General features: G+C 46.6%; 5 protein-coding genes across 12 annotated transcripts in view; 4 read left to right on the top strand and 1 right to left on the bottom strand.

Annotated features, from left to right (window-relative positions):
• LOC139375924 (calcium/calmodulin-dependent protein kinase type 1D-like) overlaps positions 1–821 on the top strand; it is a 62465-nt gene extending 61644 nt beyond the window's left edge. The window contains exon 11 of the mRNA XM_071117893.1: positions 1–821. This exon is cut by the window's left edge and continues 1313 nt beyond it. The gene's annotated coding sequence lies outside the window, so the exon portion shown is untranslated.
• A 17352-nt stretch (positions 822–18173) lies between these two features.
• LOC139375882 (cyclin-dependent kinase 17-like) lies at positions 18174–95491 on the top strand. 6 transcript variants are annotated; one of them, XM_071117831.1, is made up of 16 exons: positions 18174–18602; positions 46735–46889; positions 49225–49389; positions 52289–52422; positions 80227–80352; positions 81033–81089; positions 81973–82182; positions 86222–86284; positions 87807–87930; positions 88195–88315; positions 89601–89698; positions 89884–89989; positions 91136–91178; positions 91722–91812; positions 93799–93876; positions 94362–95491. In XM_071117831.1, exons 2-16 carry the CDS (start codon positions 46757–46759, stop codon positions 94397–94399), a joined length of 1587 nt encoding a protein of 528 aa, XP_070973932.1. In that variant the 5' UTR covers positions 18174–18602; positions 46735–46756; the 3' UTR covers positions 94400–95491. The 6 variants fall into 6 exon arrangements, with proteins under 6 accessions (XP_070973932.1, XP_070973957.1, XP_070973963.1 ...); XM_071117856.1 differs by having other exon boundaries at positions 46735–46883; positions 49219–49389; XM_071117862.1 differs by having other exon boundaries at positions 46735–46883.
• Positions 95492–99713: 4222 nt separating this feature from the next.
• On the bottom strand, positions 99714–114580 carry LOC139375852 (ETS domain-containing protein Elk-3-like). 3 transcript variants are annotated; one of them, XM_071117789.1, is made up of 5 exons: positions 114354–114580; positions 107092–107300; positions 105499–106386; positions 102356–102478; positions 99714–100386 (listed from the first exon to the last, which is right to left on the bottom strand). In XM_071117789.1, the coding sequence occupies exons 2-5, from the start codon at positions 107296–107298 to the stop codon at positions 100294–100296; spliced, it is 1311 nt and encodes a 436-aa protein (XP_070973890.1). In that variant the 5' UTR covers positions 107299–107300; positions 114354–114580; the 3' UTR covers positions 99714–100293. The 3 variants fall into 3 exon arrangements, with proteins under 3 accessions (XP_070973890.1, XP_070973880.1, XP_070973900.1); XM_071117779.1 differs by lacking the exon at positions 114354–114580 and having other exon boundaries at positions 99728–100386; positions 107092–107319; XM_071117799.1 differs by lacking the exons at positions 107092–107300; positions 114354–114580 and adding an exon at positions 106947–106996 and having other exon boundaries at positions 99728–100386.
• Positions 109358–112761, top strand: LOC139378515 (streptococcal hemagglutinin-like). The gene is made up of 2 exons (XM_071120753.1): positions 109358–111263; positions 112433–112761. The coding sequence occupies exons 1-2, from the start codon at positions 109358–109360 to the stop codon at positions 112759–112761; spliced, it is 2235 nt and encodes a 744-aa protein (XP_070976854.1).
• Positions 114581–117887: 3307 nt separating the features above from the next.
• Positions 117888–144179, top strand: part of LOC139375866 (histidine ammonia-lyase) — a 28400-nt gene continuing 2108 nt past the window's right edge. The window contains exons 1-17 of the mRNA XM_071117810.1: positions 117888–118191; positions 118399–118459; positions 118764–118791; positions 118882–118956; positions 119395–119467; positions 119942–120008; positions 120100–120137; positions 120385–120510; positions 126703–126842; positions 127135–127182; positions 127546–127693; positions 129889–129984; positions 130139–130197; positions 130305–130385; positions 130504–130569; positions 133458–133623; positions 141209–141343. Of these exons, the coding sequence (XP_070973911.1) occupies positions 117945–118191; positions 118399–118459; positions 118764–118791; positions 118882–118956; positions 119395–119467; positions 119942–120008; positions 120100–120137; positions 120385–120510; positions 126703–126842; positions 127135–127182; positions 127546–127693; positions 129889–129984; positions 130139–130197; positions 130305–130385; positions 130504–130569; positions 133458–133623; positions 141209–141343 (1654 nt within the window). The 5' untranslated portion in view covers positions 117888–117944. The remainder of the gene's footprint in view (positions 118192–118398; positions 118460–118763; positions 118792–118881; positions 118957–119394; positions 119468–119941; positions 120009–120099; positions 120138–120384; positions 120511–126702; positions 126843–127134; positions 127183–127545; positions 127694–129888; positions 129985–130138; positions 130198–130304; positions 130386–130503; positions 130570–133457; positions 133624–141208; positions 141344–144179) is intronic.

Genomic DNA, 144179 nt, shown 5'->3' on the forward strand with positions numbered 1-144179 from the left:
ATCATATTTCTAATTGTTTTAAAAGCTTGAATGTTTCTCTGCAGTTGTTGTTACGGTTGAGTACTTCACTGTTTCATTGTTACCAACTGTAGGAAAGAGCTGTTGTATATTTGCTTTGCGTTTTCTGGATATAGAATGTCAGTGGAAAAAATATCTATCTGCAGAGTCATACACCCACACACATCTGTGAATGAAGTGCTTTAGTAGTGTGAGATGATGAAATCCGTTTTGATATTACTGTAGTGACGGTTCTCATTTGATTGTACACTTTTCCTACTGGAAAGGTATGTAATTGTCTTATATTTAATGACATTTGTAAGAACAGCACGTGTGTCACTAGACTTTTATGTTGAAATATATAAATGGAAACAGATGTTATGTTAATAAGATAAAGGTGTAGTTGTTGCTTGGTGGTTTAGTATTGTATTTTTAACGGATCGATTGCGATGTAACCGTGAAGCCATGCTTAGCATCAGGATGCAACGTAGGAACACAACGTTGTGACCAGTTCTCAGGGAAATTCTTTGAGGAACGTTTGAGGACATGAAACCCCAGTTATGTTGATGATGATGATGAAGAGGATACATGTATTGACTAAAACACACGTTGCATATTATTACGTGCCCTCAGGACAGTTGGGCCCATAATTCATAGCCTCGTGAGGGCAGTTTGATATATCCCATAGTTGGGGGTTTGTTTTAGATTTGTATAATACAAGGCTAAGAATGAAAGAAGGCATATAACTATAACCACTGTACTGTAGTTTTATTTAAACACTGAAAATGACAAACTACGAAATAAAGATTGAAGTAATTTGATAATCATTGTTCCGTTGCAGAAAGTCTGTAGCATGTAGTGTACTTTAGTTAGCTGTTCTCCCCCTCCACAGGCGTTGGCTGTTCCCAGAACTGTGGTGCTGTTCTCTTCTCTCTCTCTGTCTCTCTGTCTCTCTCAATTCAATTCAATTCAATTCAAGGGCTTTATTGGCATGGGAAACATGTGTTAACATTGCCAAAGCAAGTGAGGTAGATAATATATAAAGTGAATATATAAAGTGAAACAAACAATAAAAATTAACAGTAAACATTACACATACAGAAGTTTCAAAACAATAAAGACATTACAAATGTCATATTATATATATATACAGTGTTTTAACAATGTTCAAATGGTAAAGGACACAAGATAAAATAAATAAGCATAAATATGGGTTGTATTTACAATGGTGTGTGTTCTTCACTGGTTGCCCTTTTCTCGTGGCAACAGGTCACAAATCTTGCTGCTGTGATGGTACACTGTGGAATTTCACCCAGTAGATATGGGAGTTTTTCAAAATTGGATTTGTTTTCGAATTCTTTGTGGATCTGTGTAATCTGAGGGAAATATGTCTCTCTAATATGGTCATACATTGGGCAGGAGGTTAGGAAGTGCAGCTCTCTCTCTCTCTCTCTCTGTCTCTCTCTGTCTCTCTCTCTCTTTCTGTCTCTCTCTCTCTATCTCCCTCTGTCTCTCTCCCTCTCTCTCTCTCTGTCTCTCTCTGTCTCCCTCTGTCTCTCCCTCTCTCTTTCTGTCTCTCTCTCTCTCTCTCTCTCTCTTTCTGTCTCTCTCTCTCTCTCTCTGTCTCCCTCTCTCCCTCTCTCTTTCTCTCTGTCTCTCTCTGTCTCTCTCTCTCTCTCTTCTCGCTTTGCTACTCTCTCCCAAAGTTGATGGTTTTAAGTTTTCACACAACAGGGAGAAGGAGAATATGTTGTGCGAACGTTTTAACTGTCACTAAAGAACACATGAGTATAGATATGTATGTTCGTAAGAAAGTAGGTCCTCTCCTTCCTGTGTAAATATAAATCTCATGAACCAGATTTGCTTGGAAAGGAATGTTTATGATTGATTTTCTACGTTGTTTGTTTACTTATTTGGATCTCCATTAGCTTTTGCAGAAGCAGCAGCTACTCATCCTGGGGGTTCACACAAAGTACATGACTAGTAACAAAATACTGATACACTGACAGACAAGGACAGACACACACACATTATAAAAACAATGATATACAAACAATACAACAACAGAAATGATGTGTGTTAGTGTGTCTGCGTGTGTTTGTGTCCCCTCACAGTCACCACCGTTCCATGAGATGTTGGTTTTGGACTTGTTAACTGTGAAGAGACCCCTGGTGGTATCTCTTGTGTGGTATGTATGGGTGTCTGAGCTGAATGGTACTATATTATTTTATGAGAACTAGAAGAGAAGCAGTTCATCTCTTGTCAACCCTCAACCAGGAAAGACTGGCCTGCATGTTGTTGATGTTAGTTCTCTGGGTGTGCATTTAAGGGCAAGGCGTGCTGCTCTGTTTTGAGCCAACTGCAGCTTTGCTAGGTCTTTCTTTTAGCTTCACTTGACCGTATTACCGGACAGTAATCAACATGGGACAAGACAAGAGTACAGTCGATTACTGTGTAAAGAAAATGCACATCTTTGATGCACAAAATGAACATGTTTTTAAAACAGCCATACTCCTCCCCATCTTCACATCAACTTTGTCAGTATGAATTGACCATGAAAATGGACCATCCAATGTTACAACTAGGGGTTCATCTTCCTCAACTGGCTCAATGGTCACACCATTATGATACTGACTGGAACTCATATTAATATTAACTCATAATAATATCATATTATTATTATATATCATATTATTATATATGATATCATTATTATATACTGTATATTATATATCATATATAATATCATATCATATTATTATATACTGTATATGTTTATATATCATATTATATGTCATATTATTATATACTGTATTTATATAGCAGGACCATGCCCCAGGACTACCTGACATGATGACTCCTTGCTGTCCCCAGTCCACCTGACTGTGCTGCTGCTCCAGTTTCAACTGTTCTGCCTTATTATTATTCAACCATGCTGGTCATTTATGAACATTTGAACATCTTGGCCATGTTCTGTTATAATCTCCACCCGGCACAGCCAGAAGAGGACTGGCCACCCCACATAGCCTGGTTCCTCTCTAGGTTTCTTCCTAGGTTTTGGCCTTTCTAGGGAGTTTTTCCTAGCCACCGTGCTTCTACACCTGCATTGCTTGCTGTTTGGGGTTTTAGGCTGGGTTTCTGTACAGCAATTTGAGATATCAGCTGATGTACGAAATAAATTTGATTTGATTTGATATATATCATATACTATGTTTTTCTATATCATTATTATATATCATATATATTATATATATATATATATATATATATATATATTATATTATTATATATTATCAAATTATATATTATATTATTATATATCATATTATATACATCATATTATTTTATATCATATTATATACTGTATATTATTATATATCATATTATATACATCATATTATTATATACGATATATATCATATATATATATCATTATATATCATTATATATCATATATATCATATCATTATATATCATATATGTCATATTATATACTGTATATTTATTTATACTGTATATTATATTTATTTGCCACATGCGTCGAATACAACAAGTGTAGACTTTACCGTGAAATGCTTACTTACAAGCCCTTAACCAACAGTGCAATTCAAGAAAAATAAAATATTTACCAAGTAGGCCAAAATTAATAATACAAAGTAACACAATAAGAATAACAATAACGAGGCTCTATACAGGGGGCACTGGTACGCAGGGGTACAGGCTAGTTGAGGTAATCTGTACATGTAGGTGGGGGCGAAGTGACTATGCATAGGTCACAAACAAACAGCGAGTAGCAGCAGTGTACTTGCAAAAGGGGGGGGGGGGGGGTTCAATGTAAATTGTCCGGGGGCGATTTTTATGAATTGTTCAGCAGTCTAGGGGGGAGGGAAACGAGACACGGAACACATCTCATGCAAATCATAACAGTGAAAAGGAACAGTGAGAACTAATAACAACAGACAACCTAAATCTACCGTCAAACACTGGGGTTTCTTGTCAAAACAGAACGGTGAATATCAAAACAAAACCCTAAGCTAGTCTAGCCTGCTTCATGAACAGCTAGCTAACTAACCAATAAAATGCAGTGGGTGGTCCGCCCAGTTCTAACTAGGGTACTTAGACAAAGTTTTCCTACGGGTAATGTAGGCCCAAGGGCGACTTGGCTAGGTATCCCTTTTTCACACCAACAAACAAATAGTCATACACCATAACAATACATACCCACATAATAACGGACAAATGTGACATGTAGGCGCAAAAACAAAAGAGAGATAGCTCCAGAGACAACTGATTGGGTTTCTTTTAACCCAAGGGAAAAGGGATGTGATTGGGTAAGGGAAAAGGAGCAGGCGTGTCTTCAGATTGGCTACTGATTGGTGACTGATGACTGCCACCTGTGACTCGGGCAGAAAGAGAGAAAACAAATACACACAGGATACCTGTATCCTGTATATTATTATATATCACATTATTATTCTGTTTCTCATGGTATCCTTTCTTATTCTATTCTGCCTCCAGCACCTGCCTCTGTTCATCTATAAGAGAGGATACAAAGAAAAAGGAAGAAGATGAAATTGTCTCACTTGCGGTCAAACTGCACCAACAACATTAGGGATTTGTATTTATTAAGGATCCCCATTAGTAACAGGGGTAGATGCTGTTGAGGAGCCTTTTGGTCCTAGACTTGGCGCTCCTGTACCGCTTGCCGTGCGGTAGCAGAGAAAACAGTTTGTAACTTGGGTGACTGGAGTCTCTGACAATTTTCTGGGCTTTCCTATGACACTGGCTATTATGTAGGTCCTGGATGGCAGGAAGCTTGGCCCCAGTGATTTACTGGGCTGCTCATACTACCCTCTGTATCGCCTTACGGTCAGATGTCGAGCAGCTGCCATACCAGGCAGTGATGCAACTGGTCAGGATGCTCTCGATGGTTCAGCTGTAAAACCTTTTGAGTGGGTCTAGGGTGTCCGGGAGGATGCTGTTGATGTGAGCCATGACCAGCCTTTCAAAGCACTTCATGGCTACCGACGTGAGTGCCACGGGGCGGTAATCATTTAGGCAGGTTACCTTTGTTCCTTGGGAACAGGGACTATGGTGGTCTGCTTGAAACATGTAGGTATTACAGACTCAGGGACAGGTTGAAAATGTCAGTGAAGACACTTGATAGTTGGTCCGCTCATGCTCTGAGTACACGTCCAGGTAATCCGTCTGGCCCAGTGGCTTTGTGAATGTTGACCTGTTTAAAGGTTTTGTTCACTTTGGCTACCGAGAGCGTTATCACACAGTCATCCAGAACAGCCTGTGCTCTCGTGCATGCTTCAGTGTTGCTTGCCTCGAAGCGAGAATAATAAGGCATTTAGCTCATCTGGTGGGCTCGCGTCACTGGGCAGCTGGCGTCTGGGTTTCCCTTTGTAGTCCGTAATAGTTTTCACGCCCTGCCACATTCAACGAGCGTCAGATTCAATATTAATCCTGTATTGATGCTTTGCTTGTTTTTTATTTCATCTGAGGGCATAGCGGGATTTCTTATAAGCGTCCGGATTAGTCTCCCACTCCTTGAAAGCGGCAGTCTTAGCCTTTAGCTCGATGCGGATGTTTCCTGTAATCCATGGCTTCTGGTTGGGGTATGTACAGTGAGGGAAAAAGTTTTTGATCCCCTGCTGATTTTGTATGTTTGCCCACTGACAAAGAAATTATCAGTCTATAATTTCAATGGTAGGTGTATTTGAACAGTGAGAGACAGAATAACAACAACAAAAATACAGAAAAACGCATGTCAAAAATGTTATAAATTGATTTGCATTTTAATGAGGGAAATAAGTATTTGACCCCTCTGCAAAACATGACTTAGTACTTGGTGGCAAATCCCTTGTTGGCAATCACAGAGGTCAGATGTTTCTTGTAGTTGGCCACCAGGTTTGCACACATCTCAGGAGGGATTTTTTCCCACTCCTCTTTGCAGATCTTCTCTATTCGAGGCTGACGTTTGGCAACTCGAACCTTCAACTCCCTCCACAGATTTTCTATGGGAATAAGGTCTGGAGACTGGCTAGGCCACTCCAGGACCTTAATGTGCTTCTTTTTGAGCCACTCCTTTGTTGCCTTGGCCGTGTGTTTTGGGTCATTGTCATGCTGGAATACCCATCCACGACCCATTTTCAATGCCCTGGCTGATAGGAGGTTCTCATCCAAGATTTGACGGTACATGGCCCCGTCCATCGTCCCTTTGATGCGGTGGAATTGTCCTGCCCCCTTAGCAGAAAAACACCCCCAAAGCATAATGTTTCCACCTCCATGTTTGAGGGTGGGGATGGTGTTCTTGGGGTCATAGGCAGCATTCCTCCTCCTCCAAACAAGGCGAGTTGAGTTGATGCCAAAGAGCTCCATTTTGGTGTCATCTGACCACAACACTTTCACCCAGTTGTCCTCTGAATCATTCAGATGTTCATTGGCAAACTTCAGATGGGCCTGTATATGTGCTTTCTTGAGCAGGGGGACCTTGCGGGCGCTGCAGGATTTCAGTCCTTCACAGCGTAGTGTGTTACCAATTGTTTTCTTGGTGACTATGGTCCCAGCTGCCTTGAGATCATTGATAAGATCCTCCCGTGTAGTTCTGGGCTGATTCCTCACCGTTGTCATGATTATTGCAACTCCACGAGGTGAGATCTTGCATGGCGCCCCAGGCCGAGGGAGATTGACAGTTCTTTTCTCACTAAGCAGCTTGGCGATGGTCTTGTAGCCCATTCCAGCCTTGTGTAGGTCTACAAACTTGTCCCTGACATCCTTGGAGAGCTCTTTGGTCTTGGCCATGGTGGAGTTTGGAATCTGATTGATTGATTGCTTCTGTGGACAGGTGTCTTTTATACAGGTAACAAACTGAGATTAGGAGCACTCCCTTTAAGAGTGTGCTTGAGAGGGGGTCAAATACTTATTTCCCTCATTAAAATGCAAATAAATGTATAACATTTTTGACATGCGTTTTCTGGATTTTCTTTTGTTGTTATTCTGTCTCTCACTGAATGCAGGATATTAAAGTAATGACCCTGTGTGACTAAAATTGAAAAGATGACAGCTAACAACATCAATAAATGGTTATGTCGATCATCAGGATAGGGCACTGTATGCATGTAACATCTTTTCACAGGGAGAGGATAATGTGACACACAGACGAAGACATTCCTCTGTTTGTTTGCTCGTTTTTCTTCTCACCGCAGGAGACCTGAGTGGAATTCTCCTTAATCCCATTTGACCCCGTGTAAAGTAATTATATTTATATGCTTGACACACCCACTTCCGTCTGGCATAACCTTAACACCTACAACCCCAAAGTCAAACAGGTTCATCCATTTGAATTCAGGTGAAAGCCACATTGATGTTGATTCTCTACTGTCCAGAGGCTTAAACCCTACCTGCAACAGAGCCCAACCTCACTGTTGCCACTGGCCATTCAGAAACACACACACACACAATTTTCTCCGTGTCTCATATGACTTACAGTGAAACTGTGGTTTAGTAGTGTCAACATGTGGCTGCCAAAGTGGCTTTAAAAAAAGTAAACATCAATTTTTCTCTCTCTGTCCATCCATTTTCTCTCTGACACCCTCCCTCCACTGTATCTGAGTGTTGGCACATTCCACACTCACCTCCTAACCGCTCTCTCTCTCTCTCTCTCTCTCTCTCCATATCTAGCCTGAATACTCACACTCCATCTCACTCTCCCTTTCTCTATTTCTCTCTTTTCAAAATTGTTCTTCTCTATTTCTCGCTAACACCTCAATTTACATGTACTGTATCTGCGGTTTCGCGTAACTCACTTCCCAAGTCATTACATTTCTCTAGCTAAACTCTCACTTGGCTGTCGACTGAGTAGTTAAATAGAACAATCAAAAATCTCACTTATGGGAATTTTCACAAGGTCTCCACTTGTGTCCTGAATACATAACACGTGTATTTTACACAGAAGTGAAACACAAGTGGAGAGAAAAAACTTCAGAGTTTTAGCTTACTGAGTAGGGCTATGAGGAACAAAAGGGTTAGGGTTAGGCTCCATGCTACCCTGTGATTCCTGCAACAGCCTCTATGCTACCCTGTGATTCCTGCAACAGCCTCTATGCTCTCCTGTTGTTCCTGCAACAGCCTCCAATAGGCTACTGTAAGTGGAACGCTGTTCAGCCGGTGTGAGGTGGTCTGGCCGTCTAGAACCCCTAAGGCTTCCTGCAAGTTGCCAGAAGGTCCTTCCCAGAGTCAAAACAGTATGCTCCGTCCAGCCATAACAGTATCCAGTCTGTATTCACTCAATGTCATAACATTACCTATTTAGCTGAATCATTACAAATATAGGTACAACACTGGGATGTTAGCCAGAGCAGCAATATAAACTCTGGCACGGTGCAATAGTACCTCTGCATTGCATTCAGCTGACTTTAAAAACATTGATCTACTCTTGTGGACAAAACCACCAATTTACACATCTACCAGCAAGCCCATTTATAAACACATGCATTGATTCATCTAGGCATTACCACAGACCCACATCACACCATCCCGGTTCACCACAGACCATCTGTCAACTCCAACCACAAAAACACACGAGCAACACAAGATCTTAAAAGAGATTAAAACAAACACCGTCGATCTCGTCCTGAGACTTTGTAGCTTTTCTGCTGGGGCGTCTGAAGACGTTTGCAGAGTCGACTTCTGGCAAGAAGAGCCTCCTGAGAAGAGAAGACCTGAGCAGAGAAGATTACTTTAAGTTGTGTTGAGGTGGTGTACTACAGAAGGCTGTGAGTTGTGTTGAGGTGGTGTACTACAGAAGGCTGTGAGTTGTGTTGAGGTGGTGTACTACAGAAGGCTGTGAGTTGTGTTGAGGTGGTGTACTACAGAAGGCTGTGAGTTGTGTTGAGGTGGTGTACTACAGAAGGCTGTGAGTTGTGTTGAGGTGGTGTACTACAGAAGGCTGTAAGTTGTGTTGAGGTGGCGTACTACAGAAGGCTGTGAGTTATGTTGAGGTGGTGTACTACAGAAGGCTGTAAGTTGTGTTGAGGTGGTGTACTACAGAAGGCTGTGAGTTGTGTTGAGGGGGTGTACTACAGAAGGCTGTGAGTTGTGTTGAGGTGGTGTACTACAGAAGGCTGTAAGTTGTGTTGAGGTGGTGTACTACAGAAGGCTGTGAGTTGTGTTGAGGTGGTGTACTACAGAAGGCTGTGAGTTGTGTTGAGGTGGTGTACTACAGAAGGCTGTGAGTTGTGTTGAGGGGGTGTACTACAGAAGGCTGTGAGTTGTGTTGAGGTGGTGTACTACAGAAGGCTGTGAGTTGTGTTGAGGTGGTGTACTACAGAAGGCTGTAAGTTGTGTTGAGGTGGTGTACTACAGAAGGCTGTGAGTTGTGTTGAGGTGGTGTACTACAGAAGGCTGTGAGTTGTGTTGAGGTGGTGTACTACAGAAGGCTGTGAGTTGTGTTGAGGTGGTGTACTACAGAAGGCTGTGAGTTGTGTTGAGGTGGTGTACTACAGAAGGCTGTGAGTTGTGTTGAGGTGGTGTACTACAGAAGGCTGTAAGTTGTGTTGAGGTGGTGTACTACAGAAGGCTGTGAGTTGTGTTGAGGGGGTGTACTACAGAAGGCTGTGAGTTGTGTTGAGGTGGTGTACTACAGAAGGCTGTGAGTTGTGTTGAGGTGGTGTACTACAGAAGGCTGTGAGTTGTGTTGAGGTGGTGTACTACAGAAGGCTGTGAGTTGTGTTGAGGTGGTGTACTACAGAAGGCTGTGAGTTGTGTTGAGGTGGTGTACTACAGAAGGCTGTGAGTTGTGTTGAGGTGGTGTACTACAGAAGGCTGTGAGTTTGTGTTGAGGGGGTGTACTACAGAAGGCTGTGAGTTGTGTTGAGGGGGTGTACTACAGAAGGCTGTGAGTTGTGTTGAGGTGGTGTACTACAGAAGGCTGTGAGTTGTGTTGAGGTGGTGTACTACAGAAGGCTGTGAGTTGTGTTGAGGTGGTGTACTACAGAAGGCTGTGAGTTGTGTTGAGGTGGTGTACTACAGAAGGCTGTGAGTTGTGTTGAGGTGGTGTACTACAGAAGGCTGTGAGTTGTGTTGAGGTGGTGTACTACAGAAGGCTGTGAGTTGTGTTGAGGTGGTGTACTACAGAAGGCTGTAAGTTGTGTTGAGGTGGTGTACTACAGAAGGCTGTGAGTTGTGTTGAGGTGGTGTACTACAGAAGGCTGTAAGTTGTGTTGAGGTGGTGTACTACAGAAGGCTGTGAGTTGTGTTGAGGTGGTGTACTACAGAAGGCTGTGAGTTGTGTTGAGGTGGTGTACTACAGAAGGCTGTGAGTTGTGTTGAGGTAATGTACTACAGAAGGCTGTGAGTTGTGTTGAGGTGGTGTACTACAGAAGGCTGTGAGTTGTGTTGAGGGGGTGTACTACAGAAGGCTGTGAGTTGTGTTGAGGTGGTGTACTACAGAAGGCTGTGAGTTGTGTTGAGGTGGTGTACTACAGAAGGCTGTGAGTTGTGTTGAGGTGGTGTACTACAGAAGGCTGTGAGTTGTGTTGAGGTGGTGTACTACAGAAGGCTGTGAGTTGTGTTGAGGTGGTGTACTACAGAAGGCTGTGAGTTGTGTTGAGGTGGTGTACTACAGAAGGCTGTGAGTTGTGTTGAGGTGGTGTACTACAGAAGGCTGTGAGTTGTGTTGAGGTGGTGTACTACAGAAGGCTGTGAGTTGTGTTGAGGGGGTGTACTACAGAAGGCTGTAAGTTGTGTTGAGGTGGTGTACTACAGAAGGCTGTGAGTTTGGTCGGGGACTCGGGATAAGACAGAGGACAACATTTCCATTCTGTTGCAATCGCATGAGAGGAGGAAATATATGATATATTGTAGCTAGCACAAGATGAAGAGTTCAGTAAGGTCTGGAGAGGTGAGTGAGAGAGAGGGAAGAGGAGGAGAGAGCAAAAGAGTGAGAGAGGGGGGGGCAGAGAGAGGGAAGAGGAGGAGAGAGAGAGAGGGAGAGCAGAGAGAGGGAAGAGGAGGAGAGAGCAAAAGAGTGAGAGAGAGAGAGAGAGAGGGGGGCAGAGAGAGGGAAGAGGAGGAGAGAGCGAAAGAGTGAGAGAGAGAAGGGGGGCAGAGAGAGGGAAGAGGATGAGAGACATTTCCTCAGTGAAAGCAATGTACTGAGCAAATGTCAAATTGGCTTTTTACCAAATTATTGTACGACAGACCGCATATTAACCCTGCACACCCTAATTGACAAACAAACAAACCAAAACAAAGGCAAAGTCTTCTCATGCTTTGTTGATTTAAAAAAATACTTAGACTCAATTTGGCATGAGGATTTGCTATACAAATTGATGGAAAGTGGTGTTGGGGGAACACGATATTATAAAATCCATGTACACAAACAAGTATGTGGTTAATATTGAAAAAACCACACGTTTCTTTCCACAGGGCCGTGGGGTGAGACAGGGATGCAGCTTAAGCCCCACCTTCTTCAACATATATATCAACAAATTAGTGAGGGCACTAGAACAGCCGGCAGCACCCAGCCCCAACTTACTAGAATCTGAGGTCTAATGTCTACTGTTTGCCGATGATCTGGTGCTTCTGTCACCAACCAAGGAGGGCCTACAGCAGCACCTAGATATTCTGCACAGATTCTGCCAGACCTGGGCCCTGACAGTAAATCTCAGTAAGACCAAAATAATGGTGTTCCAAAAAAGGTCCAGTCGCCAGGACCCGAAATACAAATTCCATCTAGCCCTAGAGCACACAAAAAATATACCTACCTTTGCCTAAACATCAGCGCCACAGGTAACTTCCACAAAGCTGGGAACGATCTGAGAGACAAGGCAAGACGGTCCTTCTATGCCATCAAAAGGAACATAAAATTCGACATACCAATTAGGATCTGGCTAAAAATACTTGAATCAGTTATAGAACCCATTGCCCTTTATGGTTGTGAGGTCTGGGGTCCACTCACCAACCAAGAATTCACAAAATGGGACAAACACCAAATTGAGACTCTGCATGCAGAATCCTGCAAAAATATCCTCCGTGTACAACGTAGAACACCAAATAATGCATGCAGAGCAGAATTAGGCCGATACACGCTAATGATCAAAATCTAGTAAAGAGACGTTCAATTCTACAACCACCTAAAAGGAAGCAATTCCCAAATCTTCCATAACAAAGCCATCACCTACAGAGAGATGAACCTGGAGAAGAGTCCCCTAAGCAAGCTGGTCCTGGGGCTCTGTTCACAAACACAAACAGAGCCCCAGGACAGCAACACAATTAGACCCAACCAAATAATGAGAAAACAAAAAGATAATTACTTGACACATTGGAAAGAATTCACAAAAAAACAGAGCAAACTAGAATGCTGATTGGCCCTAAACAGAGAGTACACAGTGGCAGAATACCTGACCACTGTGACTGACTAAAACTTGAGGAAAGTTTTGACTATGTACCGACTCAGTGAGCATAGCCTTGCTATTGAGAAAGGCCGCCGTAGGCAGACCTAGCTCTCAAGAGAAGACAGGCTATGTGCACGCTGCCCACAAAAGGAGGTGGAAACTGAGCAGCACTTCCTAACCTCCTGCCAAATGTATGACCATAGTAGCGGCACATATTTCCCTCAAATTACACAGACCCACAAAGAATTAGAAAACAAACCCAATTTTGATGAACTCACATACAGTGTGGCATAAAAGTATTTAGTCAGCCACCAATTGTGCAAGTTCTCCCACTTAAAAAGATGAGAGAGGCCTGTAATTTTCATCATAGGTACACTTCAACTATGACAGACAAAATTAGGGAAAAATTCCAGAAAATCACATTGTAGGATTTTTTAATGAATTTATTTGCAAATTATGGTGGAAAATAAGTATTTGGTCAATAACAAAAGTTTATCTCAATACTTTGTTATATACCCTTTGTTGGCAATGATAGAGGTCAAACGTTTTCTGTAAGTCTTCACAAGGTTTTCACACACTGTTGCTGGTATTTTGGCCCATTCCTCCATGCAGATCTCCTCTAGAGCGGTGATGTTTTGGGGCTGTTGCTGGGCAACACGGACTTTCAACTCCCTCCAAAGATTTTCTATGGGGTTGAGATCTGGAGACTGGCTAGGCCACTCCAGGACCTTGAAATGCTTCTTACGAAGCCACTTCTTCGTTGCCCGGGCGGTGTGTTTGGGATTATTGTCATGCTGAAAGACCCAGACACATTTCATCTTCAATGCCCTTGCTGATGGAAGGAGGTTTTCACTCAAAATCTCACGATACATGGCTCCATTCATTCTGTCCTTTACACGGATCAGTCGTCCTGGTCCCTTTGCAGAAAAACAGCCCCAAAGCATGATGTTTCCACCCCCATGATTCACAGTAGGTATGGTGTTCTTTGGATGCAACTCAGCATTCTTTGTCCTCCAAACACGACGAGTTGAGTTTTTACCAAAAAAGTTATATTTTCGTTTCACCTGACCATATGACATTCTCCCAATCTTGCTCTGGATCATCCAAATGCTCTCTAGCAAACTTCAGACGGGCCTGGACGTGTACTGGCTTAAGCAGGGGGACACGTCTGGCACTGCAGGATTTGAGTCCCTGGCGGCGTAGTGTGTTACTGATGGTAGGCTTTGTTACTTTGGTTCCAGCTCTCTGCAGGTCATTCACTAGGTCCCCCCGTGTGGTTCTGGAATTTTTGCTCACCGTTCTTGTGATCATTTTGACCCCACGGAGTGAGATCTTGCGTGGAGCCCCAGATCAAGGGAGATTATCAGTGGTCTTGTATGTCTTCCATTTCCTAATAATTGCTCCCACAGTTGATTTCTTCAAACCAAACTGCTTACCTATTGCAGATTCAGTCTTCCCAGCCTGGTGCAGGTCTACAATTTTGTTTCTGGTGTCATTTGACAGCTCTTTGGTCTTGGCCATAGTGGAGTTTAGAGTGTGACTGTTTGAGGTTGTGGACAGGTGTCTTTTATACTAATAACAAGTTCAGACAGGTGCCATTAATACAGGTAACGAGTGGAGGACAGAGGAGCCTCTTAAAGAAGAAGTTACAGGTCTGTGAGAGCCAGAAATCTTGCTTGTTTGTAGGTGACCAAATACTTATTTTCCACCATAATTTGCAAATAAATTCATTAAAAATCCTACAATGTGATTTTCTGGATTTTCTTTTCTCATTTTGTCTGTCATAGTAGAAGTGTGCCTATGATGAAAATTACAGGCCTCATATTTTTAAGTGGGAGAACTTGCACAATTGGTGGCTGACTAAATACTTTTTTGCCCCACTGTATCTGCTGGGTGAAATACCACAGTGTGCCATCACAGCAGCAAGATTTGGGACCTGTTGCCACAAGAAAAGGGCAACCAGTGAAGAACAAACACCATTGTAAATACAACCCATATTTATGTTTATTTATTTTCCCTTTTTGTACTTCAACCATTTGCACATCGTTACAACGCTGTATATATACATAATATGACATTGTCTTTATTATTTTGGTGTGTAATGTTTACTGTAATTGTTTTATTGTTCATTTCACTTTTGTATATTATCTACTTCACTTGCTTTGGCAATGTAAACATATGCCATATGCCATGCCAATAAATTCCCTTGAATTGAATTGAGAGAGGGGGGGGGGCAAAGAGAGAGAAGAGGAGGAAAGAGAGGGAGAGCTAGAGAGAGAGAGAGAGAGAGGGGCAGAGAGAGAGAGAGAGAGAGAGGGGGGGGGGGCAGAGAGAGAGAGAGAGAGAGATTAGCTGGAATTTTGTAGGCTTTGACCATTGGTCAGCCGAGTCCATTAGTGAGGATTTGAGAAACGTCTTTGTGGAAACCATAGAAACAGTGCAGCAAAAACGACAACAACGTTTCACTCTTACACACATAAGCCACACGATTTCAGTTTAAACAGTTTGATCTGAGAACTCTAAAAAAAAGTATGTACCTACCTAGTATTTACATAGCAGCATCATAGCAATAAGGTTATAAAATAGTAATAAACTAAGCAGATGACACCTGGACTGACACCATTTTTTAAAATTTTACCAGGTAAATTGACCGAGAACACATTCTCATTTACAGCAACGACCTGGGGAATAGTTACAGGGGAGAGGAATGAGCCAATTGTAAACTGGGGATTATTAGGTGACCGTGATGGTTTGAGGGCCAGATTGGGAATTTAGCCAAGACACCCGGGGTTAACACCCCTACTCTTACGATAAGTGCCATGGGATCTTTAATGACCTCAGAGAGTCAGGACACCCGTTTAACATCCCATCCGAAAGACTGCACCCTACACAGGGCAGTGTCCTGGGGCATTGGGATATTTTTTTAGACCAGAGAAAATAGTGCCTCCTACTGGCCCTCCAACACCACTTCCAGCAGCATCTGGTCTCCCATCCAGGGACTGACCAGGACCAACCCTGCTTAGCTTCAGAAGCAAGCCAGCAGTGGTATGCAGAGTGGTATGCTGCTATGGTAATGTTCAGATTTGACCTCTCATTCTCTTGTAGGACAGGCTTGTGAGCACGAGGAGATTTGGGCATTTACAAGAGGAGGGAAGGACTCTTGACAGATGCTCAATGTAATTATTTATCTTCACACAATGCCGATAACATCTTAGCGGTAGAGCTGTATGTCTTTGACAAATGTGTTAATTTTTGTCATCATAACTGCCATGTGTGGAGACTTGTCGCTGGACACAGAACTTCAGTTCCAAGATTCAGCTGTACACCAGAGAGTTACCGACATGTATATATGACATCTGTATGTTTAATGTTTACACATATCTGACATGGAAGCAATGGTTGACTTGCAACTACTACAACACTGTCTGCAAGTTCAATTCCTGGAAAGCAATGACAAAACTGATTTTGAGAGCACAGACTTGCCTGTGTTGCCTCCCGCAAATCTCTCAGTCCAGACAGAACCGAACACACACACACACACACACACACACACACACACACACACACACACACACACACACACACACACACACACACACACATACAAACACACACACCACCAGATGGAACTGAGCTGGGCCCCTTCAACAAGGCTGCCCTCTCTGCTCGGTAGAAACTCTGACAGGAAAGTATGTAGGCTTCTGTTTGCTGAGTATTTCCCCACCTGAATAGCTGGCCCCCGACCCAGAACGGACTGAATGTGGACATTGTCAAGAGAGAGAAGTAGACTAGGCTATCCAGGGTGGAGGTACTGGACGGATTGTTGATCAGGCGGCCAAAGTAGGTTGGAGGAAGGATTGTGTGTGTGTGTGTGTGTGTGTGTGTGTGTGTGTGTGTGTGTGTGTGTGTGTGCGTGCGTGCCTGTGGGTGTGGGTGTGTCTCCTGTGGTGAGAATGAACAGCAGCATAGTGGTGAGGAGATTCATACTTACATCAACATGGAACATTAAAAACAACCCTCTCCATCTCACACACAGATGGACTGCTATTTTCATGCAACATCAGTGTTATTTTGATCAAGGAAAGGCCCAATAGTGTGATTATATTTTTTTCAAAAAAGCAACCAATAGATATTGTCCCGTATAAATAAATATTGTCTCAAGAAATTCCTAAAATATATGTTTGCAGAGTACATTCCAAATTCATTGTTCAATAGAGAGGAAAAATCTTCTGTAAAAAAAAAACCCAGTGGGGATTATATGACACAGATTCATACAGTATCTAAATTTGATTTCAATGGGGTCCATATGGAACCAACCTACACCAGAGGCCACTGTGGGGCGACATTACACTGGCTGTCCTGCAGTGTTGTGTGCGAGACCACCTAAAGCGAGACCGATTCAGGACCAAGATCGGTGCTAATCGAGTCAATCAAGTCAAGATCAAGACCAAAAGGGGGGGGGGGGGGGGGGGGGGGGGGGGTGAGACCGAGTCAAGACAGAGACCAGAAAAATGCAAGTCCAATTCAAGACCATGATTGTAATTATGTCAAATCGCCAACCTTAATAACAGTTAAAAATGTCCAGTATTTTGGGTTCATATTTCAGAATTTTTTTACAATTCTTTAAACGTTCAGATTGGTGAAGAAATGCATGCTGAGGGAAAATAGAGAGCCATTCTAAAAATAACTAGTAAGAGCAACTTTCAAACAATATCCACCACTGTTCCCTACCAGCGACTTCAAATAAAATCTAATCACATTTTATTGGTCACATACACATATTTATCAGATGTTATTTCTGGTGTAGCGAAATGCTTGTGTTCCTAGCTCCAACAGTAGAGTAATAACCAAAAATAGACAACAGTACACACGTATCTAACAAGTAAAATAATGGAATCAAGAAATATAGAAATATTAGGACGAGCAATGTCGGAGTCTGGAGTTTCATAGTTTTGATGTCTTCACTATAATTCTACAACGTAGAAAATAGTACAACTAAAGAAAAACCCTTGGATGAGTAAGTGTGTCCTGACTTTGATTGGTACTGTATATATATATATATATATATATATATATATATATATATATATATATTCCGCCCAGGGTCGTTACACTATATATATAAATATGTGATGGGATGTATAGACAATATGCATATGGTAATGGTTTGAATAAGCAGTATATCAGAAGAATATTATATGTACAGGAATAGTTCAATAGGACAGGCCTTGACAAGAATACAGTATATACATATGAAATGGGTAAAACAGATTTAAAGACATTCTGATGAGCGCAACAAAGTTTGAGGATATTTTATCAATGAAAGTAGAAATCAGCAATCTTACCAGTAAATTAGCAAGCCCAGGTTTCAATAGGCGATAAGAAATGAATGTGTCATGAAAGAAGCGTGGATATTTGACCTGGCAAAGCGGTTTTATGCGCTGACTGAATGGGAGCTGATAATCAGGCTGAGTTTTTTTTTTAATGAGCTGGTCTCGGAAATAAATTACAAGTCCTCACTTTCCAAGATCGAGTCAATATCGAGTAAAAATGTATCCGACACCAAGACAATACACTCAATGGGGTCTCAAGACCGGACAGTACAACACTGCTGTCCTGTCCGGTGTGTATGTAGCCGGTAGCGATCACAGCGAACCGTGGCGCTATTTCACCTAGTGACCGTGGTCTGAAAATGTTTTTTTGATGACACTGCGGTGGTAGTAGTCAGTAAGCAGCAGTAATGCTGTGTTCAACTACTTGTGGGAACTTGGAAACTCGGAAATGTCCGACTTGCTAACTGGTTATAGTTATACACGTGCCGTGTTGAACGACTCATCAAGTCGGACATTTCTTAGGTCATAGTTCCGACTAGCATTTTAACGCGGCCTAAGTAGGCAGGCACCCCTCACGAGCGATCTATTGTGATCATCGGTTCGCACAGCTGGTCTGTTCTCCTACCGAAAAGGGAACGGAACACTCGCTACGGCTTCTTTTCCACCAGGTTCTAACTTCGAATCCTCAATAGTCATGCTGGAAGCGACACCTTCGCAGATTTAGGCGACATTATCGGAGATAATAAACTAGCACACGCAGACAACAAAGTATTCCTCTTTTTACGGCGTGTGGAAAGACTGCATCCGGACTGAAAAGAAACTCCGGGGACGGGGGGGACATTGGTCGGAACAACGCACATTGTTTCTGGTGAGCGCGATAGTTACATTTTCTTATGGGTCCTTTGCAATATTGCAACAAATGTTAGCCTACTGTACAAGTGGCTTGGTGATAACGGCTTGAGGTGGCTACATTCATACAACAACAACGACAAGACACATTCTACCCTGCATTGTCACAAAATGGGGTAGCAATGTTTTCTTCACTGCTGTGTGTTTGTCAATGCCTTTCAGTTTGTTATTGTGGGGGACAGGCTGTTTTCTATTGGAGTTATCCCAGGCTTTGGGATGTAAACTGGATACCCTCTCCACTGAGAATGATTACACGTTTAAAAGGCACGCGGCTACTATCATGTTTTATGTGGGATAGATAAGTGTGCACTATTTGTTGCTGAATTCGCAGAAATATGTTCTTGTTTGATGAGGAAAGGTACAATTATTTCCCAAAACGGGGTTTAAGAGGAACCAAAATAAAATATTAATTTGAAACATATTTGGCAAAAAAAACACACTATCCCTGCTAGTTTAGAATGTAGGCTTATGTGGGCGTGTATTGGGTAAATCAATTTAAATTCAAACACTTTTTTGACAGCATCCCTTTTGATATAAACAACATTCCATACGTTTGCCCATGGAAGAAGTGGTCAGAAAGTTACATTTTTGGACCTTATAAGCTTACAAACGATTTGATCTATTTGAATATTTATTGAAAATGTAAAAGAAAAAAATGTTTTGGGTAATTTCTAAACAATGTCAAATATTTTTTTTTTAAATGCGTAAGCCACTTTTTTCTCATATTATTATAACAATTCATTTAATTTGTAAAGCGCTTCTCACACCCAAGCCTCCCCCCCCGCCCCCCTCAAAAAACCCGATCCAAAACACACAACATAGACCACTAACAAAGCTACATAATGGTGTCGTCAGATCCGAGGGACAAGAGAACAGAATTAGCAGAGGTCCTTGAAAGCTTTTCTTAAGCTGTACCTTAAAGGAGGACAGAGACTCTGCATTATATTGTTGCTTACACCCTATTTCACATCATCTGAGGTTTTTGTGTTGTGCCTGTCATCGGTTGAGACACAACATGCTCTTGAATACAGGATGGCTTGTCATTTCAGTCATAGAAATATAATTAATAGAATGGACCTATCCCTTCAGACCGCTGCAATTTAGCTGGTACACCTTTTTAAATTGAATTGAAATGTTAACTTGTAATTACTACCATAAACATGATCGCTGGTCCACCCACTGTTGAATGCCAACTTAAATGGTCACGTCTATTCTATTATCTATATTTCCATGATTACAATAGGTTTCCTAAGGATGATTGACAGTATCATTTAAAAACAACAGATATTCCCATTCAAGTCAATATTCTCTGAAGTGTGGACCTCCAACCATCTTTATACCATTTGAATGTTGACATTAATATTTGATTACCATTTTATTCAATAGCATGCTGTCTCAACCGAGGGCAGCACAACACAAACCGTAGACGATGTCAAATAGGATCTAAGCTACAACTTCTGTAAATATATTTTTAAAAATCAGAGTTTACATGTTTTTAGATAATTGGCGTTAAATGCCAATTTTTTTTTATCATTTTTTAAAATCTTAAACCCTGTTTGATATAATTTTAAAACGTTTACAATCTAAACCATTTGTCTTTTCCAGTGTTGAAGATGTGCAGGGCTCTACACAGTGCGACCATTTTACTCTCATACGTGCATAAATAGTTTTATGTGCGACCTGGAATTTAAATTTAGGACCCACCAGTACGTACACCCAGAAAAATGAAGGATTCTAGCTTCAATACCTCAAATATTTTTCATTTGTGCGCCTACATTTTTCAACTTAAGCACACCTGTGCTCCTTGTAAAAAAACATTTTTTTTTTACGTTTCAGTGTGAAGCTATGGCATGGATGTCTTATGGTATAGTGGGGTATGCAAAAATGGGGCAATTTTGAGCACCTGTAATCTCTTGAATGTGTTGGCGTTCAGGTCCAAGAAGTCACTTTCTGAGCACTTCTACAATGGGCTTTATGTGTTTCATGTGGACCTCTAGGAAGAGGCGCTGCTGCATGTGCAGTAGTTAATGGGGATCCTAATAATCTAAACCTGTTTGTTTTCCAAAAATATTTCTAGAACAAAATCATTTTTGAATGAAATCCTTTTAAAATTAAATCCTTAGTGTATATATGCCAATCCTCTCCCAAAAGGCTTTAGTCTACTTTTATGTAAAAAAACTACATTCTGTACATTATATTTAACTCAATTAATAGAGAATGGATTGCATCAACATCCCAGAGAAATATTAGTGATTATCTACACTTTTTTTGTTTGAATTTGTGTCGTGTGGAGATCAAATGTTATTTGTCACATGCGCCAAATACAACGGGTGTAGACCTTACAGTGAAATGCTTACTTACAAGCCCTTAACCAACAACGCAGTTCTAGAAATAGAATGAAACTTTATTTAGTAAATATTTTCTTAAAAAATCTAATCAAAGTAACACAATACATTTACATAACAATAACGATGCATACAGGGGGTACTGAGTCAATGTGTGGGGGTACAGGTTAGTCGAGGTAATTTGTAAAGTGACTATGCATAGATAATAGACAGCGAGTTGCAGCAGCATAAAAACAAGGGGGGGGGGGGGGGGGTCAATGTAAATTGTCTGGGTGGCCATTTGATTAATTGTTCAGCAGTCTTATGGCTTGGGGGTAGAAGCTGTTAAGGAGCCTTTTGGTCTGAGACTTGGCGCTTCGGTATAGCAGAGAGAACAGTCTGACTTGGCTGACTGGAGTCTTTGACAATTTTCTGGGCCTAATATATAGGTCCTGGGTGACAGGAGGCTTGGCCCCAGTGATGTATTAAGCCATACGCACTACCCTCTGTAGTGCTGTACCGTCGGATGCCGAGCAGTTGCCATACCAGGCGGTGATGCACCTCGATGGTACAGCTGTAGAACTTTTTGAGGATCTGGTGACCCATGCTAAATCTTTTCAGTCTCCTGGGGAAGAGAAGGTGGTGTTGTGCCCTCTTCACAACTTTCTTGGTGTGTTTGGATATGAAGGCGGGGACAATACTAAACTCAGCAAAAAAAGAAATGTCTCTTTTTCAGGAACCTGTCTTTAAAAGATAATCTGTAAAAATCCAAATAACTTCACAGATCATCATTGTAAAGGGTTTAAACACTGTTTCCCATGCTTGTTCAATGAACTATAAACAATTAATGAACATGCACCTGTGGAACGGTCGTTAAGACACTAACAGCTTACAGACGGTAGGCAATTAAGGTCACAATTATGAAAACTTAAGACACTAAAGAGGCCTTTCTACAGACTCTGAAATACACCAAAAGAAAGATGCCCAGGGTCCCTGCTCATCTGCGTTAATATGCCTTAGCCATGCTGCAAGGAGGCATGAGGACTGCAGATGTGACCAGGGCAATATATTGAAATGTCCGTACTGTGAGACGCCTAAGACAGCGCTACAGGGAGACAGGATGGACAGCTGATCATTTTCGCAGTGGCAGACCACGTGTAACACCTGTACAGGATCAGTACATCCGAACATCACAGGTACAGGAAGGCAACAACAACTGCCCGAGTTACACCAGGAACGCACAATCCCTCCATCAGTGCTCGGACTGTCCGCAATAGGCTGAGAGAGGCTGGACTGAGGGCTTGTAGGCCTGTTGTAAGGCAGGTCCTCACCAGACATCACCGGCAACAATGTTGCCTATGGGCACAAACCCACCAACGCTGGACCAGACAGGACTGGAAAAAAAGTGCTCTTCACTGACGAGTCATGATTTTGTCTCACCAGGGGTGATGGTCGGATTCGCGTTTATCTTCGGAGGAATGAGCGTTACACCGAGGCCTGTACTCTGGAGCAGGATCGATTTGGAGGTTGGAGGGTCCGTCGTGGTCTGGGGTGGTGTGTCACGGCATCATCGGACTGAGCTTGTTGTCATTGCAGGCAATCTCAATGCTGTGCGTTACTGGGAAGACATCCTCCTCCCTCATGTGGTACCCTTCCTGCAGGCTCATCCTGACATGACCCTCCAGCTTGTCAATGCCACCAACCATACTGCTCGTTCTCTGTGTGATTTCCTGCAAGACAGGAATGTCAGTGTTCTGCCATGGCCAGCGACGAGCCCGGATCTCAATCCCATTGAGCACGTCTGGGACCTGTTGAATCGGAGGGTGAGGGCTTGAGCCATTCCCCCCCAGAAATATCCGGGAACTTGCAGGTGCCTTGGTGGAAGAGTGGCGTAACATCTCACAGCAAGAACTGGCAAATCTGGTGCAGTCCATGAGGAGGAGATGTACTGCTGTACTTAATGCAGCTGGTGGCCACATCAGATACTGACTGTTACTTTTGATGTTGACCCCCACCCCTTTGTTCAGGGACACATTATTCAATTTCTGTTAGTCACATATCTGTGGAACTTATTCAGTTTGTCTCAGTTGTTGTTGAATCTTATGTTCATACAAATATTTACAAATGTTAAGTTTGCTGAAGATAAACGCAGTGAGAGGACATTTCTTTTTTTTTGCTGAGTTGAGTACACTATTTTTCCAAGGCAAAAATTAAAATGCGAAGCAGACCAAACTCTTTGGTCCTCTAAAAATCTGTAGTATGTAAAATATTGTTTGTTTATAGCTTGGAAAATAAATCAATGTGACTCTGGATGACAACATAATGATGTTAGTTGCCAACATTACGGCAGTTTTCCGAAATAAGTTAAATCTGCTTTGTTTTGTTTCCTTGTCACAGTACAGGTATCGTCCCGGCCCTACTAGATACATGGTGATACATTAGTTGGCATGATGGAGCCTTGCTGCTTGGCAGACAGAACCCTGTAGAGTAGCTTTACAGTACAGACTACAGGAGGGTGTTTCTCTGGGTTCACTTCAAGGATGACTCAAGTGGTAGTCAGTCATTTTCATGGTATTCCTTTCGTGTGTGTGGGAGGATGTCCTGAAGGAAGACGTCATTGTTCTGAATGTGATCTCACTCAGCCTGAGGGACCGTGTACACACACACTATAGAATACACTTCCTTTGTAAAGCTAGTGCTTTAGGCCAGAACTCCCCTGTGTATCTAGCCTGGAGCTGGCTGTTATAGTGTATTGATTACCGGTATTGTAAAGTTGGAATAACCAGTGTGTGTATATATTGTTACTCCTATGTTGGAGTCAGGACCATTTCAAAGAATTGGAAAGTAATTTGACCCAAGCTCTGGTGGAAAGTATGTCAGCCTGAGTTCATGTGTAGACCTGGTTGTGGGACTGCTATTTTTTGTCTTTAGAAATGTTATTTATTTTACCTTTATTTAACTAGGCAAGTCAGTTAAGAACAAATTCTTATTTTCAATGACAGCCTAGGAACAGTGGGTTAACAGCCTGTTCAGGGACAGATTTTGTACCTTGTCAGCTCGGGGATTTGAACTTGCAACCTTTCAGTTACTAGTCCAATGCACTAGGCTACGCTGCTGCCCTGAAATGTCAAGCTGTTGTGCCTAAAGGCCTGCTTCCTGGCCGAAGCGGTTTGGAAGAGTTTGTTCATCTGACAACATTTTGTGACGTTTTTGTTTGTTCTGGACTTTGGTGAGGGTTTTTTTCCGGCTGTTTGGGCGTTTTCTGAAGGCAAGCCACAGTTCGGAGTGGTCTAAAGTCTATGCCCCTCCATCGGTGATTGGTCAACACTAGGGATTCTTTGTTGTCATTCATTGAGAGATGACTCATTTTCATGCAAATTCTTTCATTGACAAATACAGCATGGAACATCTTAGTTAGATGTAAAATTGCGCGACTAAGATTTCCTCTGCAAACATGTCAAATTAATGACAGATTTCTTGAGTTACAGTGCCTTGCGAAAGTATTCGGCCCCCTTGAACTTTGCAACCTTTTGCCACATTTCAGGCTTCAAACATAAAGATATAAAACTGATTTTTTTTGTGAAGAATCAACAACAAGTGGGACACAATCATGAAGTGGAACGACATTTATTGGATATTTCAAACTTTTTTAACAAATCAAAAACTGAAAAATTGGGCGTGCAAAATTATTCAGCCCCCTTAAGTTAATACTTTGTAGCGCCACCTTTTGCTGTGATTACAGCTGTAAGTCGCTTGGGGTATGTCTCTATCAGTTTTACACATCGAGAGACTGACATTTTTTCCCATTCCTCCTTGCAAAACAGCTCGAGCTCAGTGAGGTTGGATGGAGAGCATTTGTGAACAGCAGTTTTCAGTTCTTTCCACAGATTCTCGATTGGATTCAGGTCTGGACTTTGACTTGGCCATTCTAACACCTGGACATGTTTATTTTTGAACCATTCCATTGTAGATTTAGCTTTATGTGTTGGATCATTGTCTTGTTGGAAGACAAATCTCCGTCCCAGTCTCAGGTCTTTTGCAGACTCCATCAGGTTTTCTTCCAGAATGGTCCTGTATTTGGCTCCATCCATCTTCCCATCAATTTTAACCATCTTCCCTGTCCCTGCTGAAGAAAAGCAGGCCCAAACCATGATGCTGCCACCACCATGTTTGACAGTGGGGATGGTGTGTTCAGCTGTGTTGCTTTTACGCCAAACATAACGTTTTGCATTGTTGCCAAAAAGTTCAATTTTGGTTTCATCTGACCAGAGCACCTTCTTCCACATGTTTGGTGTGTCTCCCAGGTGGCTTGTGGCAAACTTTAAACAACACTTTTTATGGATATCTTTAAGAAATGGCTTTCTTCTTGCCACTCTTCCATAAAGGCCAGATTTGTGCAATATACGACTGATTGTTGTCCTATGGACAGAGTCTCCCACCTCAGCTGTAGATCTCTGCAGTTCATCCAGAGTGATCATGGGCCTCTTGGCTGCATCTCTTATCAGTCTTTTCCTTGTATGAGCTGAAAGTTTAGAGGGACGGCCAGGTCTTGGTAGATTTGCAGTGGTCTGATACTCCTTCCATTTCAATATTATCGCTTGCACAGTGCTCCTTGGGATGTTTAAAGCTTGGGAAATCTTTTTGTATCCAGATCCAGCTTTAAACTTCTTCACAACAGTATCTCGGACCTGCCTGGTGTGTTCCTTGTTCTTCATGATGCTCTCTGCGCTTTTAACGGACCTCTGAGACTATCACAGTGCAGGTGCATTTATACGGAGACTTGATTACACACAGGTGGATTGTATTTATCATCATTAGTCATTTAGGTCAACATTGGAGCATTCAGAGATCCTCACTGAACTTCTGGAGAGAGTTTGCTGCACTGAAAGTAAAGGGGCTGAATAATTTTGCACGCCCAATTTTTTCAGTTTTTGATTTGTTAAAAAAGTTTGAAATATCCAATAAATGTCGTTCCACTTCATGATTGTGTCCCACTTGTTGTTGATTCTTCACAAAAAAATACAGTTTTATATCTTTGTTTGATGCCTGAAATGTGGCAAAAGGTCTCAAAGTTCAAGGGGGCGGAATACTTTTGCAAGGCACTGTATCTGAGATTAATTCAGACTATTTTGAGTTAGCCAGTATTTACTACGGCGTCTCAAAATGGACAAACAGTACTATAACAGATTGAACAATGAGACAGATATTTCACGGGATGTTTAAATGTGAAGTACCTGCTTGGCGTTTCCACTCACTACCAAATATGGTAGTGAGAGGAAGCCCACTGGCGGGCAGTGGGAGAAGATGGAACGAGATGGATTGAGCACATTTTCTCATCAATGAAACATTTGATCGCAATACAGTTTTCTGTTCCCAGAACTAGAATGAACAGGTTTGTATGATGATGCTAGAATGTGCCAATAGGATCTCTCTCGCTCATGCTTGGCTCTGCCTCCCTCCTTGCTTGTTCTGCTTTTTAAAAAGTTTTTCATGCGAATGTCTTTTGAAGGGATTATGCGAGCACATTCGTTCACAGCGTTCGGCTAGCAGCGTTCGGCTAGCAGCGTTCGGCTAGCAGCGTTCGGCTAGCAGCGTTCGGCTAAGTGCCAGCCAAACTGAACCGTGCTGACACCTTAAAGAACCCGGTTCTACAGCTGCATAATTGACAGCGCCATCACCGCCTGGTATGGCAACTGCCCCGCCCTCAACCGAAAGGCCCTACAGACGTTGGTGCGGAAGGCCCAATACATCACTGGGGGCCAGCTCCCTGCCCTCCAGGACATCTACACCAGGAGATGTCTGAGGAAGGCCCGAAAGATCCAGTCACCTGAGCCACAGACTTAACTCTATTACCATCTGGCAAGCGGTACCAGAGTATCAGGTCTCGCACCAACAGGCTCCAAGACAGCCTTTACCACCAGGCCATCAGACTGCTGAAAAGCTAAACCTAGCTGTCTCCCTGAACAGTCCTGCACCTTAGTGACTATATGCACTGACTACTTACTCTCACTCACTCACTCACTCACTCACTCACTCACTCACTCACTCACTTACACAATGGAATTGACCCCAGCTGCTGTTCTAATATATACTATTGATTCCACTACCCACTTTATATTTGTAAATACAGTCCATTGCTACTATGCATAGCTGAAAATCTGTCCACGATCATTTAGCCCACGTTGTTAATCATTTTTGTATGGAGGTCAATGAGTGTTGAGTTTGGTCAACAAAATATGTAATTGCTAATTTGGTACGTGAGGCTTATTTGATAGAATAAAAGTATTTTTTTTATTGAACCTTTTATTTAACTAGTCAAGTCAGTTAAGAATAAATTCTTATTTACAATGATGGCCAAGGAACAGTGGGTTAACTGCCTTGTTCAGATCTTTACCTTGTCAGCTCGGGGATTCAATCTAGCAACCTTTTGGTTACTGGCCCAACGCTCTAACCACTAAGCTACCTACTGCCCCAGTAATGGTTAGGTTGCTACGAATGCACTGATATAAGTGGATGCGAGTGGCATTTCGGGCAACTTTGGGGGGGAAAAAGACAATCTGAGTTGTGCCTGGTGTCATAGAGATAGATGACTCATCATGGATATAACCCATTTTAGCATGGAGTTTGCCATTGATGGCTCCACCATTTTAAAGTAGTCAACTGGGTAGGGATTCCTATGAGTTGGGAGAAATCAGCCAATGAAGAAGAAAATTGACTACATTAAAATGGAGATAGCTTTGATGCTATCACAGAGGCTATAATGGCACAGATACAACGATGAGTCGCTCTCTCTCATTGGCTAGAATGGTCCCACCTGATCTTGGTTCCCCCTGCATGCCTTCATCTTTAAGGACATGTATTTCCATTGTTAGAGCAGTCACATGTCTATCTTGTCACCATAGACAATCTTTGGTAAAGCGGTGGTTGGAAAATGTGTAATTTGTCTTTGATACTCTGATTGGTTAGAGATGATCCTATCGCTGATGACTTTTGTACAACACCTCTCGTGCCCCTCATCACCACAAACGACTTCACTGATGGCAGTCTCAGACTAAAGTATGCGGTGAACAACAGAGTAACAAAGAATTTAGTGTGAGTCGTCATGCTATGCCAAAACTCCATCCCACACAAAACAGGCTGAAATTTCAGCTGTCTTTTTAAACAGCTCTTACACTGAAAGGGTATTTATCATAATTTTCACAATTTTAGAGTATTATTTCAATCTCAGTGTGGAACTATTTCTATAAAACACAGGAAAATCACATTTGTTACTGCACTGGGCCTTTTTAAGCAGCCAGACCAATGACAGCTAGCTGAAGGTTAGTGTCGCCTCTCACTAGTCCCCAACAGAGCAGCTGCCATGACACGCTCGCGCGCACACGGAATCCACACCACACACTCCCCATTCCTGTAACTCCGGTCTATAAATAACCATTCATACCAAGTCTTCCTCTATCTCTGCTGTATTAACATAATAGAACTCTGCCACCCAGGCTCCCAAAGCAGCCCCTCCTGAAATGCAGTTGCCGTAGACAACAAATCTTAGTGAGCAAATTTAGCTCCCTGGCCTGTCACCCAACTCTCTCACTTTGCAGTCAGCCTGAAAAACAGACGCGCCCGCATCGCCATGCACCTCCCAAATGTGGTAACAATGTGTAGGGCTCTGTATAGCTCCGCATTGACATGATTGGTTGACGGTAGGTGGGGGCGGGACATCCTGTATCAACACAAACTCACTTCCTTGACAACAGCTCTGCGCTGAGGCCGTGTCACCGAAAATGCTGCACGGTCAATGCAGACATCAGATTGACCATACACAAAGCACTTCTCTCCTCAAAATGCACGCTCTCCTGCCAGTTTGTGCACTTATATTGTTTTAATCACTTCATTGTGTGAATTATTTGATTGTTAGTGTATGTCAATTCCCCATTGCATATATCACCCGAGTACATTTAATGTCATGCTCTGATCCAGAGGAAATGTCATAAAATAGGCCTACTTCTTATTGGTGCTTGACTTGGACTGAAATAGGTTCCAGTACTCATTTTGGGTGCTGGTCCTGTTTATATTTAGGTGCAGGAGCTCCACAATACTTTTGAGCTTAATATTCTATAAGAGGAAAAGAAACTCGAGCAGTAGAACATTTGTGGCAGCAGGTAGCCTAGTGGTTAGAATGTTGGGCCAGTTACCGAAAGGTTCAAAGATTGAATCCCTGAGCTGACAAGGTTGACTAAAAAATATGTCGTTCTGCCCCTGAAAAAGGCAGTTAACCCATGGCTCCCTAGTAGGCCATCATTGAAAATACAAATTTGTTCTTAACTCTTGATACTAGCCATCCCGGATCCGGGATCGTGAATACAGCCTCAAGCTCATTACCATAACGCAACGTTAACTATTCATGAAAATCGCAAATGAAATGAAATAAATATGCTAGCTCTCAAGCTTAGCCTTTTGTTAACAACACTGTCATCTCAGATTTTCAAAATATGCTTTTCAACCATAGCAAAACAAGCATTTGTGTAACAGTATTGATAGCTAGCGTAGCATTTAGCAGGCAACATTTTCACAAAAACAAGAAAAGCATTCAAATAAAATAATCTACCTTTGAAGAACTTCGGATGTTTTCAATGAGGAGACTCTCAGTTAGATAGCAAATGTTCAGTTTTTCCAAAAATATTCTTTGTGTAGGAGAAATCGCTCCGTTTTGTTCAAAACCGAGAAAAAAAACAACAACAAATTCAGTCATCAAAACGCCAAACTTTTTTCCAAATTAACTCCATAATATCGACTGAAACATGGCAAACGTTTAGAATCAATCCTCAAGGTGTTTTTCACATATCTCTTCGATGATATATCGTTCGTGGAAGTCTGCTTTCTCCTCTGAATCCCATGGAAGAATGCTTGCAGCTGAAGATTACGCACCAATTTCGACAAAGGACACCGGGCGGACACCTGGTAAATGTAGTCTCTTATGGCCAATCTTCCAATGATATGCCTACAAATACGTCACAATGCTGCAGACACCTTAGGGAAACGGCAGAAAGTGTAGGCTCGTTCCTGGCGCATTCACAGCCATATAAGGAGACAATGGAAAACAGCGCCTCAAAAATTTTGCTCACTTCCTGTTTGAAGTTTCATCTTGGTTTCGCCTGTAGCATCAGTTCTGGGGCACTCACAGACAATATCTTTGCAGATTTGGAAACGTCAGAGTGTTTTCTTTCCAAAGCTGTCAATTATATGCATAGTCGAGCATCTTTTCGTGACAAAATATTGCGCTTAAAACGGGCACGTTTTTTTTTATCCAATAATGAAATAGCGCCCCCATAGTTTCAAGAGGTTAACTGACTTGCCTAGTTTCAAGAGGTTAACTGACTTGCCTATTATTTAAAAAAAATATATATTTTAAGTTCCTTGCAGACAGGCCATGTGTAGCCAGGATATTTTCTAACTGCAGGCTGCAATGTTTGTTATTTGTTGGCTTTATTTAGGCTATTTTTACATATTTACATACATACACATGAGAAAGGTTGCAGACTCCTCGTGTAGCCTATTGCCTGGCAACTTGAGGGTAATAGCAGGAGCGTAGTTGGCATACGCTTGATTCTTATTTCATCAAACCGTAAGTTTGAAAAATCAGACGAGCTCAATGCATATAGTTGATTGTATTAAAACACACAGGGTGTATCGGTCTATACAGTGGGGCAAAAAAGTATTTAGTCAGCCACCAATTGTGCAAGTTCTCCCACTTAAAAATATGAGGCCTGTAATTTTCATCATAGGTACACTTCAACTATGACAGACAAAATGATAAAAACATTGTAGGATTTTTAATGAATTTATTTGCAAATTATGGTGGAAAATAAGTATTTGGTCACCTACAAACAAGCAAGATTTCTGGCTCTTACAGACCTGTAACTTCTTCTTTAAGAGGCTCCTCTGTCCTCCACTCGTTACCTGTATTAATGGCACCTGTTTGAACTTATTATCAGTATAAAAGAAACCTGTCCACAACCTCAAACAGTCACTCTCCAAACTCCACTATGGCCAAGACCAAAGAGCTGACAAAATTGTAGAACTGCACCAGGCTGGGAAGACTGAATCTGCAATAGGTAAGCAGCTTGGTTTGAAGAAATCAACTGTGGGAGCAATTATTAGGAAATGGAAGACATACAAGACCACTGATAATCTCCCTTGATCTGGGGCTCCACGCAAGATCTCACCCCGTGGGGTCAAAATGATCACAAGAACGGTGAGCAAAAATCCCAGAACCACACGGGGGGACCTAGTGAATGACCTGCAGAGAGCTGGAACCAAAGTGACAAAGCCTACCATCAGTAACACACTACGCCGCCAGGGACTCAAATCCTGCAGTGCCAGACGTGTCCCCCTGTTTAAGCCAGTACATGTCCAGGCCGGTCTGGAGTTTGCTAGAGAGCATTTAGATGATCCAGAAGAAGATTGGGAGAATGTCAGATGAAACGAAAATATAACTTTTTTGGTAAAAACTCAACTCGTCGCGTTTGGAGGACAAAGAATGCTGAGTTGCATCCAAAGAACACCATACCTACTGTGAAGCATGGGCGTGGAAACATCATGCTTTGGGGCTGTTTTTCTGCAAAGGGACCAGGACGACTGATCCGTGTAAAGGAAAGAATGAATGGACATGTATCGTGAGATTTTGAGTGAAAACCTCCTTCCATCAGCAAGGGCATTGAAGATGAAATGTGGCTGGGTCTTTCAGCATGACAATGATCCCAAACACACCACCCGGGCAACGAAGAAGTGGCTTCGTAAGAAGCATTTCAAGGTCCTGGCGTGGCCTAGCCAGTCTCCAGATCTCAACCCCATAGAAAATCTTTGGAGGGAGTTGAAAGTCCGTGTTGCCCAGCAACAGCCCCAAAACATCACTGCTCTAGAGGAGATCTGCATGGAGGAATGGGCCAAAATACCAGCAACAGTGTGTGAAAACCTTGTGAAGACTTACAGAAAACGTTTGACCTCTGGCATTGCCAACATAGGGTATATAACAAAGTATTGAGAAACTTTTGTTATTGACCAAATACTTATTTTCCACCAAAATTTGCAAATAAATTCATAAAAAATCCTACAATGTGTTTTTCTGGATTTTTTTTCTCCTTTTGTCTGTCATAGTTGAAGTGTACCTATGATGAAAATTACAGGCCTCGTCTTTTTAAGTGGGAGAACTTGCACAATTGGTGGCTGACTAAATACTTTTTTGCCCCAGTGTATATGGAAAAATACACTTAAAAAATATATATATTCTATTGTTCGAAAGAGCAGGCGACTTTCGGTCAACCAATGTTTTTTTTGTTGTTGTCGTGGATAGCCTCACAGTACAGACATCTTTACTCCAGCAGGAGAAGGCTGGGTCTGGGGTAAGAACAGCCTCTCTAAAGCTATTAGCGTATATCCCAAATGGCACTTTGTTCCCTATTCAGTGCACTACTTTTGACCAGGACATCTAAAGTTGCTTCCTATTCCCTACGTAGTTGGAATAGGGTGTCATTTGTGAGTCAGCCCTAAAGGCCTAAAGAGAACAATGTCTGTGTTTTGAGCCTCTGATATTCTGGCTCCCACCTGCCCTTACTGTCGATAAGGAAGCTCACACACCTCTGTGTGTGTGACTGACGGCTGTGAAATACTATGTGGCAGACAGGCCGAAGCTGTTATGTGGACGAGAGGGGGAGAGAAAGGCTGATAATTGGTGTCCTCTGTGATGATAATGTTGTTGCCTTTTATGTCTCGTGTGTGTGTGTGTGTGTGTGTGTGTGTGAGAGAGTTGCTGGCTGTTGTGCTTTGTGACTCTCCACAAGGCCAGGGTCTTTGATGAAACCACTCCTGTGTGATTATCTCATTATGAACAAAGCGAAGGCCAGATTACCAAATAGATTTCTCTGGTTATGTCTTAAATAGCACCCTGTTCCCTACTTAGGGCACTACTTTAGACCAGAGCCCTGTGGGATGTAGGCTCTATCTCTATCTATCTCTAGCTTAATCTCCATTATGAACAAAGGAACACGGATGTTGCCTCCTGCTCTCCTTTCTGTTTATATGTTGAGCTGGTACACAGCTGGCTGGTAAACAGACAGATAGCATCAGTCCTAGGATTCAGCTGTGTATTTAAGCAATAAGACACAAAGGGTGTGGCCAAATCAAATTATATTGGTCACATGCACATATTTAGCAGATGGTATTGGTCACATGCACATATTTAGCAGATGGTATTGGTCACATGCACATATTTAGCAGATGTTATTGCGGGTGTAGTGAAATGCTTGTGTTCCTAGCTCCAACAGTGCAGTAATATCTAATAATACACAAGAATACACACATCTAAAAGTAAAATTATGGAATTTAGAAATATTAGGATGAGGAATGTCGGAGTCGTGTGTGTGTGTGCACTGCTGAGGAGTATTTCTGTCTGCAATAAAGCCCTATTGTGTGTGTGTGTGTGTGTGTGTGTGTGTGTGGGGGGGGGGGTGTTATGGTATGGGCAGGCATAAGCTACGGACAACAAACACAATTGCATTTTATCGACGGAAATTTGAATGCAGAGATATTGTGATGAGATCCTGAGGCCCATTGTTGTGCCATTCATCCATCACCTCATGCTTCAGCATGATAATGAACAGCCCCATGTTGCAAGGATCTGTAGACAATTCCTGGAAGCTGAAAATGTCCCAGTTCTTCATGGCCTGCATACTCACCAGACATGTCACCCATTAAGCATGTTTGGGGTGCTCTGGGATCGACGTGTACGACAGCATGTTCCAGGTCCCGCCAATATCCAGCAACTTCCCACAGCCATTGAAGAGGAGCGAGACAACATTCCACAGGCCACAATTATCAAGCCTGTTCAACTCTATGCAAAGGAGAGATGTGTTGTGCTGCATGAGGCAAATGGTGGTCACACCAGATACTGACTGGTTCTCTGATCTACGCTCCTGCCTTTGTTCTGCATCTGTGACCAACGGCTGCAAATCTGTATTCCCAGTCATGTGAAATCCATCGATTTTAGAGCCTAATGAATTTATTTCAATTGACTGATTTCCTTTATATGAACTGTAACTCAGTAAAAGCTTTAGAAATGGTTTCACGTTGCATTGTCAATATATTGTTCAATGTAGATCTAAACATTGGGTTAGTGGGAAGGGAAGGAGTGAATTGGAAGCAGTTGAGAGACAGGTGGTTTATCTAGAAGTTTGTCTGGAGTTGAACAACACCCTGTTCTGCTACAGTGTAAAAATACAGAATGAACGTCAAGGGACACGACTATCTCTGTAAATGGTACTTGATCTTTCTCTTTCCCATGCTCTCGTCTGTCAAGTCCCTGCCCCCTAGTCTCTTCTTCTGCCTCCTCCCCACCACCCCTCTCTAGCTCTGTCGTCCCCGCCACTCCTCTCTAGCTCTGTCGTCCCCACCACTACTCTCTAGCTCTGTCGTCCCCACCACTCCTCTCTAGCTCTGTCGTCCCCCCACTCCTCTCTAGCTCTGTCGTCCCCCCACTCCTCTCTAGCTCTGTCGTCCCCGCCACTCTTCCTAGCTCTGTCGTCCCCGCCACTCCTCTCTAGCTCTGTCGCCCCCTCCACTCCTCTCTAGCTCTGTCGTCCCCGCCACTCCTCTCTAGCTCTGTCGTCCCCGCCACTCCTCTCTAGCTCGGTCGTCCCCGCCACTCCTCTCTAGCTCTGTCGTCCCCGCCACTCCTCTCTAGCTCTGTCGTCCCCGCCACTCCTCTCTAGCTCGGTCGTCGTCGTCACCTGTGTCAGAGGGTCTGAGTGGCGCTGGCACCAGAGTGTTGATGTGTTGGCAGAAAGGTGATGACAGTAGTCACCTTTGACAGACTGTGTGTGTATGTGGACTAATGATAACAGGGTCCTGGTCGGTCCTCAGAGAAAATAAGACTCAAAGTTGATTAACGCCGCTGCTATAGCAACGACCGCTCTGAGTGACAGCTAGTGTTAAATGCCTGTCTTGCCACAGACTGAGCTCTCTCTCTCGCTCTGTCCCCCACCCGCTGTCTCTCTCCCACTCTGTCCCCCACCCGCTCTGTCCCCCACCCGCTGTCTCTCTCTCTCTCGCTCTGTCCCCCACCCGCTCTGTCCCCCACCCGCTCTCTCTCTCTCTCTCTCTCTCTCTCTCTCTCTCTCTCTCTCTCGCTCTCGCTCTCGCTCTGTCTCCCACCCTCTCTCTCTCTGTGTCTCCCACCCGCTCTCTCTCTCGCTCTGTCCCCCACCCGCTCTGTCCCCCACCCGCTCTGTCCCCCACCCGCTCTCTCTCTCTCGGTCTCCCACCCGCTCTGTTCCCCACCCGCTCTGTCCCCCACCCGCTCTCTCTCTCGCTCTGTCCCCCACCCACTCTCTCTCTCTCTCTCTCTCTCTCTCTCTCTCGCTCTGTCTCCCACCCTCTCTCTCTCTGTGTCTCCCACCCGCTCTCTCTCTCGCTCTGTCCCCCACCCGCTCTCTCTCTCTCGGTCTCCCACCCGCTCTGTCCCCCACCCGCTCTCTCTCGCTCTGTCCCCCACCCGCTCTCTCTCTCTCTCGCTCTGTCTCCCACCCTCTCTCTCTCTGTGTCTCCCACCCGCTCTCTCTCTCGCTCTGTCCCCCACCCGCTCTCTCCCACCCTCTCTCTCTCTGTGTCTCCCACCCTCTCTCTCTCTCTGTGTCTCCCACCCGCTCTCTCTCTCGCTCTGTCCCCCACCCGCTCTGTCCCCCACCCGCTATCTCTCTCTCGGTCTCCCACCCGCTCTGTCCCCCACCCACTCACTCTCTCTCTCTCGCTCTGTCTCTCTCGCTCTGTCCCCCACCCGCTCTCTCTCTCTCTCTCTCTCTCTCGCTCTGTCTCCCACCCTCTCTCTCTCTGTGTCTCCCACCCGCTCTCTCTCTCGCTCTGTCCCCCACCCGCTCTCTCTCTCTCCCTCTCTCTCTCTCTCTGTGTCTCCCACCCTCTCTCTCTCTGTGTCTCCCACCCGCTCTCTCTCTCGCTCTGTCCCCCACCCGCTCTGTCCCCCACCCGCTCACTCTCTCTCTCTCTCGCTCTCTCTCTCGCTCTGTCCCCCACCCGCTCTCTCTCTCTCTCTCTCTCTCTCTCTCTCTCTCTCTCTCTCGCTCTGTCTCCCACCCTCTCTCTCTCTCTGTGTCTCCCACCCGCTCTCTCTCTCGCTCTGTCCCCCACCCGCTCACTCTCTCTCTCTCGCTCTGTCTCTCTCGCTCTGTCCCCCACCCGCTCTCTCTCTCTCTCTCTCTCTCTCTCTCTGTGTCTCTCTCTCTCTCTCTCTCTGTGTCTCCCACCCTCTCTCTCTCTGTGTCTCCCACCCGCTCTCTCTCTCGCTCTGTCCCCCACCCGCTCTGTCCCCCACCCGCTCTCTCTCTCTCGGTCTCCCACCCGCTCTGTTCCCCACCCGCTCTGTCCCCCACCCGCTCTCGCTCTCTCTCGCTCTGTCCACCACCCGCTCTCTCGCTCTGTCCCCCACCCGCTCTCTCTCTCTCGGTCTCCCACCCGCTCTGTTCCCCACCCGCTCTGTCCCCCACCCGCTCTCTCTCTCTCTCTCTCTCGCTCTGTCCCCCACCCGCTCTCTCGCTCTGTCCCCCACCCTCTCTCTCGCTCTGTCCCCCACCCGTTCTGTGCCCCCACCTGCGCTCTCTCTCTCTCTCTCTCCCGCTCTGTCCCCACCCGCTCTCTCTCTCCCTCTCTCTCGCTCTGTCCCCCACCCGTTCTGTGCCCTCACCCGCTCTCTCTCTCGCTCTGTCCCCCACCCGCTCTCTCTCGCTCTGTCCCCCACCCGTTCTGTGCCCCCACCCGCTTTCTCTCTCTCGCTCTGTCCCCCACCCGCTTTCTCTCTCTCGCTCTGTCCCCCACCCGTTCTGTCCCCCACCCGCTCTCTCTCTCGCTCTGTCCCCCACCCGCTCTCTCGCTCTGTCCCCCACCAAGACCTCAGAAATAAACTGTAGACCTCCAAGTTTGGTTCATCCTTGGGAGCAATTTCCAAACACCTGAAGGTACCACTTTCATCTGTACAAACAACAGTACCCAAGTATAAACACCATGGGACTACGCAGCCGTCATACCGCTCAGGAAGGAGACGCGTTCTGTCTCCTAGAGATGACCGTGATTTGGTGTGAAAAGTGCCTATCAATCCCAGAACAACAGCAAAGGACCTTGTGAAGATGCTGGAGAAAACAGGTACAAAAGTATCTATATCCACAGTAAAACGAGTCCTATATCGACATAACCTGAAAGGCCGCTCAGCAAGGAAGAATCCACTGCTCCAAAACCACCATAAAAAAGCCAGACTACGGTTTGCAACTGCACATGGGGACAAAGATTGTACTTTTTGGAGAAATGTCCTCTGGTCTGATGAAACAAAAATGGAACTGTTTGGCCATAATGACCATCATTATGTTTGGAGGAAAAGGGGGAGGCTTTCAAGCCGAAGAACACCATCCCATCCATGAAGCACGGGGGTGGCAGCATCATGTTGTGGAGGTGCTTTGCTGCAGGAGGGACTGGTGCACTTCACAAAATAGATGGCTTCATGAGGAAGAACAATTTATGTGGATATATTGAAACAACATCTCAAGACATCAGTCAGGAAGTTAAAGCTTGGTCGCAAAGGAGTCTTCCAAGTGGACAAGGATCCCAAGAATACTTACAAAGCTGTGGCAAAATGGCTTAAGGACAACAAAGTCAAGGTATTGGAGTGGCCATCACAAAGCCCTGACCTCAATCCCATAGACAATTTTTGGGCAGAACTGAAAAATCGTGTGCGAGCAAGGAGGCCTACAAACCTGACTCAGTTACACCAGCTCTGTCAGGAGGAATGGGCCAAAATTCACCAAACTTATTGTGGGATGCTTGTGGAAGGCTACCTGAAACATTTGACCCAAGTTAAACAATTTAAAGGCAATACCCTCAATTAGCATTTGGTAGCATGTAAACTTCTGACCCACTGGGAATGTGATAAAAGAAATAAAAGCTGAAATAAACCATTCTCTCTACTAGTATTCTGATATTTCACATTCTTAAAATAATGTGGTGATCCTAACTGATCTAAGAGAGGGATTTTTTACTCGGATTAAATGTCAGGAATTGTGAAAAACTGAGTTTAAATGTATTTGACTAAGGTGTATGTAAACTTCCAACTACAAATGTTTGTGTGTGTGTGTGTGTGTGTGTGTGTGTGTGTGTGTTTGTGTGCGTGTGTACATCACACACACACACCAGACTAAAACTTTTGCACAGTACTATATATATATATATATATATATGGGGCCATACCATCACTTCCAGGACTACTTGTTCTTCTTTACGTTGAAGATTGTTCTTGCACAGGATATGTGTGTGTGTGTGTATATATATACCTTTATATATACAAAGAAACGCCCTCTCACTGTCAACTGTGTTTATTTTCAGCAAACTTAACATGTGTAAATATTTGTATGAACATAACAAGATTCAACAACTGAGCCATAAACTGAACAAGTTCCACAGACATGTGACTAACAGAAATGGAATAATGTGTCCCTGAACAAAGGGCGGTCAAAATCAAGGTAACAGTCAGTATCTGGTGTTGTGTGCTGCATTAAGTGCTGCAGTGCATCTCCTCCTCATGGACTGCACCAGATTTGCCAGTTCATGCTGTGAGATGTTACCCCACTCTTCCACCATGGCACATGCAAGTTCCCGGACATTTCTGGGGGGAATTGGCCTTAGCCCTCACCCTCCAATCCAACAGGTCCCAGACGTGCTCAATGGGATTGAGATCCGGGCTCTTCGCTGGCCATGGCAGAACACGGACATTCCTGTCACGCACGGAACGAGCAGTATGGCTGGTGGCATTGTCATGCTGGAGGGTCATGTCAGGATGAGTCTGCAGGAAGGGTACCACTTTTTTATTTTGTATTTGTTTTCTATTTCACCTTTATTTAACCAGGTAGGCTAGTTGAGAACACCTTTATTTAACCAGGTAGGCCAGTTGAGAACACCTTTATTTAACCAGGTAGGCCAGTTGAGAACACCTTTATTTAACCAGGTAGGCTGGTTGAGAACACCTTTATTTAACCAGGTAGGCTGGTTGAGAACACCTTTATTTAACCAGGTAGGCCAGTTGAGAACACCTTTATTTAACCAGGTAGGCTAGTTGAGAACACCTTTATTTAACCAGGTAGGCCGGTTGAGAACACCTTTATTTAACCAGGTAGGCTGGTTGAGAACACCTTTATTTAACCAGGTAGGCCAGTTGAGAACACCTTTATTTAACCAGGTAGGCTGGTTGAGAACACCTTTATTTAACCAGGTAGGCTAGTTGAGAACACCTTTATTTAACCAGGTAGGCTAGTTGAGAACACCTTTATTTAACCAGGTAGGCTAGTTGAGAACACCTTTATTTAACCAGTTAGGCTAGTTGAGAACACCTTTATTTAACCAGGTAGGCCAGTTGAGAACACCTTTATTTAACCAGGTAGGCTAGTTGAGAACACCTTTATTTAACCAGGTAGGCCAGTTGAGAACACCTTTATTTAACCAGGTAGGCTAGTTGAGAACACCTTTATTTAACCAGGTAGGCCAGTTGAGAACACCTTTATTTAACCAGGTAGGCTAGTAGAGAACACCTTTATTTAACCAGGTAGGCCAGTTGAGAACACCTTTATTTAACCAGGTAGGCTAGTTGAGAACACCTTTATTTAACCAGGTAGGCCAGTTGAGAACACCTTTATTTAACCAGGTAGGCTAGTAGAGAACACCTTTATTTAACCAGGTAGGCCAGTTGAGAACACCTTTATTTAACCAGGTAGGCCAGTTGAGAACACCTTTATTTAACCAGGTAGGCCAGTTGAGAACACCTTTATTTAACCAGGTAGGCTAGTTGAGAACAAGTTCTCATTTACAACTGAGACCTGGCCAAGATAATAAGTACATACAAACAGTGGGGAGAACAAGTATTTGATGCACTGACGATTTTGCAGGTTTTCCTACTTACAAAGCATGTAGAGGTAGAATTGTGGAGAGGTTGGAGTCTGTTTGATTGAGTGTGTGGGCAGGTGTCTTTTATACAGGTAACGAGTTCAAACAGTTGCATTTAATACATGTAATGAGTGGAGAACAGGAGGGCTTCTTAAAGAAAACCTAACAGGTCTGTGAGAGCTGGAATTCTTACTGGTTGGTAGGTGATCAAAATGCAAATTAATTACTTAAAAATTATACAATGTGATTTTCTGGATTTTTGTTTTAGATTCCGTCTCTCACAGTTGAAGTGTAACTATGATAAAAATTAGACCTCTACATGCTTTGTAAGTAGGAAAACCTGCAAAATCGGCAGTGTATCAAATACTTGTTCTCCCCACTGTATGTATGTATGTAAAGTATGTATGTATGTATGTATGTATGTAAAGTATGTATGTATGTATGTATGTGTGTGTGTGTGTGTGTATGTGTGCAAAACAATTAGGCAGGTGTGAGCAAATGCTTTAAAATAAGAATGCTTTCAGAAATAGACATGTTAATATTTTATATTTATCAATTAACAAAATGCAAAGTGAGTGAACACAAGAAAAATCTACATCAAATCAATATTTGGTGTGACTACCCTTTTGCTTCAAACAGCATCAATTCTTCTAGGAACTCAGCAGGTAGGTTGGCCCAGACATCTAGGAGAACTAACCACATTTATTCCGTGGATTTAGGCAGCCTCTGGTGCTTCTCTTCTCTTCATGTAATCCCAGACAGACTCGATGATGTTGAGATCAGGGCTCTGTGGGGGCCTGTACACTGAAGATAGTTCTTAATGACGTTCGCTGTATGTTTGGGGTCGTTGTCATGCAGCAAAATAAATTTGGGGCCAATCAGATGCCTCCCTGATGGTATTGCATGATGGATAAGTATCTGCCTGTACTTCTCAGCATTGAGGAGACCATTCATTCCGACCAAATCCCCAATTCCATTTGCAGCAATGCAGCCCCAAACTTGCAAGGAACCTCCACCATGCTTCACTGTTGCCTGCAGTCACTCATTTGTGTACTGTTCTCCAGCCTTTCGGTGAACAAATTGCCTTCTGCTACAGCCAAATATTTCAAATTGGAGCACCTGCTGCCATTTTTATGCACCCCATTTCCTGTGTTTTCGTGCACTTGGTCTTGTTTTCATGTCGGAGGTATGGCTTTTTGGCTGCAAGTCTTCCATGATGAAGGCCACTTCTGACCAAACTTCTCTGGACAGTAGATGACTGTTTTCTGACAATTCTGAGCTGATGTCACTGCTGGACATCTTCCGATTGCGAAAGGAAGAAAGCATGATGTCTTTCATCTGCTGCAGTTAGTTTCCTTGGCCGACCACTGCGTCTACGGTCCTCAACGTTGACGGTTTCTTTGTGCTTCTTCAAAAGATCTTGGACATCTGGAAACCCCTGTCTGCCTTGACATGTCTGCCTGGGAGAGACCTTGTTGGTGCAGTATAACTACATTGTGTCTGCCTGGGAGAGACCTTGTTGATGTAGAATAACTACCTGTGTCTTGTTGCTGTGCTCAGTCTTGCCACAGTTCGGCCACCAGCCGGGTTGATGCATGCTGACTCCTTTTATTGAGCAGCTTCTCCTCAGCCTACTTCTACTTTCTCCTCACAACCTCCCTCTCTCTCCTCACATCCCCTCTCTCTCCTCACATCCCCTCTCTCACCTCACATCCCCTCTCTCTCCTCCCCCTTCCCCTTGTCTTTTCCCTACCCCCTCCAATCCTCACTGTTCTCCATGCCAGGCAAACTGATGTGGAAAATACAATTTTGCATATAGCTGCTGGAAAGCTGAGTTTGTCCATGTAGGGAAATCATGGTTAGCCGTGGTGTAATGCGTGTGTACTGTAGGGTGTTTGATGAAAGAAGACAGAACAGAATATCATTTTAGTCTCCTGCTGGGGGCTTTGCATTTTGACATGGGGGGGGGGGGGGGGGGGAAGAGAGCAGGGATACACTGGGATCACATCCAGCGCTCCGGGGCTTCAGACTAGACCACAAGCCAAGCTACAGGAACAAGGACCGGATGGGTCAGACACTGCCGTCAATAACTCCAGTCAAATGCATTCATCCATTTTTACTTCGTGGAACACAGTGTGCACTGAGGCTGCTCTGGAGCCCCCGTGACGAGAAGGCTGCGCTGGAGCCCCCGCGGCGAGAAGGCTGCGCTGGAGCCCCCGCGGCGAGAAGGCTGCGCTGGAGCCCCCGCGACGAGAAGGCTGAGCTGGAGCCCCCGCGACGAGAAGGCTGAGCTGGAGCCCCCGCGGCGAGAAGGCTGAGCTGGAGCCCCCGCGGCGAGAAGGCTGAGCTGGAGCCTCCGCGGCGAGAAGGCTGAGCTGGAGCACCCGTGACGAGAAGGGCTGCTCTGGAGCCCCCGTGACGAGAAGGCTGAGCTGGAGCCCCCGTGACGAGAAGGCTGAGCTGGAGCCCCCGCGGCGAGAAGGCTGAGCTGGAGCCCCTGCGGAGAGAAGGCTGAGCTGGAGCCCCCGCGGCGAGAAGGCTGAGCTGGAGCCCCCGCGGAGAGAAGGCTGCGCTGGAGCCCCCGCGGAGAGGAAGTAGACCTCTATGAGCTATGCCTTTGGCAGTGACAACTCCTGAGTCCACATACACACCATCTGTCCCTCACACTGAATGGGGATGGAATGCAACGTGAAGGGGCTGTAGCCCCACACTAGTCCTGTTCTCCCCTTTTTCTCAGAAATCCCCTGCTTTACCATCTGCTAGCAGTTCATGGACTCAAATGGCACACTATCCCCTACATCGTGCTGCACACCTTTTAGGGAATGTGGTACCATTTGGGATGCAGACCATGACTTTCATCCATCTCTCCCAATACAAAATGTTTTTCCAGTGTGGGAAATTAATTGGCCTATTTTAATAACGTCTAAATTCTGTATATCCCCACCCCCCCTGACTGTTGATAGGTTGTTTCTGGTTCCCTCCAGTCAGTTCATATTAGTTTCCATCCCCTGAATCTCTCCCGATACGTCATGTTTGCTACTTTTCTCAATGTAATTACCTCTACTGTTCTGTGACTCAAATCGAAATGATGTGTGTAAGTGTTTTTAATGGTTTGGTTCTTCTTCTTCACATTAGACTCATTCCGTCCCATAGCGACATGAATCATTATCTCTCCCGATACGTCATGTTTTTCCAGTGTTGGAAATGAATTAGGGTCTATTACTAACTCTACCTTAAGCCTGTTTCCTTTTAGTGTTGATGGGTTTTTGTGTTCGCTCCAGTCAGTAGCTATAAATCAATGCAAAGTCTACATTTCACAGCAGATGTGGGATTACTTGGATATTTAGCTTGAGGATCTTGAGGTGTGTTTGATGCTTGTGTTCTTTCTCATGAACCCATTTTTACTATAGATGTGGTATTGGTGTATATTGCTTGAGGTGTGTTTGATGCTTGTGTTCCTTGTGAACTCTTTGAAAGCAGTGTTGATTTATTAGGGAAGTTCCCAGAACATGTTGCGTCTTGCTGAGGCTGGGCGATATGGCCTAACTTATGGGTGATTCATGATATACAGTACCAGTCAAATGTTTGGACACACCTACTCATTCAAGGGTTTTTCTTTATTTGTTCTATGTTCTACATTGTAGAGAAATAGTGAAGACATCAAAACTTATGAAATAACACATATGGAATCATGTAGTAACCAACAAAGTGTTCAACAAATCAAAATATATTTGAGATTCTTCAAAGTAGCCAGCCTTTGCCTTGACAGCTTTGCACTCTTGGTATTCTCTCAACCAGCTTCATGAGTCACCTGGAATGCATTTCAATTAACAGGTGTGCCTTGTTAACCTGTAGTGACGCCCAGCCCGTGAACAGGACCGTTGTCATCATCTGACACTAATTAGCATAACGCAACGGACATAAATCTTCCTAGAAAATATTCCTATTCATGAAAATCACAAGTGAAATATATTGGAACACAGCTTAGCCTTTTGTTAATCACCTTGTCATCTCAGATTTTCAAAATATGCTTTACAGCCAATGCTAGACAAGCATTTGTGTAAGTTTATCATAGCCTAGCATAGCATTATGCCTTGGTAGCAGCAGGCAAACTTGTCACGGAAATCAGAAAAGCAATCAAATTAAATAGTTTAACCTTGATGAACTTCGGATGTTTTCACTCACAAGACTCCCAGGTAGACAGCCAAAGTTCATTTTTTCCCAAAATATTATTTTTGTAGGCGAAATAGCTCCGTTTGTTCTTCACGTTTGGCTAAGAAATCGCCCGTATTTCACCACAACGCCGAAAAATATTCCAAATTAGCTCCATAATATCGACAGAAACATGGCAAACGTTGTTTAGAATCCATCCTCAAGGTGTTTTTCTAATATCTATTCGATAATATATCAGTCGGGACAATTCGTTTTTCACTCTGACCGATTGGAGTAATGGCTACCTCTGTATTTTACGCGAGAATCTCTCTCGGAGCCACCATGTGACCACTTACGCAATGTGGCTGCCTACGGCTATTCTTCAACAGAAATGCGTAAAACTACGTCACAATGCTGTAGACACCTTGGGGAATGCGTAGAAAGCGTAAGCTCGTTGATGGTACATTCACAGCTGAATAGGGACTCATTGGAACGCAGCGCTTTCAAAACCTGGGGCACTTCCGGATTGGATTTTTCTCAGGCTTTCGCCTGCAACATCAGTTCTGTTATACTCACAGACAATATCTTCACAGTTTTGGAAACGTTAGTGTTTTCTATCCAAAGCTGTCAATTATATGCATATTCTAGCATCTTTTCCTGACAAAATATCCCGTTTTAAAACGGGAACGTTTTCTTTTCCAAAAATGAAAATACTGCCCCCTAACACCAAGAGGTTTTAAGTTAATTTGCGGAATTTATTTCCTTAATGTGTTTGAGCCAATTAGATGTGTTGTGACAAGGTAGGGGTGGTATACAGAAGATAGCCCTATTTGGTAAAATAGTCCATATTATGGCAAGAACAGCTCAAATAAGAAAAGAGAAATGACAGTCCATTACTTTAAGACATGAAGGTCAGTCAATACTGAAAATGTCAAGAACTTTGAAAGTTTCTTCAATTGCAGTTGCAAAAACCATCAAGCGCTCTCATGAGGACCGCCACAGGAAAGCAAGACCCAGAGTTACCTCTGCTGCAGAGGCTGTTCATCAACCATTAGACCCAGCCTTCCACAACCATAAGACCCACTAATTATTTTATCAAAATAGTTGAACCTGCTTTTTTTTGTGCAGTAATCACTGATCTGGCTTTCAAGTCTATGAACATACCTTTTTTTGTTTCAAATGTAACTAGAACCATGCAAAATGCACATTCACTAATAATGATCACTTCTTGTTGAAAAGTAACACAGGTCTCATCAACAATCTCTCAAGCCCATGTGGTAATGATTAGCCTACTGGTTAGACCTTACTGACTCTCCCCTCCTCTCCCCAGACCTTTCTGACTCTCCCCTCCTCTCCCCAGATCTTACTGACTCTCCCCAGATCTTACTGACTCTCCCCAGATCTTACTGACTCTCCCCAGATCTTACTGACTCTCCCCAGATCTTACTGACTCTCCCCAGATCTTACTGACTCTCCCCAGATCTTACTGACTCTCCCCAGATCTTACTGACTCTCCCCAGACCTTACTGACTCTCCCCAGACCTTACTGACTCTCCCCAGACCTTACTGACTCTCCCCTCCTCTCCCCAGACCATACTGACTCTCCCCTCCTCTCCCCAGACCTTACTGACTGTCCCCTCCTCTCCCCAGACCTTACTGACTGTCCCCTCCCCTTTCCCCTCCCCAGACCTTACTGACTGTCCCCTCCTCTCCCCAGACCTCACTGACTCTCCCCTCATCTCCCCAGATCTTACTGACTCTCCCCAGACCTTACTGACTCTCCCCAGACCATACTGACTCTCCCCTCCTCTCCCCAGACCTTACTGACTGTCCCCTCCTCTCCCCAGACCTCACTGACTCTCCCCTCCTCTCCCCAGACCTTACTGACTCTCCCCAGACCTTACTGACTGTCCCCTCCTCTCTCCTCTCCCCAGACCTTACTGACTGTCCCCTCCTCTCTCCTCTCCCCAGACCTTACTGACTGCCCCCTCCTCTCTCCTCTCCCCAGACCTTACTGACTGTCCCCTCCTCTTTCCCCTCCCCAGACCTTACTGACTGTCCCCTCCTCTCCTCTCCCCAGACCTTACTGACTGTCCCCTCCTCTCCCCAGACCTTACTGACTGTCCCCTCCTCTCCTCTCCCCAGAACTTACTGACTGTCCTCTCCTCTCCCCAGACCTTACTGACTGTCCCCTCCTCTCCTCTCCCCAGACCTTACTGACTGTCCCCTCCTCTCCTCTCCCCAGACCTTACTGACTGTCCCCTCCTCTCCTCTCCCCAGACCTTACTGACTGTCCCCTCTCTCCTCTCCCCAGACCTTACTGACTGTCCCCTCCTCTCCTCTCCCCAGACCTTACTGACTGTCCTCTCCTCTCCCCAGACCTTACTGACTGTCCCCTCCTCTCCTCTCCCCAGAACTTACTGACTGTCCCCTCCTCTCCCCAGAACTTACTGACTGTCCCCTCCTCTCCCCAGACCTTACTGACTGTCCCCTCCTCTCCTCTCCCCAGAACTTACTAACTGTCCCCTCCTCTCCTCTCCCCAGAACTTACTGACTGTCCCCTCCTCTCCCCAGACCTTACTGACTGTCCCCTCCTCTCCCCAGACCTTACTGACTGTCCCCTTCTCTCCCCAGACCTCCTCTGCCAGAGAGCACCATGGAGAAGATGAAGCGGTTTAGGAGGAGGCTGTCCCAGACTCTGAGAGGGAGTCAGACCATCGATGAGTCTCTGTCTGAACTGGCTGAACAGAAGACTATAGAGGAGAACGGCATCAAGGACAGCGGTGAGGGTGCGTGTGTGTGTGGGGGGGGGCACGGGGGTGTGTGTGGGGGGGGGCATGGGGGTGTGTGTGGGGGGGGCACGGGGGTTGGTGTGTGTGGGGGGGCACGGGGGTTGGTGTGTGTGGGGGGGGCACGGGGGTGGGTGTGTGTGGGGGGGGGACACGGGTGTGTGTGTGTGGGGGGGGCACGGGTGTGTGTGTGTGGGGGGGGCACGGGGGTGTGTGTGGGGGGGCTGTATGTAGCCTGCGAGGCATAAAAACAAAGATAATTAAACAGCTATGTCACACTATCTCTCAGCTGGTATTAAGCCTTCCAGGGATAGTCTGGTGTTGTCGTTGGCTGCCGTGGCGTTGCTATGGTGCTGGCTTGTCAGGGTCTCGAACGTTCTACAGTTTCCATGACATTGCCACAGTGACTTAGAGGACTCTGAAAGCAGCTGTTCATCTTGAAACACATTTCTCTCCTCGTTCTGTCTCTCTCTCTCTCTGTCTTTCATCACCAGGCTTTATCAGTGTTTTTCCCAGCTCCCCTCCTCTCTTTTCTTCAACAGCTATTCTCTCCTTTTAACCAGCTCCCCTCTCCTTCCCTCTCCTTCCCTCTCCTTCCCTCTCCTTCCCTCTCCTTCCCTCTCCTTCCCTCTCCTTCCCTCTCTTCTTCTCTCCTTTTAACCTTCCCTCTCCTTCCCTCTCTTCTCTCCTTTTAACCAGCTCGCCTCTCCTTCCCTCTCTTCTTCTCTCCTTTTAACCAGCTCCCCTCTCCTTCCCTCTCTTCTTCTCTCCTTTTAACCAGCTCCCCCCTCCTTCCCTCTCTTCTTCTCTCCTTTTAACCTCCTTCCCTCTCCTTCCCTCTCTTCTTCTCTCCTTTTAACCTCCTTCCCTCTCCTTCCCTCTCTTCTTCTCTCCTTTTAACCTCCTTCCCTCTCCTTCCCTCTCTTCTTCTCTCCTTTTAACCTCCTTCCCTCTCCTTCCCTCTCCTTCTCTCCTTTTAACCTCCTTCCCTCTCCTTCCCTCTCTTCTTCTCTCCTTTTAACCTCCTTCCCTCTCCTTCCCTCTCTTCTTCTCTCCTTTTAACCTCCTTCCCTCTCCTTCCCTCTCTTCTTCTCTCCTTTTAACCTCCTTCTCTCTTCTTCTCTCCTTTTAACCAGCTCCCCTCTCCTTCCCTCTCTTCTCTCCTTTTAACCAGCTCCCCTCTCCTTCCCTCTCTTCTTCTCTCCTTTTAACCAGCTCCCCTCTCCTTCCCTCTCTTATTCTCTCATTTTAACCAGCTCCCCTCTCCTTCCCTCTTTTCTTCTCTCCTTTTAACCAGCTCCCCTCTCCTTCCCTCTCTTCTTCTCTGTAGGTATTCTGGGCGGTAGGTAGCCTAGTGTTTAGAGCATTGGTCTAGTAACTGAAAGGTTGCTAGATTGAATCCCCGAGCTGACAAGATAAAAATCTGTCGTTTTGCCCCTGAACAAGGCAGTTAACCCACTGTTCCCCAGTAGGCCGTAATTGAAAATAAGAATTTGTTCTTAACTGACTTGCCTAGTTAAATAAAAGGTAACATTTTAAAAAATCACTCGATCAGCTCATCCATGTTTTTTTAATCGCTTTTAAACTCCAAATCTGCCCTGACTGTTCCCTGCTCCTGAATAGGGACAGATTAGGTGTGTGTGTGTGTGTGTGTGGTGTGATATTAAAGGTGTGTGTGTGTGTAGGAGGAGGATTTACGTGTGTGTTCTTCTGCAGAGGGGATTGTGTTGCGGCAGACTGCTGTGTGTTTGCCAGTATAAATCCAGGAGACAGAATGGTCAGATGAATAGAGATGGTGTGATGGGGATGAGTCCTAATACCCTTAATATGATCTATATAACACAACACTGCAGTAGTAGTGGAATAAGTGTGTGTGTGTGCGCGTGTTATCCAGTAACGATGTAGGAAGGAGTGTGTTAGGTCATCTGTTGATTTGAGAGACGTTCTGTTTTCTCTCTGATGTTCTTCTTTGATCTTAATCCCATTAGTTTTCTCTCCATCTTTCTCTTGGTATTGATGTCCACACACAAGGCCTAATAATCCCTCTTTGATTTATACCTAACAGTGTTTCCCCTAAGAGGTTTTTTTCCAGCAGGACTTTATTTTAGTGGCAGCCACGTTTTAGCAGCGGTGGTGTGCGGCAGTTCATATAGAGGATTACAGTTCCTGACAATATGCCTCGTTTTAGGCCTTGGGTTTTCCCTGGTCAGGTTACTTGGTTGGGGAAGAACGCCTGGTTCCATCTATGCTAAACAGTGTTATACAGTACAGGCTAACAGTATTCTAATTTAAGGTACTCTTATTGATTCGCAGTTCTGTCTCTTCCCAGCAACAGGGACCGTGGTGCACGGACTTCCCCCCTCGGCCCACAGTGTTCACTCCTTCCTGCACCAGTACACTAGTTCCTTCAAGAAGCCCCCTCTGCGGAGACCCCAGAGCGTCATAGGTGGAGGAGGGCTAGGGTCTTTCATGGCCGTGCAACGCAACGGCAGCCGCCTTGGTGAGACAACACACACACACGGGCACGGACACACACACACACGGACACACACACGCACGGACACACACACGCACGGACACACACACACACGGGCACGGACACACACACGGACACACACACACACACACACACGGACACGGACACGGACACGGACACACACACAGACACGGACACACACACACTGGCTCGGACAAACACACACACACGGACACACACACGAGCACGGACACACACACAGCGTCAGCTGAGAGAGGGTAGGACAGTGGAAACTGACCAGGGAGTGGCTGCTGCTATAGTTCCCAGCAGCAGTGGATGACGTTGAGTTGATGGAAAGAATAACATTTAGTCATGTGTATATGATCCCTCTGCTCTTATCAACTAGTGATTATACAGTCCTTGTCAGGGCGGGCATTTTTTTTGCCATATTGACCTCATCCTGTAAAAATGGCCCATCTCTCCTCTCTCTGTTTCATACCTCTCGTCCCACTCTCCTCTCCTCTCTCTGTTTCATACCTCTCGTCCCACTCTCCCCCTCCTCTCTCCTCTCTCTGTTTCATACCTCTCCCCCTCCTCTCTCCTCTCTTTCATACCTCTCGTCCCACTCTCCCCCTCCTCTCTCTTCTCTCTGTTTCATACCTCTCGTCCCACTCTCCCCCTCCTCTCTCCTCTCTCTGTTTCATAACTCTCGTCCCACTCTCCTCTCCTCTCTCTGTTTCATACTTCTCGTCCCACTCTCCTCTCCTCTCTCTGTTTCATACCTCTCGTCCCACTCTCCTCTCCTCTCTCTGTTTCATACCTCTCGTCCCACTCTCCTCTCCTCTCTCTGTTTCATACCTCTCGTCCCACTCTCCCCCTCCTCTCCTCTCTCTGTTTCATACCTCTCCCCCTCCTCTCTCCTCTCTCTGTTTCATACCTCTCGTCCCACTCTCCCCCTCCTCTCTCCTCTCTCTGTTTCATACCTCTCGTCCCACTCTCCCCCTCCTCTCTCTTTTCTCTGTTTCATACCTCTCGTCCCACTTTCCCCTTCCTCTCTCCTCTGTTTCATACCTCTCGTCCCACTCTCCCCCTCCTCTCTTCTCTCTGTTTCATACCTCTCCCCCTCCTCTCTCTTCTCTCTGTTTCATACCTCTCGTCCCGCTCTCCCCCTCCTCTCTCTGTTTCATACCTCTCGTCCCACTCTCCCCCTCCTCTCTCCTCTCTCTGTTTCATACCTCTCGTCCCACTCTCCTCTCCTCTCTCTGTTTCATAACTCTCGTCCCACTCTCCTCTCCTCTCTCTGTTTCATACCTCTCGTCCCACTCTCCTCTCCTCTCTCTGTTTCATACCTCTCGTCCCCCTCTCCTCTCTCTGTTTCATACCTCTCGTCCCACTCTCCCCCTCCTCTCTTCTCTCTGTTTCATACCTCTCCCCCTCCTCTCTCCTCTCTCTGTTTCATACCTCTCGTCCCACTCTCCCCCTCCTCTCTCTTTTCTCTGTTTCATACCTCTCGTCCCACTCTCCCCCTCCTCTCTCTTCTCTCTGTTTCATACCTCTCGTCCCGCTCTCCCCCTCCTCTCTCTGTTTCATACCTCTCGTCCCACTCTCCCCCTCCTCTCTTTTCTCTGTTTCATACCTCTCGTCCCACTTCCTCCATCCTCTCCTCTCTCTCTGTTTCATACCTCTCGTCCCACTCTCCCCCTCCTCTCTCCTCTCTCTGTTTCATACCTCTCGTCCCACTCTCCCCCTCCTCTCTCTTCTCTCTGTTTCATACCTCTCCCCCTCCTCTCTCTTCTCTGTTTCATACCTCTCCCCCTCCTCTCTCTTCTCTCTGTTTCATCCCTCTCGTCCCGCTCTCCCCCTCCTCTCTCTCCTCTCTGTTTCATCCCTCTCATCCCACTCTCCTCTCCTCTCTGTTTCATCCCTCTCATCCCACTCTTCTCTCCTCTCTCTGTTTCATACCTCTCGTACCACTCTCCTCTCTCTGTTTCATCCCTCTCGTCCTACTCTCCCCCTCCTCTCTCTCTTTCATCCCTCTCGTCCCACTCTCCCCCTCCTCTCTCTTCTCTCTGTTTCATACCTCTCGTCCCACTCTCCTCTCTCTGTTTCATACCTCTCGTCCCACTCTCCCCCTGCTCTCTCTTCTCTCTGTTTCATACCTCTCGTCGCTCTCTCTTCTCTCTGTTTCATACCTCTCGTCCCACTCTCCCCCTCCTCTCTCTTTCATCCCTCTCGTCCCACTCTCCCCCTCCTCTCTCTGTTTCATCCCTCTCGTCCCACTCTCCCCCTCCTCTCTTCTCTCTGTTTCATACCTCTCCCCCTCCTCTCTCCTCTGTTTCATACCTCTCCCCCTCCTCGCCTCTCTCTCATACCTCTCCCCCTCCTCTCCTCTCTCTCATACCTCTCCCCCTCCTCTCTCCTCTCTCTCATACCTCTCCCCCTCCTCTCTCCTCTCTCTCATACCTCTCCCCCTCCTCTCTCCTCTCTCTCATACCTCTCCCCCTCCTCTCTCCTCTCTCTCATACCTCTCCCCCTCCTCTCTCCTCTCTCTCATACCTCTCCCCCTCCTCTCTCCTCTCTCTCATACCTCTCCCCCTCCTCTCTCCTCTCTCTCATACCTCTCCCCCTCCTCTCTCCTCTCTCTCATACCTCTCCCCCTCCTCTCTCCTCTCTCTCATACCTCTCGTCCCGCTCTCCTCTCTCTGTTTCATACCTCTCGTCCCGCTCTCCCCCTCCTCTCTCTTTCATACCTCTCGTCCCGCTCGCCCCCTCCTCTCTCTCTTTCATACCTCTCGTCCCACTCGCCCCCTCCTCTCTCTCTCTCTCTCTCTCTCTCTCTCTCTCTCTGTTTCATATCTTTCGTCCCACTCTCCCCCTCCTCTCTCTCTGTTTTGTCCCACTCTCCCCCTCTCTCCTCTCTTAGACATCGTCCATGAGAATATGAAGATGGGTTCTGATGGAGAGAGTGACCAGGCATCAGGGACCAGCTCAGATGAGGTTCAGTCTCCCACAGGGGTGTGTCTGAGGAACAGGGGCAACCGACGCATCTCTGCAGAGGTACGTCTAGCTCACGGTCTGACCCACCTTCACCTCTCCATCCCTTCACCGCCCGTTCCAGGGTGGAGACGGATCGGAAGGTTTTTTTGTCAGAGGCGTTCAACTACTTTTGGAGGACAATGGAAGTTTAGGGGGGAGATCCATCTTTATTAAACCAGGTCAAAATTAGTTTTGGCGTGTAACAGATTTCTATTCAACTTCCACTGTCCTCCATGAGTGACTCGCTATCTCTCGCCCAGAGCACCACAGCTTCAGCCCAGAGCACCACAGCTTCAGCCCAGAGCACCACAACACATCCCATCACATGCCTGATGAGTATTGACACATTTCCTTTAGCACACAGGGAGAGGGAAGGAGCTCCACATACCAGTAGTCAGAGGTGGGACCAAGTCATTGTTTTACAAGTCACAAGTAAGTCTCAAGTCTTAGCACTCAAGTCCCAAGTCAAGACAGGCAAGTCCGAGTCAAGACCATGAAGTTTCAAGTCCTAAACGAGTCATAATGTGCTCTTCACCATTCATTACCATTTCATATTTTTAACAAGAGTAATAGTTAGTATATTACATTTACGCAAATCATGAGTGCTTTTTATAAATATCTATAAACTTATTACTTTCCAAATTAAATTGACTATCGAGGATCGCTATGGGGCGCAATCAAGTGGTGTAGACTTGTACACAATCCCAACCTTAACACACACACTTTCTATGTGGTTACAGTAGGCTAACATATGTCAATGGTTTTAGGAACAGCAGTAACATCAGGCAGGATTTAGGCTACCAACTGTCTAGCCAGTTGTAGCTCAATCTTGGGTGCAATGATCACATTCCTGCACTGACTGACTGTGTGGAGGCTCATTGATTTAACGTTACGTTAGCCTACATGATACACTAGCAAAGATATAAATTATATAGCTGTCGGCTATATTAGCCACGACTTACCGTTCTTTGTGCAGCTTCAAATGTCGAACAAAGTTTGAAATTGTTGTTCCTCCGTCTGTAATTTTCTTCCCACATGTTTTGTACGTTGCACATTTTTTTTGGGGTTGATACAGCATCGTCTTTATATCCGAAAATAATACTTTTGGAGGTCATCTTTCCAAGGGCTCCATCTGAATTCACCCGCCGACGTTCCTCTTCACCGTCACTCACAACTTTTTCTCAGCTGGCACAATTTGACTGGCTGCTGTCCGATTCAAACTGTAATTCGTTAAATGAAGAGTTGATGCGCTGCACACTTTTTAAAGCATCATTTTTAATATTTGGGGGAGGGTCGGGGAGGGTCGGGGAGGCTTGGGGAGGGTCGGGATGGTCGGGGAGGCTTTGGGAGGGTCGGGAGGCTTAGGGATGCTTGGGGAGGGTTGGGGAGGGTCGGGGAGGCTTGGGGAGGGTCGGGGAGGCTTGGGGACGGTATCAAAGTCAGGTTGAGTCAAAAGGCTCATGTCCAAGTCAAGTCACGAGTCATTGGTGTCAAAGTCGAGTTGCAAGTCATCATATTTGTGACTTGAGTCCACACCTCTGCTAGTAGCCGTTCTGTCCCACTGTTCCATCAATAACTGTCAATACAGTAGACACTGCTGTACTGGGGCCTTTTTCAGCAGCACGCCTGGGGCCTTTCACACGATCCATATAACAACGCGCCTGGAGCCTATCACATCCTAGACATCCAGCTCCTCCTGGAGCCTGGGCCCTATCACACGGTCCATATACCAGGGCTCCTGGAGCCTGGGCCCTATCACACGGTCCATATACCAGGGCTCCTGGAGCCTGGGCCCTATCACACGGTCCATATACCAGGGCTCCTGGAGCCTGGGCCCTAGCACACGGTCCATATACCAGGGCTCCTGGAGCCTGGGCCCTATCACACGGTCCATATACCAGCTCTCCTGGAGCCTGGGCCCTATCACACGGTCCATATACCAGCTCTCCTGGAGCCTGGGCCCTATCACACGGTCCATATACCACGTTTTGGAGCCTGGGCCCTATCACACGGTCCATATACCAGGGCTCCTGGAGACTGGCCCTATCACACGGTCCATGTACCAGCTCTCCTGGAGCCTAGGCCCTATCACATGGTCCATATACCAGGGCTCCTGGGCCCTATCACGCGGTCCATATACCAGGGCTCCTGGAGCCTTGGCCCTATCACATGGTCCATATACCAGGGCTCCTGGAGCCTGGGCCCTATCACGCGGTCCATATACCAGGGCTCCTGGAGCCTGGGCCTTATCACACGGTCCATATACCAGCTCTCCTGGAGCCTGGGCCCTATCACACGGTCCATATACCAGGGCTCCTGGGCCCTATCACGCGGTCCATATACCAGGGCTCCTGGGCCCTATCACACGGTCCATATACCAGGGCTCCTGGGCCCTATCACGCGGTCCATATACCAGCTCTCCTGGAGCCTGGGCCCTATCACGCGGTCCATATACCAGGGCTCCTGGAGCCTGGGCCCTATCACACGGTCCATATACCAGGGCTCCTGGAGCCTGGGCCCTATCACACGGTCCATATACCAGGGCTCCTGGAGCCTGGGCCCAATCACACGGTCCATATACCAGGGCTCCTGGGACCTATCACGCGGTCCATATACCAGGGCTCCTGGGCCCTATCACGCGGTCCATATACCAGGGCTCCTGGGACCTATCACGCGGTCCATATACCAGGGCTCCTGGGACCTATCACACTGTCCATATACCAGGGCTCCTGGGACCTATCACGCGGTCCATATACCAGGGCTCCTGGAGCCTGGCCCTATCACACGGTCCATATACCAGGGCTCCTGGGACCTATCACGCGGTCCATATACCAGGGCTCCTGGAGCCTTGGCCCTGTCACACGGTCCATATACCAGGGCTCCTGGAGCCTTGGCCCTATCACGCGGTCCATATACCAGGGCTCCTGGAGCCTATCACACGGTCCATATACCAGGGCTCCTGGGCCCTATCACGCGGTCCATATACCAGGGCTCCTGGGACCTATCACGCGGTCCATATACCAGGGCTCCTGGGCCCTATCACACGGTCCATATACCAGGGCTCCTGGGACCTATCACGCGGTCCATATACCAGGGCTCCTGGAGCCTTGGCCCTGTCACACGGTCCATATACCAGGGCTCCTGGAGCCTTGGCCCTATCACGCGGTCCATATACCAGGGCTCCTGGAGCCTATCACACGGTCCATATACCAGGGCTCCTGGGACCTATCACGCGGTCCATATACCAGGGCTCCTGGAGCCTGGACCCTATCACGCGGTCCATATACCAGGGCTCCTGGAGCCTATCACACGGTCCATAGGTCCCAGGAGCCCTGGTATATCACGCGGTCCATATACCAGGGCTCCTGGAGCCTGGCCCTATCACACGGTCCATATACCAGGGCTCCTGGGACCTATCACGCGGTCCATATACCAGCTCTCCTGGAGCCTGGGCCCTATCACGCGGTCCATATACCAGGGCTCCTGGAGCCTGGGCCCTATCACACGGTCCATATACCAGCTCTCCTGGAGCCTAGGCCCTATCACATGGTCCATATACCAGGGCTCCTGGGCCCTATCACATGGTCCATATACCAGGGCTCCTGGAGCCTGGGCCCTATCACGCGGTCCATATACCAGGGCTCCTGGAGCCTGGGCCTTATCACACGGTCCATATACCAGCTCTCCTGGAGCCTGGGCCCTATCACACGGTCCATATACCAGGGCTCCTGGGCCCTATCACGCGGTCCATATACCAGGGCTCCTGGGCCCTATCACACGGTCCATATACCAGGGCTCCTGGGCCCTATCACGCGGTCCATATACCAGGGCTCCTGGGCCCTATCACGCGGTCCATATACCAGCTCTCCTGGAGCCTGGGCCCTATCACGCGGTCCATATACCAGGGCTCCTGGAGCCTGGGCCCTATCACACGGTCCATATACCAGGGCTCCTGGAGCCTGGGCCCTATCACATGGTCCATATACCAGGGCTCCTGGAGCCTGGGCCCTATCACACGGTCCATATACCAGGGCTCCTGGAGCCTGGGCCCTATCGCACGGTCCATATACCATGGCTCCTGGAGCCTGGGCCCTATCACACGGTCCATATACCAGGGCTCCTGGAGCCTTGGCCCTATCACACGGTCCATATACCAGGGCTCCTGGAGCCTGGGCCCTATCACACAGTCCATATACCAGGGCTCCTGGGACCTATCACATGGTCCATATACCAGGGCTCCTGGAGCCTGGGCCCTATCACACGGTCCATATACCAGGGCTCCTGGGCCCTATCACGCGGTCCATATACCAGGGCTCCTGGGCCCTATCACGCGGTCCATATACCAGCTCTCCTTGAGCCTGGGCCCTATCACGCGGTCCATATACCAGGGCTCCTGGAGCCTGGGCCCTATCACACGGTCCATATACCAGGGCTCCTGGAGCCTGGGCCCTATCACATGGTCCATATACCAGGGCTCCTGGAGCCTGGGCCCTATCACACGGTCCATATACCAGGGCTCCTGGAGCCTGGGCCCTATCGCACGGTCCATATACCAGGGCTCCTGGGACCTATCACGCGGTCCATATACCAGGGCTCCTGGAGCCTTGGCCCTGTCACACGGTCCATATACCAGGGCTCCTGGAGCCTTGGCCCTATCACGCGGTCCATATACCAGGGCTCCTGGAGCCTATCACACGGTCCATATACCAGGGCTCCTGGAGCCTGGGCCCTATCGCACGGTCCATATACCAGGGCTCCTGGAGCCTGGGCCCTATCACACGGTCCATATACCAGGGCTCCTGGAGCCTGGGCCCTATCACACGGTCCATATACCAGCTCTCCTGGAGCCTGGGCCCTATCACGCGGTCCATATACCAGAGCTCCTGGAGCCTGGGCCCTATCACACGGTCCATATACCAGGGCTCCTGGGACCTATCACGCGGTCCATATACCAGGGCTCCTGGAGCCTTGGCCCTGTCACACGGTCCATATACCAGGGCTCCTGGAGCCTTGGCCCTATCACGCGGTCCATATACCAGGGCTCCTGGAGCCTATCACACGGTCCATATACCAGGGCTCCTGGAGCCTGGGCCCTATCGCACGGTCCATATACCAGGGCTCCTGGAGCCTGGGCCCTATCACACGGTCCATATACCAGGGCTCCTGGAGCCTGGGCCCTATCACACGGTCCATATACCAGCTCTCCTGGAGCCTGGGCCCTATCACGCGGTCCATATACCAGAGCTCCTGGAGCCTGGGCCCTATCACACGGTCCATATACCAGGGCTCCTGGAGCCTTGGCCCTATCACACGGTCCATATACCAGGGCTCCTGGAGCCTGGGCCCTATCACATGGTCCATATACCAGGGCTCCTGGAGCCTTGGCCCTATCACACGGTCCATATACCAGGGCTCCTGGAGCCTGGGCCCTATCACACGGTCCATATACCAGGGCTCCTGGAGCCTGGGCCCTATCACATGGTCCATATACCAGGGCTCCTGGACCCTGGGCCCTATCACACGGTCCATATACCAGGGCTCCTGGAGCCTGGGCCCTATCACATGGTCCATATACCAGGGCTCCTGGAGCCTGGGCCCTATCACACGGTCCATATACCAGGGCTCCTGGAGCCTTGGCCCTATCACACGGTCCATATACCAGGGCTCCTGGAGCCTGGGCCCTATCACACGGTCCATATACCAGGGCTCCTGGAGCCTGGGCCCTATCACACGGTCCATATACCAGGGCTCCTGGGACCTATCACATGGTCCATATACCAGGGCTCCTGGAGCCTTGGCCCTATCACATGGTCCATATACCAGGGCTCCTGGACCCTGGGCCCTATCACACGGTCCATATACCAGGGCTCCTGGAGCCTGGGCCCTATCACATGGTCCATATACCAGGGCTCCTGGAGCCTGGGCCCTATCACACGGTCCATATACCAGGGCTCCTGGAGCCTTGGCCCTATCACACGGTCCATATACCAGGGCTCCTGGAGCCTGGGCCCTATCACACGGTCCATATACCAGGGCTCCTGGGACCTATCACATGGTCCATATACCAGGGCTCCTGGAGCCTGGGCCCTATCACACGGTCCATATACCAGCTCTCCTGGAGCCTGGGCCCTATCACGCGGTCCATATACCAGGGCTCCTGGAGCCTGGGCCCTATCACACGGTCCATATACCAGGGCTCCTGGAGCCTTGGCCCTATCACACGGTCCATATACCAGGGCTCCTGGAGCCTGGGCCCTATCACACGGTCCATATACCAGGGCTCCTGGAGCCTGGGCCCTATCACATGGTCCATATACCAGGGCTCCTGGACCCTGGGCCCTATCACACGGTCCATATACCAGGGCTCCTGGAGCCTGGGCCCTATCACATGGTCCATATACCAGGGCTCCTGGAGCCTGGGCCCTATCACACGGTCCATATACCAGGGCTCCTGGAGCCTTGGCCCTATCACACGGTCCATATACCAGGGCTCCTGGAGCCTGGGCCCTATCACACGGTCCATATACCAGGGCTCCTGGAGCCTGGGCCCTATCACACGGTCCATATACCAGGGCTCCTGGGACCTATCACATGGTCCATATACCAGGGCTCCTGGAGCCTTGGCCCTATCACATGGTCCATATACCAGGGCTCCTGGACCCTGGGCCCTATCACACGGTCCATATACCAGGGCTCCTGGAGCCTGGGCCCTATCACATGGTCCATATACCAGGGCTCCTGGAGCCTGGGCCCTATCACACGGTCCATATACCAGGGCTCCTGGAGCCTTGGCCCTATCACACGGTCCATATACCAGGGCTCCTGGAGCCTGGGCCCTATCACACGGTCCATATACCAGGGCTCCTGGGACCTATCACATGGTCCATATACCAGGGCTCCTGGAGCCTGGGCCCTATCACACGGTCCATATACCAGCTCTCCTGGAGCCTGGGCCCTATCACGCGGTCCATATACCAGGGCTCCTGGAGCCTGGGCCCTATCACACGGTCCATATACCAGCTCTCCTGGAGCCTGGGCCCTATCACGCGGTCCATATACCAGGGCTCCTGGGCCCTAGCACACGGTCCATATACCAGGGCTCCTGGGCCCTATCACACGGTCCATATACCAGGGCTCCTGGGCCCTATCACACGGTCCATATACCAGGGCTCCTGGAGCCTGGGCCCTATCACACGGTCCATATACCAGGGCTCCTGGAGCCTGGGCCCTATCACACGGTCCATATACCAGGTTTTGGAGCCTGGGCCCTATCACACGGTCCATATACCAGGGCTCCTGGAGCCTGGCCCTATCACACGGTCCATATACCAGCTCTCCTGGAGCCTGGGCCCTATCACACGGTCCATATACCAGCTCTCCTGGAGCCTAGGCCCTATCACACGGTCCATATTCCAGGGCTCCTGGAGCCTGGCCCTATCACACGGTCCATATACCAGGGCTCCTGGAGCCTGGCCCTATCACACGGTCCATATACCAGGGCTCCTGGGACCTATCACGCGGTCCATATACCAGGGCTCCTGGAGCCTTGGCCCTGTCACACGGTCCATATACCAGGGCTCCTGGAGCCTTGGCCCTATCACGCGGTCCATATACCAGGGCTCCTGGAGCCCATCACACGGTCCATATACCAGTGCTCCTGGGCCCTATCACGCGGTCCATATACCAGGGCTCCTGGGACCTATCACGCGGTCCATATACCAGGGCTCCTGGGACCTATCACACGGTCCATATACCAGGGCTCCTGGGACCTATCACACTGTCCATATACCTGGGCTCCTGGGACCTATCACGCGGTCCATATACCAGGGCTCCTGGAGCCTGGCCCTATCACACGGTCCATATACCAGGGCTCCTGGGACCTATCACGCGGTCCATATACCAGGGCTCCTGGAGCCTTGGCCCTGTCACACGGTCCATATACCAGGGCTCCTGGAGCCTTGGCCCTATCACGCGGTCCATATACCAGGGCTCCTGGAGCCTATCACACGGTCCATATACCATGGCTCCTGGGACCTATCACGCGGTCCATATACCAGGGCTCCTGGAGCCTGGACCCTATCACGCGGTCCATATACCAGGGCTCCTGGAGCCTATCACACGGTCCATATACCAGGGCTCCTGGGACCTATCACGCGGTCCATATACCAGGGCTCCTGGAGCCTGGCCCTATCACACGGTCCATATACCAGGGCTCCTGGGACCTATCACGCGGTCCATATACCAGCTCTCCTGGAGCCTGGGCCCTATCACGCGGTCCATATACCAGGGCTCCTGGAGCCTGGGCCCTATCACACGGTCCATATACCAGCTCTCCTGGAGCCTAGGCCCTATCACATGGTCCATATACCAGGGCTCCTGGGCCCTATCACATGGTCCATATACCAGGGCTCCTGGAGCCTGGGCCCTATCACGCGGTCCATATACCAGGGCTCCTGGAGCCTGGGCCTTATCACACGGTCCATATACCAGCTCTCCTGGAGCCTGGGCCCTATCACACGGTCCATATACCAGGGCTCCTGGGCCCTATCACGCGGTCCATATACCAGGGCTCCTGGGCCCTATCACACGGTCCATATACCAGGGCTCCTGGGCCCTATCACGCGGTCCATATACCAGGGCTCCTGGGCCCTATCACGCGGTCCATATACCAGCTCTCCTGGAGCCTGGGCCCTATCACGCGGTCCATATACCAGGGCTCCTGGAGCCTGGGCCCTATCACACGGTCCATATACCAGGGCTCCTGGAGCCTGGGCCCTATCACACGGTCCATATACCAGGGCTCCTGGAGCCTGGGCCCTATCACACGGTCCATATACCAGGGCTCCTGGAGCCTGGGCCCTATCGCACGGTCCATATACCATGGCTCCTGGAGCCTGGGCCCTATCACACGGTCCATATACCAGGGCTCCTGGAGCCTTGGCCCTATCACACGGTCCATATACCAGGGCTCCTGGAGCCTGGGCCCTATCACACAGTCCATATACCAGGGCTCCTGGGACCTATCACATGGTCCATATACCAGGGCTCCTGGAGCCTGGGCCCTATCACGCGGTCCATATACCAGCTCTCCTGGAGCCTGGGCCCTATCACGCGGTCCATATACCAGGGCTCCTGGAGCCTGGGCCCTATCACACGGTCCATTTACCAGCTCTCCTGGAGCCTGGGCCCTATCACACGGTCCATATACCAGGGCTCCTGGGCCCTATCACGCGGTCCATATACCAGGGCTCCTGGGCCCTATCACGCGGTCCATATACCAGCTCTCCTTGAGCCTGGGCCCTATCACGCGGTCCATATACCAGGGCTCCTGGAGCCTGGGCCCTATCACACGGTCCATATACCAGGGCTCCTGGAGCCTGGGCCCTATCACATGGTCCATATACCAGGGCTCCTGGAGCCTGGGCCCTATCACACGGTCCATATACCAGGGCTCCTGGAGCCTGGGCCCTATCGCACGGTCCATATACCAGGGCTCCTGGAGCCTGGGCCCTATCACACGGTCCATATACCAGGGCTCCTGGAGCCTGGGCCCTATCACACGGTCCATATACCAGCTCTCCTGGAGCCTGGGCCCTATCACGCGGTCCATATACCAGAGCTCCTGGAGCCTGGGCCCTATCACACGGTCCATATACCAGGGCTCCTGGAGCCTTGGCCCTATCACACGGTCCATATACCAGGGCTCCTGGAGCCTGGGCCCTATCACATGGTCCATATACCAGGGCTCCTGGAGCCTTTGCCCTATCACACGGTCCATATACCAGGGCTCCTGGAGCCTGGGCCCTATCACACGGTCCATATACCAGGGCTCCTGGAGCCTGGGCCCTATCACATGGTCCATATACCAGGGCTCCTGGACCCTGGGCCCTATCACACGGTCCATATACCAGGGCTCCTGGAGCCTGGGCCCTATCACATGGTCCATATACCAGGGCTCCTGGAGCCTGGGCCCTATCACACGGTCCATATACCAGGGCTCCTGGAGCCTTGGCCCTATCACACGGTCCATATACCAGGGCTCCTGGAGCCTGGGCCCTATCACATGGTCCATATACCAGGGCTCCTGGAGCCTGGGCCCTATCACACGGTCCATATACCAGGGCTCCTGGAGCCTTGGCCCTATCACACGGTCCATATACCAGGGCTCCTGGAGCCTGGGCCCTATCACACGGTCCATATACCAGGGCTCCTGGGACCTATCACATGGTCCATATACCAGGGCTCCTGGAGCCTGGGCCCTATCACACGGTCCATATACCAGCTCTCCTGGAGCCTGGGCCCTATCACGCGGTCCATATACCAGGGCTCCTGGAGCCTGGGCCCTATCACACGGTCCATATACCAGCTCTCCTGGAGCCTGGGCCCTATCACGCGGTCCATATACCAGGGCTCCTGGGCCCTAGCACACGGTCCATATACCAGGGCTCCTGGGCCCTATCACACGGTCCATATACCAGGGCTCCTGGGCCCTATCACACGGTCCATATACCAGGGCTCCTGGAGCCTGGGCCCTATCACACGGTCCATATACCAGGGCTCCTGGAGCCTGGGCCCTATCACACGGTCCATATACCAGGTTTTGGAGCCTGGGCCCTATCACACGGTCCATATACCAGGGCTCCTGGAGCCTGGCCCTATCACACGGTCCATATACCAGGGCTCCTGGAGCCTGGGCCCTATCACACGGTCCATATACCAGGGCTCCTGGGACCTATCACATGGTCCATATACCAGGGCTCCTGGAGCCTTGGCCCTATCACATGGTCCATATACCAGGGCTCCTGGACCCTGGGCCCTATCACACGGTCCATATACCAGGGCTCCTGGAGCCTGGGCCCTATCACATGGTCCATATACCAGGGCTCCTGGAGCCTGGGCCCTATCACACGGTCCATATACCAGGGCTCCTGGGACCTATCACATGGTCCATATACCAGGGCTCCTGGAGCCTGGGCCCTATCACACGGTCCATATACCAGCTCTCCTGGAGCCTGGGCCCTATCACGCGGTCCATATACCAGGGCTCCTGGAGCCTGGGCCCTATCACACGGTCCATATACCAGCTCTCCTGGAGCCTGGGCCCTATCACGCGGTCCATATACCAGGGCTCCTGGGCCCTAGCACACGGTCCATATACCAGGGCTCCTGGGCCCTATCACACGGTCCATATACCAGGGCTCCTGGGCCCTATCACACGGTCCATATACCAGGGCTCCTGGAGCCTGGGCCCTATCACACGGTCCATATACCAGGGCTCCTGGAGCCTGGGCCCTATCACACGGTCCATATACCAGGTTTTGGAGCCTGGGCCCTATCACACGGTCCATATACCAGGGCTCCTGGAGCCTGGCCCTATCACACGGTCCATATACCAGCTCTCCTGGAGCCTGGGCCCTATCACACGGTCCATATACCAGCTCTCCTGGAGCCTAGGCCCTATCACACGGTCCATATTCCAGGGCTCCTGGAGCCTGGCCCTATCACACGGTCCATATACCAGGGCTCCTGGAGCCTGGGCCCTATCACATGGTCCATATACCAGGGCTCCTGGGCCCTATCACATGGTCCATATACCAGCTCTCCTGGAGCCTAGGCCCTATCACACGGTCCATATTCCAGGGCTCCTGGAGCCTGGCCCTATCACGCGGTCCATATACCAGCTCTCCTGGAGCCTGGGCCCTATCACGCGGTCCATATACCAGGGCTCCTGGAGCCTGGGCCCTATCACACGGTCCATATACCAGGGCTCCTGGAGCCTGGGCCCTATCACACGGTCCATATACCAGGGCTCCTGGAGCCTGGGCCCTATCACACGGTCCATATACCAGGGCTCCTGGAGCCTGGGCCCTATCGCACGGTCCATATACCAGGGCTCCTGGAGCCTGGGCCCTATCACACGGTCCATATACCAGGGCTCCTGGAGCCTTGGCCCTATCACACGGTCCATATACCAGGGCTCCTGGAGCCTGGGCCCTATCACACAGTCCATATACCAGGGCTCCTGGGACCTATCACATGGTCCATATACCAGGGCTCCTGGAGCCTGGGCCCTATCACACGGTCCATATACCAGGGCTCCTGGAGCCTGGGCCCTATCACACGGTCCATATACCAGCTCTCCTGGAGCCTGGGCCCTATCACGCGGTCCATATACCAGGGCTCCTGGAGCCTGGGCCCTATCACACGGTCCATATACCAGGGCTCCTGGAGCCTGGGCCCTATCACATGGTCCATATACCAGGGCTCCTGGAGCCTGGGCCCTATCACACGGTCCATATACCAGGGCTCCTGGAGCCTGGGCCCTATCGCACGGTCCATATACCAGGGCTCCTGGAGCCTGGGCCCTATCACACGGTCCATATACCAGGGCTCCTGGAGCCTTGGCCCTATCACACGGTCCATATACCAGGGCTCCTGGAGCCTGGGCCCTATCACACCGTCCATATACCAGGGCTCCTGGGACCTATCACATGGTCCATATACCAGGGCTCCTGGAGCCTGGGCCCTATCACACGGTCCATATACCAGGGCTCCTGGAGCCTGGGCCCTATCACACGGTCCATATACCAGCTCTCCTGGAGCCTGGGCCCTATCACGCGGTCCATATACCAGGGCTCCTGGAGCCTGGGCCCTATCACACGGTCCATATACCAGGGCTCCTGGAGCCTTGGCCCTATCACACGGTCCATGTACCAGGGCTCCTGGACCCTGGGCCCTATCACACGGTCCATATACCAGGGCTCCTGGAGCCTGGGCCCTATCACATGGTCCATATACCAGGGCTCCTGGAGCCTGGGCCCTATCACACGGTCCATATACCAGGGCTCCTGGAGCCTTGGCCCTATCACACGGTCCATATACCAGGGCTCCTGGAGCCTGGGCCCTATCACACGGTCCATATACCAGGGCTCCTGGGACCTATCACATGGTCCATATACCAGGGCTCCTGGAGCCTGGGCCCTATCACACGGTCCATATACCAGCTCTCCTGGAGCCTGGGCCCTATCACGCGGTCCATATACCAGGGCTGCTGGAGCCTGGGCCCTATCACACGGTCCATATACCAGCTCTCCTGGAGCCTGGGCCCTATCACGCGGTCCATATACCAGGGCTCCTGGGCCCTATCACACGGTCCATATACCAGGGCTCCTGGGCCCTATCACATGGTCCATATACCAGGGCTCCTGGAGCCTGGGGCCTATCACACGGTCCATATACCAGGGCTCCTGGAGCCTTGGCCCTATCACACGGTCCATATACCAGGGCTCCTGGAGCCTGGGCCCTATCACACGGTCCATATACCAGGGCTCCTGGGACCTATCACATGGTCCATATACCAGGGCTCCTGGAGCCTGGGCCCTATCACACGGTCCATATACCAGCTCTCCTGGAGCCTGGGCCCTATCACGCGGTCCATATACCAGGGCTCCTGGAGCCTGGGCCCTATCACACGGTCCATATACCAGCTCTCCTGGAGCCTGGGCCCTATCACGCGGTCCATATACCAGGGCTCCTGGGCCCTAGCACACGGTCCATATACCAGGGCTCCTGGGCCCTATCACACGGTCCATATACCAGGGCTCCTGGGCCCTATCACACGGTCCATATACCAGGGCTCCTGGAGCCTGGGCCCTATCACACGGTCCATATACCAGGGCTCCTGGAGCCTGGGCCCTATCACACGGTCCATATACCAGGTTTTGGAGCCTGGGCCCTATCACACGGTCCATATACCAGGGCTCCTGGAGCCTGGCCCTATCACACGGTCCATATACCAGGGCTCCTGGAGCCTGGGCCCTATCACACGGTCCATATACCAGGGCTCCTGGGACCTATCACATGGTCCATATACCAGGGCTCCTGGAGCCTTGGCCCTATCACATGGTCCATATACCAGGGCTCCTGGACCCTGGGCCCTATCACACGGTCCATATACCAGGGCTCCTGGAGCCTGGGCCCTATCACATGGTCCATATACCAGGGCTCCTGGAGCCTGGGCCCTATCACACGGTCCATATACCAGGGCTCCTGGAGCCTTGGCCCTATCACACGGTCCATATACCAGGGCTCCTGGAGCCTGGGCCCTATCACACGGTCCATATACCAGGGCTCCTGGGACCTATCACATGGTCCATATACCAGGGCTCCTGGAGCCTGGGCCCTATCACACGGTCCATATACCAGCTCTCCTGGAGCCTGGGCCCTATCACGCGGTCCATATACCAGGGCTCCTGGAGCCTGGGCCCTATCACACGGTCCATATACCAGCTCTCCTGGAGCCTGGGCCCTATCACGCGGTCCATATACCAGGGCTCCTGGGCCCTAGCACACGGTCCATATACCAGGGCTCCTGGGCCCTATCACACGGTCCATATACCAGGGCTCCTGGGCCCTATCACACGGTCCATATACCAGGGCTCCTGGAGCCTGGGCCCTATCACACGGTCCATATACCAGGGCTCCTGGAGCCTGGCCCTATCACACGGTCCATATACCAGCTCTCCTGGAGCCTGGGCCCTATCACACGGTCCATATACCAGCTCTCCTGGAGCCTAGGCCCTATCACACGGTCCATATTCCAGGGCTCCTGGAGCCTGGCCCTATCACACGGTCCATATACCAGGGCTCCTGGAGCCTGGGCCCTATCACAGGGTCCATATACCAGGGCTCCTGGGCCCTATCACATGGTCCATATACCAGCTCTCCTGGAGCCTAGGCCCTATCACACGGTCCATATTCCAGGGCTCCTGGAGCCTGGCCCTATCACGCGGTCCATATACCAGCTCTCCTGGAGCCTGGGCCCTATCACGCGGTCCATATACCAGGGCTCCTGGAGCCTGGGCCCTATCACACGGTCCATATACCAGGGCTCCTGGAGCCTGGGCCCTATCACATGGTCCATATACCAGGGCTCCTGGAGCCTGGGCCCTATCACACGGTCCATATACCAGGGCTCCTGGAGCCTGGGCCCTATCGCACGGTCCATATACCAGGGCTCCTGGAGCCTGGGCCCTATCACACAGTCCATATACCAGGGCTCCTGGGACCTATCACATGGTCCATATACCAGGGCTCCTGGAGCCTGGGCCCTATCACACGGTCCATATACCAGGGCTCCTGGAGCCTGGGCCCTATCACACGGTCCATATACCAGCTCTCCTGGAGCCTGGGCCCTATCACGCGGTCCATATACCAGGGCTCCTGGAGCCTGGGCCCTATCACACGGTCCATATACCAGGGCTCCTGGAGCCTGGGCCCTATCACATGGTCCATATACCAGGGCTCCTGGAGCCTGGGCCCTATCACACGGTCCATATACCAGGGCTCCTGGAGCCTGGGCCCTATCGCACGGTCCATATACCAGGGCTCCTGGAGCCTGGGCCCTATCACACGGTCCATATACCAGGGCTCCTGGAGCCTTGGCCCTATCACACGGTCCATATACCAGGGCTCCTGGAGCCTGGGCCCTATCACACAGTCCATATACCAGGGCTCCTGGGACCTATCACATGGTCCATATACCAGGGCTCCTGGAGCCTGGGCCCTATCACACGGTCCATATACCAGGGCTCCTGGAGCCTGGGCCCTATCACACGGTCCATATACCAGCTCTCCTGGAGCCTGGGCCCTATCACGCGGTCCATATACCAGGGCTCCTGGAGCCTGGGCCCTATCACACGGTCCATATACCAGGGCTCCTGGAGCCTTGGCCCTATCACACGGTCCATATACCAGGGCTCCTGGAGCCTGGGCCCTATCACATGGTCCATATACCAGGGCTCCTGGAGCCTTGGCCCTATCACACGGTCCATATACCAGGGCTCCTGGAGCCTGGGCCCTATCACACGGTCCATATACCAGGGCTCCTGGAGCCTGGGCCCTATCACATGGTCCATGTACCAGGGCTCCTGGACCCTGGGCCCTATCACACGGTCCATATACCAGGGCTCCTGGAGCCTGGGCCCTATCACACGGTCCATATACCAGGGCTCCTGGAGCCTTGGCCCTATCACACGGTCCATATACCAGGGCTCCTGGAGCCTGGGCCCTATCACACGGTCCATATACCAGGGCTCCTGGGACCTATCACATGGTCCATATACCAGGGCTCCTGGAGCCTGGGCCCTATCACACGGTCCATATACCAGCTCTCCTGGAGCCTGGGCCCTATCACGCGGTCCATATACCAGGGCTGCTGGAGCCTGGGCCCTATCACACGGTCCATATACCAGCTCTCCTGGAGCCTGGGCCCTATCACGCGGTCCATATACCAGGGCTCCTGGGCCCTATCACACGGTCCATATACCAGGGCTCCTGGGCCCTATCACACGGTCCATATACCAGGGCTCCTGGAGCCTGGGCCCTATCACACGGTCCATATACCAGGGCTCCTGGAGCCTGGGCCCTATCACACGGTCCATATACCAGGTTTTGGAGCCTGGGCCCTATCACACGTTCCATATACCAGGTTTTGGAGCCTGGGCCCTATCACACGGTCCATATACCAGGGCTCCTGGAGCCTGGCCCTATCACACGGTCCATATACCAGCTCTCCTGGAGCCTGGGCCCTATCACACGGTCCATATACCAGCTCTCCTGGAGCCTAGGCCCTATCACACGGTCCATATTCCAGGGCTCCTGGAGCCTGGCCCTATCACACGGTCCATATACCAGGGCTCCTGGAGCCTGGGCCCTATCACATGGTCCATATACCAGGGCTCCTGGGCCCTATCACATGGTCCATATACCAGCTCTCCTGGAGCCTGGGCCCTATCACATGGTCCATATACCAGGGCTCCTGGAGCCTGGGCCCTATCACATGGTCCATATACCAGCTCTCCTGGAGCCTGGGCCCTATCACATGGTCCATATACCAGGGCTCCTGGAGCCTGGGCCCTATCACACGGTCCATATACCAGGGCTCCTGGGCCCTATCACGCGGTCCATATACCAGGGCTCCTGGAGCCTGGGCCCAATCACGCGGTCCATATACCAGCTCTCCTGGGGAAGTTGCCCCTAAAGTTCAGAGGAGAATCGAACTGTATCGTCCATTCTGAATATGTATATTTTCCTTTGCCGTTACCATAACAATAATGATTACAACATTATACCCACTATAACTTTTAAACAGTGGACCTGACATACTGAAGGGATTCCCCGAACTCTCTGACTGAGCCTCCTCTGTGTCTGCGGTCAGTCAGTTACAGTAGTATTATATAGTCCTGTAGTCTACAGAGGAAACATGGCTGTTCTGTTGTCAGTAGTATTATATTGTCCTGTAGTCTACAGAGGAAACATGGCTGTTCTGTTGTCAGTAGTATTATATTGTCCTGTAGTCTACAGAGGAAACATGGCTGTTCTGTTGTCAGTAGTATTATATTGTCCTGTAGTCTACAGAGGAAACATGGCTGTTCTGTTGTCAGTAGTATTATATTGTCCTGTAGTCTACAGAGGAAACATGGCTGTTCTGTTGTCAGTAGTATTATATTGTCCTGTAGTGGTAAGTAGACTAGAGGATACATGGCTGTTCTGGGATTACATCACTGTATGGGATTACACAATGTAATACGTTCCAGATGGGCCCCGTTGTACGGGATTAGGACCGGATGATTGGACAACTGTAGAGGGGGAAGGGGTTCAGAGGTCAGCTGACGGATAACATCCCCCCTCCCCCGATATCGCCAATCCTGGCACTGGAGGGACATAGACCAATAGGATTCCGTAGCTCAAGATAGATCGACCAATAGGATTTCTTAATTTAAACAAAGAAAACATCAATCCAGTAATAGCAGCAATAACACTTACCTATTCTGCTACTCTATCAACATACTGTATAAAGCATGATTCAACATCCCCCTAGTTACACAACTACACAACCAAAAGGCAGATGAGACCATGGTCACATTCCAGACAGAAACAGAAAGGGCAGAGTCGGCAGCGGGGGCAGAGTCGGCAGCGGGGGCAGAGTCGGCAGCGGGGGCAGAGTCGGCAGCGGGGGCAGAGCCGATAGTAGATAGTTGTTGGTTCTTTCAGCACTAGAAAGATCATGTAAAACTGACTTTTATATGTGCTGCCTGGACGGGGTCAATCATATATTTAGACACTGGAGAAAACCATTTGATAGTTCAGGGTTGCATAAACCCAGTTTCCCACTGTTACTTCAGCATTGCCTCAGAAAGGGTGGGAGTGGATTTTAAACAGCCAGAGAGATTAACATCCAGGAATCTAACCAACAGAGGAAATGCATTAAGAGGTGTGTGTGTGTGTGTGTGTGTTTCTGTTTCTATATAACAAGCCATCAAGCTCATGTTTTAGGACAGGTTTCCTCGGGGGATAAGGTCATGATCCCATGTCTGTTACACAGCCTCAGGCATACCGTTTATAACGTGTACACACACACACACACACACACACACACACACACACACACACACACACACACACACACACACACACACACACACACACACACACACACAGTACTCTCTGTTAGATAATGGAGTCCTAGGTGGGCTGTTCATGAGGCTAGAAGCAACTGTTGTAAAATAATAATAGTGTAACAACCCTGGGTTTATAAGCGCGGAAATCGACTCAGGAGCATGAGGAGCACGCAGAAGCAGGCTTTTGCGGCACAGTCGATAGCGCGTAGAACCTCGGGTTCGAAGGTTGAGGGTTCAAGACCTGCTCCCTGCCTGTTTCATTACAATATATTCCATTTAGCAGACGCTTTTATCCCAAGCACTTAGTCATGCATGCATACATTTTACAAATGGGTGATCCCAGGAATCGAACCCAAAACCCTGGCATTACAAGTGCCGCACTAACTGAGCTACCAAGAGTCCAAGGATCTCCCCCAGGATTTAGTTTAGGGTCTCCTCTACTCTGTTTAGTTTAGGGTCCGCAGTATTGGTTTAGAGTTGACTCTGTTTACCTAATGTCTAGATTTACATTAGCATGTTACCTAGCTGTTTTCACTGTCTCTCTCTGTCTCTCTCTGTCTCTCTCTCTGTCTCTCTCTCTGTCTCTCTCTCTGTCAATTCAATTCAATTCAATTCAAGGGCTTTATTGGCATGGGAAACATGTGTTAACATTGCCAAAGCAAGTGAGGTAGACAACATACAAAGTGAATATATAAAGTGAAAAACAACAAAAATTAACAGTAAACATTACACATACAGAGGTTTCAAAACAGTAAAGACATTACAAATGTCATATTATATATATATACAAATGGTTAAAGGACACAAGAGAAAATAAATAAGCATAAATATGGGTTGTATTTACAATGGTGTGTGTTCTTCACTGGTTGCCCTTTTCTCGTGGCAACAGGTCACAAATCTTGCTGCTGTGATGGCACACTGTGGAATTTCACCCAGTAGATATGGGAGTTTTTCAAATTTGGATTTGTTTTCGAATTCTTTGTGGATCTGTGTAATCTGAGGGAAATATGTCTCTCTAATATGGTCATACATTGGACAGGAGGTTAGGAAGTGCAGCTTGGTTTCCACCTCATTTTGTGGGCAGTGAGCACATAGCCTGTCTTCTCTTGAGAGCCAGGTCTGCCTACGGCGGCCTTTCTCAATAGCAAGGATATGCTCACTGAGTCTGTACATAGTCAAAGCTTTCCTTAATTTTGGGTCAGTCACAGTGGTCAGGTATTCTGCCGCTGTGTACTCTCTGTTTAGGGCCAAATAGCATTCTAGTTTGCTCTGTTTTTTTGTTAATTCTTTCCAATGTGTCAAGTAATTATCTTTTTGTTTTCTCATGATTTGGTTGGGTCTAATTGTGCTGTTGTCCTGGGGCTCTGTAGGGTGTGTTTGTGTTTGTGAACCCCAGGACCAGCTTGCTTAGGGGACTCTTCTCCAGGTTCATCTCTCTGTAGGTGATGGCTTTGTTATGGAAGGTTTGTGAATCACTTCCTTTTAGGTGGTTGTAGAATTTAACGGCTCTTTTCTGGATTTTGATAATTAGTGGGTATCGGCCTAATTCTGCTCTGCATGCATTATTTGGTGTTCTACGTTGTACACGGAGGATATTTTTGCAGAATTCTGCGTGCAGAGTCTCAATTTGGTGTTTGTCCCATTTTGTGAAGTCTTGGTTGGTGAGCGGACCCCAGACCTCACAACCATAAAGGGCAATGGGCTCTATGACTGATTCAAGTATTTTTAGCCAAATCCTAATTGGTATGTTGAAATTTATGTTTCTTTTGATGGCATAGAATGCCCTTCTTGCCTTGTCTCTCAGATCGTTCACAGCTTTGTGGAAGTTACCTGTGGCGCTGATGTTTAGGCCAAGGTATGTATAGTTTTTTGTGTGCTCTAGGGCAACAGTGTCTAGATGGAATTTGTATTTGTGGTCCTGGTGACTGGACCTTTTTTGGAACACCATTATTTTGGTCTTACTGAGATTTACTGTCAGGGCCCAGGTCTGACAGAATCTGTGCATAAGATCTAGGTGCTGCTGTAGGCCCTCCTTGGTTGGTGACAGAAGCACCAGATCATCGGCAAACAGCAGACATTTGACTTCGGATTCTAGCAGGGGGAGGCCGGGTGCTGCAGACTTTTCTAGTGCCCGCGCCAATTCGTTGATATATATGTTGAAGAGGGTGGGGCTTAAGCTGCATCCCTGTCTAACCCCACGACCCTGTGTGAAGAAATGTGTGTGTTTTTTGCCAATTTTAACCGCACACTTGTTGTTTGTGTACATGGATTTTATAATGTCGTATGTTTTACCCCCAACACCACTTTCCATCAGTTTGTATAGCAGACCCTCATGCCAGATTGAGTCGAAGGCTTTTTTGAAATCAACAAAGCATGAGAAGACTTTGCCTTTGTTTTGGTTTGTTTGGTTGTCAATTAGGGTGTGCAGGGTGAATACATGGTCTGTTGTACGGTAATTTGTTAAAAAGCCAATTTGACATTTGCTCAGTACATTGTTTTCATTGAGGAAATGTACGAGTCTGCTGTTAATAATAATGCAGAGGATTTTCCCAAGGTTACTGTTGACACATATTCCACGGTAGTTATTGGGGTCAAATTTGTCTCCACTTTTGTGGATTGGGGTGATCAGTCCTTGGTTCCAAATATTGGGGAAGATACCAGAGCTAAGTATGATGTTAAAGAGGTTTAGTATAGCCAATTGGAATTTGTTGTCTGTATATTTGATCATTTCATTGATGATACCATCAACACCACAGGCCTTTTTGGGTTGGAGGGTTTTTATTTTGTCCTGTAACTCATTCAATGTAATTGGAGAATCCAGTGGGTTCTGGTAGTCTTTAATAGTTGATTCTAAGATCTGTATTTGATCATGTATATGTTTTTGCTCTTTATTCTTTGTTATAGAGCCAAAAAGATTGGAGAAGTGGTTTACCCATACATCTCCATTTTGGATAGATAATTCTTCGTGTTGTTGTTTGTTTAGTGTTTTCCAATTTTCCCAGAAGTGGTTAGAGTCTATGGATTCTTCAATTGCATTGAGCTGATTTCTGGCATGCTGTTCCTTCTTTTTCCGTAGTGTATTTCTGTATTGTTTTAGTGATTCACCATAGTGAAGGCGTAGACTCAGGTTTTCCGGGTCTCTATGTTTTTGGTTGGACAGGTTTCTCAATTTCTTTCTTAGAGTTTTGCATTCTTCATCAAACCATTTGTCATTATTGTTAATTTTCTTCGGTTTTCTATTTGAGATTTTTAGATTTGATAGGGAAGCTGAGAGGTCAAATATACTGTTAAGATTTTCTACTGCCAAGTTTACACCTTCACTATTACAGCGGAACGTTTTACCCAGGAAATTGTCTAAAAGGGATTGAATTTGTTGTTGCCTAATTGTTTTTTGGTAGGTTTCCAAACTGCATTCCTTCCATCTATAGCATTTCTTAATGTTACTCAGTTCCTTTGGCTTTGATGCCTCATGATTGAGTATTGCTCTGTTTAAGTAGACTGTGATTTTGCTGTGGTCTGATAGGGGTGTCAGTGGGCTGACTGAACGCTCTGAGAGACTCTGGGTTGAGGTCAGTGATAAAGTAGTCTACAGTACTACTGCCAAGAGATGAGCTATAGGTGTACCTACCATAGGAGTCCCCTCGAAGCCTACCGTTGACTATGTACATACCCAGCGTGCGACAGAGCTGCAGGAGTTGTGGCCCGTTTTTGTTGGTTATGTTGTCATAGTTGTGCCTAGGGGGGCATATGTGGGAGGGAATGCTGTCACCTCCATGCAGGTGTTTGTCCCCCTGTGTGCTGAGGGTGTCAGGTTTTTGTCCGGTTCTGGCATTTAGGTCACCACAGACTAGTACATGTCCCTTGGCCTGGAAATGATTGATTTCCCCCTCCAGGATGGAGAAGCTGTCTTCATTAAAATATGGGGATTCTAGTGGGGGGATATAGGTAGCACACAGGAGGACATTTTTCTCTGTTAGGATAATTTCCTTTTGAATTTCTAGCCAAATGTAGAATGTTCCTGTTTTGATTAATTTAATGGAGTGAGTTAGGTCTGCTCTATACCAAATTAGCATACCCCCTGAGTCCCTTCCCTGTTTCACACCTGGTAGTTTGGTGGATGGGACTACCAGCTCTCTGTAACCTAGAGGGCAACCAGTGGGTCCGTCTCCTCTATACCAGGTTTCTTGCAGGATGACAATGTCTGTATTACCGATTTCTTTGGTGAAGTCCGGGTTTCTGCTCTTTAGGCCAAAGGCAGATGACCTCAGGCCTTGGATATTCCAGGATAATATAGTGAAGGCTTTTTGTTCCATAGAGTGTCCAATGTTGTTGGTCGTGGTTTGGCCTCAGGCCAGTAAGTGTGAGCAGAGCCTGCTGAGCATCTGGTACATGCCATTGGCTTGGGCGAGTGTGAGAGTGGGGGTTGGGACTGTTTGCCCGCTCACTACCTGGGCGTATGTGTGGCTTCCATGTTGAGGCCCTCTTTGCGGGGGTGGGGTGCATGGGGTGGGCAGGAGTGGCATAGGTCTGATCTGAGGGGGCCTAAATGGGGTGTGGGCATGGTTGACGTGGGGGGGTGTTGATTGGTTGGGGTGGGGGGGTGGATGTGTCTGGGTGTACTGTGGTCTGGGTGTAATTCCTCTTGGCGTGGGTCCTCTATGTGTAGGTCCAGGGGGGGGTCCTGCAGATCTGGGAGGGTGTCTCGCTGGTCTGGATGGGGTGTCTATTGATCTGTTGCTCCTGTGTGAAGTGTTGGGGATACGTTTGAGAGCGATGTCCTTTAGAGTTCGGGCAAAGGTGGGCACTGCTGCCTTGTAGAGGTGGACCTGGTCATAGAGGCTGTTCAAGTCCAGGGTGGAGTGGTGGGCCAGGAAAACGTTTGGTTTTGAGGCACAGTCACGGGAAATACTTGCATTTACCCGCTGTATTGTGGCAGGGTGGAAGTCTTTTCGTGGTAGCAGGGTGGAGATAACCACTTGTGCGTTGGGGAAAGTAGAAGAAGCCTTTTCAATCACTCCCTTCAGTGCTGTGGCCACTCTTTCCTGCTGTGCTCTCAGGTCGTTTGTGCCTGTGTGTATTATTATGTGGCTGGGTGAGCCTAGTTTGGCCTCAGACAGAAGGTCTAGGGCGCGCTGGGTGTTTGGACACCAGAGTTTAGACACACTGTGTTTGGGAAAAAGGTTTTTTTCTTCTATATATTTCCCATTTGAGTCCATAAGTAGTATAATCTGTGTCTTGTGTTTGTCCTCAGTGGGTGTGGGGGGGGTTGTCAAAAGGGCTATCAGGGTGGCTGACAGGGGGGGTGCTCAGAGGGGGTGAGAGCCTCTGGGCTTGGGGTTCTTCATTTGTCTGTTCTGCTGTGATGTCGACTCTATGGTCAGGGTCTGGTGTGGACTGTTCTGCTGTGGTGTCGACTCTATGGTCAGGGTCTGGTGTGGACTGTTCTGCTGTGGTGTCGAGACTTTTGTTGGGTGCTGAGGTGGGCTGTTCTGCTGGCTTCTCTGTGGGGGTGGCCACCTCTCTAGTGGGTTGTTCTCTGTCACACGCCGTCCCCCTCAACTTCTCCTCCATCCCCCTCACCCTCTCCTCCATCCCCCTCAACCTCTCCTCCACCAGCAGTCTGATACTCTCCTCTAGTGCTCTGTTCTGCTCCTCTTTCTCCTGTTGTATTTGTCTCTCCACTGTCCAAAGTGCAGATATGTCTCTGTCCACCTCCAGCTCTCCGGGTCTGGTTAAGGGGCTGTTGTTGTACTGGACTGTTGTCTGGGTCTGTGCTGACTGAAGTGTAATCACCTGCTGTTCCAGCTCCACCTGCCTTACCTCCAGCTGGGTGAATTTGTCCTTCATTTCAATGAGGGAGTGGTAATCTGTGCTGGGAGGTTGACTCTCCGCTGGGGGTTGCTCATCTGTGGGGTTACATAATGAAGCGGTCTGGTCTGACCCGCTCGGTGTTTGGGTATCTTTATCAAGGGAGAGCTTCTCCTGCTGGGCTAATTCTTTGATTAGGTGAAAGTCCAGCTGAAACTGTTTGTGGTTACTCTGTACTATTACTGTTCCGGATTTATAGATATTTATATTACTTAACTCAGAGTCCTCGTTATCAAGTATTCTGAGTTTCCACCCCTCGTTAACCCCCCCTCTCTTAACAAAGGGGTAGTGTGCTAATATGGCACTGTGCCATGCCAGGGGATGGTTTGTGTGGAAGATAAGGTTGCTGATGTTCCCATTTTTGTAATAGTCAGCAAAAAGTGTTTCTTGATTTTCCATAAGGAGCTTCTTCTTGTGGTCTTTTCTTGCCTTATCATTCTTTACATGCAAAGGGTACTGTATTTTAATTACCTCTGAACAGCGGGAGGGAGCTTCTAAGGCCTCTCCATTTGGTTGGGGTAGACTGTGTGACTCTCCTGCCATTGTTGGGCTAATGGGCTTTGACACCTCTCACTTGACACGTCAGTGCTAGTTGAGGCTGTATCAAACTTGGTAGAATTATGTTAGAATTCAGTCCTTATAAAGTAATGTTGTGTATTTTTCTTCTTGGCTTTTGGAAATAAAATATTGTTTCAGACTAAACATTACTCACTCAGTTCCAGGTTGGATGGTGTTTTCAGGTTTCTGTTGTTTTCCAGAGAATTTGCTGTATAGGGTAATAAATCCTTGCTAGTTGTGAACTTTCCAGGTGATTCCGTAATTCCGTCCAAAATCGGGTTGTAGGTTTTAAGTTTTGATTTGAAGTAGGGGTTATGTTGAAGAGGGTAGAATCCAGTATGTGTTCCTGACAAAAAATCCAAGTTTATCTAACTCCTAATCTATCTTTTTTAAAGAAAATGCTGAAAAATGCAGGAGCTCTGATCCTGACCTCTGCTCTGCTCTTCTCTCTCTCTCTCTCTCTCTCTCTCAATTCAATTTGCTTTATTGGCATGGCGTAACAATGTACATATTACCAAAGCTTATTTTGGATATTTACAATATGAAGATAATAAGAATCAACATTGTCAACAGGACAACAGTAACAACAATAACCAAGGGTCAAAATAACCATATATATAACAATAAGCATACAGTAGAGGACATGTGCAGGTTGGTTGGTTTGTCAGACACTGTCCCTCATCTTATGGCAGGCAGCAATGTAGTGCGCTGCCAACCCACAGCTCTCTGCATCCTCCCCCAACAGGACGGGTAGCCTGTCCCTCCCCCAACAGGACGGGTAGCCTGTCCCTCCCCCAACAGGACGGGTAGCCTACTCTCATCAGAGAGGTCTTTGAAACCTTGAATAAGGGTTTCAAATTTGGGGAAATAACACTCTCTAATTGTTTTATATGTTTTACATTTTGTCAGGAAATGCAGCTCTGTCTCAGGTTCTGCTGTTGTGCAGTGGTTGCACAGCCTTTCCTCTACAGGGAGCCAGGTTCTGCTGTTGTGCAGTGGTTGCACAGCCTTTCCTCTACAGGGAGCCAGGTTCTGCTGTGGTGCAGTGGTTGCACAGCATTTCCTCTACAGGGAGCCAGGTTCTGCTGTGGTGCAGTGGTTGCACAGCCTTTCCTCTACAGGGAGCCAGGTTTTCCTGTGTCTACCCTTCTCAATGACAAGGCTGTGCTCACTGAGCCTGTACTTTGTCAAGGTTTTTCTAAGGTTTTGATCAGTAATCATTGTCAAATAGTTAGCCATGGTGTGCTGTCGATTTAGGGCCAGATAGCACTGCATTTTGCTTTGTGCTTGTGTTTGTTTTTCCCAATAGGTGATGTAGTTCTGTTTTGACTGTGTTGTAATTAGTTTTATTCTGATTGACTGGATGTTCTGGTCCTGAGGCTTCAGTGTGTTAGTAGAACAGGTTTGTGAACTCAGCCCCAGGACCAGCTGGATGAGGGGACTGAGGCTTCAGTATGTTAGTAGAACAGGTTTGTGAACTCAGCCCCAGGACCAGCTGGATGAGGGGACTCTTTTCTTTGCTCAGCTCTTGGCATTACAGGGCTTGGTAATGATATGAGAGGGGGTCACTATTTTAGGTGTTTACAAATACTTAATTGCTCTTTTTTGAGTTCTTATTATTAGTGGATATTAACCTAATTCTGCCCTGCATGTATTGTTTGTAGTTTTCCTCTGGACATGTAGGATACTCTTACAGAACTCTGCGTATAGGGTTTCAATGGGGTGTTTGATCCATTTGATGAAATCTTGTTTTGCAAGTGGACCCCACACCTCGCTGCCATAAAGTGCAAGTGGTTCAATGACACATTAAATTAGTTTTTGCCAAATTTTAATAGGTATTTCAATTTGAATTTGTTTTTTAATGGTGTAGAATGCCCTGCATGCTTTCTCTCTCAGTTCATTCACTGCCTCATTAAGGTGTCCATTTGAGCTTGTTTTTTAAACCTAAGTAATTGTAGTGTGTGCAGTACTCTATATATTTTGTACCAATTGAGAACTTTGGTCTAATTCCCTGAGATCTGGATCTTCTCTGGATAATCATTATTTGAGTCCTTTTGGGGTTTACTGCCAGGGCCCAGGTCTGTCAGTACTGCTCTAGCAGGTCCAGGCTCTGCTGTGGGTGACAGCAGGCATAGGTCATCTGTGAAGAGTAGGCATTGTGGAGACTAACACCAAGGGCTGAGGATTTTTCTAGAATAGTGGCCAATTCGTTGATATTGAAGAGTGCAGGGCTCAGATGGCAACCCTGGCGAAGGCCCCGCCTCTGGTTAAAGAATTCTGTTCTATCTCTTACCAATTTTAATGCTGCACGTATTGCCAGTATACATTGATTTAATTATGTCATATGTTTTACCCCCTACACCACGTTCAATAACTTTGTAGAACAGTCCTGTATGCCAAATAGAATCAAATGCTTTTTGGAAGTTGATAAAGCAAGCTTATATATTTTGGTGGACATGTTTATCTATCAGGGTGTGTAGGGTGTAAATATGATCAGTCATGCAATGTTTTGGTATAAATCAAGACATTGTGCTTATTAAGGAAGTTTAGCACTCTTACATTTATAATACTACAGAAAACCTTCCCCCGGTTACTGTTCACACACATTCCTCTGTAATTGTTAGGGTCAAATCTGTCTCCGTTCTTAAAGATTGGGGTTATGAGTCCTTGATTCCAGATGTCAGGGAAATAACCTACACTCAGGATCAAATTAAACAGTTTTAATATAGCCAATTTAAAATTTCCACTAGTGAGTTTGAGCATCTCATTTAGAATGCCATCAGGTTAGCATGCTTTTTAAATTTGAGGTCTTGAAGTTTCTTTTAGAGCTCCTGGTCAGTTATTGGGGAGTCCAGGAGTTTCTATCGCTCTCTCACTCCCTCTCACTCATTCTCTCTCTCTCGTGTGTGTGTGTGTGTGTGTGTGTGTGTGTGTGTAGGACCTGAACAAGCGTCTGTCCTTACCTGCTGACATCCGTATTCCAGATGGTTACCTGGAGAAACTACAGCTCACCAGCCCCTCCTTCGACCAGCCCCTCAGCCGCCGCTCCCGAAGAGCATCATTGGTGAGAGAGGGAGGGTGAGAGAGGGAGGGTGAGAGAGGGAGGGTGAGAGAGGGAGGGTGAGGGAGAGAGGGTGGGTGAGGGAGAGAGGGTGGGTGAGGGAGAGAGGGTGGGTGAGGGAGAGAGGGAGGGTGAGAAGGGGAGGGTGAGTAAGAGAGAGGGGGAGGGTGTGAGAGAGAGGGGGAGGGTGAGAGGGGGAGGGTGAGTAAGAGAGAGGGGGAGGGTGTGAGAGAGAGGGGGATGGAGTGATGGACTGACGGACGGACAGAGAGAGGAAGACTGACAGAGAGAGCTCACGCCTGGTCTCCTCCACTCCCTGTTGTCTTCTGTTTACATCTCATCTCAGAATGGTCTGTGTCAGCACCACTGTGTGTGTTTATGCTGCTGCCTGTCAGGATGAGAATAGAGGAACGGTATGGTTCACTGTTCTGTTAAGCGAATCACATGCTTCCACTCACATGCACCAAACTGCCTCCTCCCTTTCACAACATCAAAGCCAATGTCAGATGAAATTACACCCAGTGGGACCAAATAGTGTACACACACACACACACACACACACACACACACACACACACACGGCCGCCAGAAGGTTTTGTGAAACGTTTGTAGGTATAAGTCGGTCACTGTTAACAAGGACATGAACCTCATTAACATAAATGTTTATTCATCTTTTCTTTCAGTCTGAAATTGGATTCGGGAAGCTTGAGACATACATCAAACTGGACAAGTTAGGAGAGGTGTGTGTGTGTGTGTGTTGCTTCTTTCTTTCTCTCTCTCTGTGCTCAGACACATACCGATTTGGCTTCCTCCCCTCCCTGATATCCTACTTGCTCACTATGTCTGAAAGGCCACCACTGCCTGTTTTTCCTCTTGATTATTCAACACTCAGTCATTCTACCTTAAACCTGGTCATTGAGTTCATGGAGACCTTGACCCCTCACCTCTGCTGATCATCAGTGTGTTTTAGAGGGGATCAGTTTGGCCAAGGAGAGGTGCAGAAACACTCATCTGGGTCACATAGTGACGAGTTATTTGGGATGGAAGGTGATTTATAGATCAGTGATTCAATGCAGTCTAAATGTAATATAGTTCATCACATCATGATAATAATAACTCTGAATTTGGATCCTTCACCCCCCCTCTCTCACCCCCCCTTCCCCTCTGTCACCCCCTCTCTCCCTTTCTCATCTCTCACCCCACTCCCCTCTCTCATCCCCCTCTCCCTCCTCCCCTCTCTCACCCCCCTCTCCCTCTTCTATCCCTCTCCCTTTCTCATCTCTCACCCCCCTCTCATCTCCCTCTTCCATCCCTCTCTCATCCCTTTCTCATCTCTCTCATCCCCTCTCATCTCCCTCTCACCCCCCCCCTCTCCCTTTCTCATCTCTCACCCCTCCTCCCTTCTCTCATCCCTCTCTCCCTCTTCTATCCCTCTCCCTTTCTCATCTCTCACCCCCCTCCCCTCTCTCCCTCTTCCATCCCTTTCTCATCTCTCTCATCCCCTGTCATCTCCCTCTCTCACCCCCCTCTCATCCCTTTCTCCCTCTCTCCCTCCTCATCCCTCTCATCTCCCTCTTCCATCCCTCTCTCTAATATCTCTCTCTCTCCCCTCTCTCCCTCCAGGGAACGTATGCTACAGTGTTTAAAGGAAGGAGCAAACTGACAGACAACCTGGTGGCTCTGAAGGAGATCAGACTGGAGCACGAGGAGGGAGCACCTTGCACTGCTATCAGAGAGGTGTCCTTACTGAAGGACCTGAAACACGCCAACATAGTGACGCTGCACGACATCATCCACACAGACAAGTCCCTGACGCTAGTCTTCGAGTACCTGGTGAGAGGCACAAAAACATTCCCTTCTGTTATAACTTCTAGCCTACGGTGAAAAGACTAGATAATAGAATGTGAAATGAAAGCGATAGTTTGACAAATACAATGATCTTATTTTTCGTTCATGTGCTGTTGGTTGATCCTTAATAAAGTATTTTTAAGTTCATATCACTTGTAGTCCCAGCAGGTTCTATCTAGTGGATGCTGTGTTGGGTGTTTTGTGTTGCTGCTGTATTCTGTGCCCCTTTCTGTTTGACAATGATTGGTTTACTTCCGGCGCTGACAGAGATGGCCGCCTCGCGTTCCTAAGAAACTATGCAGTATTTAGTGTTTTTACGTGCTATTTCTTACATTGGTACCCCAGGTAATCTTAGGTTTTATAAGATTAGGTTTTATATATAAGAGCAACGTCAACTCACCATCATTACGACCAGGAATATGACTTTCCCGAAGTGGATCCTGTGTTTTGCCCACCACCCAGGACAATGGATCGGATCCCAGCCGGCGAATCAAAACAACGACGCCGTAAAAGGGGCAGACTGAGCGGTCTTCTGGTCAGGCTCCGGAGACGGGCACATCGCACACTGCTCCTCAGCATACTACTCACCAATGTCCAGTCTCTTGACAACAAGGTTGATGAAATCCGAGCAAGGGTAGCATTCCAGAGAGACATCAGAGACTGTAACATTCTTTGCTTCACGGAAACATGGCTCACTGGAGAGACGCTAACGGAATCGGTGCAGCCAGCTGGTTTCTCCACGCATCGCGCCGACAGAAACAAACATCTTTCTGGTAAAAAGAGGGGCGGGGGGGTATGCCTTATTGTTAACGAGACGTGGTGTGTTCATAACAACATACAGGAACTCAAGTCCTTCTGGTCACCTGACTGAGAATTCCTCACAATCAAATGTCAACCATATTATCTACCAAGAGAAATCGCTTCGATTATAATCACAGCTGCAAATATTCCCCCCCAAGCAGACACCTCAATGGCCCTGAACAAACTTTATTTGACTCTATGTAAACTGGAAACCACATATCCTGAGGCTGCATTCATTGTAGCTGGGGATTTTAACAAGGCTAATCTGAAAACAAGACTCCCTAAATTGTATCAGCATATCGATTGTGCAACCAGGGCTGGTAAAACCCTGGATCATTGTTATTCTAACTTCTGCGACGCATATAAGGCCCTCCCCCGCCCTCCTTTTTGGAAAAGCTGACCACGACTCCATTTTGTTGCTCCCTGCCTATAGACTAAAACAGGAAGCTCCCGCACTCAGGTCTGTTCAATGCTGGTCCGACCAATCTGATTCCACACTTCAAGATTGCTTCGATCACATGGATTGGGATATGTTTACGCATTGCGTCAAACAACAACATTGATGAATACGCTGATTCGGTGAGCGAGTTTCTTAGCAAGTGCATCGGCGATGTCGTACCCACAGCAAATATTAAAATGTTTCCAAACCATAAACTGTGGATTGATGGCAGCATTTGCGCGACACTGAAAACATGAACCACTGCTTTTAACCAGGGCAAGGTGACCGGAAACATGACCGAATACAAACAGTGTAGCTATTCCCTCCGCAAGGCAATCAAACAAGCCAAGCGTCAGTATAGAGACAAAGTAGAGTCGCAATTCAACGGCTCAGACACAAGATGTATGTAGCAGGGTCTGCAGTCAATCACGGATTACAAAAAGAAAACCAGCCACGTCGCGGACCACGATGTCTTGCTCCCAGACAGACTAAACAACTTATTTTCTCGCTTTGAGGACAATACAGTGCCACTGACATGGCCTGCTACCAAAACATGCGGACTCTCCTTCACTGCAGCCGAAGTGAGTAAAACATTTAAACGTGTTAACCCTCGCAAGGCTGCAGCCCAGACGGCATCCCCAGCCGCGCCCTCAGAGCATGCGCAGACCAGCTGGCTGGTGTGTTTACGGACATATTCAATCAATCCTTATCCCAGTCTGTTGTTTAACACCATAGTACCCTCCAAACTCGTCATCAAGCTCGAGACTCTGGGTCTCGACCCCGCCCTGTGCAACTGGGTACTGGACTTCCTGACGGTCCGCCCCTAGGTGGTGAGGGTAGGTAACAACATCTGATCCTCAACACTGGGGGCCCCACAAGGGTGCGTTTTGAGCCCTCTCCTGTACTCCCTGTTCACCCACGACTGCGTGGCCATGCATGCCTCCAACTGAATCAAGTTTGCAGACGACACTACAGTGGTAAGCTTGATTACCAACAACTATCAGACGGCCTACAGGAAGGAGGTGTGTGTGGTGTCAGGAAAATAACCTCACACTCAACGTCAACAAAACATAGGAGATGATCGTGGACTTCGGGAAACAGCAGAGGGAGCACCCCCCTATCCACATCGACGGGACAGTAGTGGAGAGGGTAGTAAGTTCCTCTGCGTACACATCACGGACAAACTGAAATGGACCACCCACAACAACCTCATGAGGCTGAAGAAATTCGTCTTGTCACCAAAAGCACTCACAAACTTCTACAGATGCACAATCGAGAGCATCCTGTCGGGCTGTATCACCCACCGCCTGGTACGGCAACTGCTCCGCCCACAACCGTAAGGCTTTCCAGAGGGTAGTGAGCTCTGCACAACGCATCACCGGGGGCAAACTACCTGCCCTCCAGGACACCTACAGCACCCGATGTCACAGGAAGGCCAAAAAGATCAAGGACAACAACCACCCAAGCCACTGCCTGTTCACCCCGCTATCATCCAGAAGGCGAGGTCAGTACAGGTGCATCAAAGAAGGGACCGAGAGACTGAAAAACAGCTTCTATCTCAAGGCTATCAGACTGTTAAACAGCCATCACTAACATTGAGTGGCTGCTGCCAACACACTGACACTGACTCAACTCCAGCCACTTTAATATTGGAAAAATGTATGTAAAAAATGTATCACTAGCCACTTTAAACAATGCCACTTAATATAATGTTTACAAACCCTACCTTACTCTTCTTAAATATACTGTACTCGATACCATCTACTGCATCTTGCCTATGCCGTTCTGTACCATCACTCATTCATATATCTTTATGTACATATTCTTCATCCCTTTACACGTGTGTGTATAAGGTAGTTGTTGTGAATTGTTAGGTTAGATTACTTGTAGGGTTATTACTGCATTCTTGGAACTAGAAGCACAAGCATTTCGCTACACTCGCATTAACATCTGCGATCCATGTGTTTGTGACAAATAACATTTGATTTGATTTTGTTTGCCCCTTCCTGTTTGACAATGTCTGTCCCTTCCTGTTTGACAATGTCTGTCCTTTCCTGGTTGACAATGTCTGTCCTTTCCTGGTTGACAATGTCTGTCCCTTCCTGGTTGACAATGTCTGCCCCTTCCTGGTTGACAATGTCTGCCCCTTCCTGGTTGACAATGTCTGCCCCTTCCTGGTTGACAATGTCTGCCCCTTCCTGGTTGACAATGTCTGCCCCTTCCTGGTTGACAATGTCTGCCCCTTCCTGGTTGACTGAATGCCTGCCCCTTCCTGGTTGACTGAATGCCTGCCCCTTTCCGGTTGACTGAATGCCTGCCCCTTTCCGGTTGACTGAATGCCTGCCCCTTTCCGGTTGACTGAATGCCTGCCCCTTTCCGGTTGACTGAATGCCTGCCCCTTTCCGGTTGACTGAATGCCTGCCCCTTTCCGGTTGACTGAATGCCTGCCCCTTTCCGGTTGACTGAATGCCTGCCCCTTTCCGGTTGACTGAATGCCTGCCCCTTTCCGGTTGACTGAATGCCTGCCCCTTTCCGGTTGACTGAATGCCTGCCCCTTTCCGGTTGACTGAATGCCTGCCCCTTTCCGGTTGACTGAATGCCTGCCCCTTTCCGGTTGACTGAATGCCTGCCCCTTTCCGGTTGACTGAATGCCTGCCCCTTTCCGGTTGACTGAATGCCTGCCCCTTTCCGGTTGACTGAATGCCTGCCCCTTTCCGGTTGACTGAATGCCTGCCCCTTTCCGGTTGACTGAATGCCTGCCCCTTCCTCTCCACTCACTTGTAGGACAAGGACCTGAAGCAGTACATGGACGACTGTGGGAACATCCTGAGCATGCAGAACGTCAAGGTGAGTGTAGTGTCTACAGATCGCCTGCCAGGTCTCCGTATCGCTGTAGATATGCAAGGCTCCTTCAGTGCTAAAAGCCTATTCCCCCTGCTGGTGACTAGTGGAACATCGACTTAATCACTTGAACGTGTCAAGCTCAATTCCAACAAAAGTGTTGTTGTTTTTTTAAAGCGTACAAACGAGCGTTGTACTAGTCAGTGAGAGAAAACATACGGGCCTCGACATCTACGGCATCATAGCACGTCAAATTAGAAAGCAAGTCTATTTTTCTTACCTCTACGCGGAGTAATGCTGGTAAAGTAAGCAGATAAATTACGTGGGTCGCTTGTAGAAAAGGAATTTGGGGAGTCATTATGATCTTCCCAATGCTAAGTAGACTAAAGATGTAGTTTAACATGTATTGGGCTTGAAACTAAGGTTTATCAGTCAAATAGGCTCCATATTTGAAAATAATTGCAACCTGCCTGTGGTGATTTCCATCATATAGTCGAGGCAGACTACGGCTGGAAAACTCCAGGACTCTGATATCAAGAGGGAATACTGTAGAAAGAACGAGATGTAGTTGTTTATAAATGGCTTGGATTTATTAGAAACAACATCCTCATAAGCTAGCAAATCAACAACTAGTCCAGCTACGGTGGCCCCCGTAGGACATTTAAGGTCAAAAGGAATTCCCGGCCTCCCGGGTGGTGCAGTGGTTAAGGGCCCTGTACTGCAGCGCCAGCTGTGCCACCACTCTGGGTTCGCGCCCAGGCTCTGTCGTAACCGGCCGCGACCGGGAGGTCCGTGGGGCGACGCACAATTGGCCTAGCGTCGTCCGGGTTAGGGAGGTCTTGGCCGGTAGGGATATCCTTGTCTCATCGCGCACCAGCGACTCCTGTGGTGGGCCGGGCGCAGTACGCGCTAACCAAGGTTGCCAGGTGTACGGTGTTTCCTCAGACACATTGGTGCGGCTGGCTTCCGGGTTGGATGCGCGCTGTGTTAAGAAGCAGTGCTGTGGGTTGGGTTGTGTATCGGAGGACGCATGACTTTCAACCTTCGAGCCCGTACGGGAGTTGTAGCAATGAGACAAGATAGTAGCTACTAACAATTGGATACCATGAAATTGGGGAGAGAAAATGGGGTCAAATTAAAAAATAAAAATACATGTAAAAAATGTAAAAAGGAATTCCCGGTGGCTGAATAGCGAACAGTTTTATTATGGATTTTCATGCCAATTCAGTTGTCATACGCTACCCCAGAGTTTGTGAATTGATGCTCACACGCAAATGGCACGCCGTTGACAGGTGTCTGTGTGATTTTAGTTTCACACCACAAATTTAAATTCTCTCTGGAAAAAGGAAAAATAGTTATTCTGATCGAATGGAGATATTCGAGAAACTAACAAGCCTTTTTTCCTACCCATGCACAGTAGCTGAAGAATGATTATCATTTTTCTGATTACACTACATGATTTATATTTCCACCGAAGTGTGCTGACTACCAGCAGAGGTCTGACATCATCTTTGTTGTTTTGTCTCAGATCTTCTTGTTTCAGATCCTGCGAGGTTTGTCCTATTGTCACAGACGGAAGGTTCTACACAGAGATCTGAAGCCTCAGAACCTGCTCATCAACGAACGAGGAGAACTCAAACTGGCCGACTTCGGTAAGAGACATGTTCTCGTTCTACCCAGGTTTCTGGGGAGTTTATAACGCTCTTCACACTTTCCTGCAGACCTGAACCGTACTCAGCTAGCTCCGATATTTCCTTTTCACTTAGTCTGATTTCTGCAACTATGGTGGAGGCACAACCAGGCCAGCACAGTACAGGTCAGCTTGGTTCAGTTCGGCATGATTGCTGACAATGAGCCGGTCTATTCAGTGAAGACAGTAATGTTCCATTGTGTAACTCCTTGTTATTTTGTTCCAGGTCTGGCCCGGGCCAAGTCAGTCCCCACTAAGACGTACTCCAACGAGGTGGTGACGCTCTGGTACCGACCTCCTGACGTTCTACTTGGATCCTCTGAGTACTCCACACAGATAGACATGTGGTGAGTGAGCTGAGGTGACATAGAACCATGAGAGAACCAACATAGAACCACGAGAGAACCAACATAGAACCATGAGAGAACCAACGTAGAACCGTGAGAGAACCAACGTAGAACCGTGAGAGAACCGATGTCGAACCGTGAGAGAACCGACGTGGAACCGTGAGAGAACCGACGTGGAACCGTGAGAGAACCGACGTGGAACCGTGAGAGAACCGACGTGGAACCGTGAGAGAACCGACGTGGAACCGTGAGAGAACCGCCGTGGAACCGTGAGAGGACCGCCGTGGAACCGTGAGAGAACCGACGTGGAACCGTGCGAGAACCGATGTGGAACCGTGAGAACCGGCGTGGAACCATGAGAGAACCAGCGTGGAACCGTGAGAGAACCAGCGTGGAACCGTGAGAGAACCAGCGTAGAACTGTGAGAGAGCCAGCGTAGAACCAACGTAGAACCGTGAGAACCAGCGTAGAACTGTGAGAGAACCAGCGTAGAACCAACGTAGAACCGTGAGAGAACCAGCGTAGAACCGTGAGAACCAGTGTAGAACCAACATAGAACCGTGAGAGAACCGACGTAGAACCGTGAGAGAACCGACGTAGAACCGTGAGAACCGACGTAGAACCGTGAGAACCGACGTAGAACCGTGAGAACCGACGTAGAACCGTGAGAGAACCGACGTAGAACCGTGAGAGAACCGACGTAGAACCGTGAGAGAACCGACGTAGAACAGTGAGAGAACCGACGTAGAACCGTGAGAGAACCGACGTAGAACCGTGAGAGAACCAACATAGAACCGTGAGAGAACCAACGTAGAACCGTGAGAGAACCAGCGTAGAACCAACGTAGATGAGAGAACCAGCGTAGAACTGTGAGAACCAGCGTAGAACCGTGAGAGAACCAGCGTAGAACCGTGAGAGAACCAGCGTAGAACCGTGAGAGAACCAGCGTAGAACCGTGAGAGAACCAGCGTAGAACCATGAGAGAACCAGCGTAGAACCATGAGAGAACCAACGTAGAATCATGAGCATTTCTTGAGAATGGGTTATCTCCATGATCTTCTAATCTGAATTATATATGCAAAACTGAAATCCATCCTGACCCCCATATCGACCTCTGTATCTACCACTCTCTGACGTCCTTATGTTCCCTTGAATAATGAGAATAGCCATGCATCTAATTTACAGTGGAGGGCAGGAAAAGTTAAGTGAATGTTGGGTACAGACTCCCCTTATGAAGACCTGTATTGACTCTATTTGACCCCGAACCTCATCTTTTCAACCCCAGGGGTGTGGGCTGTATATTTTATGAGATGGCTGCCGGGAGGCCTCTGTTCCCTGGCTCTACTGTGGAGGACGAACTGCACCTCATCTTCAGACTGCTGGGTGAGTGCTGTCACCTGGTGGTGGGAAAACAACATGACATGGTGAAATAAAATATATCTGCTCTCTGTAATGTGTGTGTGTCATTTGAATTTGCTTGTATTAAATTATACTTTTAACCTACATGTTTGTAGACAGTCAGCTGCTATGCTAGAGCCCCTGTGACTGCCCTCTCCACCCTCCAACAGGAACACCCTCAGAGGACAGCTGGCCTGGCATCTCCTCCATGGAGGAGTTCAAGTCCTACAAGTTCCCCAAGTACAAGACACAGCCCCTCATCAACCATGCTCCCAGGTATGTAGGGCTACAGGCCTGGGTACAGATCTGTTGGAGTGGTTACATCATATTAAAGGGACATTTCACTCATAATTAAATGTTTGTCAGATGTTTTCAGACCGACAAGACTAGGACACTAGTAGACCACGTTAGACCACTGCAGAGTTCTAAAAACATCTGACCCTCTTTGATTTGAAGCAGACGCCTTTTTCCGAAGAAACTTACAGATTCCCACACAGCAACATGTCCTTAAATCAGCTGGTGTCCAGGGAAATGAACATGAGCTGGTGTCCAGGGAAATGAACATGAGCTGGTGTCCAGGGAAATGAACATGAGCTGGTGTCCAGGGAAATGAACATGAGCTGGTGTCCAGGGAAATGAACATGAGCTGGTGTCCAGGGAAATGAACATGAGCTGGTGTCCAGGGAAATGAACATGAGCTGGTGTCCAGGGAAATGAACATGAGCTGGTGTCCAGGGAAATGAACATGAGCTGGTGTCCAGGGAAATGAACATGAGCTGGTGTCCAGGGAAATGAACATGAGCTGGTGTCCAGGGAAATGAACATGAGCTGGTGTCCAGGGAAATGAACATGAGCTGGTGTCCAGGGAAATGAACATGAGCTGGTGTCCAGGGAAATGAACATGAGCTGGTGTCCAGGGAAATGAACATGAGCTGGTGTCCAGGGAAATGAACATGAGCTGGTGTCCAGGGAAATGAACATGAGCTGGTGTCAAGGGGAATGACGTGAGCTGGTGTCCAGGGAAATGAACATGTCGTAACACTGGGTGTTTCCTTTTACTGAAGTGGAATTACTGGCCCTTCTGCTTTCAAAGGGGGTTTTGTAAGAGAAAAGTTTTTGTTTGTGTATGTGTGTGCGTACACCTCCCTTCCTGTGGAGGAAATCCTGTGGAATAGTTTACTCTGCTTCTTTCCTAGAGTTCACTACACCACCATGAGTCACTCCCACTGATCTAACACCTTTACCACTGCGCTCCCTCTCTTTCTCGCTCTCGCTCTTTTTCTCCCTCTTTCTCGGTCTCTTGCTTACTCTCTTGCTCGCTCTCTTGCTCTCTTTCTCGCTCTTTCCCTCCCTCCCTCCCTCCCTCCCTCCCTCCCCCCCCCCCCCCCCCCCCCCCCCTCCCTCCCTCTCTGTGCTTCTCAGGTTGGATACCGATGGCATTGAACTGCTGCTGTCATTTCTCAAAGTGAGTCCCACTACAGATACAAACAGATTGACTCATTTGAATAAACAATCCTCTGAGTTGCACCACTGTTCCGACACCTGTATCTGATAAACGGCAGCGTGTTGTTGTTACATTGGGACAGTGTACTTGGTAGAATTTCATAGGAAAACTTAGTGTACATAAGGCTTTGACACACAGCAGACTTCACCAGAATGCAGATGTTTACAGTGCACTGCTGCAGAAGTAATGTTGTGTATTTATGTAGCTTCATGGAGTTGTATTGTGGCATATATAACATAGTTATTTAACTTCCTGGAGGCAGGAATTAATTAGCAGAGTGTGGATGTTTCCTCTATCATGGCTTTCCTGTCCAAGAACACACACACACACACACACACACACACACGCTTATTACACACACACACGCTTATTACACAAACACACACACACACACACGCTTATTACACAAACACACACACACACACACACGCTTATTACACAAACACACACACACACGCACTTATTAAACAAACACACACTGTTTCTCTGTCGTTGCTTTCTCAGTACGAGTCCAAGCAGAGGATGTCTGCAGATGAGTCGATGAGACAGCCTTACTTCAGGAGCCTGGGGACACACGCACACACACTGCCAGAGAGTGAGTAATATATACACACACACACTGCCAGAGAGTGAGTGATATATACGCACACACACTGCCAGAGAGTGAGTGATATACACGCACACACACTGCCAGAGAGTGAGTGATATACACACACACACACTGCCAGAGAGTGAGTGATATACACACACACACACACACACACTGCCAGAGAGTGAGTGATATACACACACACACACACACACACACACTGCCAGAGAGTGAGTGATATACACACACACACACACTGCCAGAGAGTGATTGATATATACACACACACTGCCAGAGAGTGAGTGATATACACACACACACACACTGCCAGAGAGTGAGTGATATATACACACACACACACACTGCCAGAGAGTGAGTGATACACACACATAAATATATATATACACTGCTCAAAAAAATAAAGGGAACACTAAAATAACACATCCTAGATCTGAATGAATGAAATACTTTTCTTTACATAGTTGAATGTGCTGACAACAAAATCACACAAATTATCAATGGAAATCAAATTTATCAACCCATGGAGGTCTGGATTTGGAGTCAAAATTAAAGTGGAAAACCACACTACAGGCTGATCCAACTTTGATGTAATGTCCTTAAAACAAGTAAAAATGAGGCTCAGTAGTGTGTGTGGCCTCCACGTGCCTGTATGACCTCCCTACAACGCCTGGGCATGCTCCTGATAAGGTGGCGGATGGTCTCCTGAGGGATCTCCTCCCAGACCTGGACTAAAGCATCCGCCAACTCCTGGACAGTCTGTGGTGGATGGAGCGAGACATGATGTGCTCAATTGGATTCAGGTCTGGGGAACGGGCGGGCCAGTCCATAGCATCAATGCCTTCCTCTTGCAGGAACTGCTGACACACTCCAGCCACATGGGGTCTAGCATTGTCTTGCATTAGGAGGAACCCAGGGCCAACCGCACCAGCATATGGTCTCACAAGGGGTCTGAGGATCTCATCTCGGTACCTAATGGCAGTCAGGCTACCTCTGGCGAGCACATGCCACCCCACACCATGACTGACCCACCGCCAAACCGGTCATGCTGGAGGATGTTGCAGGCAGCAGAACGTTCTCCACGGCGTCTCCAGACTCTGTCACGTCTGTCACGTGCTCAGTGTGAACTTGCTTTCATCTGTGAAGAGCTCAGGGCGCCAGTGGCGAATTTGCCAATCTTGGTGTTCTCTGGCAAATGCCAAACGTCCTGCACGGTGTTGGGCTGTAAGCACAACCCCCACCTGTGGACGTCGGTCCCTCATACCACCCTCATGGAGTCTGTTTCTTACCGTTTGAGCAGACACATGCATATTTGTGGCCTGCTGGAGGTCATTTTGCAGGGCTCTGGCAGTGCTCCTCCTCCTCCTCCTTGCACAAAGGCAGAGGTAGCGGTCCTGCTGCTGGGTTGTTGCCCTCATACAGCCTCCTCCACGTCTCATGATGTACTGGCCTGTCTCCTAGTAGTGCCTCCATGCTCTGGACACTACGCTGACAGACACAGCAAACCTTCTTGCCACAGCTCGCATTGATGTTCCATCCTGGATGAGCTGCACTACCTGAGCCACTTGTGTGGGTTGTAGACTCCGTCTCATGCTACCACTAGAGTGAAAGCACCGCCAGCATTCAAAAGTGACCAAAACATCAGCCAGGAAGCATAGGAACTGAGAAGTGGTCTGTGGTCACCACCTGCAGAACCACTCCTTTATTGTGGGTGTCTTGCTAATTGCCTATAATTTCCACCTGTTGTCTATTCCATTTGCACAGCGGCATGTGAAATTTATTGTCAATCAGTGTTGCTTCCTAAGTGGACAGTTTGATTTCACAGAAGTGTGATTGACTTGGAGTTACATTGTGTTGTTTAAGTGTTCCCTTTATTTTTTTGAGCAGTGTATATACAAAGAGTGTTCTGTGTGGTGTGTTCCTCATCTTTCTCTTTTTAACTTTATATTTCTGACACGTGTGTTTGTGTGACAGGCATATCCATATTCACCCTGAAGGAGGTTCAGCTGCAGAGAGATCCAGGCTATAGGAACTCTAACTATCCTGAGTCAGGTTAGTGGAGTCCGTCAGGAGTCCGTCAGGGATCCACATTAGTACCACTTTTATATATACGTGTTTATATATATATAAATATATAATAAATATTTATTTATTATTTATATATATATATTATTATATATATAATTAATAAATAAATATTTTCAAAAAAACATGTTTTTTTTTAAATATTTATTTATTATTTATTTATATATATATAAAAACATATATGTTTTTTTTTAAAAATATATATATATATATATATATATAATTTATTAATATTTTTTATTTGTATTTTTATTTTTTACTAACACTCAAAAACACACCGGTCCCTGAAAATATATTTTATAGCGCCTCTAAATAGTCTCCATTGACCTACTTTATTAACATTCTATTCAGTTGACTTTGCCCTCTAATACGCCACTGGTTTAACATAAAACAATAGTAGTCTTGTAATTATTAATTTCTACTTTTCGTTTTGTTGTTTTTGCTACTTTCAGGCAACGGCAAGAACAGAAGGCAGAGCATGCTCTTCTAAAGACTCCTAGCGGTGGTGTGTTCAACAGATGAGGATGTCCTACCTACCTGAAGAGTTATACAGACAGAGATGGTTCAGTCCCAGAGATGGTTGTCTACAAGGGGCCACAGGGGGGGGGGGGGGGTATAAGAACCAGCCCTCTGTGCGTTCCCCCTTTCTGCCAGGGGCCCCTATCTACAGTACTGTCGGACCCCTGGGGGCCCAGGCCAATGTGAAACTGGCTAAAAATAGAGATGTTTATACATTCTATATTTATTGGGGATAAGAGAGAATTTGCTGCTACAAATCCAACTACTGTCTAGAAGATTCTAACTGGCTCAGTCACTTTAAAAGAAAACATGCAATGTGTATAGATGTTTTATTATTTGGAAGTGGTGGCATTGTGGTGGTTTTGTCCATTGATTTCCATTATTTCCACCTCAACACTCCAACTGTGACAGACAGACAAACCGAGATCTTTGCTGTAGCAGAATCTGACGTTTTGGGATTTTCTCTGTTCTGTTGCCGTACGTGGTGCTGTATTCAAACACCAACCTCCCATATTTCTGGACCATTCAATACATATCACAAGATACTGTTGAGGCCAGTACAGCCCTAGTGGATGGTGACGATCGTAGTGATTGTTCTATCTCTATGGTGACCATATCCACCTGCTTCCAACCTGAAAGACTGTACCTCAATTTTGATAGAAGGTATGGGAGCAGTGATCAGCTTGGTGAAAAATGGTTCACATAGTTGTTAGTAGGTACAGTTGAAGTCAGAAATTTACAAACACCTTAGCCAAATACATTTAAACTCAGTTTTTCACAATTCATGACATTTAATCCTAGTTAAAATGTCCTGTTTTAGGTCAGTTAGGATCACCACTTTTATTTTAAGAATGTGAAATGTCAGAATAATAGTAGAGACAATGATTTATTTAAGCTTTTATTTCTTTCATCACATTCCCAGTGGGTCAGAAGTTTACATACACTCAATTAGTATTTGGTAGCATTGCCTTTAAATTGTTTAACGTGGGTCAAAAGGTTTCTGGGAGCCATCCACAAGCTTCCCACAATAAATTGGGTGAATTTTGGCCCATTCCTCCTGACAGAGCTGTTGTAACTGAGTCAGGTTTGTAGGCCTCCTTGCTCGCACACGCTTTTTCAGTTCTGCCCACAAATTTTCTATAGGATTGAGGTCAGGGCTTTATGATGGCCACTCCAATACCTTGACTTTGTTGTCCTTAAGCCATTTGCCACAACTTTGGAAGTATGCTTGGGATCATTGTCCATTTGGAAGACAATTTGCGACCAAGCTTTAACTTCCTGACTGATGTCTTGAGATGTTGCTTCAATATATCCACATCATTTTCCTGCTCATGATGCCATCTATTTTGTGAAGTGCACCAGTCCCTCCTGCAGCAAAGCACCCCCACAACATGATGCTGCCACCCCCATGCTTCACGGTTGGGATGGTGTTCTTTGGCTTCCAAGCATCTCCCTTTTTCCTCCAAACATAACGATGGTCATTATGGCCAAACAGTTCTATTTTTGTTTCATCAGACCAGAGGACATTTCTCCAAAAAGTACAATCTTTGTCCCCATGTGCAGTTGCAAACCGTAGTCTGGCTTTTTTATGGTGGTTTTGGAGCAGTGACTTCTTCCTTGCTGAGAGGCCTTTCAGGTTATGTCGATATAGGACTCGTTTTACTGTGGATATAGATACTTGATAATATATAGATAATTGTACCTGTTTCCTCCAGCATCTTCACAAGGTCCTTTGCTGTTGTTCTGGGATTAATTTGCACTTTTCGCACCAAAGTACCTTCATCTCTAGGAGACAGAATACGTCTACTTCCGGAGCGGTGTGATGGCTGCATGGTCCCATGGTGTTTATACTTCCATACTATTGTTTGTACAGATGAATGTGGTACCTTCAGGCGTTTTGGAAATTGCTCCCAAGGATGAACCAGACTTGTGGAGGTCCACAATATTTTTTGAGGTCTGATTTTGTCTGATTTCTTTTGATTGTCCCATGATGTCAAGCAAAGAGGCACTGAGTTTGAAGGTAGGCCTTGAAATACATCCACAGGTACACCTCCAATTGATTCAGATGATGTCTATCAGAAGCTTCTAAAGCTATGTCATCATTTTCTGTAATTTTCCAAGCTGTTTAAAGGCACAGTTAACTTAGTGTATGTAAACTTCTGACTCACTGGAATTGTAATACAGTGAAATAATCTGTCTGTAAACAATTGTTAGAAAAATTATTTGTGTCATGCACAGAGTAGATGTCCTAAGCGACTTGCCAAAACTATAGTTCGTTAACAAGAAATTTGTGAAGTGGTTGAACAACGAGTTTTAATGACTCCAACCTAAGTGTATGTAAACTTCCCACTTCAACTGGATATGTAATGTAGTAGTGGAGCTTCTACCCTAATGGTCAGATCCAGAGGGGAGCCGTTAAGGAGAACATTGAGACTGGATGGTTTCTTTGTGACGTCATATCATTCCGGAATGATGTGGCCTCTTGTCATCATGACCAATGAATGAACAAAAGCAGTATGTCAGAGACTTGGCTATGTGGAATTTATGATTTGGGCATTACAGGAAGATGTCAAATATCTTACTTTTATTTTTATTCTTCAGAATGCCCAGAGGCATTGGCCATGTTCCAGGTCACTTACATTGCGGTTGAGTTGCTCATGTTGTTAGATTATTAAGTTGTATTGAGGAGGGTTCTTGCAATATGAAATGCTACATACTCATTTGCAGAGAACACATCCAATTGGTCATAGATGAGAAAGTAGTATATATATTTTTAAATTGCAGTATATCTATAACTTAACAATCTGATTGTCTGTGCAACAGGACTGCACTGTAGGCGACCTGGAACATGGCCACTACCACCACCATGGTGACAGTTTCCTCTTCTCCACTCTTCTCTATTGCACCAAGCTTCCTGTGTCTGTGGTGAAGAGTATGTGAGCGGAGATGAAATCTCACTGTCAAACCAGGCCAGATAGTGAAGGGGAGTGAAACCAGGCCAGATAGACTGAAGGGGTGTGAAACCAGGCCAGATAGACTGAAGGGGCGTGAAACCAGGCCAGATAGACTGAAGGGGCGTGAAACCAGGCCAGATAGACTGAAGGGGTGTGAAACCAGGCCAGATAGACTGAAGGGGTGTGAAACCAGGCCAGATAGACTGAAGGGGCGTGAAACCAGGCCAGATAGACTGAAGGGGCGTGAAACCAGGCCAGATAGACTGAAGGGGCGTGAAACCAGGCCAGATAGACTGAAGGGGTGTGAAACCAGGCCAGATAGACTGAAGGGGCGTGAAACCAGGCCAGATAGACTGAAGGGGCGTGAAACCAGGCCAGATAGACTGAAGGGGTGTGAAACCAGGCCAGATAGACTGAAGGGGTGTGAAACCAGGCCAGATAGACTAAGGGGGTGTTAAACCAGGCCAGATAGACTGAAGTGGGTGTGAAACCAGGCCAGATAGACTGAAGGGGTGTGAAACCAGGCCAGATAGACTGAAGGGGTGTGAAACCAGGCCAGATAGACTGAAGGGGTGTGAAACCAGGCCAGATAGACTGAAGGGGCGTGAAACCAGGCCAGATAGACTGAAGGGGCGTGAAACCAGGCCAGATAGACTGAAGGGGCGTGAAACCAGGCCAGATAGACTGAAGGGGTGTGAAACCAGGCCAGATAGACTGAAGGGGCGTGAAACCAGGCCAGATAGACTGAAGGGGCGTGAAACCAGGCCAGATAGACTGAAGGGGTGTGAAACCAGGCCAGATAGACTGAAGGGGTGTGAAACCAGGCCAGATAGACTAAGGGGGTGTTAAACCAGGCCAGATAGACTGAAGTGGGTGTGAAACCAGGCCAGATAGACTGAAGGGGTGTGAAACCAGGCCAGATAGACTGAAGGGGTGTGAAACCAGGCCAGATAGACTAAAGGGGTGTGAATTACCGACCATTATGTTTCTACTCTGCCATCCATTCTCATCCTACCTTCAAACAACCAACTGGAAAACGGTTCCTTGTGTTGGATTGCTTTTATCATTGTGTTGCCTGCTGTGTATGGGGGAAAGAGGAACAGACAGTCACTGAAGCCCTCGGCCCATAATGGTACCCTATTCCTTATATCATTCCAGGAAATGAGTCCCTTCTAGGTAGTGTAACTTATTTTTAAAAAATAAACATTTTATTTCACCTAACTTTAACATTTTGTAATGAAGAGCACATGTTCAATTTAGGATTTTAAAAAATAATTATTATCTGTACCGGGGCGGACTGTACCGGGGCGGACTGTACCGGGGCGGACTATAACAGGGCTGACAATTTAAACTTAAATCAGCCATAAACCCTTTGTGACAGGGGGAATGGAAGCTTGAGGTGTGCATCAATAAAGATTGATTTGTTAAAACATTTTTAGCCTATCTATGGATAATGACAGGGTTGACGTGGTAGTATAAACCCACTTGGTTGTCCACCACAAAACACCAGAAAAATGGAGGGTTGACCTTTAAAATGAATCACCAGTCTCATTAAATCAATTATAGTCTTGATTTGTCAAAGCAACAAACAAAAATAACTAGTACCTGAACCTAGACCAGCACTCCTACTCTGAACTGCCTCATGATGTTGTAGCAGTGCTGATCTTGGATCAAGTTTTACCTTTTCAGGTAATATCCAATGAGATTACGTGGAATGGGTGGACGTGGTCCTAGATCAGCACTCCTGCTCTGAACTGCCTCGTGAATACAGGGCCCAGCTCTCCTAGTGAACACAGTAGGGAGTCTGTCTATTTAACAGTGCTACATACCAGATGTTTGGTATGATATTATTACTTTGACGTTATTTGTGGATCATTATTATTAGTGTTGCATGTCATAAGGGATGCCCTCCTTTTATATTTGAGATTTTTTTTCAGAGTAAGGAAATTAAACTGAAGATTATATGTAAATGTCTGGTCTGTTAGGCTCCTGTTCCCTTACTTCCTCTAGTGGGGCGGCAGGGTTGCCTAGTGGTTAGAGCGTTGGACTAGTAACCGGAAGGTTTCATGTTCAAATCCCCGAGCTGACAAGGTACAAATCTGTCGTTCTGCCCCTGAACAAGGCTGTCATTGTTCCTAGGAAACCATTTTGCGACCATTTACTGTTCCTAGGCCGTCATTAAAAATAAGAATTTGTTCTTAACTGACTTGCCTAGTTAAATAAAGGTCAAATTAAAATGAGTGTAAGTACACACAAAAGGTAAAACGCGATACATTGGGTGGTTTAGACCTCTGCTGTATAACTGTATATTATGAAGACCAGAAGGCAGCGTTACAGCATTATTATCATTCAGTTTTATTCAAAACAAGACTTTTCACCAATATAACATTATACAGAATATATACTGTATGGATCCGCTCCAGTATAAACAAAGAACATTACAAAGAACATTACAAAGTGTTACAAAGCTTTTTCATTGATTTTGGAACCCCGTCTTCATATATATATATATTTTTGGGGGGGGGTGGGGTTAAAAAACACGTCAATGGTCTTTCATTTTCAAAAGGCACAGCCGGCGCTATTTGAAAAGCATAGTGCATTCAATACAATTCAATATCATACAATGAAAACAACAATTCTGTAATGATGATCACAATTATACTTCTAGAGATGGGGGAGGGGGGTTCAGAGGGGGGTGAGATGGATGGGGGGAGGGGGGTGAGATGGATGGGGGGGTTGAGATGGTTGAGGGGGGAAAGGGTGGGTTGAGATGGAGGGGTGGGTTGAGACTCCAAATCATAAGCAAATTTGGAAGAAAATCAAGTGAAGGCTGATGGGAATTCACAATGAAGAGTTGCTGATGCAGGTGGCAGTTGGTCCAATGGGCTGGATTGGGTTTTGAGAGCCTGAATCATGACTTGTGATTGGCAGGGGACAGGAGCAAGGGTGAGGGGGACCCGTCCAAGTTTGGCATGGGGAGGGGTCCATTCATTAGACTGGGGAACTGTGGACAGAGAGAGAGAGAGGTGTAGAGGTTCAGCCAATGCTCCTGAATTTTCTAAATCTAGTGCTGGGCAATGAAGAAGAGGCCTACACACTGCATATAATGCTGTCCCATAGTGTTTCAATCCTTGCAACAAATTCACAATGTTTCCAATTCACAGAAGCCTTGTCCAGGGGTGTATTCATTAGTCGGATTCTGTTGTAAAACGTTTTGCGACGGAAACCATTTACTGTTTACTTTAGGAATCAAACTGAAAGGAAATGGGGAGGGACCTGGAAAACGTTTTAAGTTTGGAGTAAACGCTTCCCGTTGCAAAATGTGCTGCAACCACCAAAAGGTTTTGCAGCAGAATCAAATCAAATTTGGTTTTACACCCCAGGTCTCTACTACCACCAGAGGAACTGTAATCCTGGTTTCCTGCTGCTATGGACTGTGCCTCTTCCCTCCCTCCCTCCCTCCCTCCCTCCCTCCCTCCCTCCCTCCCTCCCTCCCTCCCTCCCTCCCTCCCTCCCTCCCTCCCTCCCTCCGTCCCTCCCTCCCTCCCTCCCTCCCTCCCTCCCTCCTCTCTCTCCCTCCCTCCCTCCTTCCCTCCCTCCCTCCTCTCTCTCCCTCCCTCCTTCTCCCCCCTTCTCTCCATCCCTCCTTCCCACCCTCCTCTCCCTCCCTCCTTCTCTCCTTCCCTCCTTCTCTCCCTCCCTCCTTCCCTCCCTCCCTCCTTCTCTCCCTCCCTCCTTCTCTCCCTCCTTCCTCTCTCTCCTTCTCTCCCTCCTTTCCTTCCTTCCTTCCCCTCCCTCCCTCCTTCTCTCCCTCCCTCCTAATCATTTCTACCACCCTAACAGGCTCTATAGAGGGTGAAGTGAGTGAACTATGCATTGTACACAAAGAGGCTGCTTAGGTGTGTGATGCTGGGAAGGGAGGAGGAAGAGGAGGGCTGGATAGCTGCAAAAAAAACGAGGGGCGGGTCTGTGTCCCACACTGTACCCTATTTCCTACATAATGCACTAGTCAAAAGTAGTGCACTATATAGAGGATAGGGTGCCATTTGGGATGCGGCCCAGGATCAGCCCTCGACGAAACCAGTTCAGACCGGCTCGACTCCCCTGAGCTCAAACAGGAAGTATTCACAGGATATCTATCCCTCTCTGCCTATGTTAACACTGAAACTGGAGGTATACTGACATCGAGACGAAAGAGCTTCTCCTAATGTTACAAACCTAGCCAGGTCCGTCTCTGTTATTGCAGTCAAACTCACTTCATTCACACACTGAACATCTAAAACAAAATGAACTGGAATGTAGAATTACAGGTAAATGTACTTAAGATCAAATTGATAGAGAGGGATGTGATAGAGAGGGATGTGATAGAGAGGGATGTGATAGAGAGGGATGTGATCGAGAGGGATGTGATCGAGAGGGATGTGATCGAGAGGGATGTGATAGAGAGGGATGTGAAAAAATGTTGTACATTTTACCAGGGCAGGTCAGGAGGTTGGAGAGCGGAAGACATGGAGAGAAATGCGAACATTGATTCTACCTGACACACATTAGCATACATGTGAACTGTTTGGTCAACGTTACAGATGAGTGGAATTTCAACAGTCTAAGAACTCCCTCACCTATCCATCCTCAGGGAGAAACCAACAGGATTCGGCGATCAACCCAACAAACACTGTCCATTCAGCACTTCTCTGTTCTTTAAGCAAATCTGTCTTCCTCCTTCACTCCTGTCTCTCTCTCTCTCTCTCCATCCCTCTTTCTCTCCATCGCTTGAACTCTCTCCTTCACTCCTGTCTCTCTCTCTCCATCCCTCTGTCTCTCCCTTCCTCTCTCCTTCACTCCTCCCTCTCTCTCTCATCCCTCTGTCTCTCCCTCCCTGAACTCCCTCCTCAACTACCCATCTTGGGGAGTAAACAAAAAAGACACAGTCCATTCAGCACTTCTGTCTTTCACTCCCCCCCTCCAGTTTTTACCTGAAACAGTGATCCGTGTCCTTGAAGCCTGGCCGGGCTCAGAGGGGCTGCGGGACTTAGGCTGCTCCAGAAGTGGACACCTGATAACAGAGAGCTGTGGCCCAGCAGCAGACCAGATGGAGTCTAGGGAGGGAAAATGAAAAAGGGCAGAGAGAGCGAGAGAGAGCAGGGGGCAGAGAGAGCGAGAGCAGGGGGGCAGAGCGAGAGAGAGAGCAGGGGGGCAGAGCGAGAGAGAGCAGGGGGGCAGAGTGAGAGAGAGCAGGGGGGCAGAGCGAGAGAGAGAGCAGGGGGGCAGAGCGAGAGAGAGAGCAGGGGGGCAGAGCGAGAGAGAGAGCAGGGGGGCAGAGCGAGAGAGAGAGAGCAGGGGGGCAGAGCGAGAGAGAGAGAGCAGGGGGGCAGAGCGAGAGAGAGAGAGCAGGGGGGCAGAGCGAGAGAGAGAGCAGGGGGGCAGAGCGAGAGAGAGAGCAGGGGGGCAGAGAGAGAGATCAGGGGGGCAGAGAGAGAGAGAGAGCAGGGGAGCAGAGAGAGAGAGCAGGGGGGCAGAGTGAGAGAGAGCAGGGGGGCAGAGAGAGAGATCAGGGGGGCAGAGAGAGAGAGAGATCAGGGGGGCAGAGAGAGATCAGGGGGGCAGAGAGAGAGAGCAGGGGAGCAGAGAGAGAGCGGGGGTCAGAGAGAGAGAGTGGGGGGCAGAGAGAGAGAGAGCAGGGGGGCAGAGAGAGAGAGAGCAGGTGGGCAGAGGGAGCAAGGGGGCAGAGCGAGAGAGAGAGAGCAGGGGGGCAGAGCGAGAGAGAGAGAGCAGGGGGGCAGAGCGAGAGAGAGAGCAGGGGGCAGAGCGAGAGAGAGCAGGGGGGCAGAGAGAGAGATCAGGGGGCAGAGAGAGAGAGAGAGCAGGGGAGCAGAGAGAGAGCGGGGGTCAGAGAGAGAGAGAGAGAGCGGGGGGGCAGAGAGAGAGAGCGGGGGGGCAGAGAGAGAGAGCGGGGGGGCAGAGAGAGAGAGCAGGGGGGCAGAGAGAGAGAGAGCAGGGGGGCAGAGAGAGAGAGAGCAGGGGGGCAGAGAGAGAGAGAGCAGGTGGGCAGAGGGAGCAGGGGGGCAGAGAGAGAGAGAGAGAGATCAGGGGGGCAGAGAGAGAGAGAGAGAGAGAGAGAGAGAGCGGGGGGGCAGAGAGAGAGAGCGGGGGGCAGAGAGAGAGAGCAGGGGGGCAGAGAGAGAGAGAGAGAGCGGGGGGCAGAGAGAGAGAGAGAGAGAGCGGGGGGGCAGAGAGAGAGAGCGGGGGGCAGAGAGAGAGAGCAGGGGGGCAGAGAGAGAGAGAGAGCAGGTGGGCAGAGAGGGAGCAGGGGGGCAGAGAGAGAGAGAGCAGGGGGGCAGAGAGAGCAGGGGGCAGAGAGAGAGAGAGCAGGGGGGCAGAGAGAGAGAGAGCAGGGGGGCAGAGAGAGAGAGCAGGGGGGCAGAGAGAGAGAGAGCAGGGGGGCAGAGAGAGCAGGGGGACAGAGAGAGAGAGCAGGGGGACAGAGAGAGAGAGAGAGAGCAGGGGGACAGAGAGAGCAGGGGGACAGAGAGAGCAGGGGGGCAGAGAGAGAGAGAGCAGGGGGGCAGAGAGAGAGCAGGGGGGCAGAGAGAGAGGGAGAGAGCAGGGGGGCAGAGAGAGGGAGAGAGCAGAGGGGCAGAGGGAGAGAGAGCAGGGGGGCAGAGGGAGAGAGAGCAGGGGGGCAGAGGGAGAGAGAGCAGGGGGGCAGAGGGAGAGAGAGCGGGGGGGCAGAGAGAGAGAGCGGGGGAGCAGAGAGAGAGAGGGGGGGGGCAGAGAGAGAGCGGGGGGCAGAGAGAGAGAGAGCGGGGGGGGGCAGAGAAAGAGAGCAGGGGGGCAGAGCGCGAGAGAGCAGGGGGACAGAGAGAGAGAGAGAGAGAGCAGGGGGCAGAGAGAGAGCAGGGGGGCAGAGAGAGAGCGGGGGGCAGAGAGAGAGAGCGGGGGCAGAGAGAAAGAGGGGGCAGAGAGAGCGATGGATAGGGGGGGGGCAAGGGAGAGTGGGAGGGCAGGGAGAGAGAGCAGGTGAGGAGGGGAGGTGAGGTGGGGTGGGGTGGAGAGGGGGATAATTGTTGTTAAGGTTTCACTGTTGTGGAGGGACCCAGCCCTGCATGACTGGTCTGCCTGCCTTTCCCTTCATATTAATGGAATAATTGGAGCATATGGTATCACTTAGCCCCCCACCTCATACCCTCTCTCCCTCTCTCTCATACCATCTCTCTCTCTCTCTCTCCATCTCTCTCATTCTCTCTCTCGCTCTCATACACACCCTCTCTCATTCTCTCTCTCTCTCTCTCTCATACCATCTCCCTCATACCCTCTCATTCTCTCATACCCTCTCATTCTCTCATACCCTCTCTCTCTCTCATACCCCCTCTCTCTCTCATACCATCTCTCTCATACCCTCTCTCTCTCTCTCTCTCTCTCTCTCTCTCTCTGTCTCTCTCTGTCTCTCTCCGTGACTAGGACAGGATATGTGTAAATCTCTTGCTTTTCCTCTGATCTTCCTTTGCATCGCTGTAAACAGTGTTTCATTTGTTGTTTCTGTATAAGCTGTACCACTGTCTGTGGAGAAGTCAATGTCTTCTTTCTAATGATGAAAATGTGGTTCAGCGAAGCCTCATGATTTTTTTTACACACAAACTAAAATACAGGCTGAAATATCTGTAGTTGGATGTGATTTTTTTGAATACTGCTTGAGTTTGGATCGTGTGCTCCGTTACATTAGTACTGTAAAAAGACCCATATCATCTAGAAGACTGGGTCCGATGTGGCTGAGCGGTCTGGGCCTGTGGCACGGCAGTGCCTTGCTGCTCTAGCTGGGCTTTGGGGACACTGACGTAATGGTCTGGATAGACTCCAGCCCCCATCTCCCCGTAACCAGGCAGGCCTCAGTACAGTTAGGAAGGAAAGAAAAATCACTGCAACACTATTCTCTATCTTAGAGAAGATTAACTAGCATCACTCACGAGTGAGATGTCTTTCCACAACATCAACCAACCTGATATGGAGTGGAATCAGTTTACCTGACTTCTTCATGTTGTAAATCGGGTTTATTAATGATGCTAGTGTTAAGTATTCCCTGGGGCTGTGTCATGTCAAGTAGTGGTATAGTTCACCATACCTGTGCAGTGAAGAAGGCGTGGGTGAGGGATCCGGACGGTAGGGCGGGGCTATTGAGGGCTATCGAGCCGATGTCACTTCCTGTCAAGAGCAGGGAGGGGGCGGACATCTCTAGGGCTTTGGGCTTATTGGTTTTAAGTGGGAGTCCATGACAACTGTCTCCATGACTACTACCACTAACTCTACTACCACCACTGGTCCTATTCCCTGGAGGTTGCAGGGCCTGCTCTCTCTCTCTATGCCCAGAAGAGAGATTCAGAGGCTGGGCTCCCTGGTCTGAGTCCTCCTCCTCCTCTTCAGCCTCTGGGCTCCAGCCTCCTCGGCCTGGCCCTGGCTGGGGGTTATGGCTGTGGGGGGAGGAGGAGGGCGGGGAGTGGCGCTGGTGTTGGTGGTGGGTGTAATGGTGGAGAGGGGAGGGTTTGGATGGCCTGTGGGTGCTGAAGGATTGTGATGAAGGCTCAGGCTTGATGAGGGACGGTGAGGGTGGAGTATTCTCGGTGGTACCCGTCCCAAATCGGATGACTCCGGAGCGGGCCTCGTCCTGCTGTCTCTCCCTCAGGGCCCGGAGCAGCTCCTCTGGAGGAGAATGGAGGGTGTTGATGCTGAAGGAGGAGTAGAGGCCAGAGCCGAAGTACTTGTTATGACACGCAGCCTGCTGGGCCGCCGCAGCCACCTCCAACGCCGCCCCCAGGGCCCTCCTCTGCTGCTGCACCTCCTCTTCTTCCTCCTCCTCCTCTACATCCAGGTCCTGGATGTCCTGGTCTTCGTGGAGCGTCACACGACCGGAAGCCAAGCCCATCTCTACTGCTGCTGGGTCCATCTTTAAGATTTCCGGGAACGAGACAAACTTGTAGACAAACTTCTGTCCGATCACCTTCTTGATAATGTTCTGGGGCACATGAAACATTATTATGAGATTAGTGTGCAGGTTCAACCGAAAAATGTTTTTGTGAATTCCCTAATATTTTATTCATGGATGTAATTACACACAAAAGATTTATTACACATTTATGAGCTGATAAGAAGACAACATATATTTTCATATTCTATTGTCAATAAATAAAAGAACTCTAAATTATCAATGTTGACGCAACCATTTTGATTTCAACATTTCATTCATAGAAAAATGAATTGCCACCAAAGCCATCGAAAATGATTACAAAATGTCTGAAATTCTGGTGTGTGTGGGTATGTGATGCATCATCGTCTCTGGGCTATGCTGTTTGTTAGGTGAAACAAGAGGAAGTGGAACTATGTGCCAGTGGGGATCTTCGTGTTGAAAAAGAAGAACAACAAACAACATGAAGTTACCATGAAATGTCACATCGACCGAAATGCCAAATAAACAGTGCAGAGATAATTGTCCGTGGGAGTATTCTAATACAAGAGAGCTGTACCTTGAGTGAAGTAACATCAAAACCAAATGTCAAACAAACAAGAGGGTTGTACCTTGTCATAGTAGTATCTCAGAGCTCTGCTCAGCTTGTCGTAGTTCATATTAGTCTCATTTATTTCTAGTAGTATGTCTGGGTGAGTAATTGTACGTTGTGGTAGTAGTGTTTAGTTTACTGTCTGTGTAGTATAAATGTAGTACCTTGTCATAGTAGTATCTCAGGGCTCTGCTCAGCTTGTCGTAGTTCATATTAGTCTTGTTCTTGCGGAGCCCCCACAGCTTGGCCACCTCCTCAGACTTGAGCAGTTTAAACTCCCCGTCGTTCGACGTCCAGCAGATCAGGTGCTTGTGGCTCTGGTCCAACAACAGCTGCAACAGGAACTGCCACAACGTGATGGCACTGTCCATACCTAGAGGGTCACAGGCCATTGATGACATCCACATGGAATCAGTGCAGTGGTGTAAAGTACTTCAGTAAAAATAATTTAAAGTACTACTTAAGTAGTTTATTTTTGTATCTATACTTTACTATTTATATTTTTGAAAACTTTTACTTCACTAGATTCCAAAAGAAAATATTGTACTTTTTACTCCATACATTTTCCCTGATACCTAGAAGTACTCGTTACATTTGAAATGCTTAGCAGGACAGGAAAATTGTCAAATTCACACAGTTATCCATCGAACATCCCTGTTCATCCCTACTGCCTCTGATCTGTCAGACTCACTAAACAGAGAACATCCCTGGTTATCCCTACTGCCTCTGATCTGTCAGACTCACTAAACAGAGAACATCCCTGGTCATCCCTACTGCCTCTGATCTGTCAGACTCACTAAACAGAGAACATCCCTGGTCATTCCTACTGCCTCTGATCTGTCAGACTCACTAAACAGAGAACATCCCTGGTCATCCCTACTGCCTCTGATCTGTCAGACTCACTAAACAGAGAATATCCCTGTTCATCCCTACTGCCTCTGATCTGTCAGACTCACTAAACAGAGAACATCCCTGGTCATCCCTACTGCCTCTGATCTGTCAGACTCACTAAACAGAGAATATCCCTGGTCATCCCTACTGCCTCTGATCTGTCAGACTCACTAAACAGAGAATATCCCTGGTCATCCCTACTGCCTCTGATCTGTCAGACTCACTAAACAGAGAACATCCCTGGTCATCCCTACTGCCTCTGATCTGTCAGACTCACTAAACAGAGAATATCCCTGGTCATCCCTACTGCCTCTGATCTGTCAGACTCACTAAACAGAGAACATTCCTGGTCATCCCTACTGCCTCTGATCTGTCAGACTCACTAAACAGAGAACATCCCTGGTCATCCCTACTGCCTCTGATCTGTCAGACTCACTAAACAGAGAACATCCCTGGTCATCCCTACTGCCTCTGATCTGTCAGACTCACTAAACAGAGAATATCCCTGGTCATCCCTATTGTCTCTGATCTGTCAGACTCACTAAACAGAGAATATCCCTGGTCATCCCTACTGCCTCTGATCTGTCAGACTCACTAAACAGAGAACATCCCTGGTCATCCCTACTGCCTCTGATCTGTCAGACTCACTAAACAGAGAACATCCCTGGTCATCTCTACTGCCTCTGATCTGTCAGACTCACTAAACAGAGAACATCCCTGGTCATCTCTACTGCCTCTGATCTGTCAGACTCACTAATCACAAACGCTTTGTTTATAAATGATGTCTGGGTTTGCCGCTGGCTATCTGTAAATAACATTCAAAAACAAGAAAATCGTGCCATCTGGTTTGCTTAATATAATATAAATCTTTATACTCTCTTTGGATAATTCATTCCCATCATTTAAAAGTTAACAGCAGGTATTTTGCATGTAAGTTTAAGTATTTTGATATGTTCACAAATCTACAAAACAGCCAATTTACATCCTGGCACAAAATGTAATTAGGAAAAACTACAGAATATAAGGAATTTGAAATTATTTATACTTAAATATTTGAGCTATTCCATGTACTTTTAATACTTAAGTATATTTAAAATCAAATACTTTAAAAAAATGTTACTCAAGTAGTATTTTACTGGGTGACTCACTTTTACAAGAGTTATTTTTTTATGAAGTTATCTTTACTTTGACTCAAGTGTGAAAATTGGGTACTTTTTCCACCACTGAACCAGGGTTGTTGTCCTGTCCAGGAGCAGGCGGCAGCCTGGAGGATGGAGAACAGGCCAGCCACCGGAGCGTGACCCTGGGCTGTTCCTAGCCTGTTGCCTGTGTTGCATGGTGTCTACTTACAACACACAATGTTTCTATACTGGATCAATCCAAATGTATTGTATACCTAGTATAACACTGTAGTAGCCTACACTGTGACGTGTGAAGACAAGTCACAGTGTGAAATAGAAGCGTGCAGACTAGTATGTGTAATGTAAAGTAACAGAGGAGATGGTTGAAAAAGTAGGAACAACAGCTCAAGCCAGACGTATGCTACGGTCTAACCTGGCTGAGGCTACAGGAAGTATGCTGCGGTCCAACCTGGCTGAGGCTACAGGAAGTATGCTACGGTCCAACCTGGCTGAGGCTACAGGAAGTATAATACGGTCCAACCTGGCTGAGGCTACAGGAAGTATGATACGGTCCAACCTGGCTGAGGCTACAGGAAGTATGCTACGGTCTAACCTGGCTGAGGCTACAGGAAGTATGCTACGGTCCAACCTGGCTGAGGCTACAGGAAGTATGCTGCGGTCCAACCTGGCTGAGGCTACAGGAAGTATGCTACGGTCCAACCTGGCTGAGGCTACAGGAAGTATAATACGGTCCAACCTGGCTGAGGCTACAGGAAGTATGATACGGTCTAACCTGGCTGAGGCTACAGGAAGTATGCTGCGGTCCAACCTGGTTGAGGTTACAGGAAGTATGATACGGTCCAACCTGGCTGAGGCTACAGGAAGTATAATACGGTCCAACCTGGCTGAGGTTACAGGAAGTATGCTGCGGTCCAACCTGGTTGAGGTTACAGGAAGTATAATACGGTCCAACCTGGCTGAGGCTACAGGAAGTATGCTACGGTCCAACCTGGCTGAGGCTACAGGAAGTATGATACGGTCCAACCTGGCTGAGGCTACAGGAAGTATGCTGCGGTCCAACCTGGTTGAGGTTACAGGAAGTATAATACGGTCCAACCTGGCTGAGGCTACAGGAAGTATGCTACGGTCCAACCTGGCTGAGGCTACAGGAAGTATACTGCGGTCCAACCTGGCTGAGGCTACAGGAAGTATGATACGGTCTAACCTGGCTGAGGCTACAGGAAGTATGATACGGTCTAACCTGGCTGAGGCTACAGGAAGTATGATACGGTCCAACCTGGCTGAGGCTACAGGAAGTATGCTGCGGTCCAACCTGGCTGAGGCTACAGGAAGTATGCTACGGTCCAACCTGGCTGAGGCTACAGGAAGTATAATACGGTCCAACCTGGCTGAGGCTACAGGAAGTATGATACGGTCCAACCTGGCTGAGGCTACAGGAAGTATGATACGGTCCAACCTGGCTGAGGCTACAGGAAGTATGATACGGTCCAACCTGGCTGAGGCTACAGGAAGTATGCTGCGGTCCAACCTGGTTGAGGTTACAGGAAGTATAATACGGTCCAACCTGGCTGAGGCTACAGGAAGTATGCTACGGTCCAACCTGGCTGAGGCTACAGGAAGTATGATACGGTCCAACCTGGCTGAGGCTACAGGAAGTATGATACGGTCCAACCTGGCTGAGGCTACAGGAAGTATGATACGGTCTAACCTGGCTGAGGCTACAGGAAGTATGCTACGGTCCAACCTGGCTGAGGCTACAGGAAGTATGATACGGTCCAACCTGGCTGAGGCTACAGGAAGTATGATACGGTCCAACCTGGCTGAGGCTACAGGAAGTATGCTGCGGTCCAACCTGGCTGAGGCTACAGGAAGTATGATACGGTCCAACCTGGCTGAGGCTACAGGAAGTATGCTGCGGTCCAACCTGGCTGAGGCTACAGGAAGTATGATACGGTCTAACCTGGCTGAGGCTACAGGAAGTATGATACGGTCCAACCTGGCTGAGGCTACAGGAAGTATGATGCGGTCCAACCTGGCTGAGGCTACAGGAAGTATGATACGGTCTAACCTGGCTGAGGCTACAGGAAGTATGCTGCGGTCCAACCTGGATGAGGCTACAGGAAGTATGATACGGTCCAACCTGGCTGAGGCTACAGGAAGTATGATACGGTCTAACCTGGCTGAGGCTACAGGAGGTATGCTGCGGTCCAACCTGGCTGAGGCTACAGGAAGTATGATACGGTCCAACCTGGCTGAGGCTACAGGAAGTATGATACGGTCCAACCTGGCTGAGGCTACAGGAAGTATGACGGGCCGAGAGAGAGAGAGAGGGGGGAGACTAGGAGGAGCGATCAGGGTGGGTTTTGTATTTTAATGGAGGAATGTGCAGTCCTATGAGTTCCTGTCTGCCTGGTTAATCACAGTCTACACACTAGCACACAGGCTGACTAGTCTTGTCTGAAGTAGTGCACTTCAGGGGAATAGTCTTGGAAGCTGTTCACTGGCTCTGGTTTAATACGAGACACTCGGACAAACTCAATGATCGGTGTTCTGATGAGGAAAGTGAAATATTATTGACCCTGATCAATGAATACATTATCAAACCTGCACACACATGCACCCACACGTACGTATGCACACACACACACACACACACATACGTACGGACACACACTTATGTAGTACACACACGTACACACACGTACAGACACACACTTACGTAGTACACACACACACATATGCACAAACATACTCACATATCGTCAGAACACATTTCCGGCACAAACTGTCCCTAGAGTTATCTATCTGTTTTGTCAAACCACAAAACTGTCAAAGTCAGGACTTCCTCCTATTCTACTGTCAAGGACACATTAGTAGAGAGAGGGGGGGGATCCAACACTATGGGTCGCATTTCCCCAATCCTGTTCCACTTCCAACTCACTGCCTGCCTGGGTCATGAGATCAAGTCAAACTGTCCCTCTCACACTCCCCCCCCCCCCCCCCCTTGGACATATACTGGGACAAAAACAAATGACTGTTTTGAGAGGGAATTCTATGTTAAGGGTTCCTAGTGGCCAGGGGACTTTAATGCAGAGAAACTTAAATCAGCTTAACCTAATTTCAATCAGCATGAGGGGGAAAAAAAATCTAACTTTACTTCACACACAGAGATGTGTAGAAAGCTCTCCCTCACCCTCCATTTAGCAAATCTGACCATAACTCTATCCTCCTGATTCCTGCTTACATGCAAAAATTAAAGCAGGAAGCACCAGTGACTCGGTCTATAAAAAAGTGCTCAGAAGAAGCAGATGCTAAACTACAGGACTGGAATATGTTCTGGGATTCTTCCCGTAAGAATCAAGGACGTTGTCCCCACAGTGACTGTACGTACATACCCCAACCAGAAACCATGGGTTACAGGCAGCATTTACACTGAGCTAAACCCGGAAGCTGCCCTCCGACCATCAAACAGGCAAGCGTCAATACAGGACTAAGATCAAATCATACTACACCGGCTCCGACACTCGTCAGATGTGGCAGGGCTTGCAAACTATTACAGACTACAAAGGGAAGCACAGCCAAGAGCTGCCCAGTGACAAAAGCCAACCAGACAAGTTCAATTACTTCTATGCTCGCTTCAAGGCAAGTAACCCTGAAACATGCATGAGAGCATCAGCTGTTCCGGACGACTGTGTGATCACGCTCTCCGCAGCCGATGTGAGTAAGACCTTGAAAAAGGTTAATATTCACAAGGCCGCAGGGCCAGATGGATTAAAAACCTATTCCCCCTCAAGAGACTGAAAAGATTTGGCATGGGTCCTCAGATCCTCAAAAGGTTTTACAGCTGCACCATTGAGAGCATCCTGACGGGTTGCATCCCTGCCTGGTATGGCAACTGCTTGGCCTCTGACCGCAAGGCACTACAGAGGGTAGTGCGAATAGCCCAGGACATCATCGGGGCCAAGCTTCCTGACATCCAGGTCCTTTATACCAGACGGTGTCAGAGGAAGACCCTAAAACTTGTCAAAGACTCCAGCCACCCTAGTCATAGACTGTTCTCTCTGCTACCGCACGGCAAGCGCAACCAGAGCGCCAAGTCTAGGTCCAAGAGGCTCCTAAACAGCTTCTACCCCCAAGCCATAAGACTCCTGAACAGCTAATCAAACTACCAGACTATTTGCATTTCCCCCCCTTCCCCTTCTACACTGCTGGCACTCTGTTATTATCTATGCATAGTCACTTTAATGTAACCTACATGTACATATTACCTCAATTACCTCGACACCGATGCCCCCTCACATTGACTCTATACTGGTACCCCCTGTATATAGCCTCGCTATTGTTATTTACTGCTGCTCTTTAATTACTTGTTATTCTTATCTCTTACTTTTTTTTAGGTATTATCTCATAACTGTATTGTTGGTTAAGGGCTTGTAAGTAAGAATTTCACCTGTTGTATTCGGCGCATGTGACAAAAAAATTTGATTTGATTTAATTAAGTTCAACTTTCCACGTCACCTCAGCAATCATTTAAACACAGTTTTGTGCAAAAACATTTGTCACCTTTTGTAATATGAACCATGATCTTCCTGGTTATTCAGAGTTCACACAAAGCCAAGCCTTCCAGTGTTTTGGGGAACGTAAACTCCTAATGTGATTAGGTGCTGTGTGTGGAGACAACTTAACCATGACTAAATCTGCTCTCTTCCTGTTCACATTCACAGTCTGTCGCTCGCTGGAAAATCCAACCACCGATTGCGAGTGAACCCCATAGTCGTTACATACGACCAGCTTCAGAAAGCCCAAGCGGTGTTTTGAGTTGAATCTGGTTTGCTCTGTATAATACCCATCTTCTTTTTTATGATCTATTAAACCTAACTGTCTGTCTCGTTCTCTTACTTTTGAATAGAATAGTATGACTAAAACACGATTCACACGGGAGATTATACAGAGTTGAAATAGACAGACTCCAATACTGTCTATTTATTTTTCTGTCTCACTGACACAGTTTGAAGATGTTTTCTCTACCAGACAGATGCAAACCGGAAGCTCGTAGAAATGTTGTGTAGTCTACTGCAGACCAGACAAACTAGAAACTCTCTTGCTGAAAGATCCTATTCTATTCCTCTGTTATCACTGAGTTTACAGTAAAACGTGAATAAACAGCAACAATACATATAGCTTTATGTCTGTTGAACTTTGGTATAGACTAGAAACAAAACAACCTGTCCACCTGTGGCCTACTCACACACATAATCTACAATAACTGAGATCGGGTTTGCCTAATTCATCAACCTACCTTTCAAAATCCATGTTGACTTTTCACTATCAAAGAAACAATGAAAAACCATAATAACTTAACATAAAACACAGTCACTTGTTTTCACATTTACCTGCGATCTCTGGTTTGCCTTTCCTTCCACTCCTTGAAAACGTTTATGATGAAATGTGTATGACCCCTTGTTTTTCCATGCTGACTGACTGCCGTCTAGCTAGGCTACACGGCTCTGCTGGACTGAAATAGGATCCTGGCTTCTTTTTCTCTTTCTGAGCAGGAAGTTGGAGCAGGCAGACAGAGAGCCGGCTGGCTTCCTCTTCCCTACGATTCCCCAGGCGTTTTGCCGTCTATGTAAGCACGCAGTTCCTCTTCTCTCTCACTCTCTCTCTCTCTCTCTCTCTCTCTCTTTCCCTCTCTCTCTCTCTCTCTCTCTCTCTCTACGCGCCGATGGCCAACATTGCTCTCGATTATAACACACATGGTAACTCTCCAACTTACTCAACAGTTAAGCTGACATCAAATAAAATACAATTGTATTTGCCACATGTTTCGTAAACAACAGGTGTAGACTAACAGTAGCGATGTTTCCATTAAGTTCAGTTATTTTTCTGTGGACATTTAGAAAGTTCTTGTGTCGATATAAAAACAGCTGTAAAAAAACTAAGTGTCCAATAAAAATGTAGTGGTTGAAGTGTTACCATTACCCATATAGACAAATTACACATTAATAATTTGGCCAACCCGTATGCCCTCCCATCTATCTATTTCATGTCTCAGGTATACATAGTCGCAGGAAGTAGGGGTGCTGAGGGTGCTGCAGCACACACTGAAAAATCGGAATAAAAAATATGTATAAAAAAAAAACAATTCTCACAAAAGTGGTGCACAGAGCCTTTAATAGTTCTGTATTAGTGTATGATATAGCAGGCTGCAGCACCAGCATGGACAGAAAGATTTGTACGTGGTGACATGTGCCCTGCGTACCTTCAAAAATGATTCTGCAATCATCATTCATAAAAATAAAAAAACAACATTTACCACATAATTTGTCGCATTAAATAAAGTTTTTTTTAAAAAGGGTCAATGCAGATAGTCCGGGTGAGCTTAAATATTTAACTAACTATTTTGCAATCTTATGGCTTGGGGGCAGAAGCTGTTCAGGGTCCTAATGGGTCCAGATTTGGTGCATCTGTACCGCTTGCCAAGTCAATGACTTGGGTGACTGGAGTGTTTTTAGGGCCTTCCTCTGGCACCGCCTGGTATAGAGGTCCTTGATGGCAGGGAGCTCGGCCTCAGTGATGTACTGGGCCGTATGCACTACCCTCTATAGCGGTACATAGTCATAGCACATAGAACATACAGTATAAAACATAGAACATACAGTATAGAACATGGAACATATAACACAGAACATACAGTATAGAGCATAGTCAAAGTCATGGCTTATTCTAAAGTAGAATAAGGGAGGGGGGAGCAAAAGAGAGAGAGAGAGTTATTTAGCCAAAATAGGATAGTATCTAGTGAATAGATATTCTAGGTAACTCTTTACATAGTCCAGTTTAATTATATTTACATTGATATCAAAGGGGACACTAAAAGACATTGTCCACTGCTCAAGGTTGTGTGCACTATGGTGTGTCATTATTGGGGCCAGGTACATTGATTTTGGAACTAGCCTAGACCAGAGTGCGTACATGAGGTCAAATATCAATTTGACCTCTGTGCCAAACATCGATTTGAATACGGTGAAAGCAAACCTATTGAACACGAGAGCCAACTTTTGACAAGGTATTTATTTAGATATCGAACAAATCAAATGTTATTGGTCACATACACATGTTTAGCACATGTTATTGGGGGTGTAGCGAAATGCTTGTGTTGCCACAAAGTTGGAAGCACAGAATCGTTTAGTGGTAAATGAGGTTTGGAGTCAAAGACATAACAAATTTGCCTGCAGGACCTATGTGTAAATAACTGGATACAGGATATGTTCATTTAAATCACGATTTAAAAATCAATAGGTTAGGCACAAACATTTAGGCACAAAAGAGAAAAATGGCCGAAATGCCTACAATTTCAATTGGCCTGTTGATAAAATGAACATGGTGGTTTTGTTATTACACATAGCCCTTGGTATTGACAGCACCATCCCACTGGGCACACACTGATTGAATCAATGTTGTTTATGAAGTTGAACCAACGTGGAATAGACGATGAAATGACGTCGGTGCCCAGTGAGGTACACTGCATGACCAAAAGTATGTGGATACCTGCTCGTCGCACATCTCATTCCAAAATCATGGGCATTAATATGGAGTTGGTCCCCCCCTTTGCTGCTATAACAGCCTTCAGTCTTCTGGGAAGGCTTTCCACTCAATGTCGGAACATTGCTGCGGGAACTTGGTTCCATTCAGCCACAAGAGCATTAGTGAGGTCGGGTACTGATGTTGGGTGATTAGGCTTGGCTCGAAGTCGGCATTCCAATTTATCCCAAAGGTGTTCGATGGGGTTGAGGTCAGGGCTCTGTGCAGGCCCGTCAAGTTCTTCAATACCGATCTCAACAAATAATTTCTGTATGGACCTCGCTTTGTGCACTGGGGCATTGTCATGCTGAAACAGGAAAGGGTCTTCCCCAAACTGGTGCCACAAATTTGGAAGCACAGAATCGTCTAGAACATCATTGTATTCTGTAGTGTTAATATTTCCCTTCACTGGAACTAAGGGACCTGAACCATGAAAAACAGCTCCAGACCATTATGCCTCCTCCACCAAAATGTACAGCTGGCACTATGCATTCGGACAGGTAGTGTTCTCCTGGCACCCGCCAAACACAGATTTGTCTGTCAGACTGCCAGATGGTGAAGCGTGATTCATCACTCCAGAGACGAGTTTCCACTGCTTCAGAGTCCTTTGTCGGCGATCTTTACACCACTCCAGCCAACACTTGGCATTGCGCATGGTGACCTTAGGCTTGTGTGGTGCTGCTCGGCCATGGAAACCCATTTCATGAAGCTCCCGACGAACAGTTCTTGTGCTGACTTTGCTTCCAGAGGCAGTTTGGAACTCGGTAGCAAGTGTTGCAACTGAGGACAGACAGTTTTTCCGCGCTTCAGCACTCGGAGGTCCCATTCTGTGAGCTTGTGTGGCCTACCACTTTGCGGCTGAGACGTTATTGCTCCTAAGACATTTCCACTTCACAATAACAGCACTTACAGTTGACCGGGGCAGCTCTAGCAGGGCAGAATAACAGCACTTACAGTTGACGGGGGCAGCTCTAGCAGGGCAGAAATTTGACAAACTGACTTATTGGAAAGGTAGCATCCTAGAACGGTGCCATGTTGAAAGTCACTGAGCTCTTCAGCAAGGCCATTCTACTGCCAATGTTTGTCCATGGAGATTGCATGGCTGTGTGATCGATTTTATACACCTGTCAGCAACAGGTGTGGCTGAAATAGCCAAATCCATTCATTTTAAGGGGTGTCCACATACTTTTGTATATGGACTGTAGGACCTACACCACTAAGGTTTTCCATGAGTCCAGTAAATTCCACTGCACCTTGGAACAAGCTAAACAATGAGGCGTGGTTCCCGTGCACACCCCTGATTGGCTGTTGCCTGTTTGGCCCCTGAACCTGGTACCTTGGATAGCGAAAGAGCTGAGGGTCATTTTAGTACACTACACTAACCTAATCCTAACTGACGCGCCATGCCTCGCTATACGGTTCACATTCGGGATGAGTGGCTGGCTGTTCCCTGCCGCGACCCGACCTACACCATCCAGTGGCTGGGCTACGAGGCGCTCAAACGCTACACCAAGAACAAGCCGGACAACGGAGGCATCAACGCGGTGAAAGACATTCGTTTTGTCGCGAGGAGGTGCCAGGGACAGGGGCTGTTGGATGGTGATGACACCATAGAGGATGTCCTCGAGGACAATGACTTCGTCGAAATTGGTAATTAGTTTATATTCAATATATTTTATTTTGTACCACTTAGAAGGTAGCCAGAATAACTTATTTTCTCCCTTGGAAAACTTCAGGAAACATGGCATGGTCTACAATAGAATAGGATTTTAGTGCGCAATACAATAGAAAGTCTACGTGTTTTTGTTGTTGGTAGAATGTCTATTAATATATTGATTTTATATAATCGATTTGTAGCCATCGAAGGGGATACCATGTCTCCAGACTTCATTCCGTACCAGCCTGGAGTTTCACACCTGTATCCTTCTTGTGTCACATTGAACTGCTCTTGTTAATGTCGGAATGGAATGTACTAACCAAAGTCGCATTTGGATTATGAGTATAATTTGACTACAAATGTGTATCATAAAAATGCTAGAAATCTCATATTAGCTAGTCCTACATGGAAGATAGGTAGTCATTATACCCATGTCAGAATATGTCCTAGTAGCCTGATTATGCCAGGTGAGTACTTAAGTTATTGATTGAGGCATTATGCTGTAGTCATCGGAGGGTTAGTAGAGCGTAAATTCTGGTCCATATCCCTAACCATTATCAAACAGGACAGCTGCGTACAGAGAATCCGACGATGTGAGTATTACTGGCGTATAACACTGTTTTACATGCTATTTTATTCATATCTAATCAGTTCATAAGCAACACGAGCTTTCTTCTCTTCAGAACCTTTTCCTAGATGGCAACAGCCTGACTTCGACAGACCTGGTGAATTTAGGACGGGGTCTGTACAAGATTAAGGTCATTATTTATTTCAGATTTTCCCTGGTTATTAGATAGATATAAATATATATATAGAATAGCAGACGTTTTTTTTTTTGAAACAGTTACAAAAAGGGCAAATACAGACAACTTACTTTTTCCAAGAAATGCCCCAAAATGAAAAAACAAATATATATATATATCTATATATATATATATTATATATAGATATAATTAAAAAAAAATCATTTTGGGGCATTTCTTGGAAAAAGTAAGTTGTCTGTATTTACCCTTTTTGTAACTGTTTCAACAACAAAAAAACAACTTATGAACAGTTGATCACCAAAAACAGATTTAAGGTAATGATCAACAAGCTTGTAGTCTAGTTGTGCTATCATGTCCATGATGTGCTGATCCTATCATTACTCAATCTTTCTCTTCCTGTCCTCTCCTTTCCTCCTGGACCTAACCTTTCAGCTGACCTCAGAAGCAGAGAATGGAGTTGTGAAATCCAGAGAGCTTCTGGACACCATCGTCAAGGAGAACAAAGGTGAGAGAAGTTAGAATCCTTAGAATCCAAGTTAGAATCCTTAGACTCCAAGTTAGAATCCGAGTTACAATCCGAGTTAGAATCCAAGTTAGAATCCTTAGAATCCGAGTTAGAATTCAAGTTAGAATCCAATTTAGAATCCTTAGAATCCAAGTTAGAATCCTGTCATGATGATTATGGAACTATTCATGTATCCATAACAGAAGAAAGCTAATCGAAAAAGAAATGTATAACACTGAATAGCAGTATAACACACAAATGTAAAATTGGTTATAGAATAGCATATATTATCTGTGAACCATACTGTTGACAATCCACCACTATATAATGAAATTTGCACTATTTTTAACATAATATGCAATAGACTGTGATGGTAAACACCTGATTAAAGTTATCCTGGGTGCGAGAGTGCAACAAATTGTTCACTGTCATCAGAGAATTGACCTACATGCAACCATCTTTCGCTCTCTCTAGTTGTCTATGGAATCACTACAGGGTTTGGTAAATTTGCCCGGACTGTCATTCCTGTCCACAAGCTCAAGTACAGTACTTTCTCTTTTTTCTCTGAATATTGTCTGATAAGATTGATGCATTGTTTGCTTACAATGTGTCCGTGTGTTGTATTCCCTTAGGGAGCTACAGGAAAATCTGGTGCGATCACACTCTGCAGGTTAGTGACCTAATGTATAACCGAGCTACAGGTACTAATATCTAACTGGCTCATGTGTTCCACTACCTAAAGCATATACCTAAAAAAACAGATTTTGATTCATGCAAGTCTGTCTTTTTGTCATACTTGTATATTCGCTATGAACATATCCATTCTTTTCTATTCACTGGTCTTGTTTTGGGGCTCATATTATACCATACCATATTATACCATTGTACCAACTTTCCGATTACGCGCTGGTGTTTAGGTGTGGGCAACCCACTGAGCCCAGAAAGGACCAGGATGTTGTTGGCTCTGAGGATCAATGTCCTGGCTAAAGGATACAGTGGAATCTCCCTGGAAACCCTGCACAGAATGATCCAAGCCTTCAACGGTAAACTCATTAACCCTGACCTTCACCTGACTTTCACCTCAGCTTAACCTCAGGGATAGCCTACATTCCATTGATTCCATTGGTGCTGTTGGTTCTGTTGGTTCCATTAGTTATTTTGGTTCCATTGGTTACCGTTGATTCCATTGGTTCTGTTGGTTCCATTAGTTATTTTGGTTCCATTAGTTCCGTTGATTCCAATTGGTGCTATTGGTTCTGTTGGTTCCATTAGTTATTTTGCTTACATTGGTACAGCTGGTTCCATTAGTTATTTTGGTTCCATTGGTTCCGTTGAGTCCATTACTTATTTTGGTTCAATTTAGTTTAGTTTATTAGGATCCCCATTAGCTACTACACATGCAGCAGCTCCACTTCCTGGGGTCCACTTAAAACGTGTAAATACATAAAGTACAGAACAGTAATAGACAAGAACAACATAAGATAACATTACATTTAAAATAAAACTTGTAAATAAAATAAGAGTTAAACTGTATATAGGAAAGTGTCAAGAGAATTAAGTTCTCAGTGTTCATAAACCCAATTTGAATTGATTACTCAGCCTGATACCCAGAATTTGTAGGAAACTGGTTGTAATGAATCAGACGGAGGCCCAGCTACAATTGTCAGGAATGTTTATTTAGAGAACTCTGCTCATAATACCATGTACATTGGTTTATATACCTCACATTTCGTCATAAATGTCCCTCCTTCTCTCAGATACAATGGCAATATATTTCACAAGCCTTCTCACATTGTCTGCCACCTGTTAACTTGTTATGGCTGCAATCCCGCTAACCGGATCGATATGACAACTACCAGTGAAAATAGAGGGTGCCAAATTCAAACCACAGAAATCTCATGTTTACAATTCCTAAAACATACATGTGTCTTATATCATTTTAAAGTTAAACTTGTTGTTAATCCCACCAAAGTGTCCGATTTCAAATATGCTTTTCAGCAAAAGCACTACAAACGATTATGTTAGGTCTCCACCAAACCACAGTAAGCACAGCCATTTTCCAGCTAAATATAGCATTCACAAAAAGCAGAAATAGAGATAAAATTATTCACTCACCTTGAATTATCTTCATCAGATGACACTCATAGGACTTCATGTTACACAATACATGCATGTTTTGTTTGATAAAGTTCATATTTATATCAAAACATCTGAGTTTACATTGGCGTATTAGATTCACTAGTTCCAAAAACATCAAGTGATTTTGCATAGCCACATCGTTTCAACAGAAATACTCATCATAAATTTAGATGATAATACAAGTTATACACATGGAATTATAGATGTACCTCTCCTGAATGCAAGCGCTGTGTCAGATTTCAAAAAAAGTTTACGGAAAAAGCAACCCGTGCAATAATCTGAGACGGCGCTCAGAACACAAGCCAAATTAGTCGCCATGTTGGAGTCAACAGAAACCAGAAAATACATGATAAATGTTTCCTTACCTTTGATGAACTTCATCAGAATGCAGTCCTAGGAATCCCAGGTCCACAATAAATGATTTATTTGTTTGAAAATGTCCGTTATTTATGTCCAATTAGCTACTTTGGTTAGCGCGTTTGGTAAACAATTCCAAAGTCACAAAGCGCATCCACTATAACGTGACAAAATGTCCAAAAGTTCCATAACAGTCAGTAGAAACATGTCAAACGATGTATTGAATCAATCTTTAGAATGTTGTTTACATAGATCTGGAATAACGTTCCAACCGGAGAATTGGAATGACTTCAGATGACCGGTGGAACGCAGGTCCTTCCACTGTGAACGCGCATGGTGAAAGCATGGTCAACTCGTGGCAGTGGTGACTATTTCCTGTCTCATTCGACCCCCCTTCACATTAGTCATCAGACAAAGTTCTAATGACTGTTGACATCTAGTGGAAGGCGTAGGAAGTGAAAACTCATCCATATATCGCTGTAATTTCAATGAGAGCTTGGTTGAAAATCTGCCAACCCCAGAAAAAATACAAACAGGAAGTGGAATTTCTCAAGTTTTTGCCTGCAATATGAGTTCTGTTATACTCACAGACATAATTCAAACAGTTTTCGAATCTTCAGTATCTATCCAATACTAATACTAATATGCATATATTAGCAACTGAGACTGAGGCCGTTTACAATGGGCACCTTTTCATCCAAGCTACTCAATACGGGGCGCCAGGGTAGCCTAGTGGTTAAAGCGTTGGACTAGTAACCGGAAGGAATCCCCGAGCTGACGAGGTACAAATCTGTCGTTCTGCCCCTGAACAGGCAGTTAACCCACTGTTCCTAGGCCGTCATTGAAAATAAGAATTTGTTCTTAACTGACTTGCCTAGTTAAATAAAGGTAAAATAAATCAAATACTGCCCCTGCAGCCATAAAAAGTTAAACAATCTACTACAAGTCAAAGGTATCTCACCTCCCTGGGTAGGGACAGAATGTCCTGTAAGGAACACAGTATTCCAGCCGGTCTGACGATAGCTCCATTCGTTTCTAACAAGGAACAGAAAGTCCTTGTTCTAATTCTTGACTAAAACTACACACATTATATTCAGGTTTATGATTATAATAAGATTCATACATTCATACAGTAACAGAGTAGTATTCTGTTTAGTTATAGTTCTAAGTTAAATGTATACATAATTGAGTCATTATTCATAAAAATCCCATAACATATCCACCCTATGGCTAAATATTATACATCCAATCACACTTCTATTTTTATTAGAATGTTAAAAAGCACACATCTATTTTTATTAAAATATTAACCTGTTGCGACGAGCAAACCCGTATCCGGGAGCGTAATTATAGCCTCAAGCTCATTACCATTACGCAACGTTAACTATTCATGAAAATCGCAAATGAAATGAAATAAATATATTGGCTCACAAGCTTAGCCTTTTGTTAACAACACTGTCATCTCAGATTTTCAAAAAATGCTTTTCAACCATAGCTACACAAGCATTTGTGTAAGAGTATTGATAGCTAGCATAGCATTAAGCCTAGCATTCAGCAGGCAACATTTTCACAAAAACAAGAAAAGCATTCAAATAAAATAATTTACCTTTGAAGAACTTCGGATGTTTTCAATGATGAGACTCTCAGTTAGATAGCAAATGTTCAGTTTTTCCAAAAATATTATTTGTGTAGGAGAAATCGCTCCGTTTTGTTCATCACGTTTGGCTGAGAAAACCCCCCGAAAATTCAGTCATTACAAAGGCAAACTTTTTTCCAAATTAACTCCATAATATCGACAGAAACATGGCAAACGTTGTTTAGAATCAATCCTCAAGGTGTTTTTCACATATCTATTCGATGATAAATCACGCGTGGCCGTTTGGTTTCTCCTCTGAACTAAATGGTAAAATGCACGCACCTGGAGATTACGCAATAGTTTCGACGGAGGACACCCAGCGGACACCTGGTAAATGTAGTCTCTTATGGTCAATTTTCCAATGATATGCCTACAAATATGTCACAATGCTGCAAACACCTTGGGGAAACGACAGAAAGTGTAGGCTCATTCCTTGCGCATTCACAGCCATATAAGGAAGCATTGGAACACAGCGCCTCAAATCTGGGGCATTTCCTGTTTGAAATTTCATCTTGGTTTCGCCTGTAACATCAGTTCTGTGGCACTCACAGACAATATCTTTGCAGTTTTGGAAACGTCAGAGTGTTTTCTTTCCAAAGCTGTCAATTATATGCATAGTCGAGCATCTTTTCGTGACAAAATATCTTGTTTAAAACGGGAACGTTTTTCATCCAAAAATGAAATACTGCCCACAGAGTTTCAAGAGGTTAAAAAGCACATCTATTTTTATTAAAACTATTTCTAATTATCCAAATTCAACCCAGCAAAGACCAGTATTTGTATTTACATTGACTGTTCAAGGCCTACATCAGAATCATAACTCTTCTTATCAGGATTTTCGTTATAATCTTCATAAAAAAAACAGTCTAAACATCAAAACAAGAGAGAACCTAAACATTAAAAATGGTCTCATCCAACATAGGCTCCTCGTATGTGAAGGAGCCGGATCCATCTGCTTGGTCTAGAGTCATGTATTCCACTGGTCCACATATCATTCCACTGGTCAGAGCTCGGAATCGGCCCGTATCTCACTATCTGTTGTCTCATCAATTTCTCCAGAGTCCTGGAAATGAGAACCTTTCACAATAAGACAGCTCAGACCAACCAGCACTCCTGTAAAGCTCCACCCCCTCCCAGAGAACATATCACCAGCCAGAAGCCAGCCCACACTTTCACTGCTATGAACGCTCACAGTGGGGAAAAGACTGGGTCAGGGAATCTTCATTAGAGAGATGACCCCCGAACCCTGTTGGTTTCGGTTCTCCTCTCTAACACTGTGATTGTTCGACAGTGTCAGTGTGTCTTACCCTTTTACAGTGTGTGATATGAACCCAGGTAGCTCTTTCAGCTATTCTTACCGCAAAGGCTGTCACCAGGAGTACTTGGTATGGCCCCTCCCAACGGGGCTGCTTCCCATCTATTCTCCCCAGGGACTGGATTGAGTGAATCACCTTCTCCTGTAATTCACCTGTAAAATCTTGGACATACAGGTTTGGTTAACAAACAGTTTCTCATTTGTTCTATCTGATTATATCTTCAACTTCTATGCCTACTTGTTAGCAATATTGGTTTTATTAGTTTATTATCCAATAGGCCACAAAGTGTCCTATCCTAGGCCCCCCTAGGCCCCGTCCTATCCTAGGCCACAACTTACCCATCCCCCCTTTGATACCTGGCTCCGCCCAGGTAACAACCTTGCCGCATCTCTAAACAATGACTTAGGTAAGATTAGTAAATGATCCTTATGTCTGACAGTATCATGTAGGAGCGCCCCTTTCATTCTCCACATGTCCAATTCTCCCTTGGGCGTCCATTCATGTCTATCCTGTATCAATTCTCTGTCAAGTGTCTTATCTACTTTAAGAGTTATCCGTGCTGCTTTGTATGTTCTTAGATGTATATGTGCTTGTCTATTTAAACAGTAACCCTTCAGTCTCATCAATAATTTAATATATGTTGCATAGTGTGGGATACCTTATCTACAGTAATTTACCATCCCTAAGAAATGCAACTTATTTCTTTTCATAAATAATTTTAATGCTTATAAAATCACTATTTTTCTATCTCAATGTATTTTCCTGCCCTATTTGCTTAAAATATGTCCTGTCCAAACCTCAAAGGACCATATCTTCCCCTATTTATTATCGATGATGAATAGGATTTCTGTTCCTGTTGTAATACCAAATCAATAGTAGCCAATTCTAAACCTTCACAGTCAGTGTTTATAACAGAATCCTGAACCTCTTTCTTATCCTCACTAGAGTCTATTCCCCCGCTCCCCATAATTTGTCCTGTCTCAATTCCACTTTCGCCTCTGTGGTTTAAACTACAATTATGTCCAAGAGCTATAAACTCCATCATAATTCATTTACCTTGAAATCAGTATCACAAATGACCACAAATTCATTATCCAAATGGCCATCCCCTGAGGCTGATCAAACCACAAGGTTTGAAGTCATGATAGAGGTCAAAGGTTATAAGACCCTTTTACAGTCGTGTTCCATACTATATTAGACATATTAAAGAACCCTTTATCTAAAGAATTCACGTGTTTAATTAAAACTGTTGTTGCTCCTAGACGTTTCCACTTCACAATAACAGCACTTAAAGCTCTAGCAGGGCAGAAATTTGACGAACTGACTTCAGTGCCACGTTGAAGTTGACTGAGCTCTTCAGTAAGGCTATTCTACTGCCAATGTTTGTCTATGGAGATTGCATGGCTATGTGCTCGATTTTATAGACCTGTCAGCAATAAGTGTGACTGAAATAGCAGAATCCACTAATTTGAACGTGTGTCCACATACTTTTGTATATATAGTGTACCTCTACCCATCTTCACAACAACTTTGTCAATATGACTTGACCATGATAACTGAGCATCCAATGTTACTCCTAGGAGTAACCATTGGTTCCATATGTTCTTTTGGTTCCATTGGTTCCGTAAGTTATTTTCTTCCATTGCTTCCATTGGTTCTTTTGGTTCCATTAGTTATTTTGCTTCCATTACTTCCATTGAATTGAAAAAACAACAACAACGTTAAACAAACAGGGAAACGTTGACTGGGGTCTCTCTCTCACATCTCTGATTGTCTTCTCCTTATAGCGTCCTGCCTGTCCTTCGTCCCTGAGAAGGGGACAGTAGGTGCCAGCGGAGACCTGGCCCCTCTCTCCCACCTTGCTCTGGGGCTGATGGGAGAAGGCAAGATGTGGTCGCCCAAGAGTGGATGGGCCGACGCCAAATACGTAAGTCATATCACTGCATTTATTTCATGTTCTATTTTACCTTTGTGTAACCAGGCAATTCAGGGCAAATTCTTATTTATAACGACAGCGTGTAACTGTATAACTAACAAACTGATGTCACTGGAACTCCTGGATGATCGGGACATTGCACAATATCCCCAGGGAAAATGTTGACATTGGAATCAACACAGTGGTAGACTGACTACTGAGAGGTCAGATGAGAAAACATGTTTGTTTTTCTACAACCCTTGACCTTTTACATTTGCTTTTCCCCTTTCATCCCTCTGCCCAGGTACTAGAGGCTCATGGACTCAAGCCAATATCACTGAAGCCCAAAGAGGTAAAGCGAACACACTCATCTACTCTTTTGTTGTTCTTTGTCACTCCATGGAGCGGTTGATTTGAGTTCACACTGTGTATTTGTGTACCATTTACAACAAACCAACTTCAATCAGTTTGCAAATGGCTGCTGATAGAACAGAATGTTCTCTGATTTTCCACAACAAAGGTGTTTAACTCCAGTCCTTGAGATAGTTGTTTTGATGGGATGAGACTCCTATATTTGGCATGTCACTGGGTTATCTTGGACCACCTCTTCTTCAGTTCAGCTCTCTGGACCACAGTTGTTCGGGCTAACCCTGGTTTCCAAGGGGATGTTTGTGTGGGGATTGGGTTAAAAGCCATCTCTCTCCCCTGCCCATAGGGCCTGGCGTTAATTAATGGTACCCAGATGATCACGTCTCTGGGGGCAGAGGCGGTGGAGAGAGCCCAGGCCATCGCCAGGCAGGCGGACATCATCGCTGCTATCACCCTGGAGGTGCTTAAGGGGACCTCCAAGGCCTTCGACAGTGGTGAGACGAGACGGAGGGATGCGTGTGTATGTGTGTGCGTTCACCCAATCACCCTGGTGGTTTTCAAGGGGACTTTCCAAGCCTTTGAGCATGGAGGGTTAGTGTTCACTCTAAAGTTAATGTTAGTTAACTGAGGCGCTCAAGGGGATCAGTGAGTGCATATAAGGACTCCCGAGTGGTGCAGCGGTCTAAGGCACCGCATCTCAGTGCTAGAGGCGTCACTACAGACACCCTGGTTCGAATCCAGGCTGTATCGCAACCGGCCGTGATTGGGAGTCCTATATGGCAGCGCACAATTTGCCCAGCGTCATCCGGGGTTGGCTGGCGTAGGCCGTCATTGTAATTAAGAATTTGTTCTTAACTGACTTGCCTAGTTAAATAAAGGTTAAAATAAAAAAAATATATATACAGTGCCTTGCGAAAGTATTCGGCCCCCTTGAACTTTGCGACCTTTTGCCACATTTCAGGCCTCAAACATAAAGATATAAAACTGTATTTTTTTGTGAAGAATCAACAACAAGTGGGACACAATCATGAAGTGGAACGACATTTATTGGATATTTCAAACTTTTTTAACAAATCAAAAACTGAAAAATTGGGCGTGCAAAATTATTCAGCCCCTTTACTTTCAGTGCAGCAAACTCTCTCCAGAAGTTCAGTGAGGATCTCTGAATGATCCAATGTTGACCTAAATGACTAATGATGATAAATACAATCCACCTGTGTGTAATCAAGTCTCCGTATAAATGCACCTGCACTGTGATAGTCTCAGAGGTCCGTTAAAAGCGCAGAAAGCATCATGAAGAACAAGGAACACACCAGGCAGGTCCGAGATACTGTTGTGAAGAAGTTTAAAGCCGGATTTGGATACAAAAAGATTTCCCAAGCTTTAAACATCCCAAGGAGCACTGTGCAAGCGATAATATTGAAATGGAAGGAGTATCAGACCACTGCAAATCTACCAAGACCTGGCCGTCCCTCTAAACTTTTAGCTCATACAAGGAGAAGACTGATCAGAGATGCAGCCAAGAGGCCCATGATCACTCTGGATGAACTGCAGAGATCTACAGCTGAGGTGGGAGACTCTGTCCATAGGACAACAATCAGTCGTATATTGCACAAATCTGGCCTTTATGGAAGAGTGGCAAGAAGAAAGCCATTTCTTAAAGATATCCATAAAAAGTGTCGTTTAAAGTTTGCCACAAGCCACCTGGGAGACACACCAAACATGTGAAAGAAGGTGCTCTGGTCAGATGAAACCAAAATTGAACTTTTTGGCAACAATGCAAAACGTTATGTTTGGCGTAAAAGCAACACAGCTCATCACCCTGAACACACCATCTCCACTGTCAAACATGGTGGTGGCAGCATCATGGTTTGGGCCTGCTTTTCTTCAGCAGGGACAGGGAAGATGGTTAAAATTGATGGGAAGATGGATGGAGCCAAATACAGGACCATTCTGGAAGAAAACCTGATGGAGTCTGCAAAAGACCTGAGACTGGGACGGAGATTTGTCTTCCAACAAGACAATGATCCAAAACATAAAGCAAAATCTACAATGGAATGGTTCAAAAATAAACATATCCAGGTGTTAGAATGGCCAAGTCAAAGTCCAGACCTGAATCCAATCGAGAATCTGTGGAAAGAACTGAAAACTGCTGTTCACAAATGCTCTCCATCCAACCTCACTGAGCTCGAGCTGTTTTGCAAGGAGGAATGGGAAAAAATGTCAGTCTCTCGATGTGCAAAACTGATAGAGACATACCCCAAGCGACTTACAGCTGTAATCGCAGCAAAAGGTGGCGCTACAAAGTATTAACTTAAGGGGGCTGAATAATTTTGCACGCCCAATTTTTCAGTTTTTGATTTGTTAAAAAAGTTTGAAATATCCAATAAATGTCGTTCCACTTCATGATTGTGTCCCACTTGTTGTTGATTCTTCACAAAAAAATACAGTTTTATATCTTTATGTTTTAAGCCTGAAATGTGGCAAAAGGTCGCAAAGTTCAAGGGGGCCGAATACTTTCGCAAGGCACTGTACTTTGTGTGTGTAGGTGATCACTGCGTGACATACAACAACACCTTTGTCATTTTCTAGCACTTTTACCAACTGCCGACCACCATGACCGATCTAAAACGTCATGATTGAGACTGATATAGCTACGCTATGCTAACTCAGTCCTCCATCATTCTAGATATCCACGCTCTGCGGCCCCATCCAGGACAGATAGAAGTGGCCATGAGGTTCCGCGCCTTACTGGACTCAGACCACCATCCCTCAGAGATCGCAGGTGAGTGAATGGATCAGGGTGCTGTACTACCACTCCAGTGTGTGTGTGTGTGTGTGTGTGCGCGCGTCCATGTGTGTGTGTGCCTGTCTTTTGGAGAAGTTGGGATAAAGTATTAATTGGACAATAAAAGTAATGTTCTGTTCTTCTTCTACAGAGAGCCATCGGTTCTGTGACAGAGTCCAGGATGCCTACACCATGCGTTGCTGTCCTCAGGTGACTTAACATAGGGGTCAGAGGTCACAGAGTTTCATGTTTAGTTCACAGAGAATCCCCTCCAGGTCAGGACTCAACTCAACCTTGTCTTTTCTTTTCATCCACAGGTCCACGGTATTGTGAACGACACAATAGATTTTACCCAGAAAATCATCAACACCGAGATTAACAGCGCCACCGACAACCCTGTATCCTTCACTGTGTGTGTGTGTATGTGTGACCAAATTATTCACCAACTATTCCCCCTGACCAAATTTGACCATTTCTACATTCTGTGCCAGTTTTATCCTTAAATGTCTGAAACAGATGGTGTTTGCAGAGAGAGGAGAGACCATCTCAGGAGGAAACTTCCATGGAGAATACCCAGCAAAGGTATCAAAAGCTTCTGTTGGACTGAGTATTTATGAGTTTTAGAACTATGTGAGACGATAAATGACATAGTATAACTAACTAGATTCAGCCACGGGACAGTTGTTTTCTGGAGCAGATGTTTGGTGGGCCGGAACATAATTACAAATCATTTATAGACTGCATATTGATATAATGTTTGACTAAAACATAATCATTTCAAACCTTGCTGACATTTGTATACGGTCATGTATCTCACTATTATGGGTGGGAATACTTGGGAAAGTTTGTGATCATACGCACATCCTTAAAAACATAGTAGATGCTGGGTTAATAAAGAATATTAATTAACCTCTAGCGTCGCGCAAACCCGTATCCGGGAGCGTAATCATAGCCTCAAGCTCATTACCATAACGCAACGTTAACTATTCATGAAAATCGCAAATGAAATGAAAGAAATATATTCACTCACAAGCTTAGCCTTTTGTTAACAACACTGTCATCTCAGATTTTCAAAATATGCTTTTCAACCATTGCTACACAAGCATTTGTGTAAGAGTATTGATAGCTAGCATAGCATTAAGCCTAGCATTCAGCAGGCAACATTTTCACAAAAACAAGAAAATATTTCAAATAAAATCATTTACCTTTGAAGAACTTCGGATGTTTTCAATGAGGAGACTCTCAGTTAGATAGCAAATGTTCATTTTTTCAAAAAATATTATTTGTGTAGGAGAAATCGCTCCGCTTTGTTCATCACATTTGGCTAAGAAAAAAAACAGAAAATGCAGTCTCTACAACGCCGAACTTTTTACCAAATTAACTCCATAACATCGACAGAAACATGGCAAACGTTGTTTAGAATCAATCCTCAAGGTGTTTTTCACATATCTATTCGATGATAAATCATTCGTGGCAGTTGTGTTTCTCCTCGGAAGCAAACAGAAAAATACACGCAGCTGGAGATTACGCAATAATTGCGACGGAGGACACCAAGCGAGCACCTGGTAGATGTAGTGTAAAATGGTCAATCTTCCAATGATATGCCTACAAATACGTCATAATGCTGTCGACACTATGGGGAAACGACAGAAAGTCTAAGCTCATTCGTGGCCCATTCACAGCCATATAAGGAGACATTGGAACACAGCGCCTTCAAAATCTGGGGCACTTCCTGCTTGAAATGTCATCTTGGTTTCGCCTGTAGCATCAGTTCTGTGGCACTCACAGACAATATCTTTGCAGTTTTGGAAACGTCAGAGTGTTTTCTTTCCAAAGCTGTCAATTATATGCATAGTCGAGCATCTTTTTGTGACAAAATATCGCGCTTAAAACGGGAACGTTTTTTTATGCAATAATGAAATACCGCCCACAGAGTTCCAAGAAGTTAAGAACACGAAGGCCCGCACACTGTTAAAGCTCCCAATTCACTGATTTATTGACAACGTTAGATCAAACAAACAAACTGAGTGCTCAAAATATACAAATTTGTATACACATTTATAAAGTGGTGATCCTAACTGACCTAAGACAGGGAATTTTTAGTAGGATTAAATGGCTAAGGTGTATGTAAACTTCTGACTTCAACTGTATACAGTGGGGCAAACAAGTATTTAGTCAGCCACCAATTGTGAAAGTTCTCCCACTTAAAAAGATGAGAGGCCTGTAATTTTCATCATAGGTACACTTCAACTATGACAGACAAAATGAGAAAAAAAAAATTATTTGCAAATTATGGTGCAAAATAAGTATTTGGTCAATAACAAAAGTTTATCTCAATACTTTGTTATATACCCTTTGTTGGCAATGACAGAGGTCAAACGTTTTCTGTAAGTCTTCACAAGGTTTTCACACACTGTTGCTGGTATTTTGGCCCATTCCTCCATGCAGATCTCCTCTAGAGCAGTGATGTTTTGGGGCTGTTGCTGGGCAACACGGACTTTCAACTCCCTCCAAAGATTTTCTATGGGGTTTAGATCTGGAGACTGGCTAGGCCACGCCAGGACCTTGAAATGCTTCTTACGAAGCCACTCCTTCGTTGCCCGGGCGGTGTGTTTGGGATCATTGTCATGCTGAAAGACCCAGCCACGTTTCATCTTCAATGCCCTTGCTGATGGTAGGCTTGTTACTTTGGTCCCAGCTCTCTGCAGGTCATTCACTAGGTCCCCCCGTGTGGTTCTGGGATTTTTGCTCACCGTTCTTGTGATCATTTTGACCCCACGGGGTGAGATCTTGCGTGGAGCCCCAGATCGAGGGAGATTATCAGTGGTCTTGTATGTCTTCCATTTCCTAATAATTGCTCCCACAGTTGATTTCTTCAAACCAAGCTGCTTACCTATTGCAGATTCAGTCTTCCCAGCCTGGTGCAGGTCTACAATTTTGTTTCTGGTGTCCTTTGACAGCTCTTTGGTCTTGGCCATAGTGGAGTTTGGAGTGTGACTGTTTGAGGTTTTGGACAGGTGTCTTTTATACTGATAACAAGTTCAAACAAACAGGTGCCATTAATAAAGGTAACGAGTGGAGGACAGAGGAGGCTCTTAAAGAAGAAGTTACAGGTCTTTGAGAGACAGAAATCTTGCTTGTTTGTATGTGACCAAATACATATTTTGCACCATAATTTGCAAATAAATTCATTAAAAATCCTACAATGTGATTTTCTGGAATTGTTTTTCTCATTTTGTCTGTCATAGTTGAAGTGTATCTATGATGAAAATTATAGGCCTCTCTCATCTTTTTATATATATATATATATATATATATACAGTGGGGCAAAAATGTATTTAGTCAGCCACCAATTGTGCAAGTTCTCCCACTTAAAAATATAATTATAAATCTGTGTTCGTGACCAATAAACTTTGATTTGATATGACTCCTATACCTCTATTGTTCTCTCTCTCTCTTTCTGTCTCTAGGCCCTGGACTTCTTGGCTATAGGTGTCCATGAGCTGGCAGCCATCAGTGAGAGGAGGATTGAGCGTCTGTGTAACCCGTCTCTCAGTGAGCTGCCAGCCTTCCTAGTCAACGAGGGAGGGCTCAACTCCGGATTCATGATCGCACACTGTACAGCTGCTTCCCTGGGTTAGTAAAGGATCAGCTCTTACTAACGTATGTCATTACGTCTTTGGGTGACCCAGGAGTAAACCCCATTGTGTGATAAAGAAGGCTATCACTGAGAAATAAAGTATTACTTAGATTTCAACACACCCATCAACATGTATTGATCACATCTTTACTAATTCTGCGGAAGTTAGCTTGAAAGTAGTATCCAGATTCATCAGATGTAGTGATCATAGTATCCATATCCAAGCCAAAGTTCCAAAGGCTGGGTCTAATATAGTGGATAAGAGGTCATACAATAACTTTTGTAGTGATATTCCAATATTGTTGAATATTTGCTGGTCTGTGGTGTGTAATGACGAGCAATCAGACGCTGCACTTGACACATTTATGAAATTGCTTATTCCATTTACTAATCAAATCAAACCAAATTTTATTGGTCACATACACACGGTTAGCAGATGTTATTGGTCACATACACACGGTTAGCAGATGTTAATGGTCACATACACATGGTTAGCAGATGTTATTGGTCACATACACACGGTTAGCAGATGTTAATGCAAGTGTAGGGAAATGCTTGTGCTTCTAGTTCCGACCGTGCAGTAATATCTAACAAGTAATCTAACAATTTCACAACAACTACCTAATACACACAAATGTAAAGGAAGTTTTATTTATTGTATTCTATTTCACCTTTATTTAACCAGGTAGGCCAGTTGAGAACACCTTTATTTAACCAGGTAGGCTAGTTGAGAACAAGTTCTCGTTTACAACTGCAACATGGCCAAGATAAAGCAAAGCAGTGCAACACAATCAACAACACAGAGTTACACAATGAATAAACAAACATGCAATCAATAATACATTAGAAAAAGTCTATATACAGTGTGTGCAAATGAGGTAGGATAAGGCAATAAATAGGGCATAGTGGTGAAATAATTACAATATAGCAATTAAACACTGTAGTGATAGATATGCAGTAGATGATATAACCAAGATGGCGTAGCAGTGCATACGTGTTTTGTTCGTCCTCTCATGTACAGTGCCTTGCGAAAGTATTCGGCCCCCTTGAACTTTGTGACCTTTTGCCACATTTCAGGCTTCAAACATAAAGATATAAAACTGTATTTTTTTGTGAAGAATCAACAACAAGTGGGACACAATCATGAAGTGGAACGACATTTATTGGATATTTCAAACTTTTTTAACAAATCAAAAACTGAAAAATTGGGCGTGCAAAATTATTCAGCCCCCTTAAGTTAATACTTTGTAGCGCCACCTTTTGCTGCGATTACAGCTGTAAGTCGCTTGGGGTATGTCTCTATCAGTTTTGCACATCGAGAGACTGAAATTTTTTCCCATTCCTCCTTGCAAAACAGCTCGAGCTCAGTGAGGTTGGATGGAGAGCATTTGTGAACAGCAGTTTTCAGTTCTTTCCACAGATTCTCGATTGGATTCAGGTCTGGACTTTGACTTGGCCATTCTAACACCTGGATATGTTTATTTTTGAACCATTCCATTGTATATTTTGCTTTATGTTTTGGATCATTGTCTTGTTGGAAGACAAATCTCCGTCCCAGTCTCAGGTCTTTTGCAGACTCCATCAGGTTTTCTTCCAGAATGGTCCTGTATTTGGCTCCATCCATCTTCCCATCAATTTTAACCATCTTCCCTGTCCCTGCTGAAGAAAAGCAGGCCCAAACCATGATGCTGCCACCACCATGTTTGACAGTGGGGATGGTGTGTTCAGCTGTGTTGCTTTTACGCCAAACATAACGTTTTGCATTGTTGCCAAAAAGTTCAATTTTGGTTTAATCTGACCAGAGCACCTTCTTCCACATGTTTGGTGTGTCTCCCAGGTGGCTTGTGGCAAACTTTAAACGACACTTTTTATGGATATCTTTAAGAAATGGCTTTCTTCTTGCCACTCTTCCATAAAGGCCAGATTTGTGCAATATACGACTGATTGTTGTCCTATGGACAGAGTCTCCCACCTCAGCTGTAGATCTCTGCAGTTCTTCCAGATTGATCATGGGCCTCTTGGCTGCATCTCTGATCAGTCTTCTCCTTGTATGAGCTGAAAGTTTAGAGGGACGGCCAGGTCTTGGTAGATTTGCAGTGGTCTGATACTCCTTCCATTTCAATATTATCGCTTGCACAGTGCTCCTTGGGATGTTTAAAGCTTGGGAAATCTTTTTGTATCCAAATCCGGCTTTAAACTTCTTCACAACAGTATCTCGGACCTGCCTGGTGTGTTCCTTGTTCTTCATGATGCTCTCTGCGCTTTTAACGGACCTCTGAGACTATCACAGTGCAGGTGCATTTGTACGGAGACTTGATTACACAGAGGTGGATTGTATTTATCATCATTAGTCATTTAGGTCAACATTGGATCATTCAGAGATCCTCACTGAACTTCTGGAGAGAGTTTGCTGCACTGAAAGTAAAGGGGCTGAATAATTTTGCACGCCCAATTTTTCAGTTTTTTATTTGTTAAAAAAGTTTGAAATATCCAATAAATGTTGTTCCACTTCATGATTGTGTCCCACTTGTTGTTGATTCTTCACAAAAAAATACAGTTTTATATCTTTATGTTTAAAGCCTGAAACGTGGCAAAAGGTTGCAAAGTTCAAGGGGGCCGAATACTTTCGCAAGGCACTGTACTTTGTATTTTTTCGTTCTTTTTTGTATATATTCCAATTTTTTTTTCAATCTCTTTTCCATTTTAAATCAATTATACCTTCCGGTAACCTGCCTCACCCAATGTAATTCGGAACCGCTATTATTTTAAATTTTTAGACCCTATAGCCAGAACCACCTAGCCACCAGAAGCTAACCAGCTAATTAGCTACAAGCTATTTAGTAATTGTTAGCCACTGCTAGCAGCCTTTACCTTCTGCACAGACAGATACCAGCCCTTTTTTTAGCCTGGATAATACTCGCCAGCCTACCAGTATCGGACTGTTTCTCCACTACAACGTCAGATTCCTGCCATAAACCCTGGACCATTACTCCTGATCTTCACAGCTAGCTAGCTAGGTAGCTGCCACCGAGTGACCCAGTACCGAAGCTATCCCTGAGGCCCACCTCCCGGGCCTACTCGGTTGTTCACCCGGACTCCATCCAAACACGGCTAGAATCCACTACTCCACCGGATCCTTGCCATGAGCTCTGGTCTTTGGCACCGCTGCTACCGAGTAGCTATAGTGGCTAACGCTCCTACCCCAAAGCTAGCACCAGTTAGCCGTGAGCCAGGCGCATCTCCCGGCTAGCAAACTAAATTACTACAACTACAATACCTCTTTCGCCATCTGGCTTGGATCCTTTGTCGACATGGTGCCCCGCCGCACCACCACGACTAGTCTGCCGACGAATTCTCCATCTGCTGTGCCTTCAACTGGCATCCGTCGGAGCAGACGCTTCTACTAGCCCTGGGCTGCTAACTTTAAATGCTGTGTCGCCCGCGTGCTAGCATAGTAGCGACTATTCCACAGCTTCCCTGTTCCAACACCTGTGATTACTTTATGCCTCGCTGTCTCTCTCAAATGTCAATATGCCTTGTATACTGTTGTCTAGGTTAGTTATCATTGTTTTAGTTTACAATGGAGCCCCTAGTTCCACTCATCATAACTCTGATACCTCCTTTGTCCCACCTCCCACACATGCAGTGACTTCACCCATTATAACCAGTATGTCCAGAGATGCAACCTCTCTTATCATCACTCAGTGTTTGGGCTTACCTCTGCTGTACCCATAACCCACCATACCCCTGTCTGCACATTATGCCCTGAATCTATTCTACCACACCCAGAAATCTGCTCCTTTTATTCTTTGTCCCCAACGCTCTAGGCGACCAGTTTTGATAGCCTTTAGCCGTACCCTCATCCTACTCCTCCTCTGTTCCTCGGGTGATGTGGAGCTAAACCCAGGCCCTGCGTGTCCCCAGGCACCCTCATTTGTTGACTTCTGTGATCAAAAAGCCTTGGTTTCATGCATGTTAACATCAGAAACCTCCATCCTCAGTTTGTTTTACTCTCAGCCAACCCTGATGTCCTTGCCGTGTCTGAATCCTGGCTTAGGAAGGCCACCAAAAATTCTGAGATTTCCATACCCAACTACAACATTTTCCGTCAAGATAGAACTGCCAAAGGGGGAGGAGTTGCAATCTACTGCAGAGATAGCCTACAAAGTTCTGTCATACTTTCCAGGTCTATACCCAAGCAATTCGAACTTCTACTTTAAAAAAATACAAATCAGCTGGGCTAGACAATCTGGACCCTCTCTTTCTAAAACTATCCTCCGCCATTGTTGCAACCCCTATTACCAGCCTGTTCAACCTCTCTTTCGTATCGTTCGAGATCCCTAAAGATTGGAAAGCTGCCGCGGTCATCCCCCTCTTCAAAGGGGGTGACACCCTAGACCCAAACTGTTATAGACCTATATCCATCCTTCCCTGCCTATCTAAAATCTTCGAAAGCCAAGTTAATAAACAGATCACTGACCATTTCGAATCCCACCGTACCTTTTCCGCTGTGCAATCCGGTTTCCGAGCTGGTCACGGGTGCACCTCAGCCACGCTCAAGGTACTAAATGATATCATAACCGCCATCGATAAAAGACAGTACTGTGTAGCCTTCGACCTGGCCAAGGCTTTCAACTCTGTCAATCACTGTATTCTTATCGGCAGACTCAATAGCCATGGTTTCTCTAATGACTGCCTCGCCTGGTTCACTTTGCAGACAGAGTTCAGTGTGTCAAATCGGATGGCATGTTGTCGGGTCGACTCTTTTCTCTGTATATATCAATGATGTCACTCTTGCTGCGGGCGATTCCCTGATCCACCTCTACGCAGACGATACCATTCTGTATACCATTCTGCCCATCTTTGGACACTGTGCTAACTAACCTCCAAACGAGCTTCAATGCCATACAGCACTCCTTCCGTGGCCTCCAACTGCTCTTAAACCCTAGTAAAACCAAATGCATGCTTTTCAACCGTTCGCTGCCCGCACCTGCCCGCCCGACTAGCATCACCACCCTGGACGGTTCTGACCTAGAATATGTGGACATCTATAAGTACCTAGGTGTCTGGCTAGACTGTAAACTCTCCTTCCAGACTCTTATTAAACATCTCCAATCCAAAATCAAATCTAGAATCAGCTTTCTATTCCGCAACAAAGCCTCCTTCACTCACGCCGCCAAACTTACCCTAGTAAAACTGAGTATCCTACTGATCCTCGACTTCGGTGATGTCATCTACAAAATAGCTTCCAATACTCTACTCAGCAAACTGGATGCAGTCTATCACAGTGCCATCCGTTTTGTTACCAAATCACCTTATACCACCCACCACTGCGACCTGTATGCTCTAGTCGGCTGGCCCTCGCTACATATTCGTCGCCAGACCCACTGGCCCCAGGTTATCTATAAATCTATGCTAGGTAAAGCTCCGCCTTATCTCAGCTCACTGGTCACGATAACAACACCCACCCGTAGCACACGTTCCAGCAGGTATATCTCACTGATCATCCCCAACGCCAACACCTAATTTGGCCGCCTTTCCTTCCAGTTCTCTGTTGCCAGTGACTGGAACGAATTGGAGACTTTTATTTCCCTCACCAACTTTAGTTGTCCACATATTCTAAGTCAGAACCGTCCAGAGTAGTGATGAATGAATAAGAATATGTACATATAAATATATGGATGAGTGATGGCCGTGCGGCATAGACGAGATGCAGTAGATGGAAAAGAGTACAGTATATACATATGAGATGAGTAATGTAGGGTATGTAAACATTATATAAAGTGGCATTGTTTAAAGTGACTAGTGATACATTTATTACATCAATTTTTTTATTATTAAATTGACTAGAGATTGAGTCAGTATGTTGGCAGCAGCCACTCAATGTTAGTGATGGCTGTTTAACAGTCTGATGGCCTTGAGATAGAAGCTGTTTTTCAGTCTCTCGGTCCCAGCTTTGATGCACCTGTACTGACCTCGCCCTCTGGATGGTAGCGGGGTGAACAGGCAGTGGCTCAGGTGGTTGTTGTCCTTGATTATCGTTTTGGCCTTCCTGTGCTGTAGGTGTCCTGGAGGGCAGGTAGTTTGGCCCCAGTGATGCGTTGTGCCTCACTACCCTTTGGAGACAGGATGCTCTCGATTGTGCATCTGTAAAAGTTTGAGTGTTTTAGGTGACAAGCCAAATTTCTTCAACCTCCTGAGTTTGAAGTTGCGCCTTCTTCACCACGCTGTCTGTGTGGGTGGACCATTTAAGTTTGTCCGTGATGTGTATGCCGAGGAACTTAAAACTGTCCATCTCCTCTGCTACTGTCCCGTCGATGTGGATAGGGGGGTGCTCCCTCTGCTGTTTCCTGAAGTCCACGATCATCTCCTTTGTTTTGTTGATGTTGAGTGTAAGTTGATTTTCCTGACACCACACTCCGAGGGCCCTCACCTCCTCCCTGTAGGCCGTCTCGTCATCGTTGGTAATCAAGCCTACCACTGTAGTGTTGTCTGCAAATTGATGATTGAGTTGGAGGCGTGCATGGCCACGCAGTCATGGGTGAACAGGGAGTACAGGAGAGGGCAGAGAACGCACCCTTGTGGGGCCCTAGTGTTGAAGATCAGCGGGTTGGAGATGTTGTTTCATACCCTCACCATCTGGGAACGGCCTGTCAGAAAGTCCAGGACCCAGTTGCACAGGGCGGGGTCGAGACCCAGGGTCTCGAGCTTAATGACACATTTTGAGGGGTACTATGGTGTTAAGCATGCACCCATTAAGAAAATGACTGTAAAAACTGTTAAATCCATGTGAATTGATGAGGAATTGAAAAATGGTATGGTTGAGAGGGATGAGGCAAAGGAATGGTAAATAAGTCTGGCTGCACAACCAGATTGGCAAACGTACTGCAAATTGAGAAATCATGTGACCAAACTGCTTAAAAAGAGAGCTAATATTAATTATATTTATGTCAATCTCTCCTGGCTCAAATTGGAGGAGAGATTGACTTCATCACTACTTGTAGTTATGAGAGGTATTGACATGTTGAATGCACTGAGCTGTCTGTTTGAACTACTGGCGCACAGCTCGGACACCCATGCATACCCCACAAGACATGCCACAAGAGGTCTCTTCACAGTCCCCAAGTCCAGAACAGACTATGGGAGGCGCACAGTACCACATAGAACCATGACTACATGGAACTCTATTCCACAGTACCACATAGAACCATGACTACATGGAACTCTATTCTGCATCAAGTAACTGCTGCAAGCAGTAAAATTAGATTGAAAAAACTGATACAAATACACCTTAAGGAACAGCGGGGACTGTGAAGCAACACAAACATAGGCACAGACACATACATACACACACACACACGATAACATACGCACTATACACACACATACACATGGAGTTTGTACTGTAGATATGTGGTAGTGGTGGAGTAGGGGCCCGAGGGCACACAGTGTGTTGTGAATGTATTGTCATATTTTTTTTAAATTGACTATATATTTTTTTTTAAATCAGCTTGATGACTGAAACGTGTCCGAAACGTTACTCCTAAATGTATATCCTTATATCCTGTTTCACTTGTGTAGTATCAGAGAACAAGGTGCTGTGTCACCCGTCTTCAGTGGACTCCCTGTCCACCAGCGCAGCCACAGAGGACCATGTATCCATGGGAGGCTGGGCCGCCAGGAAAGCCCTGAGGGTGGTGGAACATGTGGAACAAGGTGGGAAACTAACCATTGATTTGGACTTGATACAGTAGATATTCATCTTTTTGATTATTTGTTACTGTTGAAAAGAAGCAATATTTTTTTATTTTACCCCATTTTCTTCCCAATTTCGTGGTATCCAATTGTTAGTAGTTACTATCTTGTCTCATCGCTACAACTCCCGTACGGGCGATGCAGTGCCTTAGACCACTGCGCCACCCGGGAGGCCCAAGAAGCAATATTTTGATACTAGATATGAATTAGTCTGTGAAATTCACACAGAAATATTTTTGGGCTGGGTTCACACACAAAGTGGCAAAAACAACAAAATAATTGAATTGGTTCTATCCTGGGGTGGTATTTGTCTGCGCAAGGTCGCAATTCATTGGTGAATAGTTTTTCTGACACGAGCTGTGTACTATATTGGTCACTAAACCTCAAAGTGATCTGCTTTTGAGCAACAGAAGGAAATAATGTATACTGATGTATAGTGCATTCGGAAAGTATTCAGACTCCTTGACATTTTCCACATTTAGTACGTTACAGCCTTATTCTAAAATTGATGAAATCGTTTTTTGCCCCCTCATCAATCTATACACAATACCCCATAATAACAAAGCAAAAATATAGTAAAAAAAAAAAATCACCTCTGTTGAACTTTGTTGAAGCACCTTTGGCAGCGAATACATCCTGGAGTCTTCTTGGGTATGACTCTACAAGCTTGGCACAAGCTGCCCAGTGACACGAGTCTACCAGACGAGCTAAATAACTTATATGCTTCGAGGCAAATAACACTGAAACATGCATGAGAGCAACAGCTGTTCCGGATGACTGTGTGATAACGCTCTCCGCAGCTGATGTGAGTAAGACCTTCAAACAGGTCAACATTCACAAGGCCGCAGTGCCAGACGGATTACCAGGACGTGTACTCCGAGCATGTGCTGACCAACTGGCAAGTGTCTTCACTGACATTTTCAACCTCTCCCTATCTGAGTATGTAATACCAACATGTTTCAAGCTGACGACCACAGTCCCTGTGCCCAAGAACGCTAAGGTAACCTGCCTAAATGACTACCGACCCGTAGCATCACATCAACACCATTATCCCTGAAACCCTAGACCCACTCCAATTTGCATACCGCACCAACAGATCCACAGATGATGCCATCTCTATTGCACTCCACACTGCCCGTTCCCACCTGGACAAAAGGAACACCTATGTGAGAATGCTTTTCATTGACTACAGCTCAGCGTTCAACACCATAGTTCCCACAAACCTCATCACTAAGCTAAGGACCCTGGGACTAAACACCCCCCTCTGCAACTGGATCCTGGACTACCTGACGGGCCGCCCCCAGGTGGTGAGGGTAGGTAACAACACATCCGCTACGCTGATCCTCAACACGGGGGCCCCTCGGGTGCGTGCTCAGCCCCCTCCTGTACTCCCTGTTCACTCATGAGGTACGACTCCAACACCATCATTAAGTTTGCTGATGACACAACAGTGGAATGACTGATCAACGACAACGATGAGACAGCCTACAGGGAGGAGGCCAGAGACCTGATCGTGTGGTGGAAGGACAACAACCTCTCCCTCAACGGGATCAAGACAAAGGAGATGATTGTGGACTACAGGGAAAGGAGGACCGAGCACGCCCCCATTCTCATCGGCGGGGCTGTAGTGGAGCAGGTTGAGAGATTCAAGTTCCTTGGTGTCCACATCAACAATAAACTAACATGGTCCAAGCACACCAAGACAGTCGTGAAGAGGGCACGACAAAACCTATTCCCCCTCAGGAGACTGAAAAGATTTGGCATGGGTCCTCAGATCCTCAAAAGGTTTTACAGATGCACCATTGAGAGCATCCTGACGGGTTGCATCACTGCCTGGTACGGCAACTGCTCGGCCTCCAACCGCAAGGCACTACAGAGGGTAGTGCATACGGCCAGTACATCACCGGGGCCAAGATTCCTGCCATCCATGACCTCTATACCAGACGGTGTCAGAGGAAGGCCCTAAAAATTGTCAGACTCCAGCCACACTAGTCATAGACTGTTCTCCTTGCTACCGCACAGCAAGTGGTCCTGGAGCTCCAAGTCTAGGTCCAAGAGGCTCCTAAACAGCTTCTAGTCCCAAGCCATAAGACTCCTAAACAGCTAATCAAATGGCTACCCAGACTATTTGCATTGCCCCCCCCCCCCCCCCCCGCTCTGGAACGCTGCTGCTACTCTCTGTTATTTTCTATATATAGTCACTTTAATAACTCTACCTACATGTACATATTACCTCAATTACCTCGACACAGGTGCCCCCGCACATTGACATTGTACCGGTACTACCTGTAAATAACCCCGCTATTGTTATTTACTGCTGCTCTTATCTATTTTCTTAAAACTGCATTGTTGTTTAAGGGCTTGTAAGTAACCATTTAACTGTTGTAATCAGGGTTGTTCTTCTTAATCTGAATTGGGAAACATTTACCCAGTTACTGTGAAAATGTCCTACTTCAACTGACTGTGGGTATTCTGGGTAATATGTAACTTCACGGTGACACTGACAACTGCAGTAGTGGAGTTCAAGCAAACGCAGAAAAAGACACCCCAGAGGAAGTTGCCCCAACTATTTCAACGTATTGTCTTGTCCTAGAGATGAAATGCACGTTGACTTGAATCATTGTGCAACATCATGTGTAAACTCTGGCCAAAAAAAGAGTGGATTTCTACCGGTGTGGCCCTTTTAAAAACTAGCCCACATTTAGAGAGCTCAACCAGTGTTAAAAGTATAATGTAATATCAGATCATTTCTGGGTAACAATTAAGGTACCTTACTATGATTACTTTCAATTAAAAT

The sequence above is a fragment of the Oncorhynchus clarkii genome, chromosome 2, assembly GCF_045791955.1.
Source record: "Oncorhynchus clarkii lewisi isolate Uvic-CL-2024 chromosome 2, UVic_Ocla_1.0, whole genome shotgun sequence".
Taxonomy (NCBI): Eukaryota; Metazoa; Chordata; class Actinopteri; order Salmoniformes; family Salmonidae; genus Oncorhynchus; species Oncorhynchus clarkii.

Excerpts from the sequence above, each read along its gene's own strand:
- LOC139378515 (XM_071120753.1), top strand. The coding sequence starts at position 109,358 with ATGCTACGGTCTAACCTGGCTGAGGCTACAGGAAGTATGCTGCGGTCC. Across the intron at positions 111,264-112,432 it reads CCTGGCTGAGGCTACAGGAA|GCAAGCGTCAATACAGGACT; the intron begins GTATGACGGGCC and ends ACCATCAAACAG.
- LOC139375882 (XM_071117831.1), top strand. The coding sequence starts at position 46,757 with ATGGAGAAGATGAAGCGGTTTAGGAGGAGGCTGTCCCAGACTCTGAGA. Across the intron at positions 88,316-89,600 it reads TCCACACAGATAGACATGTG|GGGTGTGGGCTGTATATTTT; the intron begins GTGAGTGAGCTG and ends TTTCAACCCCAG. Across the intron at positions 89,699-89,883 it reads CCTCATCTTCAGACTGCTGG|GAACACCCTCAGAGGACAGC; the intron begins GTGAGTGCTGTC and ends ACCCTCCAACAG.
- LOC139375852 (XM_071117779.1), bottom strand. The coding sequence starts at position 107,319 with ATGGCCTGTGACCCTCTAGGTATGGACAGTGCCATCACGTTGTGGCAG. Across the intron at positions 102,479-105,498 it reads ACGCCTTCTTCACTGCACAG|ACTCCATCTGGTCTGCTGCT; the intron begins GTATGGTGAACT and ends TTCCCTCCCTAG. Across the intron at positions 100,387-102,355 it reads GACACGGATCACTGTTTCAG|TTCCCCAGTCTAATGAATGG; the intron begins GTAAAAACTGGA and ends CTCTGTCCACAG.